The sequence below is a fragment of the Leptidea sinapis genome, chromosome 1, assembly GCF_905404315.1.
Source record: "Leptidea sinapis chromosome 1, ilLepSina1.1, whole genome shotgun sequence".
NCBI lineage: Eukaryota > Metazoa > Arthropoda > Insecta > Lepidoptera > Pieridae > Leptidea > Leptidea sinapis.
In genome coordinates, this window is record NC_066265.1 from 22,682,959 (window position 1) to 22,827,137 (window position 144,179).

At 35.0% G+C, this 144,179-nt stretch overlaps 1 protein-coding gene across 1 annotated transcript; it reads left to right on the top strand.

The window, feature by feature from the left end:
- Nucleotides 1-9,876: 9,876 nt before the first annotated feature.
- On the top strand, nucleotides 9,877-83,671 carry LOC126976063 (uncharacterized). The gene is made up of 10 exons (XM_050824256.1): nucleotides 9,877-9,988; nucleotides 35,946-36,128; nucleotides 37,512-37,713; nucleotides 54,988-55,126; nucleotides 60,163-60,279; nucleotides 66,215-66,463; nucleotides 72,616-72,846; nucleotides 74,027-74,186; nucleotides 75,681-75,814; nucleotides 80,281-83,671. The coding sequence occupies exons 2-10, from the start codon at nucleotides 36,110-36,112 to the stop codon at nucleotides 80,419-80,421; spliced, it is 1,392 nt and encodes a 463-aa protein (XP_050680213.1). The 5' UTR covers nucleotides 9,877-9,988; nucleotides 35,946-36,109; the 3' UTR covers nucleotides 80,422-83,671.
- The last annotated feature ends 60,508 nt before the right edge of the window (nucleotides 83,672-144,179 follow it).

The following is a 144,179-nucleotide window of genomic DNA, read 5'->3' on the forward strand; positions in this document are numbered from 1 at the left end:
CTTCAAGATCCTTAGTTTTTATCTATATTTTGACTTAAAAGCCATAACTCACGATTAATCCCATACATAATTCAACATATTGTATTGTTGTACCAAATAATTGCCATAAATTGTAGCAGCTGTATGACATAATCTTCGTTCACGGATTCGCTATTACATTATGCACAGGCTATTCCGTTGAAATTGACTGAAAATTCGGTTTTGTTAACGGATCGACTGGAAAATGAACCAATGCGAGCTTGTGTAACCACTAACTACAATTTTATTGTGAATTTTTAAACATGTTTTCGAGGGAAGACATTCAGCTAAAGACCGTTTGTTAAAGTTTATTTTTGCAGTTATTCTTTAAATTTAAGAGTAAAGTTTTTACAAAACAGTAAAAAAGGCTAAAACAGCCTTGGGTGTGTTTCGACGTCTGGTGGGGAGACACTGAAGAGCACGCCCAAAGCTCCTACTATGGCTTTTCACAGCAGTTGTGAGGCCTGCAAGCACCTAGGCCTCCATTGTGTGGTGGAATAAAGCGAGCCAGAAAACAACTGCAGACAGGCTAAACAGCCTGCAGAGACTTGCTGTATGTTGGTAACCGGAGCCATGATGTCCACTCCAGGTGCGGCCATTGAGGCTATGCTTAACCTACCGCCTCTTTCACTGTTTATGCATACTCACCAGGATGCTGACTGGGCACTGTCGCCTAAATAAGCACCTCTGTGTGGTCGTAATAACAAACGAAAGAACTTGCAGATTTTGCCTTGAGGCCGATGAAACGCCTCTTCATCTCCTCTGCAATTGCAGCCCACAAATGCATAAGAGTAACACCATCCTTGGCGATTATACCCTACTCCCAGATGCTGTTTGCAATACTCGCGTCAAGAAGATACTGCGGTTCACAAACGCGGCAGGGCTTGACGACGAGCTATCAGTATGAGTGGCGAACACAATAGTTCAATTCTGGACGCAATGTTACTAGGACCCATTACTAGGCATATAGCCACCCTCTGCAAATAATAATAATAAAGTTTTCATATTCCGTGAATACTGTTGTCGCAATATTATGTCAAATTTATAGCTTTTCGTAAGAGGCTATCATTAATATAATTGTAATGAGAGTAGTGCTTAAATTTATTCAAATTGATAATTATTTAAAATTTTACATACATACACATACCGGTATTTCATATATGTTTAGAGGCTTATGTCAAGCTTGGTAACCAGTAACGTAATCTTAGAATATTAACGCTAACGTAATACAAAATAATAGGTATCAAAATACCAAGACATCCCAAAACTATTTATTTATTTGTTTAATCATTACACTTTTTTGACACCACATTAACAAAATATGACTTAACTACTAACATACATAATTACATCCTATTGTGCAAATGGCGGCCTTATCACTATATAGTGATCTCTTCCAGGCAACCATTTGTAATACAATAAAAGAGAAAAAAAAAATACAATAAAAGAAAAAACGGTACATTAAAAGGGTAAGAAAAGTTTCAAAAATATACACGTACAAAATATACTATACATAATATATAGAAAAATATATAAAAAGTAAAACAATACGTAAGTAAAAAGTAGAAAAAAATTAACATTTCAAAATTGTTGAATTATGTTGATGGATACAATACATACAGATAGATTCTATCAAATAGAGGACAGATAATGTTTTTTTAGTTGATTTTAAAGGATGCTAATGATTGTGCTTGACGTATAGTAAGCGGCAGTTGATTCTAAAGAGTGATGGCATTAATGGTGAAAGAAGAGTGATAGCTATCAGATTTATGGAAGGGAACATTAAGTATTTGTTTCGTAGCAGAGCGCAACGAGAGCTCATGCTGAGACCCTAGTAGCTCAAATCTGTCTTTAAGGTAAAGAGGAGTAAAGGAAGTTAGAAGTAAGGAATAATAGTGAGTTTTGTATTCAAAATAAGTTCAAATTCTTATATTCTGGCCACATCGTCGAAATAGTCTTATTTTGTCTTCTTCGTCTGAAAATTTGCGTTATTGCGATTAGTCTGGAAAAACACTTCGCCATTACAGCATTCATAACAGACAAACAAAGAAGGTAGATAAAATTAGATTAGATTATTGGATTTTAATCCGAGACTTTTAGCAAATTTGAAGAAATTAATAAACGCACGAAAAAACAAGACCTGTTTCGCGCCGCTTTTTTTTTGAGTAGATCCTTTTGTACACTTGTGCACACAAATCGATTTTGTGAAGCCTATATCGTGCACAAATAAGCAATTTCAGAGCATGAGAAGTGAAAAAAAAATTAATCACAATAATGTATTATTTACTGGTAATAAAGTGTTTCTATTCTATTCTATTCTATTATCTTTAAGACTGATGCAATGAGATTATATCTTCAATCTTATAAAAAATTTATATACAACAATACCATGTTGTTGCTTCTATTAGTAACAAAAATCCTCTTAGAAGTTTGATCACCTGCGAAAGCATAATCTAAACTTATAACTGTGAAAATAACCTTATGACATAATTCGTAACGCATAACAAAACGATAACAATCAATCGGTTGGAGTCTATCACACCGAGCATAGAGATTGACTATCTCAATTATATGATCAAAAATTCTGATCAAAACAGAATTAAACGAAGATTAATTTAATTTACGACGACTTACATTAAACCCTTAAAGTATTTATTCTTCTCATCGCCATAATACAAATAACTAATAATTGCGGCCTACATACAGCCTGTATTTTATCGACAGTCGTGCCACGCACTAAGTAATTACTAATTAATAGGGCTTATCGTCAGCGGTATTAGCGATAAATCTCCGAGCGTGCGCTCTATCGCTGCCAAGGGTATCGTTGTTTCCATTAGATATATGAATGTTTGTCTTGTTCTTATATCTCCGTGTATCAATACCGTTGGGAGGCTTCTTTGCCTTGATGGATAACACAGATGTACTACCGTCTGTGTAAATAGTATTGTGTTTGGTTTGAAGTAGGCCGAAGCGAGTGAAATTCCTGGGCCTAGCCACTCAGAATATTGGTGTTCTTAAACTCTTACGTCTCAAAGTGACGCACTCAGTTACGATGCCACTCAGAATGTTGGCTTTATAAGTTAGATTATACGTTAGATTTTAAGTTTACTAACATAAAAAAATAAACGTTTTATTTTATTTATTTCTAGCTGACCCGGCAAACGTTGATTTGCAATATTATACATTATTTTAGAGTTAAAACGTTTCTTGGACATTGCAACATTACTTGATTTTTCTAAAACAAAAGATTTTTTCTAAAATAAACGTAGAATAAATTACTCCGTATTACATCAGCTACCTTCCAATAAAAGTCCCGTCAAAATTGGTCCAGCCATTTCAGAAATTAGCCGGAACAAACAGACAGACAAAAATGGGAAAAAGAAAATACTTTACATTATATTCATATACATATAGTAAAAAACAGTTATTTCAAAATTACAAACAGACACTCCAATTTTATTTATATGTCAATTCAGTAACGATGCCACTCAGAATGTTGGCTTTCTTAAACTGTAACGCCTCAAAGTGACGAACTCAGTTATGATGCCACTCAGAATGTTGGCTTTCTTAAACTATAACACCTCAAAGTGACGAACTCAGTTATGATGCCACTCAGAATGTTGGCTTTCTTAAACTGTAACACCTCAAAGTGGCGAACTCAGTTATGATGCTTCTCAGTATGTTGGCTTTCTTAACTGTAACACCTCAAAGTGACGAACTCAGTTATGATGCTTCTCAGAATGTTGGCTTTCTTAAAGTGTAACGCCTCAAAGTGACGAACTCAGTTATGACGCCACTCAGAATGTTGGCTTTCTTAAACTGTAACGCCTCAAAGTCACGAACTCAGTTATGATGCCACTCAGAATGTTGGCTTTCTTAAACTGTAACACCTCAAAGTGACGAACTCAGTTATGATACCACTCAGAATGTTGGCTTTCTTAAACTGTAACGCCTCAAAGTGACGAACTCAGTTATGATACCACTCAGAATGTTGGCTTTCTTAAACTGTAACACCTCAAAGTGACGAACTCAGTTATGACGCCACTCAGAATGTTGGCTTTCTTAAACTATAACACCTCAAAGTGACGAACTCAGTTATGATGCCACTCAGAATGTTGGCTTTCTTAAAGTGTAACGCCTCAAAGTGACGAACTCAGTTATGACGCCACTCAGAATGTTGGCTTTCTTAACTGTAACACCTCAAAGTGGCGAACTCAGTTATGATGCTTCTCAGTATGTTGGCTTTCTTAACTGTAACACCTCAAAGTGACGAACTCAGTTATGATGCTTCTCAGAATGTTGGCTTTCTTAAAGTGTAACGCCTCAAAGTGACGAACTCAGTTATGACGCCACTCAGAATGTTGGCTTTCTTAAACTGTAACGCCTCAAAGTCACGAACTCAGTTATGATGCCACTCAGAATGTTGGCTTTCTTAAACTGTAACACCTCAAAGTGACGAACTCAGTTATGATACCACTCAGAATGTTGGCTTTCTTAAACTGTAACGCCTCAAAGTGACGAACTCAGTTATGATACCACTCAGAATGTTGGCTTTCTTAAACTGTAACACCTCAAAGTGACGAACTCAGTTATGACGCCACTCAGAATGTTGGCTTTCTTAAACTATAACACCTCAAAGTGACGAACTCAGTTATGATGCCACTCAGAATGTTGGCTTTCTTAAACTGTAACACCTCATAGTGACAAACTCAGTTATGATGCCACTCAGAATGTTGGCTTTCTTAAACTGTAACACCTCAAAGTGGCGAACTCAGTTATGATGCTTCTCAGTATGTTGGCTTTCTTAACTGTAACACCTCAAAGTGACGAACTCAGTTATGATGCTTCTCAGAATGTTGGCTTTCTTAAAGTGTAACGCCTCAAAGTGACGAACTCAGTTATGACGCCACTCAGAATGTTGGCTTTCTTAAACTGTAACGCCTCAAAGTCACGAACTCAGTTATGATGCCACTCAGAATGTTGGCTTTCTTAAACTGTAACACCTCAAAGTGACGAACTCAGTTATGATACCACTCAGAATGTTGGCTTTCTTAAACTGTAACGCCTCAAAGTGACGAACTCAGTTATGATACCACTCAGAATGTTGGCTTTCTTAAACTGTAACACCTCAAAGTGACGAACTCAGTTATGACGCCACTCAGAATGTTGGCTTTCTTAAACTGTAACACCTCAAAGTGACGAACTCAGTTATGATGCCACTCAGAATGTTGGCTTTCTTAAACTGTAACACCTCAAAGTGACGAACTCAGTTATGACGCCACTCAGAATGTTGGCTTTCTTAAACTGTAACACCTCAAAGTGACGAACTCAGTTATGATGCTTCTCAGTATGTTGGCTTTCTTAAACTGTAACACCTCAAAGTGACGAACTCAGTTATGACGCCACTCAGAATGTTGGCTTTCTTAAACTATAACACCTCAAAGTCACGAAATCAGGTATGATGCCACTCAGAATGTTGGCTTTCTTAAACTGTAAAGCCTCAAAGTGATGAACTCAGTTATGATGCCATATGCCATACTCAGAATGTTGGCTTCCTTGAACGCTTGTATCGGTCTGAAGGGCGTCGTAGCTAGTGAAATTACTGGGCAGATGAGACTTGACAACTTATCTCAAGGTGACGAGGCCAGTTGTAGTGCCGCTCGGAATTTTTGAGTTTTTCAATAATCCTGAGCGGCACTGCATTGTAATGGACAGGGCGTATAAATTACCAACAGCTGAATTTCCTGCTCGTCTCGTCCCTTATTTTCATAAAAAAAAGCAATACATTCGCATACCTTTTCTATCTTAATGTATCTCAGTTAGAATTGTTCTTCTCTCTCGCACGATTTGTTTGTCTAAACGCTAGTATATTGTATAAAATTTGTGCCAAATTAACGAAAGAAATCAGGAATTAGTATACAAAATATATTGTTATTATTATGACGGGTACTCAAGTTACTTATTTTATTAATTTGATGCTGATATTTCGATCCAATTGCATGAATCGTGGTCGCGGCGAAACTTCGGTGACGGCGAGACACTCTTGACACATTGACACTTGACACTAATAGTACATCAATCTATCCACTTGGCGCCTAGTTCGTTTTGGTCTTTGATTCCCTAATTCACGACACACACTACTGACGACGTCCATACTTTCGGGTATTTTTGTTGCATTTGTACTGCAGAGTACCACGGGATTCCATGTTCTTAAAAATTCCTCCCTATTAAAATTGTGGGATGTTTTTGATTTCTATAGCTTCTCTTATAAACCGTGGGATTATGGCGTTCAGCAGAAATCACCCGTGGGTTATGCAGCTCGATCCAGAATAATCATCGGCACCAGATCAATAAAATATGTATCGTGAGTACCCGTCAAGTTCCGCGGTGATAAAAGTTAAATAACATAGTCTATAAATAGTATCACTTACGTCCGGAATCCAGAAGGTATCTCCACATGTAGTCCACGATCAAGAAATAGTCTTCTTGTCTCTGTTTTCATAACTGTGTATAAAAGAGATAATGATTGATAATGGATTGCGTAGAACGACCTTTTACCACCACGGAATTTTATAATGGAAAATAATAATCAAGCTATTTAAGAATAATGACGACAAAGACCAAATTAAAATATGGACTCCCTATTTTTATTAAATGAAATTCACTTTATAGTACCTTGTAGATTTCCCCCTTTATGCTTTTACTATCCTTGAGCCTCCCTCGCACCAGGACAGTATTTCGCGCCAATTATTATTTTATATAATAATTATAGCTCAGGACCGATCGTCGATGAGATCTTTGGAGAGGCCTCTGTCCAGTAGTGGACGTCTTTCGACTGATGATGATGATGGATAATTATAGTACATCGGTTGAAAACCTTACTTCGGTGTTTCGAAAGTAAGTAATCAGCGATGTCAGTCAATCGTACAATCGACTGTCAAACAGTCAGTGTGATAATTTTTTCTCTCTGTCTAATAGTAAATATTAATATATGTCATTGGTTAAAATAATAGTAATAAGATACATTTCTCTATTTAATCTACTATAACTAGTTAAATTATTTATTGCACGCAGTGTTCGTTTTATAATATTTGTTAAATTAATCTGTACGTCTATTCCTTTTATTCTTGTTTGATAAAACTTTGATTTAAAATCGCTAGCGAACCAAATATACTAAGTCTGGCTTTTAGTACTGTTACAATACAAATAAACAAAATATTGCATTTGAATTTGGAATCTGTCATTTTTGTATGATTTTTCATTGAGTTTTCTCATTTTGGCGACAATACATTGTACAATATTTTGCCACAATAAAATGGTTTGGCGGTAAAGAGAACCGAATCGCTGTGATTGCATCACACAAAGGCTGCATACCTATGCAGCCAAATTCAATTTTTCAAACTCTCCATACGCTTGGTATAAGTAAAATGTTTGTGTATCAGGTTATTAATAGGTACAATGAGATCTCCTCTGTTTACGACAAAAAAACATCTAGCCGTGGACGAGTGTTTGTACGAAAAAGGTGGTTACTGCAATAAAAGAAAGAATTCGAAGAAATCCTGTACGAAAGCAAAATATTTTATCTCGGGAGATGAAGAGAACACCTAGAACCATGTCGAGTATTTTTAAAGATGACTTAAGACTTGCAGCCTATAAGAGACGTACTGGTCATTTCTTAACTGATAATTTGAAAAAGAATAGGGTGGTAACACCGAAACAACTACTGAAGTGGCACGGAAAGGGAGTAATTTTTACAATTGAGCAACATTTTTATAAACAAGCTGCTTAAAGCTCTAAGGAAGCTTCCAATTTTTTGACAGAGTGCAACGTGGGCACTATCCGACTTCAGTGATGGTTTGGTGGGGTAATACCTATGAAGAAGTGACTGAGCCATACTTTTGTGAAAAAGATCCAATTCGTAAGAAGGTACTGAGGCCCCTTAACAACACCATGTTCAATAACCAAGAATGGTCCTTCCAGCAAGACTCGTTGCCGGGTCATAAGGCTTGGTCTACGCAGTCTTGGTTGGAAACGAACTTTTCGGACTTCATCAGAGCTGAAGACTGGCCGTCGTCTAGTCCCGATCTTAATCCGCTGGATTATGATTTATGGTCAGTTTTAGAGAGTATGGCTTGCTCTAAACGCCATGATAATTTAGAGCCCCTAAAACAATCCGTACGATTGGCAGTGAAGAATTTTCCCATAGAAAGAGTGCGTGCTTTCTATTGATAACTGGCCTCAACATTTAAAGGATTGTATGAAGAAAATTTTCTTGCACAACGCGCGGTTGTGTAATGCCGGACACAAACGTGGTGCGGGTGAGTTTATGTACTAACACCAGATGTCGGAGAGTGAAATTCCACAAATTGTAGTTTTACTGCTAATTTTAACATATTGTCGTTGTTGGAATTGTTTTGGTAAGTGACATTTACTTGATTATACTCTCGCCGTCCCAGCCTAAGCCAAAGTCACTGACATAGCTCAGTTTATTGCGAAACTGTAGTGGCAGTGGGCAGGGCACTTAGCTCAATGGGCAGATGGTCGTTGCAATAATAAAGACCTCGAATGGTGACTACGTACCGGAAGACGTAGTGTGGGTGGGCATTTGGCCCCCCACAAGATGACCGATGATCTTGTGACGATCGCCGGAATAGGTATAGATCTTTGTCTAGCCGTCTTCCGGATGAAAAGATGATAATGATGGTCTCGGCGTTACTTTGCAGATACAAATGGATCAACTTTATTATAATTATATTAATTAAGAATTATTTAAACTAAAATTCTAAGTAGCGTCTAAATTTTACTAGAAATTTTGACACATATTATGATGTTAAGCCTAACTAGGCCTTCAATTTTATAAGCCTTCAAATTGAAATACAACTACAGTGCTTGTACACTGCTGGTTAGAAGCACTCAGCTCTATCATGGGCGTATATATGTAATAGAATTAATGTAAATCAAATCAAATCAAAATTACTTTATTCATGTAGGACACTTATGAATGTCGAAATATTTTTTTTTTAAATTAAATCTACTGATACTTAAAGGGTTGCGCTAATGAGAAGAAGTAACAAGAAACTCATTTCCACTGTTTTAAATCAAGATTTACATTTTCATCGTTTTACAAATCATTTCAATTACAATATAATATGTAAAGTGTTGTATCAAACATACTCTATATACATATACATATATGTATGTGTATCAAACACATCAGATCTTACAGTTTGAATTAACCTACCTAGAAAATCTGAAATGTATCTGTGATTCCGGCGTTAAAAGAGAGTGGGCGGCCATAATAACAAAACATCAAGTAATCCTTACATTCGCTTTTCTTTCTTAAAAACAAATAACTTATTGCTACTCCATTTTGATATCGCTGAAGTTTATCCCTGATTAAGGATTTTAGAAGAGCTAAAGATAACATGACGCCATATTATAATTATAATCTTAATATTTCGTATAGTTAGTTATAGGGCATTAATGTGTGGATTGATAACATTCTATTCGGACCGACAAATGTGAGAAAAGTCCTTAAGCAACGAAATGTAAAGCATTTTGTTCTGCACCATCATTTTAAAGAAAAACTCAAATATTTCACGCAAGTGCTGCAAAAGCGTTATTCAATAAAGAGCAACATAAATCAGGCATGTCAAAAATAGCCCTCAAATGCCATTAAATCAAAAAAAAAATAACCGCAAAAGCATCTCGAAACTCTCACCTATTAATCAAAGTTCGAAAATACTTTTGATAGGTGGACATCTCTGTCTGCGTCACTGAGATTAATTAGTATCCAGAAAAAAAGGTGCGAAGGTCCATTTGGTTTGACGCAGCCTTGTGGTGCAAAGGCAGTCACCGCCCAACTCTCGATAGAGGCTCGCGTGCGTGTCGCGACCCTTCTACGAAACGATAAATTATTTGATCTGCTAAAGTCCTTCTGAAGTGTTAAGTTTCATAAGACTTAAGACTGGTAAGCTGTGTGTTTATTTAAAATTCTACGACGGATACTAGTCGACTTTAATAGTTAAACTAAAAATATTAGATAAATATTGGCTGTTTACTCAAATAAAGCTACTTTAAAAATATAAAGTTCGCTGATGATTTATAAATCTATATTTTGCGCTTTTTTATAAGCTGTATAGAACAGCTTATAAATATTCAACCAACTGTGATAGAAGAGAAGATTAATAACTGGTCTGTGTTTTTCTTATGTAGAAATTGAGTCGGTTTTAGGAAATTTATTCATCAATTGAAAATCAAATACGATTTTTTTAATGAAGATTTTTTAGACTCTCTAAAGATCAAAAATAGGATTCATCCTTCTCATGGAATCCGTAATTTAGTATTCTTGTTTCAAATGAATTTGTAGTCGCTTTTGTGCTTATTGATTGAATTTGAACTTGTAATAGGAAGTATCTTAATCTTTTAAGTTATTATAATCTTAAAAGCGATTCTTTTTTAATTTATTTAAAGTTTAATACAATGTTGTATAATTTGAATGAGTAGTTATAGTTTGGAAAATTTGATCTCATACATACGTGTGCAAATGTTTATCCGGCCGAATAATATAATTACATATTTACTTGGATATTAACAGAGCTGTTTCACATAGAAAATTCATATCCAAATTCTATTTTATATATTTGTATTAAAAATAAATCAATGCAAATCCAAATTACTTTACTCATGTAGGTTACGGAAGTGACACTTGTGAATGTCAAAAAAAAATTTTTTTTTTATTGAATCTACCGCTACTTCATAAAGGGAGCTTATTGAGCTAATGAGAGGAAGTAGCAAGAAACTCATTGCCACTCTTTTAAATTAGGATTAACATTTTCATCGTTTTACAAATCATTTCAATGACAATATAATAAATAAAGTGATGCAAAAAATATACTCAAACGTCAAATAGTCAATGCCTCACACGAGTAAGTCAAAAAAGTAATTTTTTTTTTTTATAAATTTATTTAATCATAAATATATGCACAGTTGGTACTTAAATTTTACATCTCGCCAAACTGTTGCAACAGATGTAAATGAATACAAGACAAAAGTTTCAATAACTTTACAGGTACAGTAGCATCCACACACACCGTATATAAGATTTCAAATCACTCATTGAACGCTAAAAACTACCACCCATTTGAATATAGCTACTCAAATGCTTATAGACTTAAGAAGAACCATCGCAGGAAACCCAACGGGCTTATACTTGATAAATAAAACTTGATTTTAATAAAATTTATTAATGAAATAGCATTAACGCGGCCACTCCATTTCACATAAGCGTTTTTTAAAATTCTTTTGAATTTTGCAACACATTAGTGAGATTAAAATTATTTTCAAATATTAACAATATCATAATTATTAGTGTTGTTAAGTGGTGAGTGTTGTTTGAGAGAAGTCAGTTATAATTATTTATAAATTTTTAGTTAGTTTGAAGTTAATTATAAATTTTGACGAGACATCCAACTTTACAACAATCTTTTAAATTGCATTGCAGCTAATAAAGGAGATGAGTGCAAGAAAAGGGGTGTTGCTGTTGCTCTAACATTATTACTTACAGTTAATTATATACTTTTATATACTTAAATATCATAAATCCTCTGTGATGCGTTCAAGAACTCACCAAATAAATAGTTATGACCACCTTAATAAATTATACTTTAAAAAAACTAAATGGCACACTATATAAAATTCAACTTAAAATAGAAAATAAATTTAAATTGAAAATAGTGTAAAAAGAAATATATTTTATTGTAAGAAAACATGGGGTGTAGAAGAATTATTATTTTAATAATATCTTAAAAAGTTACACTCAATTCCTGGCTTATCGACTATAGATAAAAATTATATAAATTGACAAAAATCTTAGTTGGAATGGAATAATCTTATCAAATTAGTGTATTGTAATCGATCCTTGATAAATCTACAAAGTTTGAATGAAATCTGGCCGTTTAAAGTGGGTTAAAATCGCCTCTAAAGGAGTCAGTTACAAACATACATACAAATATACAAATGAAGCTAATATAAAGCGTATAAAAATAGACTCGTTTATTAGAACATATTTCTTATCTGTGACATTATTTGATAGAATTGTTTCATTCAAATTTCGAACATCACTGAAAAATAAAGATGACGTTTAGTTCGTAATGAAATGCCAATTTGCAAACAAATTTGAAATATCCTACACGTAAGTAGGATATCGAACGATATGATAATAGAGGCCGACTCTACGAGTAGTATATCTCTGAATTAAAAGGAACTATGACATCTGCCAGATAATTTTTCATTACGGACATTGCCGATTAAAATGTATGGTCAGCCTAGCGAAACTAATAGATCTGAAGGTATCTAAAATAGAGATTCACTTGATTGTATGAAACGTGCAGTCATCGATATATTGACTGATGACGTATAATCTTGTAAAAAATGGAGATAGCCGAAATGCATAGTGCATTGTTTTAAATAACTATTCACTTTCAAACTAAGCCGGATTATACTTCGTCGCCATGAGGGTAGATAAAGTAGTGTATGTAACTGTACATAATTAGACATTAAAACACTCATGTGACACTCGTCTTCGGCGCGTTTCATAAACCCGCATTCGTCTTTAATGCCTGTTTCGGTCTGAAGCGCACCGTAGCAAGTGAAATTACTGGGCAAATGAGACTGAACATCTTATGTCTCAAGGTGACGAGCACAACTGTAGTGCTGCTCAGACTTTTTGGTTTTTTCAAGAATCCTCAGTGGCATTGCATTGTAATAAGCAGCGCGTATCAATGATCATCAACTGAACGTCCTGCTCGTCTCGTCCCTTATTATGATACACAAAAATAGTAATTAATAATTCAACAATGGGCATGCGTAGTAGCAGAGACTACAAAAGGTATCAAAAGAATATCTTTTTTTTTACTTCCTGTCTTGTTCGTATCAAAGAGAACGCCGCATGCATCGTGATAGATCAGTAAGACTCTTGTGTTGTGTAAAAAGCTCTTTACTTACAAAGAGTCCTCTCGCCTATGTTTTGCAAAACAATCAACTCTCAACCTATTTTGTTGATTGATGGTTTTATCGGACGTTAGGACATTACAAGATACAAGAGAAATAAGGAAAAAATGCTTGAAGGGTATAAAATTAACGGATTTTTTATGACAATAAGGGACGAGTCGAGCAAGACGTTCAGCTGATGGTAATTGATTGCCGCTAAATTTTCTTGGAAAACCCAAAAATTCAGTTGCGATCGTCACTTTGAGACATACGATGTTAAGTTTCGTTTGCCCAGTATTTCACTAGCTACGGCGCCCTTCAGACTGAAACACAGTAATGCATACACATAATTGCTTCAAGACAGAAATAGGTGCCGTTGTGGTACTCATAATTCAGCCGATGCAAAGGAACCTCCTACTGGTATGAACGCATGTATATATACGTAACCGTGGCAGGGGTTACAATTTAAACTTAAATAAAAATAAGGCGAGCTAAATGATGTTATTTTAATTTTTCGGGTTGTAAAAATGCTTTATGAAAAGGTCGTTTTCTTAATACATACCCCGTTAATTGAGATTAAAAAATTCTCTTGCTTTCGTGGTTAAGTTAGAAATTGTTAGAACTAGGATTAGTATAATTAATTTGGATATTTAAGACCTTTTGTGTATACACTGCACCACATTTACCTATGACACAATTTGACCTATGACTGCAAATTTAGGGTGTGCTGGTTAAACAAAATTTATTGTGATTGAACGAACAGGTTTCTTTTAATAAAACTTATATATTTTAGAACTAACAGATACCTACTAAACATGTTTTCCAGTATGCTAGCTACTTTTCTACTAGAAAAAATCTCAAAAATTCACAAAAATTTACCGTATGTCCCTAATATTTTTAAAATGAATAGAAAAGACAAAGTAATCTCGATCCCAAGAACAGCCAAGCCGAGCTAGCAAGCGCTTGTATAATCGCGTAAACAAACAACTAATAATAACTACTAATAGTAATAGGATTGTATTGTACATATTAAATTAATATATTATTCAACACACACACACTCACAAACTTGCAGTTTTTTACAATTATTTGTTGGGTTTAACAAACAGTGAAACATTAAATCTTACTATTTATTGTGTAATACTAAATGTGCCACCAGCACCGTTAACCACAGATAAATTACAAAAATTGAGAAAGGTTAAAATTTCATAAATACAAAAAAAAGTGAGGGAATAGGGAAACAAATTATAAATTTTAAACAACATCAAGGTATTATTACTTATGATTTTAATGCTTTTATTATTTGATTTTAAAAACCTTCCAACTGACGTGCACATAATTTCAATATTATGATTAAAATTTACATTATAATCTTGACCAATTCGATATATCGGCATGCATTTGCCCGAGTTTGTACGCATTTGTATATAGCCGAATACAGTAATATCGTAATCTGGTATTAGCCTGCAACACATATATATATATATATATATATATATATATATATATATGTTATATATATATATATGTAATATATATATATGTGTATATATATATATATATATATATATATGTGTGTATATATATATATATATATATATAAAACTCTCGTGTCACAATGTAAGTAACCTTACTCCTCCGAAACGGCTTTACTGATTTTTACCAAATTTTATATGCATATTCAGTAGCTCTGGGAATCGGCTACTATCTATTTTTCATACCCCTAAGTGATAAGGGTTGTTCACCCTTAACATGTTTTTTTAATTTTTGGACAATTTTTTTTATTATGATTCAGCATTAAAAAATACATACAACTTCAAATTTTCACCAGTCTACGATCAACATCTATTTTTGTATCGCGATTTTTATATTATTCTACGCAAGATGGCAATCGAATACAATAATTATTGTTGTACGATATATTTGGTAGATCTGAGAATCGGTAGAATCTATTTTTTAAACCCCGATAAGATATTAAGTCTCGTTTGCCCGGTAATTTCACTTGCTATGGTGCGCTTCAGAACGGAACACAGTAATGCTTGTACATTACTGCTTCACGGCAGAAATAGGCGCCGTTGTGGTACCCAAAATCTAGCCGGCATCCTGTGCAAAGGCTTCCCACTGGTAAAAATATTAAAGTGTATGGAACAACACTGGCACTGTATTTTTATACTTAATAGAAGGTCCCAACACATATGTATTATATAAAGTAATATTTTTTTTTAGTAAATAAACGTTTTTCATTTTCATATTTTCAAATGCTAAATAAATACGTGGTGCTATCTTAATGACATAAGCTTGATGAAGCTTATGAGCTCTTCTTGATGAAAAGAGGTTAATGGTACGAACTACAACTATACTCGCCGTGTGAGTTTACACGAACAAGTTTAGCAGCTCATTCTCTTTGAATAGCCACTAAATAAAGTGCTAAGTCTAATAGTATATTGTGTGGCTAGGGACAAAACAAGACGATTTCCATTACCCTCGCTCCACTCAGACAGGCACCTTCACCCTTGTCTGAAAACGTTTTTCATCCCGCGTCATACACAATTTTTTTCAAATAATCTGCAATGTCAGAAAACCGGAACTAGAGAATTTGAGCTGATGATAATGATGAATGAAAGTCATAAAAAGGCATAAAAGATATTTATCATCTCAAAATTGATTCCTTTAGAATTCTTAATGATGTCATTTCTAATATACTAGATACTACTACCGCTTCGGAAACAAATGGCGCTCTGAGAGCGAAAGAGCAGTGCGCTTTTTTTATTTAAATATACAATATGGTGCCGGGGCTGCTGCTTCGACTGCCGAAGACAGCAAGCGTCGCAAATATGTTGGTCTCAGTGAGTCATACATCTTTGTGCCGTTTGGTGTCGAGACACTTGGCCCGTGGGGCTCAGAGGCGCGGAGAATGTTCAAAATACTATCTTCGCGCCTCAATAAGGCTACTATAAACTCAAGCTTTGGCAGCTATTTCGGTCAACGGATCAGCCTTGCTATCCAACGCGGTAATGCTGCCAGTATTCTTGGTACGCTTCCACGTAATGATAGTTTTAATTTTATGTAGTCGTAGTATTGTAAATATAGTTATAAGATTTGTTTTGATTAAATAAGAATTGGTATTATTAGTTATTGGTATTCATCTATGGTAATATACAATATTGTACTATCATTATATTGCTGTAGAATGATCATTATCTAGTCCCAGAATGATCTTTGCAATTACTTAGATTCAACTGTGGAGTTCATCAATTGGGTATTGATTTTAAATAAACAAAAGATTATTTGACAGGATCTATCCCATTGGTCTGATATTGACTATGTATAATACTTTGTTTCGAGTGGCTCAATTGCCATAGAAACTCACACTTTCAATGCAGGCATTCAAATATTTCACTTCAAGAATAGTTTATGAAATTACTAAATACAGTACACTGTGAGTGAAATTCTAAGCTAACTTAAGAATTGTGTAGAAATAATCCGCAGCGATATCATCTGAAGTAGACGATGGGCGAAGAAATTGAGGAAATCAATACAACGAGATCCCGGCTGTGAGCCACCAGATGCTCAAACGGAATATTTATTGCAAAAACTCTTGCGATAAGAAGACTTATACGACCGAACGAAATAAATTTTCCGATTCATGACTTAGTACTGACATAAAAACTAATCGCGTGTGGTAAATATATAATCCAATTTTATTTCTTACGAGGGACACATCAAAGGAAAAACCAAATTGTTGTTTTTACTTAATTCCGATCATTTTCATATTTATTCACCTTTTAAACCTTCTCTGGATTTCCACAAATAATTCAAGACCAAAATTAGCCAAATCGGACCAGCCGTTTTCCAGTTTAAGCGAGACTAACGAACAGCAATTCATTTTTATATATATAGATTAAAACAATAAAGATTAAATTAATAAAATAATATTGTGTATCATGAACATATTAGTATAATTCTATCAGGTTTCGGTTCCGTCTTCGAATGGTAGTCAATTGGAACAATAAATATTCAAAAAATTATCAGGATTAATTTTACCAGCATTAAATAATAACTTTAATTGTACAAAATTACATTGTAAACATATTTTTTTGATGAAAAAAGAAGAGCCCGCTGAGTTTTTTGCGCTCATTCTTCTCAGGTCTGAGGCATTCGTTTTAGAACGGGTGGTAGTTTTTGACTTTCAATAAGTGATGTCACATTGTATTTTCAATAAAAATATTTTAATTTGAATTGATAAGATCTCCGTAAGCCCGCCCGATAGTTAGTCTACCGGGGGGCTGTTATTTATAAGCCCCAATAAAAACCAGGACTATCTATATATATACACTCTGCGCTTAAAGTATAAAATGATACCTATGGGCATGTAGAAACCTCGAGGTAGATATACTGTTGGTTGTCAACCACTCATCGCGACGCACTGGACGCTTTTCTTCTCGTGATTGGTACAATAATTGTACATAGGTAATATTTTCCTTTCTGTATCTATTTTATCACAATAAAAGCCTTCTGAAACACTGATAATCATAAAAAGTTTAAGATGAACAAAACAAAAGCTAATATGACACCTAGATCAAGTATCTAATTTGCCTAATTGACAAAGTAAATTTTATTTTTTTTCTGTTATTATGCGATTTGTTATTTATTTATGGTCTTGTCAGATTGGTCTGTGATCTTAATGCAACAAGTAGTAGCGTGAAAATGGCGTCCGCTGTATAATTCGCATGGTTCAACCCTGAGTCAAGTAACCAATAGGTACGTAGTGTGTGTAAATAAACTTTCAATGTGTTATTAGTCCGTCGTCGTATTGAAGTGAGTTAGATTTATAAATAATCTTGAATGATATTTTCTTCGGGAAAATTATATTATCTACATAATTATCTAAATGACCGATTTCTGCCAGTAGATCAGAACTTACTAATTTTATTATTACATATTTATTGTATACTAGCTTTCACCCGCGACTTCGTGCGCGTGCAATAGTTACTTTGGGTAGTATTTCTTATTTTTTATTATACTCGCTTTGCAAATATGCAATACACTACAAACTGCTGTGGTTAATACATTTTTATAATCTACCATTTATTAGAACTGTCTTCCCCCTTTTTAATCCCATACAGGTCTAAATTTTAAAAACCCCAGAACAAATATTTAACCGTTTCATGGTGCTATCTTCGACAATAACGAACTTTCATACAAACTTCCACCCTCTATTTCAACACCACCAAATCTTTTATTCGCGATAAAAGGTAGGCTATATCCTTTTCAAGTGTCTTCCCCCTTTTTCATCCCACTTAGGTCTAAATTTTTAAAATCCCAGAACAAGTATTTAACAGTTTCATGGTTCTATCTTCGACAATAACGAACTTTCATACAAACTTCCACCCTATATTTCAACCCCGCCAAGTCTTTTATTCGCCATAAAAGGTAGGATATATCCTTTTCCAAGCTCTTGACTATTTCTGTACTAAATGTAATCAAAAAATGTTCAGTGGCTTAGGCGTGAAAGCGTAACAAACAAACTTACATTCACATTTATAATATTAGTAGGGATATATATATTATAATAAAAAAAGTTATGGCATTACTTGTTATTAAATTTAAAGTTAAATATAGTACATATTTGAACAAAAATATTAAATATAAGGATTTGTTTTAAATATTTGCTTAGCTTTAATCTAACCGTATGCTCTACCCTTTAAATCTTTCTAATATTTCTATGGCTATTAAAATTAATTTGTTCACAATCAATAACAAGCAAGGGAATAAGAGCTACTTTTTTTGATTTCTTAGTACATTTTTTAACATGGTATATTTTGTCAAATTATTCTTACAAAATTTCTATAATTTTTAATGAAGCTTGTACAAAACCAGTCAGAAAATATTTAATTTCTTTGACTTAAAAATGAGTTCTTGTCAAAACTTTCCATCTGTAGCCGTTATAAAGAAGCCAAAATCACATAAAAGAAAGCATTCAACAAACTAGCTATATTATTGAATTCGAGAAAGCACGAAACAAATTTAGTGCTGCTTTGAAAGTACAAGATACTGAAAGTGGGTTAGTCAAAAATAGCAGACCTCGCCAATGGATGAAAGTTCAATAAAAGTTCAGACACTCGCCAACTATCAAAACAATTTATCTTTATTTTACGTTTAACAAGTATAACAAAAATGATTTTATATTGTTATTGTACATGGTAAGCGAACACTGACTTTAGGAGTAGTACTGCCATGTTGTGTCCTTTCGGGCATAACCATTTAGGCTTAAAAGATTTGGTAAGTTTCTGGAGGCCTTATTGAAAAAGACGTCTCGGTATCAGACGAAATATTTAAGAAACTCCTTCAATGGGCAACCAAGATCTGTACCGGACAGTGATGATATATTCTGGTGAAAGCGAAGCACAACTTGTTCTAAGTCGAGGAACACAACGCACCAGGCAGCAACCACAATCCCCAATCGTGATTGAATTTTGAAATATGGGGGCTTTCACTTCCATATCCTCTCTGGCTGATACTTCCTAGATATTTTTGTTGTTGTGTTACTACCATTGGTTTTTGCGGTTATACGACGGGCTGGAATGTGCGTTTAATTTAGGGGGAATGTCTGTTCATGGTATCGGACCATACTTGATGGACAAGATCTATCCGTGTCTGAGTGCGCGTAGACTGCGACTATTCGCGAGTGTTTATAAATCCCATAGTGATCACGCAGAAACCGGGTCCTTGAGCACATTAAAATATTTTTTTAAGTGTATTATGTATGAAAACTGCATTTATTCCTTTAAAATGAAAACTGTAGACGTGTAGTTTGTTTCTATTAAGTCAGAATGAATAAGCAAACCTCTTTTCGCGTCAAATCACTTCTAATTTTACCTTTTGAAAAGGTAACCGGGTGGGAATGTTTATAGAAAAACAGAATTAGAATTTTAAAAGTCAAATACTATACATTTCTAATATCCACTAGTTAAAATGCTAATTTAGTTTAATAGAATATCTGAAGTAATATTATATAGATGAATAAACTTCTATAGGTTCACAAACACAGCTTTAGTTAGAATACATTTATATTCACCCAAATGTAAATTACTCTTAATGTACGTCCCGGAGATAAGGAACTCCTCCTCTAAAACAGATATCTTTGCTAGTAATAAATCTGGAGGATTTATTACTATTTTATCATAACTTATGTTTGAGGTTATCTTGAGGCTGTATTAAGAATCGATTTTGGGTTACAGTCCCGGTTTGGAAATTTTATGAGGCGTAAAATCAAGCGGTGCCGAAAAGTGTACGCTACACATATTGAAGTTATCACTCGGAGTATATGTATATGTATCTTAAGTAGTCACTTTCAGATTATGACTTACAATATTCTAGCGTATTGGCAAACAAAGCGAGCGAGAGAGAAGAACAATTCTAACTAAGATACATTACGATAGAAAAGGTAAAGGAATCTATTGTTTTTTTTTATGAAAATAAGGGACAAGACGAGCAGGACGTTCAGCTGATGGTAATAGATGCGCTCTATCCATTAACATGCAGCGCCACTCAAGAATATTGAAAAACCCAAAAATTATGAGCGGTTCTACAACTGCGCTCGTCACCTTGACATAAGATATCATTTACCCATAATTTTACTAGCTACGGCGCCCTTCAGACCGAAACACACTAACACATTAACTGCTTACACATTACTGTCACGGCAGAAATAGGCGCCATTATGGTACCCATAATCTAGCCGGCATCCGGTGCAAAGGAGCCTCCCACTGGTGTTGCTGTAACTGTGTTGATTGACAAGTAGTAAACAGCTTGGCACTAGCTCCTTAGTATTTTAAATATAATCGCGTATGATATGGTCAAGATCACCAGAATACGTTGGATGAGGGCAGCGCAGGATCGATCGTCGTGGAAATTTTTGGGGGAGGCCTTTGTCCAGCAGTGGACGTTTTCCGGCTGATGATGATGATGATATGGTCACGTATGATCAGGCTGTCAGGTCATCAATACGTTTAAGCCGCGACAAAAAAATATTGCACGTTATCTATATTATATCGTTTCCAAGGTTCTTAAGGTTACAGATAAAAAAATTAGGGATTATATTTGATCATCATTGATAGCCGCCACGAAAAATTAGTACTGCAGCAATGTGGATACTGTTTCGTAGGTTGAGGAAGATGGCAGAGAATAATACGGGATCATATTTTTAGAAATCCAAAATGGCGGCCACTTTTTACATTTTTTTAATTGGTTCATATAATAATTTTGTTTCCTTCATCTACCGGCCCTTAAAAGAGTTGCAATAGTTATCGCGATAGTTCTGGTGTTATAAGAGTTTCAAATTTCTGTTCTTCCTGCTTGAAAAAATTGTAATAGTTTTATCTGTCACCGTGCAATTTCTTGTGAAATGGTAGTAGTAATTCAAAAGACATCATAAATAAATTTTCAACTAGTGTGCATAGTTTTTCATAACGCTATTGTTGGTATTATAAAATAGACAACTATAAGGGAATCGATATCACAATACAGTATAGGACAGTACTTATACATCATACTAGAGCGCCCAAATAGACGCACCCACACATACACACGATTTACACGGCCGCTAAGCAATCTTGGGGATACTAAACTATTCAGTGCCACGCCGTAATCCACCGAGACTGGTCGCTGTCCGAGTTAAATTAGGTGTCCGCGTCGTCAATATATTTGTGTGTACCAAAATTAGCCCTCCGCTCAGACGTAGAGGTATACAGTTCTAGGAAACGGTAGTGTAACGCTACTGTTCCATTACTTCTATTGTGCCGATACTGTAATGATAATATTATGATGTCCACTCATTGACTATGCGCCACTTTAATGATTACTATAGTCAGTGTGTTGACCGCCTGTTTACAACGAGTGGACGACAAAGTACGCTACGGTGTGGATCAGGTGTTGGGCTGCTCTTATGAGCTATTAATTTAAGATCCATCAAGACTTTATAATTACATCTGTGGTGAGGTAGATATTTTTAAAAATTCATTATCTGCGTTTAAAAAAATGTTACGAGATTTTTCGGCGCCAAATGACTTATGTTCTTCTTCTTTTTTTATTCTTTTCAAATTCGCATGTATCTTGATTTAGTAATTTTCGTTTTTCTTGGTGTCACAAAAGTAAATACTGTATGTTGTGACACCTTCATTTGTTGTACATTCAACTCATATTTTGTTAATATTCAATATATTTTAAACGCATTAGAATGTAACAAATACTAGTTGTCCTATAAATAAATACTTCAATATTCGCACGTGTAGGGTCTTTGGTAATAGAAGTGAAATTCTCTTTTAACAACCAGACAATAAACAGCGCACGAAGAGAATTTTTCATTCAAGAACGATATAATTTCCATTGTGTTTTCCAAAATAATCACAGTAAAATACTCGCTAGAAATTTCATTTTTCTTCTTCTATATCTTGTTTACAAAACAATAAAAGAGTAGCTCGTAACTCTCGCACAAAAAGCATGCACTCAAAAAGTCAAGTGAAAAATGGTCTCGTGAACATCTTAAGAAATAAAAGAAAAAAAATAATACACTTTCTTGTATAAATTTCACGTGTAATTTTGAGGTAATTGTTTTAAGATATACTTAGTGATTTACTTAAATAATGGTGACATAAATAAAGATGAGATTAATTACACTTATCAATACATAGATGCAAACATTTATATGATGAATATGGATGTTTGTTTCCAATTATTATATTATTATAGAAACTTAATCCAAAGTGAAAATTCAACACTAACTCAAATCGTAATAGAATTAAATACTTTTTTATGGAAGATAGGGATAAACGAGCAAATAACAGACTCACTTAATGTTATATCAACACCGGGTCTCATTTTTTCTTGTATCACCAGAGAAATCTCATTACATCGTTGCTTTAGGAATGTCGAAATATGCAAACACATGAATTTGTAAGGCATGTAGGTACCACAAGAGTAAATATACTCATATGGTGCTGTTATACGGACTCAAGACACAGGTCAAATAAAACAAATCAAAATGTCCACAATTACTTAAAAACTGGAGTACGGATAAACACCTCTTTGCGTGTGGTGTGATGTTGCAATTCGCCAGCATGATCTGGTCAACTAGTAGATAGCACAAAATGAAGAGACGACTCCTCGAAACGCCAAAGAATAAAAAAAAAATAAGTTCATGGCATTTTTCACTTTTACCAGAAAATCGATTTTTCGATAATAAAGCTCCATTTTCTCAGAGCGCCATTTATTTCCGAAGCGGTAGTAGTGTCTTACTAGACACTACTACCGCTTCATTTCTAATATACTTATTAGAAATGACATCAAATAGAATTCTAACGGAATCAATTTTGAGAAAATAAATGCCTTTTATGCCTTTTTTAGGTTTGTCTTTCTGTCTCATATCAGCCTATTTCGGTAAATCTCGGCTAGCTAACTATTATTATAAATTGCACATGCTATAAGGAAACAGACTACTTTTAATTCAGAAAATTAAATAGGGTTCCATTAAAAAAAGTTAAACCCAATAAATTATGATTTAAATTCGAATTCGAAAACGAAGTCAGCGGTGATCGCTTTATTTTATATTGACAAAAAAAAATGCAAGAAAAAAATATGCGATTATTTTTCAAAGTATCAAAAACAACATTGGAATTGCTTTATAAAATAACTTCAGCGTATTTTTATAAGGTGTCGTAAAATATTTTAGAGATGGAACAACTTTACGACTGCAGCCAAAAGATTTTTCTCCAGCTTTGAAATGGTATAAACAAGGTGATTTAGTCCACAGTAGAAGCTTTTATTTCGTTTTGCGAGACTGAACTTCCAGCTAACTCTATTTTTGTGGTTTAGATTTGGTTAGTTCAGTATCACAAGTAAACAAATGTATTTTTTTATGATAGCATGCAATCCCGAAATGTATTTTTCCCTAATGGATTGAATCAGTCAGTGGAAATTTATTCCTGAAAAAGATAAACAAACAAGTCTGATTGTATTCCATATTCATGAGATTTATTGAATTTATTTTAACTTCAACTAGAGATATTCGTAAACAAAACAATTTTATGGCCAGCTACGCTCTTATGATTCCTCAGTCGTTGCATTAGAATGTGATGATAAAGAAGATCAACTCTTAGCTCTTTTGTCCTCGTCTTTCATAAGAAGAAAGTTAAGAAAAATAAATACATGTTATTTCAATTATTTATTGATAATATGGCAATTTGAGTACATAGTCGATTAATGGCCGTTTCCTGTATCTTACTTGAGATAAAAATCGTAACTATCGTTGACTTTTATGTCCCAATAAACTTATCGATGGTAACTCACCTTATCCTAATATAACTAAAATTAAGGACCTTGGATTAATACTGGATGAAAAACTTATATTAGATATTCATATCGACAATATTACCACTAATGCATATCAAATGTTAGGTTTTGTTCTTCGTACCGCCGAACCATTTAAAAAGCCTTTATCATACATGATTCTTTATAAAACTCTAATAAGACCATATCTTGAATATGCATCTGTGATTTGAAATCCTTATTACTCTATTTATGATGATAAAATAGAAATAATTCAGAAAAAGTTTTTGCGTGCTTAACATTTTCGACTAAACACAAGTAGATTAAGTTCTCATGAACTCAATCAATTCTTAAATCATTACAATTTTACAACATTATCTGACAGGAGACTAGTATTAGACATGACTGCGTTATATAAAATCATTCGTAATTTGCTCAACACACCAGAACTATTGCAAGATATTAATTTTAGAATACCTACACTTGGTACTAGATCGCAAGAACCATTCATAGTTAATAGATGTCGCACAAATGCAGGTTTCCGCGCTCCAATTAATAGACTTATGAATTTATTCAATAAAAACGTTGTCTCCGTTGATATTGATATAGATTTTAATATAATTAATTCAGCACAATTTAAAAATGTAATAAACAAGAGAATTACTGCAATACGTGATCTTAAATGAAGCTCATAAACTCTGTAACATTAGTCTTTTTTTTTTAATGTTCTAGTTCTTTTTCAGTAATATTTAGTTAAGTAAACTGTCCTTGTCACATTAGAAACTTTAAGTCTTAGTGAGAAATTTCTAAGGAACAATTGTTTTAGCATCATATATTATAAGCCACTTATTTGTACCTAGATTTTAGATAAGTGTTCTGTTTTTATCTCCAAATAAATAAAATAAAAATAAAATCCATACACGCTGTCTGTCAATGGGACGACGTATATCTTACCAGCGATAGAAGTTTGTATGGAATTTTCAATTCACGCGTCCCAATATAAGGCGATAACGATGACTTATCGGCTATATTGGGACAGCTTCAGATTATTAACAGCTAATTACTGACAGTAGAAGGTAGTAACTTATTACTATCTTTAGATAGTATATTGGGAACGGCCGTAAGTAGAGTAAAGGTTGAGCCAATTAATAAGTATAAACAAAATCTACAGGACTGACATTTATATTCAGAGTTAACATCGTTAAGTTATTATTAACATCATGACAAAATAACTATATTTATTGATGCCTTTTAAATATTTAAAATGCACCTTTGTTATAAACTCAACATGACAATTACATTAAGAATTTTATGCAAATTTCTAATTATCGATTTAATTAAGGAGTTGTTTGTAGTAAAGAAAAAACAATAATCAAAAGTAAGTCGCCATCAGAACAAGAGGAAACCATTGCCATTACCTATAATAATCTTCTGATTTACACGCCACTAATGCAAAAGAATTCAACAAAAAATGAGCAAATAACCCAAATGTTTAAGTCATTTAAAATTACATCGACAATTTAAAAAATTCATTGAGCATCAAGGAAGACTTCCCTTAGTCAACACGAGCTTACTAGAACTAACGAAATATAGCTAAGCGTGACGGATGAGTTTCATTCGTAACCCACTAAATAAAGTTTTAATTATAGCCAGTTTAAATTGTAGACTATAGATAAACTATATATATATAATCTAGTTTATCTTACAAAGGGATGGGTGGAGATCCTCCTTTAACCACCAGCCTGACAAATTTCCCAACGTCTTCCACTCGTTTATGTTTTTTCATGCAAATTGTCTTATTCTGGGTACTTTCTCTTCATCTGTACATCTTCGACTTCATATCTTTCAACTTTTTCCAATAATGCAATAATTCTGATTCTCTCAATAATTTTCATTTTACTACATTAAATAATTTGGGGTAATGCTGCTAATAGTGTAGCGAATGTCCATGACCTCTTGCCTTCTCTTATATAAAAATGTTTGTTCAATGTCAGTGTATCAATGAAATTTGAATATTTTTTCACATGTATCGTCGTGTTTTTACTCAGTGTAATTGATTTAGATAGAAAAAAGGCCATTCTAGTTACGAATTCTATATAATAAACCATAGTTTTAAGGGTAAATGTATAATTAAGTCCCACCCTTCATCTAGGCTTATCAGAATAAATGTCAAAGTTTTAAATAAAATGGCTTTTTTTAGTATTCGTCTACAGATGAGAACGTAAGCGACAAACGATAAGGCATGCTGGGATTTCATTTTAATTGTCTTTATTTATGACTTATAATATATTCTAAGAATAAGAGCAAAAAAAACAATATTGGAAGAGTTTCGTGTGGCAACTCCTTCATCTCACAACGGCATTTGCTTCTAAATCGGTGATAGCGATTTACGGCCGTTTTCAATAACATATATATCCTAAGTTTAACTTACTAGAGGTAAGACAAATCTATCCTTTACGTTCACTTACATTTCAATAACCTATCGACATAAAGCATTGGACCTATAGCTATACTGGACATAACTATGGATAGATAAGATCTTGTCATTAAACGGTGACAGCAATGTATCCTAGAGATAAGTTATTGAAAACGGCCGTTAATTGACATCAAAAATAGTTCTTATTGAATTAGTTTATAAAAAAGTCAGGATTTACTACTAATTACGTTTATGAATTTTAAACTATTTTCATCCAATCTCTATGCTAACACCTGAATATTATCTTATCAATAAACGACATTATTCATTAATTATTCCACATAGGTTTTGAATCTGTCATCGACACACAGTCATATAACTCGCAAAATGCTTGAATAATATTGCAAACACCCAAGCGTAATAAAACATTCAGTGCTTTGATGACATAATAAATAAAACTTTGTCGACCTAAAATGGCACCCTCACACATAACACAATTTGGAACTTTACGCTTGCAACAAAATTTTTAACAAGTTTATAAATTGTAGCGAGAATTACGGAAAGGTAACACAATTTAGGGTTTCGGGGTTGTGAAACGATATTATTTATGAAGAATAAATTGGGCTTCCGTAGTTAAAAGTTTATATAAGTTTGTAGAAGTGTGAATGTCTTCAAAGATTTTGAATTTGAGTATCAAATTCGACTACTGTGAAGTTCGTTTTATCAATTGTGAAATATTTTGAAAAATTTACGGTGTCGGAGTTTTGAAACGATATAATTTATGAACAATAACATGAGCTTCCGTAGTTTAAGGTTGATGTAAGTTTGTTGATGTGATTGTGACATGCACATAAATGTATGATTGATGATTTTTGTTGTATTTGTGAATGATTTTGACTTTGAGCTTCATTTATGCGTAGGTAATATCGACAATTTCAATTTTCCCATTTTCTTAATTGTAAAATATAAATATAAGAACTTATAGACTTCTTTTTGTGATAATTTATTTATGTATACATAATCTACAGGTCTTAAAAGTCTTTAAATTTGACATAAAATATTGATCTGGTAGTCAGGGGATTAACTTTATAAAGACCTGAATTTTAAGCAATCAACACCCCCTGTCCAGAATTAGCCCGACTCTGTTCCTTCTGAAGGGACCCTTGTGACGGGACATTTGACGCTCCTAACCATCGGCCCTTTGCCCCGGGTTAAGGTTTTGGGGGTAATCGGCGTTTGCGGGTCCTGATAGTCACGGATGGTATTGTTCCCTCAGGCCCGCTGGTTACGGTGGGTAACTGTCCACTGGCGGATGCGGAGCTCTCAGAGAAGCCCTTGATTTTGAAATTGATTTTCCTAAAGCCAAGGGCCACCCTGCACTTGGACTCTATCAGGATCTCCTCCTAAAAAAGTGACCACGTGGTCTCCCTTGTCCTCCCTCGCGTGGAGCCCCTTCCAGTGCTCGGTATGGAGTCCCGCATTCTGCGCTCGGATCAGTTTCAAGGCTGCCTCGACGGAGTCAGACTCGCTGTTTGGCAGAAAAGTCGTGGCTATAGATGATTTTGGAAGCTGTCCCTCTGACATGCACGAAAGCACCGCCTCCGGCCACGTCTTTGGGTCTTTTATTTTGTCCACAAGCCATTCACGGCTGAATTCATTTTCACAAGTGACTAAAATCCAGCCTGGCTTGGCTTGGTTCCTTGATCAGCCCCGGTGATCAGTTCAAAGAGAGCGTGGCGCACTTTCCACATTTCTTCCTCACTCATGTTATGGGTATGCCTTATACCCACATGTGAGGACCCGGGCACCTCCTTGAAGTTGGGCCTGCCCAATGAAGGCTGTGGTTCAACTAACCTGGGGACCATACTGGGTTGGGTCTTTGGAGAAATCTCCTCTGACCTGCCACGTTTTTCGACATTCACTTCAGGTGGTGGGGGGTTGTGACCTGCATTCTGTAGGTCATGCTATGGCTGTTTGGCTAAAGCCGTGGCTTCTGTCGGATTGGAGAAGCCTTTTGAATCTTTTTCGGGCTGCCCCGGGCAGCTTCTTGGGCTTGTCTTTATATTGCTCAGTTTCAAGTCTGTTTCCAAGGGCGTTGTGGTTTCCTTTACGGTTGCCATCTCACCTGGAATAAGCTTCTCAGCCTGAGAAGAGTTTTCGATTCCTTTGGTCTAGCCGTCCACCATCGTGTTCCGAGATCGCTAGGTTTTCACCTAAGTTGGATAAAATTGAGTAAAGTATGTTTTCCTCTACTTTGTTCCCAAAAGTAGCAAGGGGAATAACGGTCACGAACCAGCAGAGCCCCGCTTACTGGCCGAAGGGCATAAAATAACACTCCGAGGTGCCCAGATATCGGAGGTACACCGTTAAAGTCTGAGATCTCCCCCAGACACGCAGCCCTCGTCACGGTACGTCTCACAGCTTGGCTTGAATTCCCTCCTCCTTTATCCAGACAAGCCCGGGCTTGTGACCGGCACCATACCAACTCTTTGATATAGGGCAGGATATGGAGGCGGAGTTATATTCAAATATTATGTTCGTATATAAAAAATATTAAAAAAATTTAAAAGAAAAGTGATGTACATAATGTAAATTTAAGAAGTAAGCAAAAATTAGTAAATCCTTGTTTTAGATTAACAGAAGTGAAACTCGTTTATGGGGAACATACGATTTTTTAATAAAATCCTGATGACGTAACTTTCTTAACGCTTAATAGATTTAAATCTTATGTTATAAGCAAACTGATTGAGAAAGTTTATTATAAGGTAGTTGATTATCTAAATGACAAGAATGATTAGTTTTTAAGATATTTGTTTGACATTAATGAGTGTTGTCTGTACCGATATTATATAAATTTTAATTTAATTTGAAATGAATGACATTGCTATATTTTATATTCATTTTTTTTTTGATGATGACGTATAAATTATTATTGTAATTATTTGACGTGAAAAAGAGTATTTTGAAATAACTACTTTCAATAAACTGTTTTGATTGATTGATTGAATAAAATAATTATTTTCAACTTATTTTTTAAACTTTTTTCCAATATAATATTAAACAAACAAAAACACTATTTCAACAATGCACAATATATACACATTAAACATTTCACTAAATGCATTCAATTTCACTTATAAGATATACACAACACTAATGTTGCACAATACGTCAGCTGTATAGCTACAGATATACTGCTGTAAGCATCTTAGTGATGCGAACGCACGAGATTTCATCCATACACTGTTGTCGAACTAAATATATTTATATTTTTAATTATTTATTTATCGCGTGCACCAGTCATAAGCATGTCAGTGACGCGAACCCATAAGATTTTTCCCTACCTAGGTGTAAGGTCAGGGTGTTTTGGCGGAAGCGTCAACCGATTCCGTGCAAAATTCTCTTATTATTCCGTGGCTAAAGATGTGTGTGGTCTAGCGTTAATGTGATGACATCCTAGAGTCTAGAACTTTTCTTTTGATTAATTTCCAGCGGCCACTTTCTCTCAACTTCTTGCTATAATCTCATCTATTGTTGGCATTTGAGATGAATCGATATTTCTGTCCGCCGGTAAAAGCTAATAATAAACAATGTCCTTGTAATCCCACCATACACACAGCATCACCATAAGTTAACCAGGGTTTTGTCACATTCTGCGAAGCGTGACACTTAACCACGACTTTTTTCGGACGTTCTTATCATAAGTGAACAACTTTTCATCACCAGTTATGAATCTTTTTAAAAATGATTCGGTTGCACTACGTCTCGTGAATCGCAAAGTAGTTCACGGTGAATTAAATTTCTTTTAGTGAGCTTGTGTGATACCCAAATATGGAATTGTCATATGTGCCTGGCTTTTTATAAATAGGTCTATTATTATAATTAATTGAAATGCTTTCATATATAACTTCACTTTAACTAGAAAACATAATTAACAAGACTATTACAAACACACCTTATAACCTTAACTTAATCGCCATATTGTCTGCGCCTCAGAGAGATCTAGACCAAACACAGTGTCGTCAATATAAATGTACAATTTCTAACAAGGTCATTTCATGAATATCATCAATTTTATCCGTAATAGAACCGCCAGACCAAGTTGCATTTTGACATAAAATTCCCGAAATGAAAACGCTGATAAGATACACTAAATTGATTTCAGAAATGCGAAACTAAAGAGAATTGGAAATAATTCATGTTATAAGATAACAAAAATAAACCCTTAAGTCTTTTTTGACGTGAATTTGTGGACAACTTTGATAAAATAAATATTCAACAATATATTTATTGTTGAATATTTTAGCTTAAGTCTGCAAACAATGCTTCATCAACTGTAAGAATTTAATATGAATTCAGACTATTGAAATCCCTGAGCAAGAAAAACCTCGATTGTGTTATAAATTTATTTATCTTCCTCTTCTTTCTTTTTTAGATCTATCTATAAAGATAAAGAAAGATAGAGCAGTTTAAGTATTTGTTCGTACAATAATGATGACAGCTTTTTACAAATCTTTTATAGCTTTCGGGAACTATTTGATATTAATTTAAACTTTGTACAGCACTATGCTGTTTGGAAAACATATCTCAAAAACAGACAAGCAGTAAAACAGTAATTAATTCATTCAATACGGCTTCCTATTTTCTTTTAGTTTGATCTATCGTTGAGTTCTATAAAATTGCAAACCCATTTTAAATTGTCGATGATAACGCTGAACGCCATTTTGTTTTCTGGTGATCATGTGAACCACAGGTGAAGTAATGCGCAAATATATAAAGAACAGAATCAACATGAACCTACAGATGTTAATTAGTTGATTGATACTTTGTATTCGGCAACCATGACTGCGACCATGACTGCTGAGTTCTCGTAACAGGTTTCATCATGCTCGCTTAAATGTCACTGCTTGTGGCAGCGACATGGGACGGGTCGTCCCCTTCCCTAAAATATGGTTTAGGGAGGCGATGGCTGGCTCATGCGTCATGATCGTGAACTGGCGCTGCTTGTGGTGGCGGGATGATCCTGTTGCCGGGGACTCGGTTTCAGATTCTTAAAAGTTATTGTGTATATATATATGTATGGATATATACATGTTTATTTATTTATAATCGCTTATAAAATGCTCACAGAATACCTTTATTTATTTATGGTGTATGTGGATGATTGACTTACTCGTGTAAGACATTGACTATTTGACGTTTGAGTGTGTTTGTTGCATCATTTTACATTTTACATATTATATTGTGATTGAAATGATCTGTAAATCTTGATATAAAAGAGTGGCAATGAGTTTCTTGCTACTTCTTCTCATTAGCTCAACCCTTTACGAAGTAGCGGTAGATTCAATAAGAAAAATTTTTTTTTGACATTCATAAGTGTCATTTTCGTGACCTATTTGAATAAACTGATTTTGATTTGATTTGATTAGATTTGACCTGTTCGCTTAGTAAAAAATGTAAAAATTGTAAACAGAAAATTAACTATGATGAAATTTCTTTTAATATTTTATGAATTGTCACGAAAATTTTCGACTGGTTAATGACTTATTATTTTATAACTAAATTGTATTTTAAATATTACTCCTCTACTCTAATTTTTTTTTGCAATTTTTTGTCCAAGTATTTATATCTAGATCTTGAGACAGATATCTCACAAATAAAATTTGAAAAACAAAATTTTATGAACAATGCGGGTCTCGAACCCACGACGTGCTCTAACCAACAGAGCCAACCGTTCCAGTGAGTTTGTTTTTCAAATTTTATTTGTGTATTAATCCTAGAAGTGAGGGTTATCACTTTTAATAACATAACAAATTGTTTAGATTTACAAGAGCGACATCTCAAGTCAATTTCCTAATATGCAAATATTGGGGTTGAGCAGGTTATCAACTGTAAAGTAGATCCTGTAGATAAAGCCACAACCTGAGAGTTGAACAAAGCATACAAGATTTTATAACGATACGTCACTCGAACGGTTGGCTCAGTTGGTTAGAGCACCGGCAAGGAACGCCGTAGGTCGTGGGTTCGGGTCCCGAATCGTTCATAAAATTTTGTTTTTCAAATTTTATTGGTGTATTAATCCTAGACGTGAGGGTTATCACTTTAAAAACATAACAAATTGTACAGATATCTCAGTTTGATAGGTGTGGAATTGGATTCCAATGTTAACATCAAAATAAATATTATACAGAATTTTATGAATTAAATTATTACGGAAATTTTATGAGTCTAGAGCAAATTGGCTGTACAAGAATTGTTCCCTAAAGGGACCCCAATCGTATACGGAAACGAGATGGGGTCTCTAACGGCCCGTTCTCACAGAGATTCGTCATTGCGGTAATGTAAATGTAAGTCATTTAGATGTATCGCTATTTTTATTTTTATGACACGAGTAAATTGTAGAAATAATATCTTTACACAGGTTTCGTTATGAGTTGCTATCGTAAAATTGTTATATCTGATATTATTTTGGGATTTATAATATCTATTCGTAATTAAGTTAAGCTAATTACAATTCAATTTTATTTAATAATAAAATAGATTGGAGGTGACTGCTCCATTCTCAAGCTGTTAAATATAATATACTAGCTGATGCCCGCGACTTCGTCCACGTAGAAGGATTTTTAAAACTAATAATCAAGTTTGGAATTAAAGATTATTTCATGTCCTATTCTAAGTTCCGGTTCCCGTTTTCGCTCCCGTCCCCAACATATTATATGAATCTTATTTCGAGGAAGATTATTATGGCAAACCAAACCTTCTGTTGGTATAGATATAGCTCATCCACGTGAATTTTAATTTTTCACAAATCCCGCGGGAACTATGGATTTTTCTTTCTGTGTCCTTTCCCAAGCTCTAGTCTTTCACTGTACAAATTTCATCAAAATCGATTCAGTAGCTCCAGCGTAAAAGCATAACAAACAAACTTACATTCACATTTATAATATTGGTAGGGATACCTAATGATGGTATTGTTACATAGTGATATAAGGATTTTAAATTGTGGTAGCATAATAGCGTATTTATCGCATTCGTTTGTGAATGTTCGATTATTGTGCACTGAAGGTGACTGAAGTTTGACGAAATCATTAATTTATATAACTACAGGCTTTAATATACAGTAACAGTTGTGCTCAAAATCACAATAAAATCATATTAGTTCTTAAAAACATAAAGAACAGTACAGTACATTAAGATATTATAAACAGCTACATAAACACTCAATTATTTTATCAAGTTTGAATTGATTTTAACAAGGCTAAATAAATGCTAAGCGAGTTTTTGTAGGTAAAAGTAGAAAACTCCATCTACGTTAACTTACTGAAGCGATAACATTTGATGAGAAATATCTGGCGAAGTCACATGTTGAGAATGTTTGGAATTCTCTATTTTTCTCGTTAGATTTTATTTTCAAGAGCAATTTCGAAGAAGATCGCTTCTGTGACATTGTTATCTTTCTATTTTTATCTAAAAACTATTTCAGGTAGCTGATATGCGATTATCTATATTTTTTGTCAATATTTACGTAGATCAGTAAGTTTTTTTTTAAGTGATGTAGAATAATCTTAGATAATGTACGTAGGTCACACTAAAAGTTTTGCTTTAATAAAACAACATGTTATAACCAAAATATTATGTTTATTGCGATTCAAAATACTCTCCTTTACATTTTAAACATTTTTGAAACGGTAGTTGAAGGCCGCCCTTCACGAAATTCGTCATGTAAAGAAACCCGACCTCTCTCAAATTCAGCAAACCATCGCCTCACGGTGCTCAAGCAAGGTGCTTCTCTTCCAAATGCATTTTGAAGGCGAGCGGCACAGTCTTGCTTAGAAAGAGAACTTTTAAAATCGTAAAAAATCATCGCTCTAATAGTATCATTTCGACTTAATTACATTTTCGTTGAGTACGTAGAACTTTGATGTGTGATAAAAAACAATTGACAAATGATTTCCCACCAATTTTTTTTTGTTACTAAGAAGGTTGCACCGTTCAAAAAAATATAACATTCGAAATTAAAATAGTTCCGATTAGCTAGAAGTGCAAAATTTTTAGTGTGCCCCATGTCCACGTCTAGATAGAGCTTCTAGCTGCTAGAAAACTGGTGAAAACAGGCCAGGTTTATTACTTTAGTGTGCGTAACAAGTTACGTCTTACACTCGCGATTCGTATGTCACTTTGTGTTAGTGTGTGTGCATTGATCAAAATACAAGTTAACTGTCAGTCTCAATTGTTTTCGACGTGTTCAGAGCGTTCACAGTCTATTTAGACGTATAAATGATCTAAGAGAAAAACATAATCATAGGGTTTTGTATGTCGGTTTGTCGCTGCGCAAAATAGGATCGTTGACTGTCACGTTAATTCCCGTTGGGATCCCCAACCTTCCCAATTTATAGTTACCCGTTACTCTTTAAAGTTTTTTTTAGATTTTAAGCTTTGCATAGCTTCTATCGCGGGCCTTGAACGTGGAGACTGAATCCAGAAATTCCGTAACGAAAATAAATAAAATAAATAAATAATTATAATTGCATAAGTTGATAAACAAAGGCTTTCCCCGCGGCAGTCCCCGAGTGCCACATGTCTTTTTTTTTTAACTCACACGAGTAAGTCAAAACATTTGAGTAATTTTGTTGCATCACTTTACATAACAGTGTATAATATATAATGTATAATCCTAAAACTGTAATAATAAAAAAAAGAGTAAGCAATGAGTTTCTTGCCACTTATTCAGATTAAAGCTCTACTTTAAGTTGTGGTATAATCTTGGGACTTCATAAGTGTCATTTTCACTTAATTCAATAAATGATATATCTTTATTTACTTCACGTACCAATCTGTTTTATTTTTTTGAATTATTCTTCGTTTATTCTACGCCTTATAAGTTTGGCAACGCTTTTGCGTTTCCTCTATATAGAATATAGGTCAGGTTACCCGCATGTAAGATTGTTTCTTCTCCTTTTCTATAAAAAAGGATCACTTTTGTCCGTCTGACAATATTATATGTATCAGGACAGAGGGTAAAGGGTATTCTTTATATTAGGACTTATACCAAAACTGTATTCTTGAAGCTGTAAATAAAAATCTACTCAATAAACTAAATAAACATAACAAACATCCAAACTTAATATTTTAATACTGCAAACTTACTGCGTTATAGCTTAAATAAAATGATCACTTTTTATGTTTGAACACACAGCTATAAAAGTATTATCAAAATTTAAAGTGACGTAAGAGTTTTGTAATGTCAGTGAAGTGCTATGTGATTGGTTTACAATGGGAAGGTGGCGGGGATAACACAGTGTTGATGGGACGAAGTGATACATAGTGTTTCCGTGTCCGCTGTCAAAAAAAAACCCAACCATGGATAAAATGTCAGCAGGTAAAGTTCAATTTTTTTTTATAAATAATACTTTAATTATTAATTTCTACTAATACTGGTTTGTGACATGGCGTGCAGAACAATACTTTCGACGAGAACTAATACAAGTGACATTCAAATAATAGTAACATGTGTATTGAGCCTAAATATCTAGGAATATTCTTCTTCCTATACCGTGGCTCCTTAATTGTTCAAATCTATTGTATAGTGTCAAAACTGATCTTCAGCAATATCGAATGTCTACGATTGTTTCCACTAAAGTAAACACAAGAAATCATCGCAGCTGAAAAGATTTTACTCGAGATCAAAAGAAGAGAAGCTTTGTGAGATTTTTAATATATTATAAAACCATAAATATAGGTAACAAGCTGGTTTAAAGGTGAACTGAAGTTCATACAAAGTCGTAAACACAATCTTTGATCATCAATCAGCAAATACCAAAGTCTGTCTATCGGAAAGCGTCTCAATACGTAAGTCGTTTAAGTGTATTTTGACACTGTCTTTATAACTGTTATAAAAAAACAACAACAACACAATTGACCATGGATTGCTGTTGATACGCCTTCTGACATACGAACCGCAGACATGCACCTTTAATGTGAAAGTATGTTCCTTCGTGTGTGTGATGTCGCACCAGAATAGCACCGTCTCCTCCCGTGGGTGTCTTAAGAGGCGACTGTGGGATACACTGAAAGGAGGATAGGCAGCAGCATCCTTCCAAGAAGCATCAACATTTACTGCGATCGCCAACCCATTATTATTATGATTATGGCAAAACCACCCTTATTGGGGGAAGCCTTTGTTCAACAGTGGACGTTTTTCGGCTGATATGATGATGTTTTTACCTTCAAGAGCCCTGATTCATAACGGTTCAGAATAACAAAGCAGTTCTTGTTCAAAAGGTCTGTGTGTCCCATAAAGTATTTTGCGATACGTATGGTTGAGGATATCAACTTAATGCGACTGAAATTTCCCACTTTAACGTGTTATTTTGGGATACAATTCACCGCTGTTACTTACCGAGGTGCACCGTAGTAAGTAATATTTTTAAGCGTCTCAAATTGAAGAATGCAATCACATTGCTGGTTAACATTTTGTGTCTCCAAGAATCCTCAGCGACACTGTATAGTAGTGGACATAATATCAGTCAGACGGCCAGCAGCATTTAATAATCCTGTTTCATAAATAGATATATCTGCTCCTAGCAAAAGATAATATCTTTAGCTGAATTAGATTTACTTTAGATTGAATTATGTAAATACTTCTTAAGTAACTCCACTAATATATAGCTACAAAAGAGCTTTCGCTCGCCAGCTGTGAATATTGAGAAAGTGATTTAATTTAATAGAGAGCGGGGAATAGATACAAATACTTCTCATCCAGCAGGTTCAGCGGTGGCGATGATAGGAGCAAATCTCCGGTTCGGTTCAGCGGGTGCAACGAACGCTTCAATTGTGAACAACACTCGGCTGTGTCCGCCCGGAGGCGCTGCAAGCGCTACAGCGCTCCTGGCGTTATCGAGTCTCGGCATGTCTGCGAATATAGCTCTTATGGCTGTTATACTGAGCAAGAAGCAGTTGCGAAGGTAATTTATGTAGAAGACTAAGTTTTTAGTTTATTGTCATTTACCTTTCTGACGTTTTAAACCGAACGCTTGCTATTTTATTCATTTTTATTAGATAAAATTAGTAATACCATATATGATATGGAATTTTTGCGAGAGTTTGAAAACATATTTACGTTTGAAGGGCCCATATGTTAGATTCAAATCGAGATTCACTTCTGATTAAAAACCGCATTTATCACGGGGAGTGTTCCGAAGAGCTGTTCAACCTGATTCCTGCCGCCGAATTCCACCTTCGCACGACACGCCACAAATTAGGATATCATCCCCACCATCTGGATGTGTGGCGGTCCTCCACAGTGCGGTTTCCAAGGAGCTTTCTTCCACGTACTACAAAGCTGTGGAATGAGCTTCCTTGTGCGGTGTTTCCGGGACGATACGACATGGGTACCTTCAAAAAAAGCGCGTACACCTTCCTTAAAGGCCGCCAACGCTCTTGTGATTCCTCTGGTGTTGCAAGAGAATGTGGGCGGCGGTGATCACTTAACACCAGGTGACCCGTACGCTCGTTGTCCTCCTATTCCATAAAAAAAAACCTTTACGCTGGTTGCTCTAAAGATTTTTCAGCGAAGCTAGGCGGGGGCCGTGGAGGCCAAATTATAGATCACAGGCGAGGGGTATATCCTAAGGACTATGTTTCATCGAGACACCACAAGATGTATACAGCTCTACAGACGACAAGCGACGTCGATGAAACCAGATAAAAAACCCTATGAATATAATCTTCTCTTACACCATTTATACTTCTAGATAGATTGTGACAGCTCTGAAAACGTAAAAAAAATTGAGGTTAACAGTTAACCTCTATTTTGAGCAATGCACACGCTCTAACACAAAGTGACATACGAATTGCGACTGTAAGCCGTAGCTTCTTACGCTCACTAAAGTAATAAACCTGGCCTGTTTACATCGATTTTCTAGCAGGTAGAGGCTCTATCTAGATGTGTAAATTATCTTAGATTCTTCTGTATCATTTAAGAAAACCATAGTGATCTACCTAAATATCGACAAAAAATATAGATAAATACCTGTCCGTTTGGTTGCGCAACTAATTTGGTGGCGCTACCACCTCGGACGCGTCATGACTCTGGTGTCTGTATGGTGTCTAGTTTGGTACCTTACGGACACCACGGTCGCGCGACTGGTTGCGCCACCATAGTATCCTGGTGATGGAAGGAGAGATGACCATAAACGATCTAATATATCAAATAGTCCGTTGGAATTTAGGTTTGAGATATTACATTCGCAAGCGAGCACGGTGATGTATGTATTTCAGACACATTGAGCAGCATTTTCTATCAAAATAGGGCTTTGAATCTCAGCCTTTGTAGTAAGCTACGTAAAGAAATTTAAACTCAGAAATAAACTTAAGTAGATTGATAAATAGTACGATTTATTTCAACTTAGTTATATCAAGTGAATGCATTTTGATCTGCATTAACTTAGAGCAATGCATCCTCAATAGCTTTTCTAATACGCATTAATTAACAATATTTGTACTTACAATAATTTTTCATAATTTATGTAAAAATCTGAATCACATAGATAAATAAATACATGAAACACAACCGCAATTTAATCCTAGTTGAAACATACATCCTATGCAATGACGTTCTATACATATGGACATATCATTCGCAGTCTGACAGTGGAACGGAAAAAGTGTGCTTAAAGACAATGTAAGCACACTTTTCTTCTTAGTCGTGTGTCAACTGTGTGTCAATCAACAAGCCTAAGCGTGCTATAAAAAGTGCTTTAATAATTCATTAACTTAGAGTTTTATTATTAGTTAGACTGTAAAAAAGATGGTGAGACTTATCATCGGTAAGGTTATAACATTAATTATTTATTACATTAATTATTACAAAAAGCATAAGTAATTTAATAAAATTAATATTTTTCCATTAAATATGGTACAATTATTAACAATTCCCAGACAAGATCCGCTTGCCAAAATGGAACAGATGAAAGAGCACAGTCAGAAATGAAAACAAAAGAGTTGCTCTTTTTAACCGACTTCAAAAAAGGAGATGGGTCCTCAATTCGTCGGTATGTTTTTTATGTTTGTTACCTCAGAACTTTCGACTGGGTGAACCGATTTTAAATAATTGATATGTTTTTTTTTGAAAGCTGGTGCTTCTCGTGTGATACCATTGCAATTTGGTTCAGATCTGATAATGGCAACCATGAGAAAACCATGAAAGTCTTAAATTTGCTATAAGAATTTACACGACAAATTTGAGAATTACTCAATATGGCGCCAACTGATTTCGATAATTCTTTTTTTATTAGAAAGAATATACTTTAAAAGTAGTTTGGTGAGAGTTTGGTTAGGTTCCGAATATGGGATCCATGACAAAGTAACGGAACTCTTCAATTCTTAGGAGTATATTAACGATACTAGGCCGAATCTTTTATATGTTCACTCAAATATCCGGATAGCATATACTAGTCTACCGTCACGTCGTTATGGTCAAATAATTGTCGTAGTCAAATATCAATGGAATCAATGGAACTCCTTAACGACGTACAGTAACGGTGCGATCTGTGGCGTTAAACTATCTGTATTAAAATTGCAATGCGCTTACATTAGTTGCTGCATTGCATTGCAAAATTTAGTAGATCTACACAAATTTTGACAAATTATTAGTTAGTGTAGTTCACATTCACTAAAAATCTAAAAATAAAATTAACAAAAATAATAACCGACTTCAAACTTGTTTTTTGTTAATTTTTTTTAAGGCCTAGTGATCAATGATTAGCAATATTGTATTTTGTGTAATGTGAACGGCTTACAAGAACGTGAACAATTACATACTAGTGCTATTAACACGTTATCACGGAAGTATCGTTACCCAGTGATATCTGGTACTTATTTACATCGCAAATAATATGTAAAAGATAATATTCTTCAGCTTTCCTATACACCAGATAATGAAAAAGAATTGGCGCTAGTTGATAACAAAAAGATATCCAAGTCTAAAAGACAATTTATTTTAATTCAAGGAACTTAACATTTAAATAACCAGTTAAATTAATTATCCTATTTAAATAAAAAATATTATATTTGAGTATTAGTTTCTCTCATTAAACGTTACCTTAACTTATTAAATCCAAATTCCTTTAGAACGTAAAGAAGTAACAAATAAAAACACAAGCCAAGAAATAGACATACAAACTTTGTACTTTATAATATGAGTGTGACTTTTGATTGAAAACGTAAAAAACCTTCGACTGAACAGATCTTAATCGGAAATAGGGACAGACTGACGAATGTAAAACTAATAGCAACCCTCTTTTTCGTCTGGGTTTAAAAAATACCTAACTCCTAATCCACTGGTGTCACTGTCCAAATCGGGTTCTTAATTCAAAATACGCAAATGAAAATGAAATTGTGTTTACATTGCTGCCTATTGACCAATTATATTTTAAAAAACTGGAGTAAACGCGGAAATGTATAGACATAGTAGTCGAAGGTTATTATGGTGTCATTTGTGGCATGTGCTATATTTTGACTTTAATATTGTATGAGGTGCATTGTCTATATGTATAAAACGTCAATGATCCTATGTGTTTATCCAGCAAATAATCTATGTGTCTGTCAAATTATATTCAAATACATTTCCGCTTCAACGTGATTGAAGTAACAATGATAATATATACTTTTAAATTTATATTATTAGTAAAGACAACCTTTTTTAATGTTTTTATGAGAGTAAGTGACGGAATGAGAAATTGTAACACCTGATGAAAATATGATTATTATTATATTTAACCCATTACAAAAATACCTAAAGCGCAGAGGAATGCTATAAAACATCGACCACGTCACACTGTACCCGTCACTGTGTGACCCTGGTATCCATCTTTTCAAACCAGGACATGACAGTACAATTAATCATATTTTGCAGCTGTAATGCGGAAATATGCTGCGTGGTGGAATATTAGCTTCAATGGAATACTGTGGTGTTGAACAGTAGCTTTAGTGGAAATACTGCACACAGACTTTTACTACTGTTATACAATTAAATATATGGCTAGGTACTGATGAGAGCAATGAATTTTTTTTTATATTTTTTTACTTTTATATAGATCAATTGGCGTTGCGTAGAGACGTCGCTTCATTGTGTGTCTTGTACCGCATTTATTGGGGGGAGGGTTCCGAAGAGCTGTTTCACCTGATTCTGCTACCGAATTTCACCTTCACACGACACGCCGCAAGTTAGGATATCACCACCATCTGGATCTGTGGCGGGCCTCCATAGTGCGGTTTTGAAGGAGCTTTCTTCCACGTCACAAACGAGCTACGCTCATTTATCGTCCTTTTCCATAAAAAAATAGTATATTCTAATATTCAAATAACTAAGACGTTTTATCTTAACGTTGTAGCGGTGAAGCGCTTCAAGCGTTAGAATCTCGGTGTCAGCTAATTTCGCCTCTATGGTTATTATATCGAGCAAGACGCAACTGAGGAGGTAATTAATATAGCTTTAAGACTTGCGTAGCGTATAGCAGTGTATTATTACTACCAGAGCGGTGTCAACTACGTATATTGTTCACAATGAGGCTTAGTGGATTACTGTTTCTTACTCTACAATTTGTTTCAGTTATTGCTTTCATTGTAAATAATTACAATCGACAAATTCTAGTTCATTTAATTGCCCGTCACGTCCTATTAATTTTGTAAATAAAGGACTTCTAAAATGGTCCGTACCAACAATTCAACTAATAACAAAAAACCCAAAATCAATCAAATCAAAGTGACATTCGTGTAATATGAAACTAACAAGCAATTTCAAAATAATGTTATGATGTTAAATGTGTCTGACAGATACAACGTGAACATTTGGGCCGCCATTTTGAAGTAAGTTTAAGCTGATTGTTTTCAATGCTGCCATCAGAGTTTCTACAGTGTCTGAGTTTGTTTCTGTTGTTCTCGGGGGTTCGAAGGTGACGAACCTCTATGTGTGTTTCCAAAAATTTATAGGTTACTTGACGGCTGACATGACTATAAATGTAATCATTAGACGAAAAATTTATTGGATTATTTTTCCTTCATTGTTTGTGCCACAGTATAGTTTATATATAATACAAGCTGACTCGACAGACGTTGTTCTGTAGATAATAAAAAATACTGTTTAATAAGAATTTGCTAATGATAATTTCTAAACATCAAGAATTATTTCGTAAAAAATGCTCCCTGTTCTTATAATGAAATTGTTTCAGAGCGGAACTGTCAAACCGTGCGTCAATAAATTCTCTCAAAGAAAATATGTCCATACAAAACAAATATTGGAAATAAAATTAATTATGGGTCCCAAATCGAAATAAAAACTATCCTCTCTCTCAAGTTGGACTAAACTGCACTCTATGAAGTAATGCCTATTTAAATCCTTTTATTAGTTTAGGAGTCCATCGCGGACAAACAACGTGTCACGTAATTTATATATATTAAGATAACATATATGACAATGATTCTTCAAGATTACATTCAATATAATATGAACTAAAAATAATATTAAATCAATGTCCTCGCAGACATAGCAACGAGTAGGGGCGGGGCCAAAATTAAATTTTAAGTGACGTGTGTTGTGTGAGACTTGAGAGCTTCGCTTGGGACTCGATATTAATTGAAATATGTCAACCCTTGATTGGGTCATTGGCGGTAATCATTCTTTACTGAATTTAAATAGGGTATATGCATATTATGATTAAAATGAGAGTCAAATAATTTTATTAAACTTCAGCTTTTTAATTTAGAATTCTGCCTACAAAATTTTTTTAACGGAAGGACAAACGAGTGTACCCGATGTTACACGATCACAACTGCCGACATTCTACTTCAAGACCAGAAGAACCACAGTAGCGATGCCGGTCTTTTAAAAATGTACGCGCTTCTTTTGAAGCAACTCATGTCGTATCGTTCGCGCAAGGTGATTTCAAAATTTCTTGAAAACTACAATGTAGATGAAAGAAACACATCCAAATCATGTGGATGTTATCCAAGTTTGTGGCATGTCATGTAAAGATGTAATTCGACTGCAGCAATACGGTCTAATCGAAACTGAAGAGGCTGTGGGCTGAGCACATAGGTAGACGGATAGATGGCCGTTGTGGCAGTAGAGTCATCGAATGGCGACCATGTACCGGAAGACGCAGTGTTGGTAGGCCCTCAAGATCGCCGGAATACGTTGGATGAGGGCAGCGCAGGACCAACCGTCGTGGGAATCTTTGGGGGAGGCTTTTGTACAGCAGTGGACGTCTTCCGGCTGTTGATGATGATGAATCAGGTCCAACAATCTGATACACCCCATTACCAACTTGAGCACATTGATACGAACCATTTGGAAGATGCACACTGAAGCGACTTCTCTACGCAACACCAAGTAATCTTGCCGTTTAGAGAGTACTGGATCTCTAAAATATTAGACCAGTTCTGCATTGTATGTGGTCATACGGTTCCAGCTGAAACTCCAGACCAAAGATGAACCCCACTTCTATGTAAGTAGCCCGATCTTTCTTCCACGTGCTACAAGTCTGTGGAATGATCTTCCTTGTGGTGTTTCCTAGACAATACGACATGGTTACCTCCAAAAAAACACGTACACCATCCTTAAAGGCCGGCAACGCTCCTGTGATTTCTCTGGTGTTGCAAGAGATTGTTGCAGATGACCCGTACGCTCGTTTGTCCTCCTATTCCATAAAAAAAAGATATACGAAGAGCTAGCGGTTAATTATTCTTTCCGAGATTTTGTAGTACAGAATTTTTTGTTGCGGCTCTACAAACTGAACATCAAGTAACCCATATAGTCGTTGGACCTCAAACTACATAATAAAATATAAAAACATATAAAACCAGAACACCAATTTAATTAAGGAGCAAGTAAATATAAATTAATCTGTATGAAATTTGTGCACATTAATTCACCGCGCAATATCAGCATAACCAATTAAAATCGCGAAAATCTCTTAACCAAATATTTAAACGTTTAAAAATTATTAATACCTACGTAAAATGTTTACCCGGACTTTTTTGTACATAATGGATATTTCTGATGTTAATTTGGTAAATGATTTTAAAAGCAGAATGAATATATTATCTGTTAAAGTATGGACTAAAATTGACTAAAGTTAACGTTATTGGGTCAAAAAATTATTTATTAATATGTATTTGATAAAAGTCAAATCGAATTTTTACCTGTTTTTATGAAATTTCTAGATGTCTTTATAACACTTATCAATTTCATCACATTTGGCTTTAGAAATTGAAATCAGATGAAGCACATACTACTCATTGAGATCCTTATTCCAGAAGATGATCAGTCTAATGTATTTGTTTATCCTTGATATGTTTAGTTTATGTGTTTTCACCGGTAGAAGACTCTTTTGCACCGGATTCTGGTTAGATTATGTGTTCCACAACGGCGCCTATTTGTGCCGTGAAGCAGTAATGTATAAGCATTACTGTGTTTAGGTCTGAAGGGCGCCGTAGCTAGTTAAGTTAATGGGCAAATGCGACTTAATTTCTTTATGACGAGCACAATTATAGTGCCGCTCAGAATTTTTGGGTTTTTCAAGAATCCTGAGCGGCACTGCATTGTAACAGGCATGGCGTATCATTTACTATCAGCTGAACGTCCTGCTTGTCTCGTCCCTTATTTTCTTTAAAAAAAACCTACCCTTTACAATGCAGTGCCGATCAGGATTCTTGAAAGACCCACAAATTCTGAGCGGCACTACAACTGCGCTCGTCACCTTGAGACATAAGATGTAAATTCTCATTTGCCCAGTAATTTCACTAGCTACGGCGCCCTTCAGACTGAAACACAGTAATGCTTACACATTACTGCTTCACGGCAGAAATAGGCGCCGTTGTGGTACCCATAATCTAGCTGACATCCTGTGCAAAGGAGCCTCCCACTGGTTCTCCACTCCGTCCTGTCCTCATCTTTTCTCATGGCTGTGGTAATTTGGTCCAACGAGTAGAGCGGCTCAACTAGACTGTGTTAGCAACTACAGTAATCCTAATTCAAGTTGTCAGGCTGTCTCTGGGCAATGCGACCGAAACAGTGAAGGACCTGGACACAGATTTGTGGAATGGTCATTTTTAGATTTAAGTTTTCTATTTTATTGTTCTATTGCACCTTTGTACTTAGCAGTAAGTATTGTTTTCAAAAGGTTGTAAATAAAGGGATTGAGAAAAATTCCCAAATAACAGATGTTTAGTTAAGATATTTTAGAAAGCGTGGGAACGTAAGTATAGTTTTGTCTCGTGGAAAAAATGTACATTATAAGTACTGAGAGTGTAAGAACGAAGTATGACTGATGCGGGGGTGAGAACCCAGGTAGTAAGTAAGAAATAATTGTATGGGACTCAAGCGGGCAGTTCCTACTTAACTTCGATGTACGACAGACCTCTGTCCTTTAAATCTGTCAATTTTTTCTAATAAATATACTCACTTTAAATTAACCGCCCCGTGATTCCTTAATTATAACATCCTAATAAACATTTAGTATCCTATCCAATAAATTCCGATACTACATTTGGGGGCTCGTCCGGGATTACGGAAAAGCGGAAAATTAAAGGTGTATAATAGACGCGTCGGTGTTGTGTGAAAGTTTCGTATTAGTGCGCGAGCTAGTAAGCCATGAAAGACGTAATTGACCAGGTTGTAAGAGGTGTTGCCGCGGCGGATTTGGAAGATGACCAACTTCCGCGACTGAGAGTCCCACAGCTCAGAGAGGAGCTAAGGCGCCGGAACCTCCATGTGACAGGTCGAAAACCAGAGTTGTTGGCGAGGCTAAGAGCTGCACTATTGGTGGAACGGGATCATGTAGCCGACGATGATGAAGAAAAGATTGCAGACCTTGTAGACGACAAAGAAGAAGACGACTTTGAAGACGCTCGAGCTGTCAATGTTGAGGGACTCCCAGGCAGAAGAAACCGTGATGTACGTATTCGAAAACCTGTGAATGATGGCCGAGGACACCACGACGAAGACGACGACGATGGCGCAAATAGTGACCGTGGCAATCGTACTCCAGTGATTCGAAGACGTGAAGAATCACGAGTATTGCTTACCTTTAAAGACATCGAAGGTTCGTTAGAGAATTTCAGTGGGGATGACCACACAAACGTCCAACAGTGGTTGGATGATTTTGAGGAAATGGCGGAGCTTTGCAAGTGGAACGAGATCTAAAAGATTGCATATGCCAAAAGGTTATTAGACGGATCAGCAAAAATGTTCGTGAGCTATGAAAAGTGCGCGAAAACATGGAAGGAGCTGAAAGAATCTTTGAAAGAAGAGTTCGAGGAAGCTGTCAATTGTTTGAAAATTCATCGCGAGCTGAGTAAGAGAAAGAAGAAGAGTGAGGAAACTCTGCAGGAATACGCATATAAAATGTTGCAGATTGCATCACCAGCGAAGTTAAAGGTTCAAGATGTGATACAATACATAATAGAGGGTATTCCTGACGATGTCGTAAATAAAGCTGTGCTATATGGAGCTAAAGATTTTAAACAGCTTAAAGAGAAATTTGGACAGTACGAGAAAATGAAACAGGAGATGTCCAAATCAAAAGCACGACCACCAGAGCTGGAAAAGATAGGACGACCACAGAGCTTCAACCAAGGAAGAAAAGGAAGTTCAGGAGGTGCCGTTTCAACTTCAAGAAAGAAGACGAGTACCAAGTGTTACAACTGTGGAGGAGAAGACCACGTGAGTGTGATGTGTCCAGAAAAAGGAAAAGGGAAAAAGTGTTTTAAGTGCGGAGAATTTGGGCATATAGCCTCCGAGTGTCCACCGAAGTCGAAGGAAGTGTATTTAGTGTGGCGCCCGACTAAGGATAAATACCAGAAGGAAATCAAGATTAAAGACAGTAAGATTTTAGCATTAGTAGACACTGGTAACGATTTAACGTTAATGAGAATGAAAGAGTATAAAAATCTAGGATCACCACCTTTGTGTGACAAACAGGTATGTTTTGAAGGTTTGGGAGCTGAGATGACTGAGACCTTAGGTATGTTTACTACCAGCATGATGGCAGAAAATTATAATTTTAATGTAGATTTTCATGTTGTATCCGACATAATACTTAGACGTTCGGTTATACTAGGCACTGACTTTTTAGACCAGGTAGAACTTAGAGTTAGACGGGGCACAGTTACCCTTTTTAAATTAGACGCTGATGAAAGTACAGACGACGAGACAAAGCTTCACATTTATAAAATAAACACCATAGACGAGACGAAAGAACTTGAACTATCACACATTAAGGAGGAGCATTATCGGGAAGAAATTAAAAAGATCGTTTTAAACTATAAACCGGAAGCTACGCGTGATATTGGTATAAGGGCGAAAATAATCTTGACATCAGATAAGCCAGTAGTATCACGACCGCGCCGATTGGCTCCTTCAGAGCGAAAATAAGTAAATGACTTGATGAATTCATGGTTGGAAGAGGGTATTATTCGTCCCTCTACTTCGGAATATGCAAGTCCGATTGTTTTGATTAAAAAGAAGGACGGTACGCTTAGAATTTGTGTAGATTATCGGAAGATAAATGCTATCATGTTAAGACCTCTTTCTCCATTACCACTTATTGAAGACTCAATAGATGCTTTAGCCGAAGACGTTTGGTTTACATTAATAGATTTAAAAAACGGATTATTCCATGTCTGGATGGACGAAGGTAGTATCAAGTATGCAGCCTTTGTAACTCCTGACGGTCAGTATGAGTTCGTTAGATTACCGTTTGGTTTATGCATTGGTCCAACGGTATTCCAAAGCTATATAATTATAATTGTATTTTTAAAGATTTAATACGTGAAGGAATTGTAGTAGTGTATATGGATGACATTATCATTAAAGCTAAAACTTCGGAAGAGCATTTGGAAAGAGTAAAGTTAGTGATTAAAGTCGCGGCTAAGTATGGGTTAGTCATAAAGTGGGAGAAATGTCAATTTTTTAAGACGACTGTTGATTATCTAGGGTAGACGTCAGAGGCAAAGACATTAGCTGTACGAGATTTTCCCCGACCTACGACAGTAAAATCGGTTCAAAGCTTCTTGGGACTGACAGGGTATTTCCGTAAATTTATACCTGGATATTCACTCATTGCCCGACCATTGACTGATTTACTGAAAAAAGACGTTAAATTTGTATTTGGTATGAGAGAAATAGAATCTTTCGAGAAATTAAAGGCTGCATTAGTGTGTGAGCCTGTTTTAAAATTGTATCGTCATGGTGCAGAGACCGAGCTACACACAGATGCATCTCGTTTAGGATATGGTATGATATTAATGCAGAAAGATTGTAACGACGGCAAATATCATCCTGTATATTATGCGAGTGGCAAAACGACGGATTCTGAATCTCGATATAGTAGTTACGAATTAGAAGTATTGGCTATTGTAAAAGCGCTAGAGAGAGAGAATTTAGAGTGTATCTGATTAATAAAGCGTTCAAGATTGTAACCGATTGTCAAGCTTTTACTGCTACTGTAAGTATAGAGAAAGTATGTTTACGGGTTGCGAGATGGGTAATTTTGCTTGCTGATTTTAATTATACAATTGAGCATAGACCAGGTAAAAATATGCCACATATTGACGTACTGAGTAGACATTCCTTACCTGAAGTATGATTGTGAGAATGACGATGGGTTGATTGCGCGATTAAGAAGTGCACAAGACAAAGATAAATGTCTTAAGCAAATTATAGATGCTGCATCGTACAACGAAGCCAACGGATATTTGTTAAGAAACAAATTATTGTACAAAAGTGTGAATGGTGAACCGTTAGTAGTTGTACCGAAGAGTATGAAAGCGCAGGTAATCAAGAGAGCACACGAGAGAGGACATTTTGGCGTTACAAAAACAGAAGCCATTTTGAAAAGGGACTTTTGGTTTAAAGAGATGCGTCCAAAAGTTGAGCAGGTAGTCACAAATTATATCGACTGTATATTAGCCGAAAGGAAACAAGGTTTATTTATAAAGGTACTCCACTCGACACTTACCACAGTGACCATGTTGGGCCAATGACTAATACCGCTAAGAGATATAAACACATATTTGTAGTTGTAGATGCTTTCAGTAAGAGATAATTGTATGGGACTCAAGCGGGCAGTTCCTACTTAACTTCGATGTACGACAGACCTCTGTCCTTTAACTCTGTCAATTTTTTCTAATAAATATACTCACTTTGAATTAACCGCCCCGTGATTCTTTAATTATAACATCTTAATAAACATTTAGTATCCTATCCAATAAATTCTGATACTACAGATTATTGACTGTCTGGTTTTTATGACTAGTTGAAGGATCGAGATATTAATTCTCATGGCTGTCGGCGGTTTGCGCATCAACTTTCGCCAATATCACATTTCAAATACGTTAACATTATTTCCTTAAGCTGCTGTAAAATAATTATTAAATTGTTTACCAGTGGGAGGCTACTTTGCACAGGATGCCGATTAGATTATGGGTACAATGTAAGCATTATTGTGTTTCGGTCTGAAGGGCGTCGTTGCTAGTGAAATTGCTGGGCAAATTAACTTAACATCTTATGTCTCGAGGTGACGAGCACAATTGTAGGGTCGCTCAGAATTTTTGGGTTTTTCAAGAATCCTGAGCGGCACTACATGAAATGGGCAGGGCGTATCAATTATCATCAGCTGAACGTCCTGCTCGTCGCATCCCATATTATCACAAGAAAAATATACAAATATGTGTAATGGTAGTAACCTACCTTTAAAAATATTGATTGTTTTGTCTAAAATTCTATCACGGATCTACTGATATGTTTTTATTCTTTAGATATTATGTTATGATTCTGTACTTTATTATAAAAATATTACAAGTGCAACAACAGGATAAAAATTTCTCAATCGAAAAATAATCGCAAAAGAATTTCTCAGTTTTTACTGTATTACGTAACTAACGTTTAAAATTAAGTTTAGCATACTTGTACAATATAGATTAAATAACACAAATTGGAAAAATGTTTTAAGGCTATAAAATTAATTGCTTTTGGACGGTTTTACGTTCTTTTGTCAACCACGCGGCTAAGCCACACCCATGCTGTTTTAATCCATTTTGAATGTTTGCCCTTAATTCGAAAATATGGCATAGCTTCAAAATCGCTACATATAACATCATACATTATGTATAAATTATTGTATAGATGAATTTTTATTTTATAGTTGGATTTAATTTTCTTGTTATAATAATTGTCCTTAGAACGGAACATTTTCGGGCGTAGTACGTAGGTCACACTTAAAGTTTTGCGTAACTTAAAAAACAACATGTATAACCAAAATATTATTTTTATTGCTTTTCAAAATACTCTCCTTTAAGGTTTACACGTTTTTTCATGCGATCGAACCATTTTTTAAAACTGGAGGACCACAGATCTGAAGCATGCTGATTGAACGCTATCACTGCCTCTTCGGAATTGGTAAAATTGAAACCTCTCATCAAATCTTTGATTTTGGGGAAAATACAGAAATCACAGGGTGCTAGGTCGGAGCTTTGTGCAGGATGGGTGACGAGTTGTACTTTTTCGGAAGCTAAAAATAACTTAGTTTTGTTGGACATATGTGAAAAAGTCATGATGTAGGAAAACTTTCAATTCTTCGTGTAAAATTTTCTCAATTTGGCTCATACCAATCCCTCCTAGTCCTCAAATAGTCTCATAGGTAATCCGCGGATTTTCTTCAATTAGCCGCTTAACGTACGTAGAACTTTCAAGTGTGATTAAAAAAAAATGATTTCCCGCCAATTGTTTTTTATTACTAAGAAGGTTGCAACGTTTTAAAAATATAACATTCGAAATTCAAATAGTTCCGATTAGCTAGGAGTGCAAAACTTTTAGTGTGCCCCAATGATATTATCATCATAAGATACATAATAGCTTTAAGGGTAAATGTATACACTTCTACAATAAAGTCCCAGCCACTGTTCAGGCATTATCTATAAATAAATTTTAATGTTTTATAAAAAAATGGCTCTGTCGTAAATCCTATTACTCCACTGCTGAATATCTAAATGATCGGACAGCCTGGGACTAGATTGTGATTATTTTATAGCGACTGTACAATATTGTATATTTTTATTGAAAAGAGCGCATAAAAAAAGAATGCTGGGAGAGTTTCTTGCGCCGCTTCTTCTCTCTCAGAGCGCCATTTGTTTCCGAAGCGGTAGTAGTATCTAGTAGTATAAGAAATGACATCAAAAAGAATTCTAAAGGAATCAATTTTGAGAAAATAAATGCCTTGTAAATGATACACAAACGCACACATGAATAATTTAAGATTGCAATAGCACACTACATTACGATTACACGAAAAAAGAACGGACACGGAGACGGAAGACACGGTGAAAAAGAGATAAGTCTAATTTGCTAATTGCTTCCTATTTGCATAGCAAAAACACAGAATCATTCACCAGATATGATTTTTTACCGTACACCGTGATTTATGTCTAAAATACGATTAATTCATGAGTTCATGTAATAAAAGTTATAAAGTAGTAAAAATACATTTAAATTAGGTAAATTAGGTGTTATAGATTTAAAAAAATAATAATTTAATATTGATTATAATATAGAGCCATAATGATGATATAAATTATTTGTACATAAAATAATAAAAAACATACAGACATATAAAAACAAAACCGAAATGTATTAACAATAAGGGTTCCATTTTTTCAATTTTACTAACGATGGCTCCCAAAAAGTTTTTAGTTTACAATTATTATTTCTTGTATATTATATTATTTATGAATGTATTTCTGTTGAGGGTTTATTTATTTAAGAAAAACCAACAGCTAATACAATTTTATTACAATAAGATAATGGGAGAAACAGAAAATGATCCATTGATTCTTCTGCAGTTTGCTACTCTTACTTTCTACGTCCGCTACCTACCCTAAAACTTGTTTTTGTAGTTTGATAGTTCAGCTATACGTACTTGTTTATTAAAAAATATTAAATTTCGTATTACATTCACTGCAACAACGCCTTTTTACATCATTTCCTAAAATATACTACCTCGATCATCACGCAGCAGAAAGGGTAGTTGCGGTATATTCGGAGTATTATCGTATCGTTCCAAATCTGTCGTTGTCGATTTTGCGAGTAGACCTCCGGTACGTTACATACATTCTAAGATTAAGTATCAATAAAATATCAAATAGCCTGCTATTACTAATCTCATTCTATACCACCTTTTTATAAGACTTTGAAAGCCAGAACTTATTATAATCATCATAATATTATTTAAGATAGACGCTCACTAACTAACAAGAAAACTCAAGTTCCGCAATCAAGCGGTTACGAACGCTATGTATTCCTACATGGCCTACGATTTCACTTCTGGTTGATTAATCTATGACACATACTATTTGTCCTTGCATTGACATCATATTCTCTATTTTGCTCGAACCACCACGTTAATAATTCGAGATTTATTTGTAAATAAGAAATAAAATCGTGATAAATACAAATACGACGTTCTTTTATATAATTTCGTATAGTACGAAATACCTTCACTCTTATATATCTTGCAAACATAGTTTTTACATTTTCTTAACACACAGGTTGGCATTTTAGATTATTATTGTCACGCCACGAAAACGTTCCGCTTATCTCGCTGCTATTAGCCGACTAAATGAAATTACGACAATTGTCTGAATTTGTTTGCAACATTTTGCGCGCGCTAGTGCGATATCTACCTCTTTATTGTATATAATATCATTGGTGTGCCCCATGTTTATATACTATTATGAAAAAGAGAAACGACAGATTTTAGAGTTGAATCTAAAAGATCAAAAAGTGATCAATTGGAAAATTTTACTTTTCAAAACTACTACAATTATGTGGAATAATAGGCGCTGGGTTGGTTTTAATTAATTTAAATTTAATTAGAACTACAAGAATTTTACAAGAAAAACTTCTTACACTCGTAATGTACCTGACGCCACACAGCAAAGAATAAAATTTTATGAAATGTGTCAACATTTGACAGTATAAAAATTGTTCACATACTAATCTAAAAACAAAACGTACAATATTTAAGATGAGCTTACAAAATGATGGCAACAGAGTTTAATCACAAAAGAATTTGGCTTTTATTTATTTTTTTAAATAATTTAAAATAGATTATGAATAATATGCACTTAGTTTTTGTTTGAGATCATAACAGAACTATTACATAAAATAAAATAAAAATATGGAATTCTGTCGCTCACAGGGAGAAATTTGCTTGGGGCAAAGAACGGGTCAAGGGGCGCTAGATTAAACTTAATCTTGACTAGCGATTATTGAAAAAAAAATGTGATTTGTAGAAAAACAGTTACCGAATTTTTTTTATTTTAAACATTCAGTCTTAGATTATTTATATGTCTAGATGTGAGTGTGCCAGCTGTGAAAACGTCGAAAGAAATTGAGGTTGACAGTTAACCTGTATTTTGATAAATGCATGCACACTAACACAAAGTGGCATACAAATCGCGAGTTTAAGACGTAGCTTGTCACGCACACTAAAGTAATAAAACTTGCTGTTTTCACTGGTTGTCTAGCAGCAAGAGCCTATATTTAGTCGTAAAAATTATCTAAGCTTAATGTAAAAGCGACTATCCATGATTTGTTGAGACATCGGAAAATCACTTAATCTCGACTAGACTCTACACTCTTTGGAGGTATCCATTACATATGAAAACCAATAAAATTTTTATTATTTTATTTTATTAGGAATAGCAAACACTGTAACTTACAGAGTAAGTACATGAATAAATTACATATAAGACTAATAAAATGTTAGTCAGATACGCTATCCAAATCTTACTAAGTAATACTTTGAGGTATACAATGCTAAGTACATAGAAAAAGTGTTTATACAATACTAATTGATATTAAAGAGAAATAAATAATGTTCTAAATTATGGCTAGTTGGAGTAAATTATATTTACAACAATTAATAAAACACAAAAAAGAAAACAAAAGATATAATTATCTACAAAAATATACACTAAATGAAAGCCTTCATTTAGTCTATATTCATTTACAATGACATTAACCTAAAGTACTTATGTTGGTAAGTAGCTATTTAAAATATACAGAAACATTACAGAAAAGAGGTTTACTACAAAACTCTTGCTCCGTCTAAAAAGTTTCTAATGTGAACTATTGGATCCACAACACAGTAGAAATTTTTAACGAATGAGCTTAATTTCAGATGGTCGCACGGTCTTCTCTTCCATCAAGCAGTAGTGGACTGCGCACGAGCAGCCATTCTTCTTCCACTCGGTATTGCTGTACTCAGATGTCAACCAGTCTACAAATGTTCGTTGGTGGAAACCGCCTTTCTATTGCTGGTAAATATGTCTTATATTTATCTTCTAGTTCAGGGTACGTATTTGATGGCAACATGAACCGAGTAGATGTGACCCTGATAAATATTCAATAAAGAAAAGCCTAACCTAAGTTACTTTCTCTAATGTAAGCTATGTGACACTGATAGTCCTGACAAGATTAGATCAGGTGTTTAGGACTACATCTCAAACAGAAAACTGTTTGGCTCTCTATATTCTCCTTGGGTGCTAAGAAGTCGAGCGGGCTGATTGGCATTTCTCCTATAGTGATCAGAAAGTTTCTGAGCCTTATTCTGGCACTTATACAAAAAACTTGTAGTCCTGGACTTGTGGAATTTGGCTAGCCCTTGGCCATCCGATACTAAAAGAGGTGACAGCTTGGACCCGGCTACCTGCAGGCCTATTGTTATTACCTCCCTGCACTCCAAAATAATGGATAGCATAATTTACTAGCAGCGTTTGATATACCTTGAGAGTCACCAGTTCACTAACGACCGACAGCAGATGATCTTCTGGTAAAGTAAACACAGAGATGGACCGCAGTTATCGAAGCAAAGAAAACCTTTTTCAATTTAATTTAAACACTTAAGTTTGCGCATTAACACTTAAAACCCCCATTTGTCGTATCTCGCCTAATATCAGAATACTGGGTCTCAAAATCTTGAACTTGATTTGATTACACCAGAGCCAAGACAAATACCGAATAATCTTCGTATTCGTTTCTTGGCTCGACGTTCTTAACGACGACATATTCATAATTTTACGTTATATTATACTATTATACAAATAAGTTAAAATTCTCCTCTCCTACTCGCGCTACAAGCTTGCAATGCATTAAAAAAATTGCTACATTTAGCATAATATATATGTTGATGGCTTTATGCAGTATTTAGATTAATCTTATATAAAATGATATTAATAATAAAATCATTAATTTATTGAATATTTCTCTACAGCTAAAATTAACCCAGGTAAAATTGGTTTCAAAAGAATGATAATTTTTTCTATAATATGGACCTTTGCCAATTTTAATATAGAAATTTACGTTATGAAAATCAATTTTCAGTAAAAGTTTACAAATAACCTAAAATCATAAATATATGAACTGGACAACACATAAAAGTTTGCCATTTGCATGTGGTGAAAGCCTCTTTAGTGAGTTGGTACTAGGCTTTCAGAGATCAGGCTGAATAGCGCCTACTTACAAAATAGGAACGGTCCCAATTACATCGCCTGGAGTTGTGCCAAGCTCGGCTGATGGGTCTCGTGAATAATGTAAGCGCCTTAAACTTTTTACTATTGAGAATTGAACATTTCTTCAAAATACGTTTCCGCTGTATCTCTTGGCAATTTTATAAATCAGCTAGTTCAGTGAATTTTGCAGATGTCACGAACGGGTTGGCTATAAAATTGTATATTTGTAAGATTTATAACAATTTTTTTATTATGTTAGCTAGGTATGTAACGTATTTTGCAATGTTATTGTAAGAAAAGAACAATAAAAGTTACTTTATAATATACACAAGGTCTACAAAAAATCAGCAGTTAAGTGTCTTTCTACCCATTTGTTTTATGAATAAAAATATATCTTTGTGTTCGCATCAGCAAGGGCAAACATTAAAACAAAATGAATACGACATAGGTATTGCTTATTAGTTTTCATTCTAATATCAAGTAAAAAAGTTTGCAAATTTACAAAGTAGTCCAAAAGAAATTAACGTAGTTACGTTATTTTTTCATAAAACCTCAACCGTCAATGTTAAAACGTCGCACAAAGGTCTAATTGGGTATTTTTATTTCAGCTAATATTTTATTGTCTCCAATGAAAGCTAAAACAGTACTGTGACTATAGGCCTTCTTTTTGTTGAGATAAATGCCTATACGTCCACTGAGCTTTAGGGATGTCCTCCTATTTATTGTAATGTTATTGTTTAGTTTCACTGTATCTCCACTAGTTGAGTATTTTTAGAAAACTACTAGATACTGTTAATTAGAGCATTAGGGTTGTCACTTTTAATTTGTAGTAAATGAAAAGATATTTTATATTAAAAGGTAGTTTTCTGTGTTTATTTTTGAGCCAGAAAAAACTATTTGTGTGAGTTTATTTGGATTCATTAATGAACTCATTATCGAATGAATTGATTATAATTATCTAACAAACAAAATTTTCATTATTTAAATCCAGAAAATTGTTAATAAGTCTTTATTCTTCGCCTTTCGTCTGCTACGACACATACAGAAGGCTTAATTATAAAATTTTATTGAGTAAAAAAATCAAATTTTAATGAATAGCTTTTAAATCTTATCTTAACATCTCCACACTTTTTTCGTTTGATGTAAAAACGATGGACGCTTCAGACTACAGGACATACAAGTGAAAACTTCATAAAGGCGATGTTAAATACAACACTGTTCTTCTGGTAAATTTTCTCAGATCAAGGTTCGATAGTTAGCTCCAAGAGACTATACAAAAGAGAATTACTTAAGGCTGCAATTCCAAGAAATCGATAAAATAGCGTATAATTGAAACCATTTCTTAACGGCTTTTATAAAAAAATTATTTAAAAAAAATATGTCTACAGAATATGATAAGTAAATTAATTTTTTCTTTACATTTCTATCTTTAATAGACTTTGCGAAATAAAACACAGAAATACCCCTAGCTTTTGCAGTAACAGCCATGTTAATCATTCGATCTAGATAAAAAATTTATGAAACTATTAATTATTTACCAATACTATTTAACGTGACATAGTTTTGTTGTTTTTGTAAAGAAAATTGTAGTGTATTTGTAATAATACCTAACATTGTATTGCATTCTGTACCTACCAACATCATTATCTGTAAGTACCTACTTTAATTATTAAGATGTTAATCTCTCATGTAAGCGACAGTAGATTGTAATGAGAATAAAGTTATTGAAACCTTATAGATTAAAAATACTTCTAATTATGAATTAAAACAATGGAAATCTTGTACGGGAGAGGTAACCTAGCTCCGCTCGATTCCTTAGGCTTGGCTCTGTCCGCAGCCTTAAACAAGCACTGCAGCTTAGTATCATTCAGCACCCACAGATAAAAGCTCACAGCGCACTTAAAGGAGGTTTCAATAGGCTATTCATAATGAAAGGGACACAACGAGCAAAGGCCCACGAAATTAATGTTACGAAGGCCACGTCACGAATTTCCGCGAGAGTCACAGAATTTGCTGCTGTTATAGAAACAAAGTGCTTACAAGTTTATTCTTTCTTGTTTATTGTTTAATATTTTTGAAACTATTCGATATCATTAGAAAATAATCCTTAGAAGTCACTCATTCGTAACTGAGTTGTGAAGAGGACATTCAATGCGATATAACAAGCGAAACAATTACTGCTAGTGTATTATTGTTGATCAGTCCTAGTAATTTATTAAATGACAGCTGGAAGATTTAATTAATTATTTGCGGAACTATTCTGGTATTTACCGCACCCTTATAGTCCTTACACTCAACATTGGATTGATTTATCTAACCATAACAAAGACAATAGAATTGAGACGTTAAGCATTACAATATGAACCAAAATGTGACACGGTCCCGCCATGTGACTTGAGATGGTTGAAGCGTAATTAATGTTCCTATTATTAAACTGCGTAATTATTGAAGTTATACTTCTTTTGGCGCGATGGAGAAAAATGATGGATTGAATTTTCACGATGCGCGCGCACACCGACACCTGAATTCTACATCGTGAAGTTGGTTCTAAGTGGCATGAAAATCGATATTTATGTTCAAGTTGTATATTCTATTATTTTTATATTTAGAACACGTGTTTCGTAACAGTACAATTAAACAGTGTGAATAAATAAATATTATTTTGGTGTTTTTATTAAATCAATTTCATATACGACGGTGATACTATTTACTAATAATTTATTAGTATACCTATATTGAATATTAGTGATAAAACTGATTTGAATAAACTGCTTTGAGTGCATTTATAGATTAGAGGTTAATTGTCGGTATGTATAATTTATTTACATCGTTAATTAAAAATTATTACATTATTATCTAAAAAATATTTTTTTTCTCGTTTTGTTTTATTTCTGGTATATTATCAAATTTTATGTATAAATAAATAAAAAAATCTATGCTTGTTTATATTAACCTTAAATGTTGAGTGTTTATACTATCTTTGATCTTAACTATTTGTTAAAATTTGATTTATTTTTCCATACGCCAAAGAAGTATAACTTCTAACGCGTGTACATAAGTACACACACTCTTTTTATATTAGTTTGATTTCTCTATTTGATGAAAAAGGCCTATAAAGCTTTCGAATGAAACAGATCTACAGGAAATTATAACAAGCAGTAGAGTGTACGTGTTAGACAGTTATCGTCTTTGATACAGTCAGATTAATATTCAATGCATCTCATTCTAAACTATCCGGGAAGATATCAGTACTGCATCAGGGATTTCGCTCAAGTAAATCAATCACGTAAAGCAATCCTGTGCAATCATCGTTGTTTGTTTACAATATAATGAGTTTTAATGGATAAAATTTTATTATTTTTATTGTTATTATCACCATCATCATCATCAGCCGGAAGACGTCCACTGCTGGACAAAGGCCTCCCCCAAAGATTTCCAGCAATATACAGCTATACGCCAGTGGAGTTCCTTAAACATCAGTCAATCTGTTATGAAGGAGATAAGCCGAAACAAAGAGACCAACAACTCTTAGTTGGTAACGCATAAAGTGGTAATTAACTGGTTTAGGGGGCTAAAACGGACCCCATTTAAAAGATGCTAAGAAAAAAACTTTCGAACGCTCCGAACAATACTGAATCACTACTTACTCACTGATGGACTAAAAGTCACCTGTAAGGCAATATCTTTACCGCGACTTTTTGACTTCTAATACCATTTTGTTTAGATTTCAATGATGTTACAGGCTAAAAATTTCGTAGCTGAAAAAAGAACAACTCTATTAATATATTTCTATTTTGTTATTTATGATAAAATGTCAAAACAGTAATTTTGTATTGTGATTTTAGGTGACGGTGTCCACTGTAAATATGTTGACGACAGTTCTAAATGACAGCCCAATTTTCCCGGAAAATGAAGAGGAGCAAGCAGATTTGTCCGCACCCCTGCTGATGGATAGCCCTCAAGTAAGAATAATTTTTCCGATTTTGAAACCCTTACGCTATATAAATTAAGTTGTATATATTAGAAATACTTTAATATTAAATATAAGAATCATTTTCTTTTATATTTTAAGGAAAACGCACGTACCGTCAGTTTTATCTTTAAGTTCTCAGTCTGTCGATTTTTATAATTATTTATGTTTTCATTTGCCTAACCTACACCGAATGTGTTATGTTTTGGTTGTAAATAAATACTTTTTAATAATTAAAATGATTAATTCACGCGTTTAAGTTATTTGATGAGGCATCATTGTCACTTATATACCTAATGTGCTATGTATTTGGTAGTGCACAAATCCTTTTAATAATTGAAATGATTATTTCACGTATTTAAGGAATTTGATGACCCATCATTGACCTAATGTGCTATTTTTTGTTAGCAAACAAAGCCTTTTAAATCAAATGATTGAAACACACATTCAGGAATTTGACAAGGCATCGGTGCCAATTATATAAAGAATTTGCTATTCAATTTGATTTTTTTTATCTATTATTAGTTTAAAAAGTGGGTTCAAATCACATTCATAACTTTTTTCACTTTTTAAAATATCTTAATTCGCATTAAGAAATAGCATATACTAAACACAAACTTGTGGGAGGCTCCTTTGCACAGGATGCCGGCTAGATTATGGGCCACGACGGCGCCTATTTCTGCCGTGAAAAGTAATGCGTAAGCATTACTGTGTTCCGGTCTGAAAAGTGAAATTACTGGGCAAATGAGAGTTGACATATTATATCTCAAGGTGACGAGCGCAATTGTAGTGCCGATCAGAATTTTTCGTGGTGTACCAATTACCATCAGCTGAAGATCCTGCTCGTCTCCTCCCTTATTGTAATAAAAACAAATACAAAATGATTCAAATTAATATCGTACAAATATGATGTCACATGAAAAATGTGTCGTATATTATTAAATTCTGTATCGTACACGCTTATTCTTAACTCCGCAGCACGTTTATGACGTAAGATAACGATAATGACTCAAGCTGTGATGAAATTCATATAAGCATTAGTATAGGCTGCACAGGAATTTCATTTAATTTGTATGTGAGTTTGTTGTATATATATTGTAATATATTTCAGTTTTTTTTAATGAAAATAAGGGACGAGACGAGCAGGACGTTCAGCTGATGGTTATTGATACGTCCTACATGCTAAATACTCTGAACGGCATTACAATTGCGCTCGTCACCTTGAAACATAAGATGTTGCAAACAGTTGCTACGGCACCCTTCAGACCGAAACACAGTTATGTCTACACATTACTGCTTCACGGCAGAAATAGCCGCCGTCGTAGTACCCATAATCTAGCCGGCTTCCTGTGCAAAGGAGCCTCCTACTGGGAAACCTCCTCAGTTTCAGTCCCTGGATTATTATTTGAACAACCAGATATCTATCAGCTTATATCGCGTTTGTACTCTCGTTCTTTGAATGAAAATAAATGAAAACTCTTTATACAGTTACAATTTGTACATAATAGCTGTTATGGTAGACGAATATAACGCTATTCAGCGGTCTCTTCCAGGTAACCTAAAGTTGTAGGATTTTATTTAAAACTTGACATAAAGCAATAATGAACATAATATAGGATATATACACACATATACTTTTTTTTATGGAAGAGGAGTTCAAGTGAGCGTATGGGTCACCTGATGATAAGTGATCACCTCCGCCCATATTCTATGTACATACAACGTACATTAAATACTATTAGAAATACGCATAGAATATAAGATTTAATAACAACAAAAATAATAAGATAAATTAAATATTTATATTATATCTTTTTAACGTTCGTTAGAAGTTCTTTCATTGATATCTGGTGAGATTGTGAGGTAATTGATATATTATGTAAGCTAAATATTGAAGTAAATATTGTCTACTTCTTGATGACAAACATTAAACATATGTTTTTTTTGCTTTGCCCTGTACTTTTCCCGGGGCGTAAAAATAATAGGGGAGTCCCAGGCCCATGGGAGTCGTAAGAGGCGACTAAGGGCTTTTTAGAAGTGGGAGAGTCACGCTGCCGTCTTTTGACGTCAGCACAATCGGGCCAGACTCGTCCGGGTTAATTACCACACTCGCACAGAATACCGGCGTGAAGTAGCGGCCTAGTGCCGCTATGTTTCGCCTAGGTTAGTGTCGAGGACTGGTGGCCATTCCCCCCCCCCTCCACCCGAATATGACAGCGGTACTAAAAAAGATTTTACCCCAGGAGGGTACCGGCTCTACCAGAGTTGGAGAATCCCTCCCCGGGCACTCTAGCTCGGGCTGCCCTTCGTATTCTGGGGAGGGCACAGAACCGCGCATGACCAAGGACAAACGAGGCAGTATCACCACGGCACCCCGCTCCACACTCAACGTGGACTTTTGCAATATCAGGGGAATTCACTCCAATTTAAACGCCGTCCACCACCACCTTAAGACGGCGCAGCCGGCCTTGTGTTTCCTTACTGAGACGCAGATATCTCGACCTAGCGATACGTCATATTTAACGTACCCCGGGTACAAAATTGAGCACAATTTTTAGCCTCATGCCGGGGTATGTGTGTACGTTAGGGAGGATATCTGCTGTCGCCGTCTCCGCAATTTCGAGGGTAGGGACCTGTCCACTCTCTGGCTCCGCGTAGATTTAGAGGACCGGGTCCGCATCTATGCGTGTGTCTACAGGTCCCATAGTGGTAACGCAGAAACCGATCACCTCATGGGCTGCGTTCAAGCGGCAATTGACGACGTACTTGCACAGGTCCCCTCCGCTGAAATCGTAGTCTTGGGTGATTTCAACGGGCACAATGCCGAATGGCTTGGATCACGTACCACAGACTACGCAGGGCGATCTGTGCATAATTTTGCATTGGCGTATGGTCTGTCCCAATTGGTTGAGTCGCCAACGCGGCTCCCAGATGTGGATAGCCACATGCCGTCCTTATTGGATCTTCTGCTGACTACACATCCCGATGGTTACCAGGTCTTTGTCGACGCCCCTCTCGGAACGTCCGACCATTGCCTGGTCAGGAGTGTAGTGCCTATCCGACGCCAACGTCGCAGACCACCAGCGACCCGCCGCGTTTGGCACTACAAGTCAGCAGATTGGGATAGGATGCGTTCCTTTTTAGCATCCTACCCTTGGAGCAGGGTCAAAATCGGCAAGCAGCTTTCCAGTTACCCGACCGGAACACGCAAGTTCTGGTCGTTGTCGAAAGCTGCTCTTAGTAACTTCAGCCAGCCGTCCATGCCGCCGTTGCACATGAGGAATGACACCCTGGCCCATACGGCAAAAGAGAAAGCCGATCTCTTGTGCACTCTTTTCACCTCCAACTCGACTCTTGACGACAACGGAAAAACACCGCCGACCATCCCGCGGTGTCAGAGCTCTATGCCTGAAGTACAGTTCAGACAGAAAACTGTTAGGCGAGCTCTGTTTTCGTTGGACGTCAGGAAGTCGAGCGGGCCGGATGGCATTTCTCCAATCGTGCTTAGAACGTGTGCCCCTGAGTTGACGCCGGTGCTAACGCATTTATTCCGGCACTCTTATTCTAAAGGCGTAGTCCCTGATGCATGGAAGTCAGCCCTTGTCCATCCGATCCAAAAAAAAGCAGACAGTTCGGATCCGGCAAACTACAGGCCTATTGCTGCCTGCCCTGCTCTCCAAAATCATGGAGAGCATAATTAGCCGTCAGCTCTTGGTATACCTAGAGGGTCACCAGTTGATCAACGACCGACAATACGGGTTTCGCCATGGTCGGTCGGCAGGTGATCTTCTGGTATACCTGACACATAGATGGGCTGCGGCTATTGAAAGCAAGGGGGAAGGCCTGGCAGTAAGCCTGGATATAGCGAAGGCCTTTGATCGTGTATGGCACAAGGGGCTCCTCTCCAAACTTCCATCATTTGGGCTTCCCGAGAGCTTGTGCAAGTGGACCTCCAGCTTCCTCACTGGGCGTAGCATACAGGTCGTTGTCGACGGATATTGCTCGAACCCGAAGCCCGTGAATTCTGGAGTGCCCCAAGGCTGTGTGCTGTCTCCCATGCTGTTTCTTCTGCATATCAATGATATGTAGGACACCTCCAACATTCATTGCTATGCAGACGACAGCACTGGTGATGCCATATACACAGGCCATGCAGGTCTCTCTCGGGAAATCGTCGACCAGTGCCGGGAGAAACTTGTGTCTTCTATCGAGTCCTCTCTTGAGAAGGTCGCGGAATGGGGAAAATTGAACCTTGTCCAATTTAACCCCCAGAAGACTCAAGTTTGCGCGTTTACCACTAAAAAAACCCCATTTGTCGTATCACCGCTCTTCGACAACACTTCCCTCAAAGCCTCGCCTAGTATCGGAATACTGGGTCTCGAAATCTCGAGCGATTGCCAATTTCGTGGTCATCTGGAAGGCAAAGCCAAATTGGCTTCAAAGAAACTGGGCGTCATTAATAGAGCACGGCAATACTTCAAGCCGGCCCACATACTAGCGCTCTACAAAGCGCAGGTCCAGCCACACATGGAGTATTGCTGTCATCTCTGGTCTGGCGCACCCCAGTATCAGCTCGATCCATTTGACCGCGTGCAACGCAGAGCAGCTCGAATTGTCGGGGACCCAGTGTAGAGACGTCGCTTCATTGTATGCTTCTACCGCATTTATCACGGGGAGTGTTACGAAGAGCTGTTTAACCTGATTCCTGCCGCCGAATTCCACCTTCGCACGACACGCCACAAGTTAGGATATCATCCTCACCATCTGGATGTGTGGCGGTCTTCCACAGTGCGGTTTTCAAGGAGCTTTCTTCCACGTACTACAAATCTGTGGAATGAGCTTCCTTGTGCGGTGTTTCCGGGACGATACGACATGGGTACCTTAAAAAAAAGCGCGTACACCTTCCTTAAAGGCCGGCAACGCTCCTGTGATTCCTCTGGTGTTGCAAGAGATTGTGGGCGGCGGTGATCACTTAACAACAGCTGACCTGTACGCTCGTTTGTCCTCCTATTCCATAAAAAAAAAACATGTTTGTTATGGATAAATTAAAATTTAAAATTATTTATGGTGCCTTCTTTTTTTTAATTATTAATATAATAGATTAAATATAGTAGCTAGCGAAATTACTGGGCAAATGAGACTTTACATCTTAATGTCTCAAGGAGACGAGCGCAATTGTAGTTCCACCCAGAATTTTTGGATTTTTCGAGAATCTTGAGCGGCACTGCATTGTAATGGGCAGGGCGTATCAATTACCATCAGCTGAACGTCCTGCTCATCTTATCTCTTACTGTCATAAAAAAATAAAATAAAATATTGTACTTATCAATGTTAATCATGGAAGTATGTAAAATGCCCCAAAAATATATCCATCGCTCTTTTTCTCTTTGTTATACAGACATTATGAATTTTGTGGGAATTTAAGCCTCTGACTTAAATTTTTATAAAGCAAAGTCACTTAATTGATGATTAATTAGAACTGTTGAAAATGACATTTAAAAGGTCGTGCAGCATTGTTTATTTAAAATAGAGTTGTCATCCTGCTTTCCCAGGCCAAAGTACTATTTTTTGTAGTGTCTTGAATCGTTTTTTAAACAGCGTCCTGGGTTTTTAAATATAAATTATTGGTATTTATTCAGATAATACAGATTAAAATAGAAAGGTAATTGTGAATGCGTTAATATTTTATTTATGTCCTCGCTTTTTACTTTTTATTAATATTTAAATAACTAGTTTTCTATTCGTATAACTTTATTGAAGTACTTTTATTAAAAAATATGATTATTTTAACTACCTATTGCAACTCTATTAGTTTTTAAACTGAACTGGCCTAGTTTTTTTAACTTCAAATCGTATTTTTTTTTATGTTGGAGTTGACAACCCTAGTTTATAATGACATAATCGTTAAAACAAAGGTATTTTTGCAGTGCGTCCTTTTCGGTACATTCATGATATGGTTTGCTTCAATAACAATAAACCTGGGACCAACATTCCTGTCTGGAGCATTAGCTGCGAGCGCTGGGTCTTATAGCTCCTACGGACCTTCACCGTCCTGTCCTTTAGTACGAGGGCCCTTCAGACATTATGTCCTTAATGCTCTCTGGATAGGCGTCAACGCTGTGTGCGTGGGATTGACGCTGTTCCACTTGAAGAAACTACACCGGGACCTTACTAAGGTAAGATGAAAATAGAAAATTGTTTAATATGTTAGCTTTCAAATCACATAGTAATTGTGTGATCGAGTTAAATCAACTGAAGCGATTTCTAGCAGGGAGCTTTGATTGGGCATAAATAACAAAATATTTTTTATGCTAAAACTATTGCAATTGTTTTAATTACTTATTATTATAATCATGTTTTATAATCACAAAAAGGATAGCAATAAACTTGTGAGTAAAATTATAATATGAGATTGTCAAATATTCATTCCAATCAGTTGATGGAACTTATATATGAAACAATACCATCTCATCGCTTTAAACAAGCTTAATGCAAGTAAATTTGTGTGTAGACATGATGAGATAGCTCTTATACATTAATTTATCGAATAATATATACACCGTTGTTTTTAAATACTATATAAAATAACTTAACTCTTGCGAAACAGTTTTCACATGTATATATATGACAACAAAATAACGTGTATATATTAAATACCTATATACAGTGTTGAGCCACAATGGTGACATAAAATTAACACACGGGTAAGGCTACTTAACCTTGAATCTTAACCTTACTTATCCCTAATTAATTAATAATATAATTTAGATACATATTAACTTGTTATACTATTACTTATTGTAATATTTGAGAAATAAAGTTTAAAGTTAAATCATAAAAAAAAACATTTAAAAAATTGAAAATACATAATTAACCGAAATAAAACCAATTTTCCATAACATCAATTTGGAACATCCTATAAGTAACATCCTGTAAGTAAGTAATCTAGTAGCCGCGAGCTAGCGTGGGCACTGACACCTACTTCTTCGACGCCGCGTCGTAGCCGTCGGAATTCGTAGCGCCCACGTTTTAATATATAATTTCTTCGTTTGAAAATTTGAAAATTTCAATTATTTTAATTATTTGACTATCCATATTTCTTCCCCGTTGAATAGTTACTTTGAACATTTTATTATTTTTTAGGATACTTTTCAAATAATACACATACAAACTGCTCTTTCCGCTTTTCTGTTCAAATTCCCTGTCTTTGTGAACAGTCTCTTTAATAGTTAGGTCAAAGTTTCAAAAATGTTCGAACAAATGTTTATAAATTATTTGTTGTGCCTAAATACAAAGATTCATGGTTTTATCTTAATTATGACGAATTTCCATACAACTGCCATACCCTATTTCTACCCCTCCATTTATTTTTTAAAATAAAAGGTAGCCTTTGTCCTTTTTCATGTTCTAGTCTATCTCTGTACGAAATTTTATCAAAATTAGTTCGGTGGTTTAGGCGTGAAAGCGTAACAAACAAACTTACATTCACAATTATAATATTAGTAGTGAAGAGTTAAATAGCTCCACCCGTATGTTCATTTAATGTCGCCATCGTACCGCCGCTGTATATCAGTATCTAGTCGGAGTGCTGCTATGCAAAATCTTCGAAAAATTCTCCGCGATATATTTTAGTGGTTTTCACATAGAAATCAAAGACTATAATAAACCATATGGTACAATAGTCGGATTTTAGTCCAATTCCTTGATACGTTGTGTCTTGCATAAATTAACCACTGGATTTTACCCCCTCCAGCCACATACTGAGTCTAGTACGCGAGATTTCTAAATGATATATTATCACAAAAAATCAGCTTTGTTTAGTAAAAATGCATTTACACACGTTCAACCTGTTATACTAGCTATTTTTAAATAATATAATAAGTCATTTTCAAAAGAATTCATTGTACAGGTACAAGCTTCAAAGATGTTGTTTAAGTAATTGGCTTACGGCCGTTCCCAATATTCAGTCCATCGCTTACTTGAGATAAAAATCGTAACTATCGTTGACTTTTCCGTCCCAATAAACTTATCGACGGTAACTCACTATATCCGTACACGCTGTCTGTCAATGGGACGACGTATAGCTTTCCAGCGATTTTTGTAAGTTTGTAGTGTCAAGTTTGTATGGAAATTGCAATTCACGCGTCCCAATATAAGGCAATAAGAATGACTTATCGGGTAGGAATAATGGGACAGCTTCAAATTATTGACAGCTAATGACTGGCAGTAGAAGGTAGTAATTTATCTGTATCTGTAAATGGTATCAATATTGGGAACGGCTGTTAGATCATTTATGCGTCTAGATAGACTGTGACAGCTGTGCATACGTGAATGATATTGAGGCTGACAGTTACCCTCAGTTTTGAGCAATGTGATCGCACTAACACAAAGTGACATACAAATCGCGAGTGTAAGACGTAGCTCGTCAGGCACACTAAAGTAAGTCTAGCAGCGAAAGGCTCTATCAAGACGAATAAATTATTCAAGGTTAATTGATTTTATTATAATATTATATTACTCATTCACTTGTAATTTTTTTTCTTGTATAGAACGTGTGAACCTGCGAATATTTTTTGTTCCATTCATTTTCTGCTTGGGTTTGTGTCCAGTGGTTAATTCTACGATAGATAAGTGTTGGGACGGCAATATCTTATATCTAACCTCTACTTTATCTCTTAAATTATGTGAATCCTAAATTATTATAGTTATGATTTTAATTTAAGACTTTCCATTGTATTAAAATTGAATAAAATTAAAACGAACTCTAACCTATTCAAAAAAAAATCTAATTTTTTGAAGCATTTTAGTTCGCGAAAAACTATTGCTGAGGTGGTATAGAGCAACACCCTGTCTAGCTCTTAACAATAAATATGTCATAATCAAATAACATGTGTCATTTTGTAAGATTTAAATTTAAGCAAAGAAATGCAATCACATTACATATTCGAACTATTGGCTTTTACAAGGCGAAACTTTTCGTAATTTTAAAGGCTTGAAATGGTATCTGAAACCATTCCCATGGTGTGTATTGGACGAAATTTAAATCTTATCGCATGCAGGCTAACGTAGAAGCTGTTCGAGTAGCTGGTTTAGTGACCACGCTGGTCAGCATGGCTGGAGACAACAGGAGGATGGATTCACTTCCTAACAACATTGGACCGAGGGTAACTTCTTGCATGTATTTGCATGGTGATGTAATGCCATACCTGATAGTATTTTAGTAACATTTAAATTTATTAAATATAATATTAAATAAACAAAATTTTTGAACGATGCGTGACTCGAACTCGAGTCCTCTTGGGTTCCGTCCGAGCGCTCTTTTTTCAGCGTTGCATCAGCGCAGCATTTTTGAGCGTTGCTCCCGCATCATTCATAAATTTTGGTTACAAAAATTTAATTAAACCCAGAAGTGAGAGATATCACTTTAAAAATAACAAATTATTTAAAAAAAATGGTTATTTAAAGCTGCGGAATAAATATTGGTAGAATAATAAGAAATGCGAGATATATGCTGCTAAATAAAGTAATAAGAATAATCTTGATGTTTTCTTGTATAGTTTATTTATTTCTTAGATCATAATTGTGATTATAAATAACTGAACAACATACAATGACAAGAATTTAACCAAACTACTAACTGAACGCCATGCCAATTATGTTATGAGACACCCACATACTTACTAGCTTCTCCTCGCGGCTGTGTTCTCGTAGAATTCGTATACAACCAGCTGTTTCAGCAACTCTTCCTAAATTCGAGATAAAATGTGCGAGTACCTTTCGGCTATATAATATGAGACAAACAATGTAAAAAATATGCTTCCTAACTAGTAGATCATTGATAAATTCTAAAGGCTTATTGTGTTTGCTTGTACTTAAATTCACAATTTTACTAATAAATCAAATTGTTTTCATATCGAGTTTGGTAGGATATTTGATAAGTTCATTTATTAAATATCTGTTATTATACTAAAAATCTCACTGCATTACTATTCTGCATAGCCCGATATTTTTTGATATTTATAAAGTAGTGGTTTTAAATTATATTTCTTCTGAAATTTACAATTTCTTAAATTACTAAGCTTTTCAAACAATACGAGTAGTTCTTATGCATATTTGTACTCGTTGAATTTTATATCTCTTATTTAAATTAGCGAAATCTGTAATATCTTCGAAAATATTCATCTAAATAAAATTTGAAAACATAATTTTATTTGCGTAATAAATGAGGATGGCGAGAATGGACCCACATAATAAAAAATTAAGGAAGCATCGTACAAGTACAGGTTTATATTAATTATAAACTTAAGTTTATAAGATGTTTATACAAACAAAAAAACTACCGACGAATTGAGAACCTCCTCCTTTTTTGAAGTCGGTTAAAAATTATTGAGGCACTAAGATGTGGGAATCAAAAGAAATAAATTATTATATTTAATGAAAAATAAGTCATTAAGCACTAACGGAACGTTTTGCGCAATTGATTATTGACATCTACATTTTTTAGACATGACATCCATTTTTCATATGAATGTTCTGACACCATCAAACTATCTATACTTACTCAAATCAGTAATTCAGTAGTAATTAACAATAAGATTCAATAAGATTATTATCGATTTTGATGCTAAAATCAGTAGGTATGTATCTTAAAAGATTCGATACCGCTTCTACCCAAACCTCCACATAAATATAATATAATCTTTTAGCAGACAGTAATTAGGCATAGGCATAAGATACACATTATTGATTAAACAATAGATATCATTTAATAATTTTAGATTATATTTAACTTTTAGGGATATCTTTTTTCTCCCACTTTTTTAGACTTAAGTACATACGATTTGCTTTTTTCTTAGTTTTCTTACGTTCTACAATTATTAATAAGTTTCCATGATGTACGCCACATCTTTCAGTGGGTCCCAAAAAACATGCATTTTCGCCATACTCCTTTAATCCCAGAAGTGAGGGTTATCACTATGAAATATAACAAATTGTTTAGATTTGCAAGGGTGACATTTCAAGTCAATTTCCTATAACAATATTGGGGCTTAGCAGGTTACCAAATGTAAAGTAGATCCTGTAGATGAAGCCACAACCTGTGAGTTGAACAAAGCATAAAATATTCATTTAAATTACATAGTGTAAAGAGCCATATAAACTAATATTAAATGCATAATGTACTTAACGTACTTAATTGAATAACTGTAAATAAGCCTTATTTTTAATAATTGTAAATAAGCCTTATTTCTCATAAAAAGTAAAGGATATAAAATGGTTATCCCTAAGAGAGAGACATATACCATCGCGGAGTTTTTTGTTGACCTTTTTAAGTTATATAATGCTATTATATTATAGTACATTTGATCTATATCGTAGTAATTTCTAAAATTGTCAGAGTGTCTCTACTATATTGTGCATGAATTATATTTATAAACCTTCCCCTTGAATCACTCTATCTATTTAAAGAAACCGCATCAAAATCCGTTGCGTAGTTTTAAAGATCTAAGCATACATAGGTACACAAAATATACTCGGAAGGAGATATACGGAGGATAAATATATAGTGTTATTTTTATTAGCCTATCCGATCCCACTACTGGGCAAAGGCCTCACCTACTTTACTCCACTTATCACGGTCCTGTGCCAGCTCCGACCAGTTCTTATTATAGGCATATAGATCATCACGCCATCGTTTTCGGGGTCTGCCTCGACGTCTTTGCCCAGTCTTAGGCACCCAATGCGTGACGACCTGTGCCATTCGTTCTGTGTGCATCCGACATAATATATGCCCAGCCCAGTTCCAATTTAGCCTGGCGGTTTTTTCTCCCATATAAGCAATGCCAGTTATGGAGCGCAGTTCCGTATTTCTAATACAATCGATTAGCTTGACTCCCAGAATTATCTGAAATTCATTTTCATTCATTCAATCATGAGTCATGAAATTTACATTAACATTGAATTTTTAGTCATGTAACAGGATTGACAATTCTTATGTGCGGTAAAATACTTAAAATATATATTTCTAGAGGTCGTTCTGAATCCAATGAATATTTTGTGAAGTTTTATCTCTACTTTTCACGTATTTCAATTTGTTTTCCAGATTTTTCCTGACTCTAATCAATGGGACACCCCATTCCCATTCTTAAATACTTATATCTTTTGAAGTAATATTTTGATTTAATTCTTCTATGGACTGTAAATATTAGTATTTAATGATTATTTCTTGACTAACAGACAGATAAAACCCGCGGCAACTTTCTTAACATATTTGTTATTTATTCAATCATTTTTTTTTAATTCTCGAGTTTAACATAGAAAGCTTCAACAGACTGTAGATGGGTCTCTCGCTGATGGCCAGTGCCGCCCAACATCAAGTGCAAATCTTCCACTGGGAGGTGGCAGGAGACTCAGGGGATACCTCGCAAGAGTTGAGCGAGAAGGTGTGCGCCGCGTGAGGATGTTCCTGGTGATAACTGCTGCTTATATACTGTTCTGGGGTCCACTGTTCATCATTACTCTGCTTCATCACCCAGCGCTAACTTCACATGTCGCATATGAGGTTAGTCGTTATTATAGTATAGGTTAAAGTAGTACAAACTGCAAAAAAGTTATAGCATAATGTTATTTTATTTATATTAAATTTTAGAAGTTGGGTCCTATTTGTACATACAATAATAGTTTAATACGCACCCACGGAAAAAAGTAGGTCATTCTCATCAGCGAAATGGTGACAATCGTGGGTGGCAGTATCCTACATATCTCGCGTGGTGCGAATACGACTTTTTTTCCCACCTCGATGAAAAACTTGCTTTTAGTGCCTGGTACGAGGGACAAAAGAAGCCGATTCTCTCCCAGCAAGACGACTTTCGACATAACTTAAAAATATTATTTTTTAGTTATGTGCGCGTCCAACTAAAAATAATATCAAATGAATTGGCCATAGATACTTCAAATTGTATAAGATTTGTTTATTCATTAATTATGGCAAACAATATATTGTCACTCTTATCTTCTGAAATATAATTACTTTTAATTCTTGCAGATACAAAATATCCCGGACTATAAATTTAACTTGATCTTACAAAAATGGCTGTCTATTTATTCTTACATATTAAAGCATTACTTATTTAACACCTTCGAGAAGGCCTTGGACTGTCGAGATGCAGTAAGTCCTTTTCTAGAACGGACTTTCCTAAAACTTCATTAAGAGGGTGTTGATTCACATCATCAAGGTGCCCTTTAAACCTACATCTGAATCACATTAAGTATCGAGTATTGTTCGGAGTTGCTCACTCTGCCCCACAATGGAAACTGCACATGGAATCCATGAAAGTTCTTCATAAGCAACAAACAAATCATCATCATTTCAGCCGGAAATCGTCCACTGCTGGATAAACCCTCCCCTAAAGATCGCCATGATTTCGTTCCTGCTATGCCCTTATCCAACCAACTCCGGCGATCTTGACCAGATCGTCCGTCAACTTTGTGGGGAGCCTACCAACACCACGTCTTCCGATGGTTCGTGGTCGCCATTAGAGGACTTTACTGTCCCAATGGCCATGTTTGTCTAGCTATTTGCCCCACTGCTACTTTAGTTTCGCAACCATATTGCCTATTTCGATGATTCTGATTCGATATCACAGGGAAATTCCAAGCATAGCCAGAGGGCTCGACAATGAGCTAAGGCACATAGTCAGCGACCACGTTTATGTTCACTAATAATGTTACCTATTTTGCAGCTTTACTTTCAAATAACGTTACACATATCGTACGTCCATGCCGCTGTCAACCCGCTGATGTTTCTCGCGCTCCACCGAGCACTGCGCCGGGCTGCTCTGCAGCTATGCTGTGGATGCTGTGTGCATTGGAGCCAGTTCGTACTAGCCCTCACGGCTGCTGGTAAGTTTATAACGACCTAAAGTCAACCCACGGATGTTTCCGAGGGTGCTTTGTCCAATCGATTCGTGCTAACACTCACTCCTGGCGAGTTTGTCACAAAGACCTTTAAGTCAACCAATGGATATACCTCGAATGTAGTGCTGCATTGTGCACTTAAGCTAGTTAGTTCTACTCGTATGTCTGCCGGCGAACTTATTACAAACATCTTTAAGTCAACCCACTGATGTCTCTCAGGCTGTTATGTTGCATTGTGCACTATTATTATTGACGACCTGTATAGCCGAGTGGTTAGCGATCCTACCTACTAAGCTAGAGGTCCCGGGTTCAAATCCCGGTAGGTGCAAGCATTTATATGATGAATATGGATGTTTGTTTCCGAGTCATGGATGTTTAAATGTATTTATGTATGTTTATATGAATTTATGTATGTTAAAGTATGTAACCCATAACACAGGCTATATATGCTTAACTTGGAGCAAGATAAGTTGTGTAAAAAGTGTGTCAATATTATTATTATTATTGTTACGGCTGCTGGTGAGTTTGTCACAAAGACTTTTAAGGCAACCTATGGGTAGTCCCCGAGTTATAATTCTGAATTGTGCACTGAAGTTAATTCGTGCGTACTTATTACAAAGATCTATAAGCTACCCACCGATATCCCATAGGCTGCAATGTTGCAGTGTGCACTGACGTAAATACGGTTTATTACATAGATCTATAAATCTGTCCATGGATATTCCCAAACCTGTATTGCAGCTTTGTGTATTGGTGCCGTTTCGTGCCAGCACTGACGCTAATTGTGAGATTATTACATAAACATTCTTTAAATTTAAAACACGTTACTCGATTGTCAATTGTTATGTTTCTTATGCGTAACTAGAAGACGTTCCGAGTTGTGATTAAGTTTTAACTCCATTGATTTAGATATATTTTTATATTATTATTAGTAGGTATATCACCAGTGGGAGGCTTTTTTGCACAGGATACCCGCTAGATTATGGGTACTATAACGGCGCATATCTCTGCGTGAAGTAATTTATTTATTTATTAGCATCGCCAACACAATAATCACTAACAAATCACATTAAATATTATTCTAAATAAGTCTAAGTCTAAGTGTTATTGCACTTACAGGCCACATGCCTGCATTATCGTGTTATTGTGTGCCTGTATTATCGCATAAGCATTATCGTGTTTTGGTCTGAAATTGTGAAATTACTGGGCAAATAAGATTTAACATATTTTGTCTCAAGGTGACCAGCGCAATTGTAGTGCCGTTCAGAATTTTCGGGTTTTCAAGAATCCTGAGCGGCATTGCATTGTAATGGGCAGGGCGTATCAGTTACCATCAGCTGAACTTCCTGCTCGTTACGTCCCTTATTTTCATTAAAAAAATTAGCATAGTTTGCAGTAGCATTTAACATATTGAATTATCTATTACTTACTTTAATAATTTAATTAGTAGTAATATTGTATCATTTATTTCGTCTCTAGCTCAGTCCCCGCTCGCTCCAGCATCATTCTCGCCGGCTGCTGCATCACCTGAGCCTCCCCCGGCGCCGCCGCCCCCGCTGGCTCCCCCGGCTCCCCCCGGGCCGCCGTTGCACTCCAACCCACACACGATGATGGTAATTACCTCTTATATGTAAGTGTTCACCTCATACGTGGTTTAACGCACCATCATGCATCCCTGCTGAGTTCGATCATCGTTTTGTTTGTAAATCTTGCTCATCAGACCATGAATTGATTTCAATTGGTTCCATATTGCTTACACAACGATAGTGAATACTTTTAAATGGTGGTATGTTCAGCTAAGATAAAATAACTCCAATTTATTTAATTTGACTGAAATTTAAATCTGTTCTTAGAGGCTTACTTACAACACAATTTGCTACCTTTAAATTAATTTAATTCAATCGAAGATGTTAAAATTATACAAAAGCTAATTTTTCTGTTTCCAAAAAATGATTTTCCATGTGTATACATAAAAAATTTGTTTAGTACTTATTTACGTAAAAGTATCTAATATTTTTGAATTTATAAAAGCCTTCATATCATTTTACTAGATAGCAACATTAATAAATTCATTATGTCTCAAAGTTTTACAATTTAAATATTAATAAGCCAGTACGACTTTGTAACTTCTGTCTGCGAAAGGCTTCATATAGTGTCATAATTTTCTGCTACATCTTTGGTTGTTTCTGCTAGATTAATTACGTGTAGTCTAGTATGTTTATTAATGTTTAGTAAAACAGCAATAATTATGTTACATACTGTCAGCTTTTCCATAATTCATTCCACGTCTATCCAGCTATAGGTTGTTATTTTGAGTTTGAATATTTAATAAAAAGATTATCATGTGACAGTGAGTCATGTTCAACCCTGAAAACTGACTGGCCAAAATATCTCAATTTGTATATCCTACAAGAATTTGAGGATTAAATTATTGATAAATATAATAAAATATAATAATCTTGATTTGTGGCTGCTCATACATCTATTGTTTAAAAGTTAGTATTATTTGATTTATAGTGCCTTAATGACCATGAAATCAATTCACATCACCTTAATTTCTTCATACAACTCATAACTGTATGTTAGCCCTTAGCCCGTAGTACGAGTTTTGATACATTTTTAAAGTATTAGCACAATATAGTAATAGAACAGTACTTTAACATCATACTAGAACACCCGAATCGACGCACGAGTTAAGATTGACAACCCTAACCAAATTAGCTTTAAGTGCAATTCCACCACATAACAATGGGGACTTATTATTTGTAAGCATTTTAGCATATACTCGTATAACACTTTTTAATTATTAAGAAGATTATTATTGTACAATTTAATTGCTGTGTATTTTGAAATAGACATATTTTTTAAGTAAACCTTGGCACAACAACTTACTTCACGCACACATACACACGATTCATTCGGCCGCCAAGCAATCTTGGGGAGACAAAACTATTGAGTGCCACGCCGTACGCTGCTGAGACTGGTCGCTGTGCGAGTTAAATTAACTGCGCTACACCGTCTTTGTAGGCAATATTTTTGTATGTACCAAACCCTAGCGCTCCGCCCACACGTCGGTATACATTTCAAGGTGACCGTTGAGTTACGCCACTGTTCCAGTACCTGTATTGTGGTATATGAGTATGTTTTAAATAATAAATCTATTCAGTATATTGTTGTAGAACAAACTGAGAGTGGAAGTTTTGAGTGGGTTTGTATAAAATCGGAACATATTATATATAACATGTCGGCGTCAGGGAGTTTCTGAAGATTGTTATCGATACCCTTTGCCTGAAAAGACCTTTGGACGCAAAGATTGCTAACGCAATCGCAATCACATTTGCGCTGCTTATAATTTAAATAATATTTTGAGTATTGTTAATTTAGTAATTTTCATTGTGTTTTAAGAATCATCATTTCATATTACTATTGCATTGTATTGATCACAATACAATGCAATAGTAATATTAAATTCGAAAAATCTTTCGCTGTTGTAAACACTAAATTATCAAGAAAATAATATTTGAATAAAATGATGTTTTGTTTGCTTGTGGTTGGTGACAAGTCTGATGTTTTGATTTATATTTTTTCCACAATTCCTTAAAATACTACAGAAGCCCACATAGTATTATTTTGTTCTTCTCTGTCTTCACATAAAGCTTGAAATTCTTTTGTAAATACTGCCGTAGATTTCTAATGTTCTTTGATTAGGTGCTAACTTGCAGGTCCCAGTATTGATAGGAAAAATTTTGATGCCTTATTTTATTTGAGTTACAAAACTACCCTTCAGTGTCTTTTAAAATAGTGAAATATCGGAACAATCCTTAGTTTTTCGTACAACAATTCTAAGCTCGTATTATTGAATCTTTAAGCATACTGACTTATTCCAAACAATCAGTGAGTAAGCTTAGCAAAAACTACTAATGTTTGTTGTGTTGTGTATATACTCCTACTCTTCGAGCAGATAGTCAATAGAGAACAGTAGTGCTGATATGTTTTGATAGTTTCTCGAAATCACCATGTGGATGTAAGTTTTTTTTTAATGAAAATAAGTGACGAGACGAGCAGGACCTTCAGCTGATGGTAATTGATGCACCCTGCTCATTACAATGCAGTGCCGCTCAGGATTCTTGAAAAACCCCAAAAATTCTGAGCAGCACTACAACTGCGCTCGTCACCTTGAGACATAAGATGTTAAGTCTCATTTGCCCAGTAATTTCACTAGCTACGGCGCCCTTCAGACCGAAACACAGTAATGCTTCCACATTACTGCTTTATTACGGCAGAATTAGGCGCCGTTGTGTGTGCGTTGTGTGTGTGTACCCATTATCTAGCCCGCATCCTGAGCAAAGGAGCGTCCCTATGGTAATGGCATATTTATGATAACTTTCAAGTAAATTATGATTTTGTCTATTTTATTGTTATTTGTTTTACAATATTCAACTACACCACAGACTTAGATTAAGGATTGGTCTTCGCTGCGCCTCAACTAGATACCTTACCACCCAAGAACCACAGATTTTCTGATCCATGCTAAGAATAATAGCTTTTTTTATTACGGCAACTATTAGATGCTTGTGTGCATCTTCACACTCATTGGCATCTTTAAAATTTTGTAACATAGGTTATAAATACGCTTCGTGTTATTTTACATTGAAATTAATGAAATACAAAATAATTACTGATGATATGTGATCCCACTGAAGACTACAGAATAGAACAGTTAGACATTTATAAAATTCACTCATCGTATTTTCAATCGTACATGTAGACAGACTGAAATGCAGGTTTGTGTTTTTCTTATATTGGTTAAGTAGGAACGGACATAATATGACAGCTCTATTAACTATCTGCTTAATTCTTTTACTCTCCTATATGTTATTCTTAAGTCGTAAATAGTAGTTTTTATTGTCTTGAATGTTATTAATGACTGTCTGTTACCACCTATTTATTGAGATACTGAAGTACTTATTTGTTAGTTACTATTGAGAGTTTTGATAAATTTGAAAATGTATGATATGTGTATTGTTTTATATTAAAACATTTTTCTTTAAAATATATATCAATTAGGTCATGGACAAAATGAATACAAGTTTTAGACTATTAACATAAATAATATGTAACGGCATCACTCCTCAGCTTCCAAACAAGTCGTAGTTCTCTTTTTTATTTTATTTGTTTCAACTAATTAAAGTTTCTTGTAGTCTTTCTTTTAAATCACTGTATTTGTTTTTAGCTGTAATACAAAGTGAACCATTTTTGATATTTAAATTCGTTTTGCATTGCCTCCAATTTCTGACGTTGTCGAATTAATTTCATTGTTATTATCAGATATAAATAAGAACGTTTACACGATAAATTCAACCTATTGTAAATTTTTTCCAACATATTGAGAACATTTTATTTCTTTTAGTATGTTATTAAGCACCAGAATTATAATCATTGTCATTTGAATAAAATAATTCTTAAAAAACTTTTGTGTGGGAAAGGTTACTATAACTAAAATGATTTTCTTAGTGATACCACAGTCATGGAATGAAGCGGACACCCTCAGGCTCTTTGATTATAAATGTTTATTATATGATATTACATTGTAATCCACATTTTTATAAAAAAACACACGGGGAGTTTCTTGCGCCCGTTCTTCTCAGGTCTGAGGCAGTCTATTTTGAATGGGTGATAGTTTTTGAAGTTCAATGAATGATTTCGAATCCTACTTTGAATAAAAATTCTACTTCATACTTAAATTACAAAGCTTTTATAACAACGTTGCACGTTTTGTTTCGCTTATCTTTATTATAAGTAAAATATCAACTGACAGCCTCAGGCATCATTTCCTTATTTAAGTGTCTCGGTAAGAATAAAATTATTATTGTTAATTACGAGATTATAATTTTTGGTTACGATATACATCTAAGATGGGGGAAGTTATTACGAAATTACTAAACAATTGGTTACCAGAAATTTTACCAAAGATCTGAATTTAACTACTACCAAAGCAAACGTATGTCCACACAATACTTCAAAGTCCCACTATCCCGGTAGAGTCCCATCCTAGTTAATCACAAAATCTCGATCTCAGAGCTGGGAGGTTGAGGAGTGTGATGCTGAGAGTATGTCGAGTGCGCGTGTGCAGGGAGACGAGGATATGATGGAGTGGACCAGCAGTGCGCGTAGACCCCGCAGCCCGCAGTCGCCGAGCCCCTTGCTTTCCGCGATCTGAGCTGAGCAGCCGAGGCACCATCGGCGTCTCCTGGACTATAGTGCTGTGGAATATGGTGTTTACAGACATACTACGAACACTGGAACCGAGTATCAAGATAAATACTAGCTCTATATTTAGATTTATATCAAATAAAATTGTACAATGTAAAACACTGTGTAGGTACTTATAATATGTAGTCCATAACGAACTTAATTTAAAAATTTCATAAATATTAATAGCTCTACAAAAATTCAACAAACATTTCACTTTACTCGAGATAAAAGACACTTTAAGTATACTTGGCAAATACCAACACATGAAGGATAATAAAGCAAATATTTCTCTTTATTTTTAAATGACAATTACTCCAAATTATCATGCAAGTACAATATAAGTCAAACGTCAAAAGTTACTGCCATGTTTGTTTTTATTCATTCCTCAAGTGTTTTGAATAATGACTTTTTTCGTTATAAGACACTTCGACATTATAGAAATATTTAAATAAATTATTGTGATTTATGTTCAAATAGTCAATTTTAGATCGTAGTTTATATTAAGTATTCCAATTAAATAATAAGTCAAATCCTATTAATAGTACAAGTTCTATTTAATACATAATTATTTAAATTAATTCGTAGGCACTATCAATAAATTGTACTTAATTATAATTGTATTATATTAAATTATTATACAATAAAAACATGTAAATATTATCTTTATAATTAAAGAAAAATGTAATTTAACTAATCATAATATATTTACATATTGTAAAGAATAATTTAGTCAATAAATTGTTTAGAGACTTTTTAATCAAGTTATGTTGGAATGATATTTTTCTGTTGTATTGATGAATTTAGATTTGATTTTTCTATCTTTATAACACACATCCATGATCCAAATTTACTCCCCCTATATCCGTAAGAATAATGGCATAAGATAAACGCTTCAAAAGTAAAATTAAATGACACTTCCACGCTAGTTGACAGCTGTTAGGCCATCCACAATCGATGACAGTCTGAATTTTAGAGTATCAGAAACACGTACATAGCGATCTGTATGCTTTCCCTAATGGTGTAGAGAGCCATTCGAGATTCATAGAGATAATCCGCTTCTAAAGCTGAGAAGCTTCATGAGAATTAGTGGCTTACTGCATGCTGATCGCGTTCTGTGTGGCGTTGTCGTTCGAAATAGAAAACTCGTTAGCGTTTTAAGCATAAATGGTAAACAAACGCATGCGCGCGCTCTATTCCTCCGTTTTGTGCCTTCCTCGATGTTACTTATATGACATTTTTTTTTAATAAAAATAAGGGACAAGCCGAGCTGGACATTCAGCTTATGGTAATTGATGCGCCCTGCCCATTACAATGCAGTGCCGCTCAGGATTCTTGAAAAATACAGAAATTCTGAGTGGCCGCACAATTGCGCTCGTCACCTTGAGACATACGATGTTTAGTCTCATTTGCCCAGTAATTTCACTAGCAACGGCGCCCTTGAAACACGATAATGTTTACACAGTATTGCTTCACGGTAGAAATAGGTGCCGTTGTGGTACCCATCATCTAGCCGACATCCTGTGCAAAGGAGCCTACCACTGGTGAAAAAAAAAAAGATATCTTTTTGTACAGTTTATTTAATACACATGTGACTTTAACAAAGTTACTCATGGCGAAGTATGGTTCTAATTTCATTAATATATTCCATTATCAAAGACATATATATGTAATATCTGAAATGGTAAGCAAATTCTCAGTGAGTTACTATATTTTCCATTTTACTAAATAATATATATGTTGCAGAATGATTTGCATTTAATTTATGGGAAGATTATGTAGTAACATTAAAGTACATAAATTAAGTATATTATATGATTCAGAATTTTAAGGTGAAATTATTGAAATAAAACACATAATAGTTTAGAATTATAATTATAATATATTTATTATGATGTTATGAATAAAAATAATCTATTTTACTAGACCTAGAACACAAATTAAAACTCTAAAATAATGTTTCAAAGAGTTGAAAAGGAAAATATAAAATTTATTGATATAAATGAATAGAAAGTGTAAGTGTAAAATAACTTAAACTCAATCTATATATTTTTTGAATATACCAATACCTAATTAAATTTAAAAGTTCCATCCTAAAGCTGTTGAAGTAGCTTATAAATGTTTATAAGAGTATTATTAAGAAATCCTAAACAATTGGATTTTTGTAGGATAATATCTTTATATGTTAATCCAATGTCCTGATGTATGCTTCTAGTGAACTGGTAAATTATTGAACAGATTTTAATAGGCATTTCTTCATGGAGTGCAGCTTAGTCCAACTTGAGAGATAGAATAGATTTTATTTGTATTTGGAAGCCATAATTTTTATTTCCAATATTTGTTTTGTATGGACATATTTTGTATGAGATAATTTATTGACATACAGTTTGACAGTTCTGCTGTGAAACACTTTTATTATAACAACAGGGAGCATATTTTACGAAATAATTCAACAGTAAGTATTTTATTTATTATGTACAGATCTTCTGTCAGGTTAGTTGGTTATTATGTAAATATTGAAATATTTAAAAATGATAATATTAGTGACAATTGATCATTTTTGTATTTATTTATTTTGTAAATAAAACAGGCCTTTTAGAAGCACCAATTTAATATTATATTTCAATATTATATTGACAGCATAATTATTCCTTACCTTATAAATAAATCAGAAAATATTTAGATCCTAATTTCACATATCTCTAGATATATATAAGCTCAATTATACACCTGCATATTTTCATTTGTAAATTAAGAAAAAAATAAAATAAAATGATTTATTATACACCTGCATTATTCATTTGTTAATTAAGAAAATAATTAAATAAATGATTTTTTTTAACGGGATTGATTAGATATTCAATAATATCTGGCTAAAACTGTTTTGCACTGCAATTAAATAAGTTTAAAAGTAGTTAAGCACAAAAATATAAATTTAAATGGTAAATTATAATATAATTTTTATTAATAGTACTGTGTATATGTTTCGCAAATAAAGTGTAACCATTTATAATAATTTTTCGTTTCGTTTAACTAGAAAATGTATTTTAAAAACTCAAGACTGATTTTCCTAATTTACGACCGTAAAGTAGTAATTAGTAATATTTTTATGTAAATCATAAATTTAACATTCCAGGTATATTAATTTGCTTAAAAATTGTAATCATTTTACATTTTACGAATTTATTGAAGCCATTGAATGTTTTTGTCATTGTGAATGTAAGAGACTATTTATTATATTTAAAAAAATAATGTAATTAAAAAATAAATAACTAAATGTATTTAAAAAGTTTATAAAATTGTGTCAGCCAAAGTTTAAAACAAAATGTTAAATCTGTGAAATAAAAATATATATTAAAGAAAAATCTGTTTTATTTTTTATTAGGAGCCTTTGTTTTGTTTATTATAATAAGTCATATTTGATTTTTGTTTTCTTTAAAAATCTATCTCTCCTACTTAATAAAAAATACTGATGAAATAACAAGAAATGGATGAAATTACTTAAACGATTTGCCCGGTAATTTCCCTAGCTTCCGACCTTCCTTCAGACCGAAACACAGTAATGTTTGCACATTACTGCTTCACGGCAGAAATAGCGAAGGAGCCTCCCACTGGTATCTGCATAACGATCGGTGCTGCGCTGTCCTCATCCAATGTATTCCGGCGATCTTGATCAGATTGCCTTCCATCTTGTGGGGGGCCTACCAACACAGTGTCTTACGGTACGTAGTCGGCATTCGAGCACTTTAAAGTTTTTAATAAATTTTATCTAATGGAATACTTAGAGTATTTGTTTTATATCTTTTGATTTATGCTGGTGTAAGAAATTGGAGCTCAGTTCGTCAGAGATATATCATCTGTAGAGTGTTGATAAGTGAAGACATTGAACAAGACAGTGAACTCCAGCTGCGAGCCTACCGAAGCTGAAACGAAATGTACGTGAGTCTTAGAAAAGATTTACTTGAGGAAAATATATTAAGGTTATCTTATTACGGCCATCAATTAAATTATGTTATTAAGAGCTAACACCTACTTTATTATAATATGGATCGAACAAGAGTTTATATTTAAAGATAAAACAAAATAACCTTTTAAATTCGTTCATTATGCTTTGTAATTTCATGTGACAGCCTACAATATTGTCTAATAGCCGTTTTACGGCCGTTCCCAATATTGAGTCTATCTCCGGTTGTGGCTTACTTGAGAAAAAAATCGTAACTATCGTTGGCTTTTCTGTCCCAATAGACTTATCGACGGTAACTCACCTTATCCGTACACGCTGTGTGTCAATGGGACGACGTATACCTTACCAGCGATAGAAGCTTGTATGGAAATTGCAATTCACGCGTTCCAGTATAAGGCTATAAAAATGACTTATCGGGTATATTGGGACAGCTTCAGATTATTGACATCTAATTACCGACAGTAGAAGGGAGTTATTTATCTGTAGATAGTATATTGGGCACGGCCGTTAATGTTGGTGAATTTAAGGAGATTTGTATTTATTCATGTATAAGATAAGAAAATGTTGATTCGTCCTTGATTGAGGTAATTTCAATTAGAATGGTGGTGAATAACTTCGATATTTTTTGTTATGTGCTGATGGGAAGGGATCACCCCCGCTCTCTTGCAGAAAACTTGGAATTATAAGTGTTGCAAAAATAACACGGTGCTTACACTTGTTTTTTGGATGAAGGAATAAACGTATATAGAATCAGGGGGCAAGCATTGGTTTTCTAGCAAGGTAGGCACTGTAGATCTAACTAGTGTAGTTGTGCCTGGATATTACTTACCATAGGTATTTAGGCAAAAATTATGAGTGGGGTTCAATAGAAGTTTGGTTATAAAATAACGGATTCAAATGAAATGAAATTAACTTTAACTCTATATTTATTTAGGTTCATGACGAGGCTGTATAGAATAGAATAGAATAAAATTTTATTTTCAGTTTAACTTATATTGTTTTATCGATTGAAACTTAATAAAAGAAGATAAAAAAAACTGGAAAAGGGTTCCTCCTCAGCTTAATGCTGTCACATATTATTACAGCGCTGGTTTTCTGGAGTACCCGAGAATTGTGTGGCGCTACTAACCCGAAAACACATATATTTATAGATTCTACTATACAATTACAAACAGATACGATAAAGTAATAGGTATGACGAATGCTTAAAAGCAGGGCTGATATTATGTCGGGCTCGGAACTCCACATACGCAGACAGTAGACCGTTGGACTTTAGGTATGAAGAGACTACATGTGCATATGTAACCTATATTTATATTTATGTGTATGTGTGTTGTTTGTGTGTGTTTGTTTGAGTGAGTATTAATGAGCATACACATGATATAAGTATGGTGTTTAAGCATTATTAGCTTTAACTGTAACTGTCAGCCCACTACTGGACAAAGGGCTCTCCAAAAGATCTCCACGTCGGTTCTGCGCTGCCCTTGTCCAACCTATGCCCATCCTGTGGGGGCCTACCAACACTGCGTCTTCCGGTACGTGGTCGCCATTCGAAGACTTTGCTGCCCCCTGTATGGTTAATTTTAATTTATTATAATATTTGTAATTTATTTATTTTTCTAATGCATAAAATGTTTACACAAGGTAAATTTAGGTACTACTTTGTAGGATATGGTATTTTAAAATTATTTAATGTTTACGTTTGCTTATTTATACTTACTTACATTACAGTAACATTTTATTTAAACATAATTGTTAAGCCTTCAAGAAGTCTGGATTACATCAATTTCTTAGATAATTTATACGTCTAGATAGTCTCTTGTTGTTAGACAACCGATAAAAACAGGCCGGGAATATAAGTTTACTGTGCGTGAAATGCTCAAACTGGAGGTTAGTTTTAAAGTCAATTTTTTTCGTTCGTTAAAGTTAAATTTACTGAAATTTGCGCACACATCAAAATTGCAGACGATAAAATTCTTTTTTCATTATTTTTATATTTTAACCTGGATCAATAATACGATATAAGTATTATTGTATAGTAATTAAATACCAATGTTGCGAATTTAAAGGAATTTATTTCTTTATTTGGGTGATTCTTATAAGCTCAAACTATGGTCCGAAGCTAGACGAATTTTATGTGTACCACTACATATTACCATCTCTTTTATAATTCATTTATGAATTAAACTGTAAAATTCATTCCCTATTTAGAAAATAAAAGCTCAGACGCTCAAAACATTTACAAACCTACTAAATAACCAGTTCTTTTTTTATGGGGGAGGTGGACAAACGAGCGTACGGTCACCTGATCTTAAGTGATCACCGCCATACACATCCTCTTGCAACACCAGAGGAATCAGGAGGATCGTTAAGCGCTTTTTTTTTTAAGAAACCCATGTCGTATCGTCTTGGAAACACCACACAAGGAAGCTCATTCCACAGCTTCGTTGTACGTGGAAGAAAGTTCCGATGATGAGATGGTGGTTATTATATCCTTATTTGTGGCGTGTCGTGTGGTGGTGGAATTTGGTGGAAGGAATCAGGTCAAACAGCTCTTTAGAACACTCTCCGTGATAAATACGGTAGAAGACACACAATGAAGCGACATCTTAACCCAAAGCCAGGTGATCGAGCCGTTCGCAAAGCACTGGGTCCCCGACGACTTGAGCAGCTCTGCGTTGCACGCGGTCATCTGGTTAGAGCTGATATTGCGGTGCGCCAGACCAGAGATGACAGCAATACTCCATGTGTGGCCGGACCTGCGCTTTATATAGCGCTAGAGTGTGGGCTGGCTTGAAGTATTGCCGTGCTCTTCGCGTGCGCTTTTTCGAAGCCAATTTGGCTTTATCCTCCATATGACCGCGGAATTTGCAAACGCTAGAGATTTCGAAGTTTGGGTTTGAATGTCGCTGTCGCTAGTGAAATTAATGGGCAAATGAGACTTTATTTTATATGTGAACTGTCAACAGAATAACAAGAGATGAAACAAGTCTTAGATGCAAAAGGAAAAACTTGTAGAGGTAAACTTGTAAACATTATATAAATAATGACAAGCAGTACAAAATGATTAAAATGTATATTATTATTATTATATTATAAGTCTCATTTGCCCAGTAATTTGAAACACCGTTGAATAGGCGCCGTTGTGGTACCCATAATCAAGCCAGCATCCTGTGCAAAGGAGCCTCCCACTGAGACGGTCTGAAAGGCGCCGCTACTGAAATTGCTGGGCAAATGAGACGTAACATCTTATGCCTCAAGGTGACGAACGCAATTGGTACTGCATTGTAAAGGGCAGGGCGTATCAATTACCATCAGCTGAACGTCCTGCTCGTCTCGTCCCTTATTTTCATAAAAAAAAGTAAACATTTGAATAGGATAACGTGGAGTACGGGAGGAACCTTGATGGATATTTGATTCAAAAGAACCGTTTAGGAGCTTGAATAAAAATATCATGTCATAATCAATTTGTTATTTTTTTAAAGTGATAACCCTCACTTCTAGGATTAATTACACAAATTTAACTTGAAAACAAAATTTATGAGCGACAAGAAGCCACAACCTGAGAGTTGACCAAGACATAATATCAAGATTTATGAACGTGACGTCACTCGAACGGTTGGCTCAGTGGAAGAGCGCTCGCGCGGAACACGAGAGGTCGCGGGTTCGTGTCATTCATTGCGCAGCACTGCATTGTGATCGACAGGGTGTTATCAGTTAACATCAGCTGAACGTCCTTCTCGTCTTGTCACTTCTCATAAAAAATATGAAGGTCTAATGCATACTGTGAAATTTTAAAACTCCGAACCAGTCACACTGTGGGAGGCTCCTTTGCACAGGATGCTGGCTAGATTATGGGTACCACAACGGCCGTGTAGCAGTAATGTATAAACATTACTGTGTTTCGGTCTGAATTTTTGGGCTTTGCAAGAATCATGAGCGGCACTGCATTGTAATGGACAGGGCGTAACAATTACAATCATCTGAACGTCCTGCTCGTCTCGTCCCGTATTTTTATTAAAAACACTGACCTGACACTAATAGATTGAATATGCCTCTAATTTACATTAGTGAATGTGAACATAGGTAATAAATTAATTTAGAACTTTCCGTTTGCTACGAAATTTATAATGAGTTTCTAAACTGAAGCGAAAATCACGCCGCGGTAACACAATTTATGGTTTTGAGGTTTAGCACATGTTGAGTTTCTTAACGAAAGTTGCTGTTGTTCAAAGTTTGTAAAAGTTTGTAGGAATTCAAACAACTTCTCACGACATCTTACTCCAATTAAGTTTTTTATAGACGGGAAATTATTGTGAGACATAATGAATCTATATTTTGGTTAAAATATAATCTATTTTATTACAAAAAAGTTAAACATGTGTTGAAAACTTGTTTTCACATTATAGACATTCAACTAAAAATTTTTTGGAATAATATTCCATTAAGGTTATAAAAATCGCATAACCTTAATTTTATGCTTGGAAAATTTCAACAATAAGGGGAAATAATAAAAGTAGACTAAGTCTCCAACTAAATGAGTAATAGTCGATACACTACACGGTCAGCTACTGCGAACTATAGGCGCCGCCCGACCGTCACGCGCCATGCAACACACAGACGAAAAAGTTAGAGACGATGTAATAAAAGTTTCACCCTCGAAAGTTCTATTAAAAATATGTTTCTCTTTTGTTTAGCGTTCAACAATCTTTAGACATTGCTTATATTTAGACACGAGTCGAAGCTTGTATAAAGTGTGTCTAACGGGTATATTGTATTCTTAAGGAAGATACGTGTCTGTGTTTTAAAAATACTTAAATTTGTTTTTTCTCACATCCTAAAAGCTATCAAACACATAAAATAATTGATAAAAACATTCTTATTGAATACAAAATAAATATAATTTTTGGACAATACATTTCGGCTAACGCAAACGCAATTCAAACGCGCCATTTTGCGCGGGGTTTCTGTGACGTCAAAGTATATATCAACAATCTATTTAGTACTAATAAATGTGTGGCCGGTTTTTTGCTTCAGATGTACTGTGACAGAAAACTACTGAACTGATCGGAATAATACCATTAGATGCAGCGTGTTTCGGAGAAGGTTTTAGTATAATATATGTTGGTGATCACTTATCTGGAACCTATATTTTTTTGACTTACAGCCATTCCCATTATACTATCTACAGATAGAGATAAATTACTACCTTCTACTGTCAATAATCTGAAGCTGTCCCAATATACCCGATAAGTCCTTCTTATTGCTTTATATTGGCACGCGTGAATTGATAGTTCCATACAAACTTCTATCGCTGGTAAGCTATACGTCGTCCCATTGACAGACAGCGTGTACGGATAAGGTGAGTTACCGTCGATAAGTTTATTGGGACAGAAAAGTCAACGATAGTTACGATTTTTATCTCAAGTAAGAGATAGACTGAATATTGGGAACGGCCGAAAGAAATACCTATAAACTCGCAATACAACTAATTCAGTCAATAACATTTCATAATAATATGATATTTCATACAATGAACGGGCCCGGGGTATTCTCCGGGTCAGCACTTGTCTTGTATAAACAATAAACATATTTGATACTATTCTGGAAAAACAAATTAAATAAAATTTCCTTTTTTGATTTATAAAATTATTATTAATTAAAATATCTTATGTCTCAATAATTACGCAATTACTACAATTATTGTAGTGACGCTCAGAATTTTTGTGTTTTACAAGAATCCTGAGCGGCACTGCATTGTAATGGGTAGGGTGTATCAATTATCATCAGCTGAACGTCCTGCTCGTCTCGTCCCTTACTTTCATAAAAAAAATATAATGTGTTTATACGTCAAACATATACGTTCTGGTTAAGAAATCTCCAACATACATATACTAAAAATTTCATATTGAATATACCTTAACTTCGTAAAGGTGAATGAGAAGAGTTAGCAATAAATTCATTTGCACTCATTTAAATCAAGATTTACATTTCCATCGTTTTACAAATTATTTGATTTTTTATATTATGTAAAGTGATGCAACAAACATACTCAAACGTTAAATAGTCAATGTCTTTCACGAGTAAGTCAAAAAAGTAAAGGTAACTACAAAACAAATGTAACATCATCCACCCACACCGTAAACCAATGAAGTCATTTTGCGAGCATATTTTTATACGTGATTGTATAATAAAAATATAATGATATTAAGAATCTTAAGCAAAGCTTCCCGTAATAAGATCATCCTGCCAACACAAGTAACTTTTAGATGTAAAAAATTCAAATTTAAGAATTTTTAAGTCATGCGTATTATTATGTAAAGTGATATCTCTTATATTGCAACAATATTTTTATGTAATGTAGGTGACCCCACTCCCCACATAAACTGTGACAGGTGTTTGAATATTGTTTGCGAGTAGTGAACATACATCAATAATGAATATAATTATAGTGTTGTAGGTAATTTGTACTACTAAATGTAAATTGTAACACATTACAGAATGAGTAATATAACGGTGAATTTGCTATTGTTAGTACAATATACCACATTTTTCTATCTACAGGAGCCCCTAATTGTGCTTATAGCTATTAGGTCGCCCATCCAAAAAACTAGTAACCATAATCTAGCAGCTTGTGCTGCCCACTTTGACAATAAATTATCGACAAATGATAGTCACAAAGTGCCAGTAAATTTATATAGCGCGTTCCTATTTAAACACCAACATAGTGCAGCGCCATCTGTTGGCAAGTGTAAAACTGTTTAATCTCATCATTTCAATTGAATTAATGTCCGTAAATAACGTTTTATACCTGCATTTTTACTATGTTTTTACTTAAAGGTAAATATCGTACGTATCTTGAAAATTGAGAGGATCTAGAAGCGTGTATCTACGTCACAAGATCTCTCAAGTCTCGCGTATTCCGTGATTAAAAGACGTGTTATCATTGACGTATAGACCAGGGTCGATAATTTTTAAACCAAAAAAATAATAGTAAAGAAAAAAATATAAAAAGCAAAATAATTTACGGGTGATCTGAGGTCGGGATGTGGCATTGGGGGAGGGGTTGAAGGGTAAAAAACGGTTTATATCGATTTCCGGCGAAACTACAGGTCCTTTGGAAAAAAGTAATATAGCAAAGTTGTAGGTAATAAGAAGATCTGCAACTTTTGTTTTTACACTTTTTTCACATATCCTCAAAATTTATGTGAAAAATTCAAATAACCAAGTTTTGGGTTTGTTTATATAATAATCTTTAAAAAAAATCCAAGAAATTTGGTGAAAAGTTACCTTCTAATATCCCAAATGAACTAAATTTTTTTTTTATTTGAAATATTAATTTTTTCACCTTATTTTCACTTAAATATCGAATACGAACCCTAAATTTTCTATCGAAAATTGTCATGTCAAAATATCACCTTTATCTAATATCTTTACCTCTCATAAGGGCCCCAAGCAAATTTTTATACGGGGCCCCGCCAAGGCACACTAAGACAATGAGTTAGATAAATATTGTGCTCGAGCAAAAATGATACTTGTAGCATTATAATAACAATTTGAAATGTCATTAAATACAGACGTAGGACATAGCATGCCTTAATTTTTTGTTCACATGTGACACCTTAAAGCCATATTTCGCGGCACGGAGCACAAATGCGGAACGTGTTTGAAACTATAAAGTTTGCTTAAAGTTTTGAATTAAAATAAATGTTATGAATTCTTGTTGCATTTATAAATAGAGCGATTCATAAAAATCTTTATCCATGTCGATGTTTTATGAATGCATTAAAATAACGCGCGAACTTAAAGATATTAAAAGCCATTTAGTGTTACCATTGTAGAAGCGTATGATTAAACGGCAATTATGTCACTCTTTATCCTCTTTAGAGAATATGGTACAAGTAATATTATGATTAGGGTTATTAAACAATTGAAAGAAGTAACGAAAAATTTGTGTGTGATGGGTTAATCATTATTACGACTTTAATCCTGAAATCTTCTGTTTTTAGCAGCCATTTTCGTTACATTGGTGCCATTTTGTTAATGATTGTGAAGATTTCTATTAGTTTATTATTTTGGGACAGGCATTCTCTGTTTTTTCGACTTTAATAAATATTTAACGTCGATAGCAAATCCATCATTTAGAATTAGAATGCCTTCGATAATCCATTAATTAAGTGAGAGAGTTATGGGAGTAAACAAACACATGGGTAATTTATTTCATATTGCAAGTATTTCTCGACTCTTGCCAAGGTTATTTGAAATTCTAGAAAATATTATCCTGCTAAATTTATTGTAGCAATGACGCGATTATTATTTTTTGCATCCATAGTATTAACAGACATATATTTTATCAAATATAATATTTTATTATTTTATTATAACAAAAGCAAAATATTAGAACTTGTAAGTACATACAGTGGTAGGTAATTGAAAAATAATAATAATGTAACGGTTCGTTCCATGTTGATCTTTATTATTTCTAAGCGATTCGACACTCCTAACGCCATCTAGTTTGACTCAGCCAAGACTTTTTCACTTTGTCAATATGGCTTCTGGTGTTTTTAAAAACGAAATAGTTTTATCAAGGAAATACAAGGAACTGTCAAAAACTTACTTAGATAGATTGCAAAGAAAATATAAATCGACAAAAACTGTGTTTTAAAATAAACAAATGCAAGATATAATAAAACATTTAAATAAGATTTCATTGATGTGGAAGTTTAAGAGCCGCCATTTTGAGATTCATTTTTCTGGGAAACCGTTTTTTTTTACTGCAGCTAGTGCGCGGTTATCACCAGAGAGTACCTTTGTATACTGTAACCACTTTATATTTTTATTTTTTTGTGATGGCCTCTATAGTCTATATAGACCAAATGGTTTGAGTTTCTTGAGTGTTATTCCCGTCAATGTTCGTCTTCCAACAATTTGATACGTGTTTCGCCTCTACACGAGGCATTTTACCCTATCTTTGCGAGGAGATGTTGACTCGCCAAACTCTGGCACGGCACACAGGCCCTATGCAGGCCTTTATTTTTACGAAATTCCTTGTAAGAGATTTTTTCTATGAAAATAAGGGACGAGACGAGCAGGACGTACAGCTGATGGTAATGGATACGCCCTGCTCATTACAATGCAGTGCCGCTCAGGAGTCTTGAAAAACCCCAAAAATTCTGAGCGGCACTACAACTGTGCTCGTCACCTTGAGACATAAGATGTTAGGTCTCATTTGCCCAGTAATTTCACTAGCTACGGCGCCCTTCAGACCGAAACACAGTAATGCTAACACATTACTGATTCACGGCAGAAATGGCGCCGTTGTGGTACCCATAATCTAGCCGGCATCCTGTGCAAAGGAGCCTCCCACTGGTGGTTGAGATGGTTGCTGTAGGACTCTCTGAAGATATCATGTCACTTATGACGACAATTAATGGTGCTTAGGTGCATTTGCATGTATCTTGATGACTCGTGCTTCTGCTTAATCTATTCTTAGGTCTCCCCCTCCATGCACCTTTCTATAACCTATTAATTTCTCTTTTGATGTTAACTTTAGTTTGTAATCATGAGACTGGGTTTTCATAACTTTTGCATAACTTCACTATTGTGTCAGAAATAGAGTGAAGTAGAAACTATCACTTTGTGTGCATCGACTTCGCTTTGCAACTTCTTTAACGACTTGCTTTTTGAAATCCCTCGAATGCCCTCTATAAAATAATAACCGTATGGATGTATCTTCTGGTTAATATTTATGATAACCAATGTAAATTGAGCTCGCATCGATATACCTACCTACTCAAAGATATTGCAGTTCTGTTTTATCTGAACGCGTAAATTGAAATGGTAATCAAACGTGCTTGAACACTGAATTATTTTTATCACCGTGGAACTAGATTTAAAATACGCAGACAAATTTGCTCGTAGAAATATATCGGTATCGAAATCTACAGTCCCAATACTTAAAATTAGGATAAACTCTCTAAGCCCACCACTAGAATCAAAAGATTTCATGCATTTTATTAAAAGGCTTTTAAATTTTTTATTAAATACTTAAAAAAACAAAGTGAACTGTAGAAATACTTAATAATTATATATTATATCATATAATTAAACATACTATACTACTACACGCCACTTAAATATCATAATCCTCAGCAGCAGTTTGGCACTCTTGACGTCTATGATGTTTTCCTCTACTTTCACTAGATGGCGCTCATTCGACGCCACACGAATCGATAACTTTTACGCGATCGAATAGGTTAGAAACTCACATTTGGCGCTCAGAACATCTGGCGTTTCTCAATCCTCTGCAGTGCGTTTCAACATGCTATACAACACAGCTGTAGAATGGACTGTACGGTGATTTCAGGTCGATACGGCAAGGATACTGTGATCCTCTTCTTCAGTCAACGTCAGTGGCCCCCGGTGCGATTCTCGCTAGCCACGTACTACGTACCACGTACATGTTTCTGGTTTTCGTATTCATGGTTATTCGACGCTTTATATGTCGGCAACGCTCCTGTGATTCCCCTGGTGTTACATGAGAGTATGGGTTGCAGTGATACATACATACTATCAGGTGACCCGTACGCTCGTTTGTCCTCCTCTTCCATAAAATAAACAAACACTAATTTGTCCCAACATATAAAAATAAATAACATATAAATCAAATATTTTGAGTTTTCTTTAGTGTTAATTCCGCCAATATTTGTCCTTAAACAATGCGACACGTGTTTCGCCTCTACACGAGGCATCCTCAGGAGATGTTGACTCGCCAAACTCTGGCACGAGACATGTCTCGAATTGTTTATGGACTAATATTGGCGGAATTAACACTAAAGAAAACTGAAAACATTTTGACAATTATGGATTTCCGCAAAGTAACGCCTACTTCAATAAATTTTCATGTATTTAAAATCAAGTAAATTATCCATTTAAACATAATTTGAATATTTACTCTGACACACTTTAGCTTGTATGTACTATTTGCAAAGCCAGTGCGTATAACTTACACCATGTGAAGTTTAGATGAACAGTTTTATGAAACCCAGAGCAATAAAGCTACATCCAAATGAGAGGCACGCTCATTAAACATGTAATTTAGTACTCTGTGGCCACAAGTTTTCAAACACTAGTGTGAGTATACTGTGAATTTATACAGAGTAATCAAAGCTGGTTTGACATTTCTCAGCTAGAAAATAATTCGAGACTTGTTAAAAGTATTGTGAATTAGAAGTGCTTTAGTTCAAAAATTTTTTAAAGCTTATTTTTGGGTCGGAAGTTATCAATTAAATTAAGTAAGTAAATTTTAAGGCGAAATCAATTCGCATTTAAAAGTATTATTTATTTGTTAATTTCTTATGGCGTTATTTAATTGAAATCACCTGATATAGTCCACAATCTCTAGTTTATTCAATCAAAATGAGATGCCACAAATCATAATATTATGGCAATTGATACACCCTGCCTATTACATTAGTAAAGCTATTATAATGGGCAAGGTATATCAATTACCATCAGCTGAACTGCCTGCTCGTCTTGTCCTTTAATAATATATAAAAATAATATACTCTTGGAGCACTTTGGTACTACGTCCGAACAGAGTCCGATCCGTACCCGTGAAAACACGGTCCGAAGTAGTCGTAGAACTATTTCTATGGTAGTTTACGCACTAGATCAGGCTTCCCACATCCGATTTTCTTCTGTCAACCGATAATCATTCCGGAAAAGATTATTGACGAAACAGTAGCCATAGTATTATTTGTATGAATGCCCGCGCACTGCGTCTGAACCGAATCCGAGGTTCCGACCTGGGTTCGGGCACAGAGGCAGCGGGGCGGTGATTGGAAAAACCACATTTTTCGTCGGTCCACCAAGAGAGGGTGCACTAGCAGATAGCATTGCATGGATTTGGGTCAGAGATCGGACTAGTGCGTAAGTTAATTCGAATTCAATCCGAGATTTCTAGATCTGTATTTGCACGGTACGGATCGGACTCTGATCGGACGTAGTGTGAAAGCGCTCTTACTGTGTTATTACTACTAATAAACGCGAAGTAAACTTAAAGGCATAAAGGACATTTATTTTCTGAAAATTGATTCCTTTAGAATTCTTTTTGAAGTCATTAAGTTATTCTTTTTGTCTTTATTAAAAAGTTTCTCACTACTGAATTTCATTTCAGGGAGAAGTAATTTTAAACGAGGAGTAACTTTAGTACTATATTTCACCGGGACACCACGGTGGCGCAACCAGTCGCCGCTACCAACAAAATATAATAAACAGCTCTATACGGATTTACTCGCTCGGTGTCCGTTGAGTTGCGCAACTAATTTGGTGGCACGACCATCTCGGACACGTCATGACTCTGGTGTCTGCATGGTGTGTAGCTTGAGGACATCGTGGTGTCTCGGTGAAATTGCGTTTAATAATAACACAGTAATTAAATTTCCCCCTTTGTTAGTCTCTTTAATATTCCAGTCTATTTAATAAAAAAATTAACAGAGACTTTATTACTTAAAGAAATAATATTAAATAGGAATATTTGGGACTCTAACGAAGTTTTGTAAAGTATAAACTGATGTCAAAACTACATAGACTATCTTATCAGTCTTTGTTGTGGTATACATGGGGCACACTAAAAGTTTTGCAATTCTAGCTAATCGGAACTATTTGAATTTCAAATGTTATAATTTTTGAAACGTTGCAACTTTCTTAGTAATAAAAAAAAACAATTGGCAGTAAATCATTTGTCAATTGTTTTTTTATCACACTTCAAAGATCTACGAACGCAACGAGAATGGAATTAAGTCGAAAAGATTTTAGAGCGATGATTTTTTATTATTTTAACAGTTCTCTCTCTCCGCAAGGCTGTGCCGCTCGTCTTCAAATTGCTTTTGGGAAAGAAGCATCATGCTTGAGTACCGTCGGTGTGAGGTCGAGTTTCTTTACATGATTAGTTTCGTGAAGGACGGCTTTCAACTGCCGTCAAAGAAAATGTTGTGGCTACTGTTAAGTGGCTAATTGAAGAAACCCCGCTGATTACCTTTGAGCAAATTCGAGAACTATTGGGGATTGTTATGAGCCAAATTCAGTAAATTTTACACGAAGTATTTAAAGTTCCGTAGCTTTGGTGTCGTTGAATCCGTCATGATCTGATATCGGAGCAGAAGCGAGCTCGCATGGAATGGTGCTCACAGTTGCTAATGAAGGACATTCTAATGCTGTTTAAGACATTGTCACAGGAGACGAAACGTGGATTTATTGTTTTTCAAATTTATTGTTTTCCGAAAAAAAAACAGTAATCTTGTGAATGGGTGTTGGAAATGAGAACAGGCCAACAAAAGTGAGGCAGGCGAGAAATATTGGTAAAAAAATGATCGCATTTTTTTCTCAACTACGGGTCCCATCTGCAAATTCCACTTGAAGATCAAAAGAGTTTAATTCCCGCCGAGTGGTATTCTACCATTTGTTTACCCAGGGTTTTAAAAAAAGTTCACGAAAGACTACCAAAAAGCCGCGTTCTCCTACATCATGACAATGCTTCTTCACACACGAACAACAACAGTAAGTCATTTTTAGCTTCCGAAAAAGTACAACTCGTCCTGCACATAGCCCCGACCAGCACTCTGTGATTTCTGTATTTTCCCCAAAATCAAATATTTGATGACAGGTTTCACTTTTACCAATTCCGAAGAGGCAGTGTTCAATTAGCACGTAGAAACTTTGCCTTCAGAAATATAAAGAAGAGTACTTTGAAAAACAATAAACATAATATTTTGGTTATCACATGTTTTTTTTAAGTTACGCAAAACTTTTAGTGTGACCTACGCACATAAACTTTTTTGGTATCAATAAATTTATATTCTATTCTAATTAGCCTGTATTTAGTGATTACTTATAATTTTGTCATAAAGTATGTACTTTATAGCTTAAAATATAAGCGATGAACTTGAAACAGGCACAGTAAAGTACAATAATAAACACAGCATTATTAATTTGTGAGCCAAAGCCATAGTGGAACGGAAGATCAAAGAGGTAGATTCTATAAATCACGGTATTATGCGGGTTGTCTAGAACAGAGAACTTAGCTGTTTGTAGATCGTACATCAAATACTTGCTATCTCTTAGCTAAGATGTTATGTAATTATGAACTTTACATCATCAACACATATCAACAGCTATTGTGCTGTTTCAAGTTATTTATTATCTTACACTGTAGTCCCATGGAGAATCTGCTGAGACGTAGGTAAATAAAATTATCAACTGCAAAATAATGATAATTTTAACTTATATCTTATATAAGGTAATGCTCTCTATTACGCGGTAAAGTGATTCTGGGTTAAAGGAGTTTGCAAGAGTTATTTCCGCGTTTTAAGCACCTCTTAATTCGTAAAAATAATTAGTCACAATTCGTGACAAATATTTCCACTAGTTTGCCTAGTTTTACTATTTTATTATGGATTAATAACAAAATTTTACTTAAATAATTTAATTTTGTAATAACACAATTGACACACATGGAAAGGTACGCGAAGTTAATTATGAACTGTACAAATCATTAGAAATATGTATGTGAGAACTACCTGCATTATACAGGATGTCCCAAAGTTAGTTCTTGTTGTTAATAACTCTTCTTAAGTAACATTTATGTTACTTAAGAAGAGCTATTAGTTCTTGGCCATTCTTTCGATTGGCATCATAAGAGTAGGAGTGTTTTTTTTTTCATTTCAGTCGGTTCGATTCCCAGACGAGGCAAGTAATTTTTAGAAAATCTTTGAATGCAGAAATACTAACTTTTAAAAATAACATAAAGTCTTCTTTCAGTAAAATAGCCTATCTTCGATATTTCAGGTACTTTCCCTTCATGTCCCATAACTTTGGCACACTCTGTATAGTGGAATGCCCGTTTTTTACGGGATATTGGAATCGCGTAATAGAAAAAAGCGTTATAAGATTATGGCGTTATATGGTAATATTACTGTATTTACAGAGAGACACTTTGCAAATGGTGAGTACTACATTATAAATCGCAACAAATTGTTACAATATTCAAAGAAACAAAGTTACTTCAGTAATTCTGTAAGGTAAATATTAATCTCATTTTAATATTTTCGGTTTAACCACTTCGATGGCTGACACCTCTAATTTATGTATTAATTTCCCACCAAATAGAAATATATAAAAAAAATGATACTATTATTAATTAGACTTAGATTAAGGATGGGTCACCGCTGCGCTCCAACTAGATACCGCAGGCGTAGTCGCAAAGAGCGGACCAAGTGAGCGTACTCGAGCCAGTCTCGAACAATGTGTGACGTTGACGTGCCACATATTCTGTTAAACGTTGCCAATAATTGAAACTAAAATGCCGGGTTGCATAGTAAAACTTTGTAAAAGTAATACTACAAGAAAAAAGTAAGACACTAATATCATCACATAATATCATCAGTAACTATTTTGTATTTAATTATTTTCAATGTAAAATAACACGAAGAGACAAAATATGGAAGATGCCATTGAGTGTCAAGATGCCACACACATAGCATCTAGTAGCTGCCGTAGTAACAAATCTATTGTTCTCAGGTAGTGCGGTATCTAATTGCAGACCAATCCTTAATGTAAGTAATTTGACATAATATTTATGTTACTGGTGCCTCAATCTAAATGCTCGGAAGAACAAGACAAATGTTCATAAAGTTTCATATAACGTAATAATTTATGAGTTTCCATCCACTTGAGAACATTTCAAATGTGTCATGTTTTGTTACGTAACGTTACGCTATCTAATGGGAGATATATCATGCCGAGAGGACGAGAAAGAATCAGGACACGAGTAAAATAGCGTTTACTTGAAGTTATAGTTGATGATGAAGGTTTTTTTGTAAACAAATGACCATACAAATTAACAGATTGATCTCTTGCAAGGTTAAACTGCACTGTAGGAGAAAAAGCACAACTGCTAGATAAAAAAAAAATACGGGTCAAACTCCGGAAGTTTCTGCGGAATTAAAACCTTGAACATTAACTTTTTTAATTATATGCATTTTTGAATATTTTGGAATGGTTAGGGAGTAATTTCGCACGAATTGCTTTAATTATCAATGGGCAATAGAATACAAATTCTTTGTATTCTATTGAATATAAATATTTAAATATTTTTTTATATTCAATAGAATACAAAAATGATTATTTATATTACATAAGAGACTTAACACTTCAGAACTATTACAATGATTTTACATTAAGAAGTTTGTCTCTCAGAAAAATCAGCTTTTGTCCATATTTTCAACAACTCTTTTGCCATCTTCATCAGCATCATGATCGTGAATCTCTAAAACTGATACAATAGGTTTTTGGTATCTGAAGTAAGAAACAAAATAATAATAAAAAATTTAACCAAAGTAATAAGTAACAAAGAAATACAAGGATAACTATCGCCTTACCGAGAGTCTTAAGTACCTAATGACGAAGCTTAAAAACCAAATAATTATACTGTAAAAATATTTCACGGCTGATACCTTCAACCACTGGTCAATATTAACTTTTATTATATTTTTACTTAGGTACACTCAAGTCTCATAATCATTTATAAGATCAGCAACCTTGTCATTAACAGGAAAATCTTTCCGAAACTGTACCCTTTTTCGCAGCGTCCGTTTTGTTAGATGTTGAATGGTGTCACTTTTCCTTTTCCTTGCCACAGCGTGCCTATTTAAACTTTGATAAAGGTTGTTCATTCCTTAAAACATTCGATTTGATACCTTCAAAAGATGTTTTGACGTGAGTCTTATTTTCAATTTTTAAATTATTTCCAAAATGAGGAAAATGTCATTTGTTTTTTCTAGATGCCACACAGTCTTTAACTGTGAAACAATCACTGACTGATGCAATGTTATAAAATTTTAAATTGTACCGGAGTTCTTAATAGTCAATCACATCGACAGAATGAAAACTATCTGGAAACAATATTTTACTAATTTGTTTATTTTGTTTTGTTGACATACAAAAATAAAAAAAGGCAAATTTTTTTTTTCTACATTATACATAAAATATACGAATTGACTTTTTGCTGACCTATAAGCTAGATATTCTCATAATACTATATTTTTTTAATATCATAAGCTGTATATATAAAATTCCTTGACAAAATCGAATGGTGTAATATTATAACGGTCTTAAATGGATAAATAAACCAGTGGGAGGCTCCTTTGCACCGGATGCCGGCTAGATTATGGGTACTACAACGGCGCCTATTTCTGCCGTGAAGCAGTAATGTGTAAGCATTACTGTGTTTCGGTCTGAAGGGCGCCGTAGCTAGTGAAATTACTGGGCAAATGAGACTTAACATCTTATGTCTCAAGGTGACGAGCGCAATTGTGATGCCGCTCAGAATTTTTGAGTTTTTCAAGAATCCTGAGCGGCACTGCATTGTAATGGGCAGGGCGTATCAATTACCATCAGCTGAACGTCCTGCTCGTTTCGTCCCTCATTATCATAAAAAAAAAAATCCTTCTTGCGATGGAATCTATATGTGAGATGGTTCTTTTGTACAGTTACATCGTGAAATTTAGGTACATATAAATTCTAAACTTAGTTACACATTGCTGCGTGTCGGTTGGGGATCGAACCGGCGCCTTTTTATTTGAAGATTTATGTAAAATATTTAATAGGTATGCTTACTTGCAAAACAATTTAAAGGAACAATGGAAAAGCTTTGAAAGTCGTTTCAGTAAAGAGAATTGAATGAACGTCGAGAAAGTTGGAATCAGTTTTAATTAAACTACGAATAAAATTTGACTTACAAAGCTTGGAACTCTGAATGCTTTCAAACAAATCATTTTACACATTTTTTGTAGACGGTGTGCGTAATTTATTTGTAACCTTAAAAGACATTCTAGTTGCGATAAAGACATCATGAATGGTGTGATTTATTGTGAATTGTATTTATATCGCATGGACTCTCAACCCCTCGCGCTTGTCCTGTTGTGTCAGTACGGTTTGTAAACCGTTAGGCACATTTCGTGATATTTTCGTGCTATTACTGCTTTGTCTTTATAGTTTTCATTGTTAAGCCGCGTCTGCTGCGCTGTGGTTTCGTGTTTTAACACAAAAGCATGTTTTATAAACAGACTAAGGGCTTGGCTTTACAGTTTTGTTAAATAAAACATCATAACATGACGTTTACCGCGAGAAATGAATAATATCACCCGTGTTCGCCTGCGGGGAGAGAAATTAACGCAAAATTTGCTATCGTTCACTGAATGAAGACGTACCTATCATTCGTAGCTAGCGATAATTCTATTTGGTTTGTTTGTGATAGAGTGGAATAAGGAAAATACTTTTTTTTATACAACTGATAACAGAAAGACCAGTTCTTTAGGATTTTACATTAGTAGATCATAAAAACTTCGTTGGAACTCATTTTTGAAATGAAACAAAGGTGCAGCGGACGGACTGTTTTGCTAATATGTTTTGTTTAAGAGTTTTGTTAAAAAATTGGCGCTACAAACCCGGCTTAAGTTTTGAATTTTGTTGTTAATAGTTTGGTAGTTTCTGTTGTACTGCCAGAAAATTAATACATTCTTTACTTAACTCAAATTCCTTCACTGATAGCATGACATGAAAATACCTTTTCATGAATTTATAATACAAAAAAAATAAATCGTTGTTTATAATATTAATAATAATATCCTAGTGATGCTTGTTCTGCACACCGTAACAAAGCGACGATGTGACGTCAGCGACGTCAGCTCCACAGAAATTATTTAACGGATAGTACTTTTAGATTCTAGGTTAATGTTGAAGGATTATTTGAAGGGACTTAATCTCAGCAGATACGCCATAGGGAGTGCCTCTCTCCCTAAGAGATGGTCGCCTTCGACGAAGGCTTAGAGGGCACTTGCCCAAGGCCAACCTCAGGTGGTGTTTAGTGGGTTTTACGTGACCCCCACATAACCAACGCAGACTTAGGCTGCGTTGGTATGCATGAGCAATCACCAACTCCGGCGCAAAAAAAAATGAAGGGACAGAAAATCGAAGAAATTGAAGCTGTTGTCGCTGCAGTGCAAGAATATAAAAATGTGCTGGATGAATAGTTTTTAAGAAAGGAATTATAAGTTTAGAAATACATTGTTACAAATATATTATAGAAATTTAAAATTAGATTTTATATACTTTACCGGCGAGATGCGTACGCATTCCCTTTTATTGAACACTCTACGTATTGTCGCATGGTTTGTCAAGCTCACTAAAACATGATCACTTATGGTGGCATCATGGATCGGTACACCCCGTTAAATAGCGATAGCTGGATCATGTTTTAACTTGAAGGGGTTAACTTGAACTATGCAAGGGAATTGATTTATACGGTCATTGTAATATAAAATTTTAACGTTCATTTCTATTATTTCAAGTGTATGCTCATGTTATACTTTTTTTGAACTCATCACTTTACCGGCGATGTTTCTACGTATAAAATACATAGAAACATTCATTTCAGATTTAAATCATAATTTATGAGTTACATGTATGATATGACTGAAGAACTTGGTTCTTACACACACACACACACATATACCTACAGCATTTTACACGTGCATATAAACATAATACAATAGAGTCATTTATAGTAAATTTTAAATAATATCGATATATAATATATAATATAAACAAGGAATTAGTATTGGTATTGGTAAAGGGCTCCTGTTTCCGCAATTAGACCGCTTAATTGGGTCCATTTTGCGTGCAGTGTTGGCCAGTCATTCCAACCAGCCCAGCTCCTTCCAGAAGTTCAGAACACTCCTGGGGTGTTCGCAGACTTCCTGGAGCGACCTTGTATATACTAAGGTTTGTGCCCGTTGGTTGGCCACCCCAGCACATTCCAGGATTACGTGAGTGACCGTTTCATCTTCGGATAGACAGCCCCTGCACTTAGGACTGTCCTTAACGACGATTATATATAGGTGTTTGTTCAGTGATGTGTGACCCGTTAGGGTGCCGACCATAATTCGGATGTCGTGTCTGTTTAGGCTAATAAGTCGACGTGTCAGTTTGGGCGATAGTGCAGGAATCGCCTCTTTCGACTGTCTGCAGCCTGAGACATTTGTCCATCGGGTTCTATGTAGGTTGTTGGTGAGAGAGCGTATCCATGACCGCATTTGGCTGAAGGGTAGCGGCAGGACTGGCCCTGGGCCAGCACTTGCGTTTCCGACTTGCAAGTTCATCCGCTGCGTCGTTCCCCAACGAACCGCTGTGTCCTTTGATCCATTGCAGAGTTACCCAGTTGTTAGAGGCAGCTCGTTCTAAGGATCGGTGACACTCGTATATCAGCGCTGAGTTATAGGTGTTGCTCCCCAGCGCAGTCAGTACTGCCATACTATCGGATAGAATACGGATATAATATCCGTGTATTTTCCTTCTTAGTATCGCGTCTGCAGCTTCCTTGATGGCTATGCATTCGCATTGGAATATGGAGATGTGTATGCCTAAGGGTATAGAGGTGTGTATATTCAGTTCCTGTGAAAAGATGCCAGCTCCAGTTCCGGCTGCCATTTTGGAACCGTCTGTGTAAATTCTGAGTTCATTTACACCTGACTGGTCTGCTCCCACTTCGAACAGTTGAATACGGTAATTCTTTTGAAAGATATGTGTTTTTTTTTTTATGGAATAGGAGGACAAACGAGCGTACGGGTCACCTGTTGTTAAGTGATCACCGCCGCCCATACACTCTTGCAACACCAGAGGAATCACAGGAGCGTTGCCGGCCTTTAAGGAAGGTGTACGCGCTTTTTTTGAAGGTACCCATGTCGTATCGTCCCGGAAACACCGCACAGGGAAGTTCATTCCACAGCTTTGTAGTACGTGGAAGAAAGCTCCTTGCAAACCGCACTGTGGAGGACCGCCACACAACCAGGTGGTGAGGATGATATCCTAACTTGTGGCGTGTCGTGCGAAGGTGGAATTCGGCGGCAGGAATTAGGTAAAACAGCTCTTCGGAACACTCCCCGTGATAAATGCGGTAGAAGACACACAATGAAGCGACTGGGTCCCCGACAATTCGCGCTGCTCTGCGTTGCACGCGGTCAAATGGATCGAGCTGATACTGGGGTGCGCCAGACCAGAGATGACAGCAATACTCCATGTGTGGCCGGACCTGCGCTTTGTACAGCGCTAGAATGTGGGCCGGCTTGAAGTATTGCCGTGCTCTATTAATGACGCCCAGTTTTGGGTATTCTATCACAGGGAGCCTCACAGAGTGGGAAATCCTTCCTTACTCTGTTCCAGAGGTTTCCTGTGAGGCAGTCATCATTCTTGCATACACCCATCAGCTTCAGGCGGAGAACGGACATTGTCGCCTCATGTTGGATATGTATGTCAAGCGGTGTGAGCCCTAGAATGGTTTCTAGGGCAGACGTTGGCGTAGTGCGCATGCAACCAGTTATGGCTGTGCAGGCCAGCCGTTGGAATCGCTGCAGCTTGGTTTGTACGGTTGTTAGCTCTGTCCTGGGCCACCAAGCTATTGCTCCGTAGGTGATAATTGGTCTAATAACTGCTGTATATAGCCATTTACATATCTTTGGAGCAAGAGCCCAGGTTATCTCTACGAGTCTTCTACACTGCCAAAATATTATACATGCTTTTTCCAGCTTGTGGTCTATGTGTTTATTCCAAAGCAGCTTACTGTCCAGTATGATCCCTAGGTATTTAACTTCTTTAGTAAGGCTTATCTCGGTATTGAACAACTTAGGTAATGTAAGATTGCCAAAATTGCGTTTGTTAGTGAATTATGTTGATGGATTAGCGGTTAGCCGATGTTGTGTGCACCATTCTTCGATTATCTTAAAAGCAGATCTCATGAGATTACATAGGACATTCTCGAATGGACCTGTTATTAGAATGGCGAGATCGTTCGCATAGCCTACTGTGTATAGTTTCTTTCTGTTTAGCTCCGCGATGAGCTTGTCCACCACAAGGTTCCAAAGGAGTGGTGAGAGTACCCCTCCTTGTGGGCATCCAGTTGCCACCACACATCTTGTGCTGGTGTTCACAGTAAAACGTATCGCTCTGTGCCTCAACATGTCTATCCACCCGGCAATTGTAGGATCGACATTGTATTCAGCTAGCGCTCGGCCTATGCTAGTAAAACGAGTTTTGTCAAAGGCGCCTTCAATATCAATAAATGCACCTAAAGTTGATTGTTTACGTGATAGACATAATAGTAGGCATAACAAGTTTATGTTTGTTCCTCGTGTTAACATTATGAATTTCACAGTTTCTAGAAAATTCCTCAATGTGCTTATGAACACACAAAACATTATCAAAAATGTATTGAGAAGCAACAGTCAAAATTTTTATTTCTTTAAATTTTTCTCTGAATGATTCTTTAGGACCTAGGTTATAAATCGCGCGAATAGCCCTCTTCTGCTGCACAAAGATAGTATTAATATCGGCCGCACTGCCCCATAACAATATACCATAGGACATAATACTATGAAAATAACTAAAGTATACTAATCTCGCCGTATCTATGTCAGTTAACCGTCTAATTTTCTTAACCGCATATGCTGCAGAACTAAGCCTATTCGCCAAATCCTTCAATATGGGGGCCCCACTGCAATTTGGAATCAAGAGTAGGAAAGAAAGAATGGAAAGAAATATAGCAGATTCCACTGGTTATACCACCTCTCCATTAATAAAATATCGCATCTACATTTTTGGCATTTGGCGTGGTGAATTTAATATATTTGGTCTTATGATTATTTAACAATAAGTTATTGGCGCTAAACCAGTACACGATGTGAGAAGGAGCATTGTTTACTTCGTCATATAAAACTTGGCTTCGTTTCACTTTGAATATAAGTGAAGTGTCATCCGCAAACAATACCACCTTGTGTTTTTTTTCTACAAGGTTAGGTAGATCATTTATATAAATTAGGAAGAGGAAGGGTCCAAGAATAGACCCTTGTGGTACCCCCATACCGAGAGGAGTCCCAGGAGATCTCCTGTCATTCACCTCGACCCTCTGAATCCTATTATTTAAATATGAGATCAGAAGATCGAGTGCAGATCCTCTTATACCATAGTGGCATAGCTTCCTGACCAGCGTTGAATGTTGAACACAATCAAAAGCCTTAGACAAATCACAGAAGATACCAAGTGCATTCTGTGATTCCTCCCAGGCCTCAAAAATATTCCTGATGAGTTCAACACCTGCATCCGTAGTCGAGCGTCCCCTAGTAAAGCCAAATTGTTTTATATGAAGTAACTTATAAGTGTTAAAGTGAGTAAGCATTTGGCTTAAAATATTTTTTCAAAAAATTTACTAAGGGTCGGCAACACCGAAACAGGGCGATAGTTATTCGGGTCAGAAGTGAGTCCCGATTTAAATATTGGTGTAATTTTACTATACTTCAGAAGGTCAGGAAACACGCCATGTTCAATACAGCTATTAAAAACTAGTGCTATGTGTGATATGGTGCTATGACGTCAATAACAGAACTTATTATTTTTACACATATATCAGCAGTTTTTTTCATTTCTAAGGATCTGAAAGTTTTAATTATTTCTGCTTGGCTAACAACACTGAATTTGAAATTTTGCTTACATTCCTTAACATTTTCCAAAAGAAGTGACTCGGCAACACTGGTGGAGGAGACAAGGGTGCTTGAGATGGAAACTGGAATGTCAGAAAAAAATTTCTCAAAAGTAGAAGCTACTTCCTGCTCAGAGTGGATTTTTGTATTGTTTATTATTAGATTATATTCAAACTTGCAGTCTTTCGCTCTTCCAGATTCCCAGTTAATAACTTTCCAAGTCATTTTTATTTTATTTGAAGCATTTTTAATTATTTCTCTAATATGCATTGACTTAGCAATAGTACATACTTTCTTAAATAAATTTGAATATTTTTTCACATATACAAGGAAAGATACATCATGATTACATAATGATCTCTCATTATATAGTTCATATAACCGTTGTCAGCTCCTATGAATACCAGCTGTTGCTCGCTGGAATAGGTTGGATGAGGGCAGCGTAGGACCGATTGTCATGGCGATCTTTGGGGGAGGCCTTTGTCCAGCAGTGGACGTCTTCCGGCTCAAAAGATGATAATGATAGACAAACTAACCGTGCGAAAGAGATGAACATGAACGGAGATACAGCAAAACTAAAAAACCACTTGTTAATGCAAACATTGACAAAAAATAGAATATTCTAACCCCCTTATTCATAATGGTCCGCTAACTTTAAACCGCCGCTTAGGAGTGTTTTTTCTCATTTTGACTTAGGTCAATAGAAGAAGACAGAGTGAGGATTAGCAATGCTTTAAGTTAGCAGACTATTATGAATAAGGGGTTAAGACTGTGGTAACTAGTACAATGAAATAAATATATTTTATCGAAAAAAAAATAACGTTTCGGTTTTATTGTACATTATAGAAAGTATAGTAGTAAAAACGAGTCTTGCATACTTTGTTATTATGTTATTTGTAAGTTATACATACATACAACATATACCGTGATATACATTTTATATTTGATATTCGCAAAACTATGTTTTGTAGAATAATGTATATGCCCTTAGTGTGTCGAGATAGTATATTCGTTTGCAAAAAATATTTCAAAAGGCACAAAACAATTTTAAAATTATGTATTATATGTGTAATTTTATATTTCTTTTGTAGTTGGTTTAAAGGTTACCATACAATTTAAGGTTTATGATTTGCCATGCCGCCTCCAATTACGTGCACACCTTATTAATAGTGCAGAGGTTTCAGAAAGAGAATATTCTATCACCAATATAAACTCAAAAACATGGAGAAAAGTGAATCATGCATGGGATGTATGCGTTGTGGTGTCAAACATGCCACTGGTTGCTTAGAAGCTTCCTTGATTCACGATATCAATGGTTATTGAGTGATTTTATTCGGTTTTGCAGGCCTATGTGTATTTCTTTAATTGTTTTATTCATTTAGAATTTACTATCAGTTCTTCAACACGATAAATTGAAATATAGCTTCGAGTAAATATGCGTATTTGTAAATCCCAGGCAAAGTAATCGATTTGTGCATTTCATAGACGGTTGGCACAAAGCCAGAAAAAAAAGAATTGACTTATATTTACGGGACTGTTAGCTTACACAATCATAACAGCTAAGTCTTATTTTTCTACAGAGCTCAACAAACCTAACTAGGTATTTACAAACAGTTATCAATTCTTTAATAATTGATAAGTAATTATTACTTACTACAAAATGAATTAATGGTATGTCCCTCGTTGATATAGGTTTTACCACCAGCTAGTGCTGGTGGTAAAACTAAAAATATAAATTCTTTTATTAAACGAGACGAAGGCTTAGTACAGTATTGAAGATGACGTAGTAATAAGATTTTGGTAATAAGGGATATTAAAAAACGAATGTGGGTTTATCACATTAACACGAGTGTGATAATAGTATCACATGAGAGTTTTAATACCTAATTATCAACAGTTGCATACACGACTTTATCTACACCCAGAATTTGAATTCTCTAAAAGATTCTGAAACAGTTAGCTTATTGTTAAAATTAAAACAGCCAGTCCTAGTAGTAACCTAATATCATCCATTGCTGATTATACACAAATAAACTAAGTATTAATGAAAGAAATATCTATTTTAGTATTAATTTTGTACAGTGCAATTATTAAAATTTACTTTAAAATTATGTTTTTTTGCAGCGTTTAAAGTATCAGGCGGTGTGCTGTTAAAACTTGAATCGCTCATTTTTTGTAAACAAAACAAATAGAATATCGAAGAAAAATGGCGGGGATTCGAATAATCTACTTTATTTCGGCGCGCGACGTTCTGGTAGTGTGGAAGGTAGTGTAACCGAAAATGATCTTTTTTGAAATTCATACAGATACCACGATAGATCGAAAAAAAAAACAAAGGAGTGTTGTTATGAAATTCAGTACAACATTACAACACTCGTTTGGATGATGTAATGGTTATTAGGACATTAGGCGTTTTAATGTTGGCAATAAGCTAACTGTTTCAGAATCTTTAATAGAGGATTTAAAGCATGGGTGTAGATAAACGATATTACAATAAGGAATTGAATAGTATTATATTTGTTATTTTTTATGGATTTTATATTTCAGTCTTGTATTCTTCTACTGGATTACATTATTTTTAAAATAATGTTTAAACTTTTGTGTAATAAGCATGTATTTGAATTGTGTTTTTGATGATTGATGCTGACGAGAAATCTGTTGATTTTATGTCAATAAATCATTTTTGACTTTGACTTTGTAATTTTCATTTTTTTTTGTAATTTTTTGTAATTCACGTTTTTAATAAGTTACCATGTTTCTGTCATTAAATGTTTTCTCCTCCAGGAGTGTTGACTCAACGAGTGGTGGCATAGATTATGGAAAAAGGAAAAAACTATTACGAAAATGAAAAATGGTATCCAAAACGTTTCTTATTTCTCGATGCATGCCCCCAAACAAATATGTCTCACTGTTTCTTTACGTCAAAGCAGCGATATATCGTGGTGATTATATTACGTACGTAAGTACACTGATAAGTGATCACCGTCATCCACTTTCTTCAAAACCACAAGAATCACAAGAGTATTGCTAGCCCTCTAGCAAGGTGGTGTGTGTGATTTATTTGAAGGTACGCAAGGAAGTATTACTCTTAAACACCTTGAAAAGACGATGTCACGACCAATGACGTTCTATACACAAAGATGAAATCTGTAACGTGCTACAAATTACACCATAATAACGACTATATCTATACATTGCCCCATTTACTCAAGTTGCTTAAAATATTCTTGGTCAATAAGCAGCAATGTAAAGCTGTTTCAGTTCAAGTGACCTTAGTTGGATTTTGAACTTGATTCCGACAGTGACATTTGACACACGACTAAGGAGAAAAGTGTGCTTACATTGTTATTCAGCACACTTTCCGTCTTGGTCTTCTCTCGCCGCGCTTGCGAGGGTCCCGGTGGGGGAATGTTGATCGGGACTTCTTGTCCCCTGCAGCAGATTTCACTCGCCGCCCGTGGAAACGGGCAGGTCATTGGGGTGGGAGCGATTGCTCCTTGTTGTCCTCTTCTTCGCTTTTTAATAGTGTTATTTGTCGGGGGAGCGGATGTTTCCCTTTGTGGTAATCTTAGGAGCTGAGGAAGCGCCTGTTCCCTCAGCTCTGGTGTCAAGTCCGGTGAGTTATCGCCGGTTTGCGCGGACCCTGGCAATCAGCCCGGAAGAAGAAGGAGGGCAATCAGCCGGGCCAGGCGCAAACACGTCACTCTTCATCCTCGTCCCGCACGAGATCGCGCGGGTAGCGGCGGCCGTCAGGTGGTGGCGTGCCAGGGGGCCAGATCTCGCAGGTGATGGAGATCGGACGCGTCGGCACGCGCGAACATGTTGACGGCGAGACGACAAATGAAGTCGTCCAGGCTCTCGACTCTTAGGTCCCTCTGAATTGTCTGGTTCCTCACGTAGCATGGTGCGCCCGTGTTGCGACGGAGAAACTTGGTTTGAGCAGTTTGAAGCCTTTTCCGATTAGTTTAGCTCACGAGCGCGTACCATGCAGGCGCCGCGTACGTGAGTCGGCTGCGTAGGTGGGTCTTGCACAATAAGACCTTCACCTTCAGAGGGAGGCTTGAGGAGAGCACTGGACGAAGTAAGGCCATCGCGACGTTTGTTGACGCGATGTCATTAAAAAGTGTTCTGCCCGCGGTGTTGGCCGTTCTGGCATTCCAGGCTGGGTGCTTGCAGTTCCAGTCTCCAGCGGTGAGAGTTGCTTTCGGGGAGTTAAACAACTGTCGCACATCACTGGGAACGAGCCTTCCGTTTGCCGGCCTGTAAATGGCAAAGATGCGCAAGTCCTGACCGCTGATCTGGAGTTCAATACCAAGGGCTTGTATACTATTCAGATTCACCATCGGGAGCGGTTGGTGAAGCAACCCCCTTCTAACGAGCACGACCAGTCCCCAGTAAGGGTCGCGCTCACTGACTTCTTCCTTGCGGTAAGTGATGAAGCCTGAGACCCGAAGTGTGTCAGCCCCCGCCAGCAGTGTTTCGCTGATGAGGGCGATGTCTACGTTCTTGTCTCGAAGGAGGTTCTTCAGCAACGGCAGCTTCTTTTTAATTCCTCTGATATTCCAATGTATTATTCTCAGCGGGTTATCTATTTATGAGGTTACAATCTCCATCAATCTGTTCATCCCGCTGAGGATGATTGAAGCCAAATCGTCAGTTCAGCACACTTTTGCTATAAATAGAATGCTCCGTAAAAGACTAGATATCGTGTTTGTGCGATTTAAAATACAACTAGTGCCATCTCTTATTGACTAGCAAAGCTAAATGATCTTTACAAATGTAAACTTATGTAACATATAAGTATGTTAAGCTTCAAGACGGCAATAGGGTTAAAGACTATGAAGTGTATGTTAAGAACTCAGTTTTTTAATACTTAATTGCTGTAGAATAAAATATAAGTACTTATGTATAGGCTGCTTCAACTTTTTCCGACCGTTACTGCAAGCCACACTTTACCAGTGTGAGGCTCCTTTGCACAAGATGCTGGATTAAGGGTATCACAATATCTGAAGGGAACCGTAGCTAGTGAAATCATTGGGCAAATGAGACTTAACATCTTTGTGGTGCCGATCAGTATTTTTCGGGTTTTTCGGATTGGTCGGAAAGGTCATTTCGCAACAGTTGTGCTAGAAGATGGAAGGACAGTTACTGCAGACTGGTATGTCAATCGCTGTTTGCCTGTTGTCTTGGAAAAAATTTGACAGCAGCGCCCTCGAAGCAGGATCCTCCTTCACCACGACAATGCTTCAGCGTACTCCGCAAAACGGACTGTTGAATTATTGACTATGGCAGGTGTCGAGATAATGAGTCATCCGCCACACAGTCCTGACCTGGCGCCCTGCGACTTTTATTTATTGCCACTAAAGATAAAATTCGAGGTATTCGCTTTACGAGCCCTGACAATGCGGTGACAGCGTTCAAAAATGCCATAGAAGAGACCCCTAAGGATGAATGGGCCCACTGCTTTTCTCAGTGGTTTCGTCGAATGCGACGATGTGTAGAGAGGAACGGAGATTACCTCTAAAAACAATAAAAGTATTGGCAATTTTCTACATTAAGCCGTTTTTAATTTTCTAAACATTTTCAGTGTTACCTAGGTATAACTTAATCTAAAATCATAGACTGCATTTAAACCACCTTGTTGTGCCTAAAGGGCTTTTAGATGATCAATGAACGACGGTATAGATATATCTTTACTTCTTTACTATAGTATACAGGTCGGTCGTGGCTATCGAAAGCAAGAAAGGGGTTTACAAGTCGACTAGATATACTTTCTGTCGTGTTTAGCAAAAGGCATTTGTCTAGACATTTTATTATTTGGTCTAACTGTCCGTAGGTATGACATGGAAAGTTTTGGACTTCTTCAAAAGGCGGGCAACACTCCCTTGATTCTGTAAGAGAGGTGACCTACATGCATGTAAGTCCTCCTTCCATTAAAAAAAAACAGATGAGTTTTCAATAGCACCAATCAATTACTCCAATTACTCTGAAAAGTCTTTACAAACCGCAATGCTTTCAGACTCTGTTCTTTCAAATTGAACGAAACTCAATACTCTTAATTATATTTGAAAGCAACTGAAGGGCTATTACCCTAAGTTAGCTTATTATTATTGGAGTTGAATTTAGAATAAAAAATGAAATTTTTTTACGATATCTTTAAACTATATAGTTATATAAAATATTTCTAGATGTACATAATGGAATAAATTTGTTTAATAAGTTGGCGTTGCAATTGACGATAAAATACGGAATCAGCTATTTAAGTTATTCCGGAATAAATACGATTCAGATACTTGCTTTTATTATTGCCAAAAATATTTCAAAACATCAAGAATTATTTCGTAAAAAATGCTCCCTGTTTTTATAATGAACTGTCAAATCTTGCGTCACTAAATTCTCTCATAGAAAATATGTCCATACATAACAAATATTGAAACTAAAAATAATTATGGGTCCCAAATCGAAATAAAACCTATTCTATCTCTCAAGTTGGGCACTCCATGAAGTAATCCCCATTAAAATCCATTCATTAGTTTAAGAGTCCATCGCGGACAAACAACGTGTCACGTAATTTATATATATATATATATATATATATATATATATATATATATATATATATATATCTATCGTATATATATATCTTTTCTTGAGGCTCATTCACGCCTAAACCACCAATCGTATCGACATGAAACTATCACCATACAATGCGAAATTTATCCTAAATGCTTTATGGCTACTTATTTTTTATTGTATTTGTAATAAGATAAATAAAATTTAATTTATTTCCTTTTAAACATCGCCCAGCGAAGCGGGCGGGAACGGCTAGTAATTGTATAAAATTATTTTCGGTAAATATTGCACTTTACTAATAGCAATTTTTGTTTTGCTAGATTATTCGACGTTTTCAAATAAACTTGAGCTTCACGCGAAGGAGCGTTACAATGATAACCGCCACGGCTCAGTCTCTTTTCAGACCTACAAAATACAGCGCTTAGCTAAGAAGTTTTAACTACATAAATATCAACGTGAAAATCTCTAAGTAAAGCTGAAATATACCGCAAAGTGAGGCCTCATAAAATCTGAGCCCCAGTAAATGTCTTCAGGTCTTAATAAATTTAAAAGTCCGTACTTCAAGATGTTGCGGCGTCACCGGACATTCTGTAAGGATAAAGACATCGCTATAAATCTCAGATTTCACGAGAATAGCGTGAAGCTCACACTTGCAAAATACGCAAAGTTTTTATATTTTTAGGGTTACGTAGCCAAATGGCAAAAAACGGAACCCTTATAGATTCGTCATGTCTTTCTGTCTGTCCGTGTCTGTTACAGCCACTTTTTTCCAAAACTATATAAAACTAGAATAAAAATAATAAATTTTGGGGGTTCCCGATACTTAGCACAGAAAATCAATTTTTTTGTTCATTAAGGATAGGTCATTTTTTTCTAAACTGAATAGCTTGCGCCCGAGACACTTCAAAGTGGTAAAGTTTGAGACACCTAACTTATAAAATAAGAGAATGATACAACTAAAAAAATATATGATGTACATCACCACAAAACAGTTTAAATGTTTTTCATCTGTTCTGTGTACATGCAAACTTCCGCAAAAATTGTTTTGAATGAGATCTAGTAAGTAGTTTTTTATACGTATTCATGATGTGTGCTCATTTGGACTGTATGATTTTGAGCAATTTTTTTTTTGCCTTTTCCATTTAAATAATTTACTATAATTCCCCTCTCTATAAATCTTATATTGTGACACTTGCTGCTACGGAACTCTTCATGGGCGAGTCCGACTCGCACTTGGCCGCTTTTTTTTTGTGATTAGAAATGCACATCTCTTTGTTGGTGTAGAATTGTACCCACGTCTTATCCAATTCCAAGTCTAATTTGTAATAAATATGAAATCATTATTATTCAATACTTTAGTTTACTTTACAGGACTGTTTGCGCACTTACGGCCGTTTTCAATAACGTATCTATAGTTACGGATATATTGCTGTCACCGTTTAATGACAAGATCTTCTCTATCCATAGTTATGTCCTGTATAGTTATAGTCCAATGTCGATAGGTTATTGAAATGTAAGTAAGCGTAAAAGGATAGATTTGTTTTACCTCTAGTAAGTTAAACTAAAGTTATTGAAAACGGTCGTTAGTGTCTTAATTTAACTGAAGTCAACACAACAACATTCAAGACTTATTGCAAGATAAAATATTCTAGAATCACGTTTAAAAAATATAGAAATAACATCAAAAACTTGAAAAACAACAACAGAAAATATAAATACACGAAGATGGAATGAAATTATATTTATAGCGTTTACTACGTAATAGACCTTTGTAATAACACGACACGCGACATAAATTTGGATGAGTGTGGTCCTCAATCTTCATTTATGCGGAATAATGTAGCCTTCTTTAATAATAACACGACACAAGGTTTCCTTAATGTACTTTATTAATAACAAATAACCAAATTAAGATACATTATAATTTTTTAAATTTTAATTTAATAATAATAATATTAACACACTTTTTACACAAATTATCTTGCCCCAAGTTAGGTATAGGCAGTACTATGAGTTGCAAGACAACGATATATTTAATACAATATTATTACTTAAATTAAAATTAAATAAGCCATTTATATCTTGCTTTCACAAAGTTTTTTTAATATTGTAAGTAAATTAATAGATATATAATATATTAATATCTAATTATAAGTAAATTTGTTAGCAAGAACCCCGGATTGGGTAAAGGCCTCCATCCAAAGATGCCCACGCGTCTCTATCCTGTGCTACGTCTATCCAGTTAGGGCCAGTTATCCGTCCGAGGTCGTCTTCCCATCTAGTTAGTGGTCTCCCTCGGCTTCTCTTGCCCGCTGGGCCGCTCCAAGATGTTACTATCGCAGTCCATCTCTGGTCTGTACATCTCGGGATATGGCCAGCCCATTTCCATTTTAGTTTTAATGCAAAAGTTAGAGCGTCGGTCGAATTGGTGTGTTTTCTTATTTTAGTATGTCTTACTTTATCAATCTTTCTTATGTTGAGCATACTCCTCTCTAGCCCCCTTTGACAGGTCCTGATTTTATTTGTGGCTTTAGAGGAGAACTTCCACGTCTGGCAACCATACGTCAGGCATGGTAAGAGACTCGAGTTCATAACTTTTGTTTTGATGTCTGTGGGTATATTACTTTTAGGTTCCAATATTTATTCCATGTTGATTGAACCCTTCTTTCTATTTCAAGTATTTCGCTGTTTTTGGCAAAACTTAGCAATTTTCCCAAGTATATGTATTTCGCAACATGTTCTAGTGGTTCTTCATTGATTATTATAGGGTTTTTCCAGCTGTTATTAGTCATTATCTTGGTTTTTGTTAGGTTCATCTCAAGTCCAACCTTGGCACTGGCTTAGTGTAGAGACACTATCATACACATACACTTACTTTAACATACATAATTAAATTAATGTAAACATCCATGACTCGGAAACAAATATCCATATTCACCATATAAATCTTTTCACCTACCGGGAATCCTGACTGAAACCCTGGACTTTTAGCTCAGGAGGCAGGGTCACTAACCAGTAGTAGGGATTCGCCGGTATATGCCTATTGCGGTCGTCAAAAAATCAAAATCAATTCTAAACGGCACTACAATTGCGCACGTCGCCTTGAGACATAAGATGTAAGTAATTTCACTAGCTACGGAACCCTACAGACCGAAACACAGTAATGCTTACATATATTGCATTTTTTTTAAATGAAAATAATGGACGAGATGAGCAGGACGTTCAGCTGATGGTTATTGATACGCCGTACCCATAAAAATGCAATGGCTCTCAGGATTCTTAAAAAAACCAAAAATTCGGAGAGGCACTACAATCGCGCTCGTCACATCACGACATAAGATGTTAAGTCTAATTTGCCCATCACTAGATCCAGAGCTTCCCCAAATAACCTAACAAACTCACCTCTTTATAATATTAGTATAGATATTTTGTAGAAAAAAATACGGGTTGCACTGCGGAGTGCCGGCGGAAGTGAAAACTTGAACATCGACGTTGTGCATTTTTGAATATTTTGGAATGGTTAGGGAATAATTTCGCATGAATTGCTTTATTTATCAGTACAGAAGTACAACCACTCATGTGATTAAATACAGTATTCTTTTATTGCACTATCGTACACAAAAATAGCAATTTCTATTACTATTGTAATACTACTGTAATAGAAATATGATGAGACTATGTAATTACTATTGTAATAGAAATTGCTATAATAATAATAATGTTTTATATATTTATAAAACATTTCAGAACTGATCCGAGCCGATCTCTAAAACTGATACAATAGGTTTATTGTCTCAATCTCTAAAATCTCAATCTACAATGTGTTTATGTATTTACGCAAGAACTTATACTTCTTTGGTCTAACGAAGGAAAAATCATTAAAATGATGTATTCCTCGTGCTATTCTATGTTTTTAGAAAGAACAATTTTGTAAAAATCTTGCAAAGATGGCTTTGACAATTAATTATTAAATAATTAATACGGCTGTATGGGCTTGAACCCTTTGCCTGTCCTAATAATAGACGAAGAAACCAAAAAAAAATAACGAATGACGCAAACATCAGAGAATTTTAGGAACAAACTTCAACCTGTTCAACTGTTACTTTGTGTTACGAGTGATGTGCGCACATCTTGAAATTTCACTCTCATCATTTTTTCATAACGCGCCTAAAGAAGTATAACTTCAAAAAAATAACAAAATAACAACAAAGCTTAAAATCCAAATATATAAACTGTAAAAATATTTGACGGTTGAAATTCGATCCCTCGAACTCGCGGTGTTTTGGCTACGCAATCGCAATGATTCGCGTGATCAATAAGTTGAAATAGCCAAACTATAATTAGTTCGAAGTATTAATCTTTCATTCAAAATTTCAACGATTGTCTTACGAATTTTCGATGAGACCACGTGTTCTGACGCGAGTTTAACAAAGAAATAAGCTCAATGCCGCTAAAGAAGAATTTCACTTCAAAAATCTTCTGCGGCAACTCCGGGATATACTAAATAGTCACAATAATTACCTTTAGGTATAATTTTCAAGAAACCCCTGAGTTGGCTCTACAACATTAATTGATTGCAGTGTGAAGTGCACTTCACAGCTTTGTTAGATTAACACTTGTAATTAAACGGTGGTGCTCTTTGCTAATGATTGAATTGGTCCATTTGCATTGATTGGGTAGGCAGTGCCGAACTAGCCAATTATAAATGCAACTGGGTTATTTGCATAGCTGATACATTTCACCAAACTGAAGAGAATTTTGGGTTCAAGAAACTTATTTGGAAAGTTTCAGTGAAGTGAGAAGAATGAGTTTGATTGTATTTAGAGCATAACAAAATATTTTTAATTTTACAGACTACTTTTTACACCAAGAAAAATCTAATAAATAGTCAATTGCTTATGACAAGTCCAGCAGAAGGACAAACAGTGAAGATTTATGTTCCAATTTTCTGACAATTTAAGCGCTCTTGGCAATTTGACGTTTTATGCGAAGAATACTCCATCAAGACCGCAATAAATCTAATTTGTTTTACTCTTTGTACGAACCTTTTGTTTCGGTGCACTTTGATCAGTGATAGAGCTCTCATCTCAGGGTTTGATAAAAAGCAAAACATTGTTTATTGTAGTGGAAATAATCACTCCACATAATACCAATTCACTCAGATTTTTTGTGTAATATTAAAATTGGTCCTTATTTCGCCAACTCTCTTACTTCTGAATGTATGGATCTACAGCATGTTTAATTTTAACAAGATGGAACAAAAACTCTCACATGCTAAATTTTTGTGCCTGAAATACGCCAAGGCCATCCGATTAGTTTAAGAGTTGGTTTTCGATCAATAGGCTCCCGAGTCTTATTAACATGCCTTATATCTTAAACTATGTATCGAAATCTTTATTAATTAGATAGTGCAGACGTTGCACTCTGCCAACTAATTGGGAAGCATCCTTAGAGCTTTCAGCATAAATCAGGGTACTTTTTTTGTTAAAATGTTGCTTAACCTTTCCGCATCAGCGCGCTCCGGATCTCGCTGTACACTATAGATCGGCAAGCTTCCGGCATTTTCGCGGCATTTTCCCCGTGTGTATTATTTTACGTGTAGTTATAAAATGCTTATAACTAGGGTGATTTGAGTGACTGTCACTGAAAGCTATTGAAACAAGCTATAAGACCATGTATAAATTATTCATATTGTCTTTCTTTTTTATTTCACAAAGACTTTTCATTCGAAAAAAAGTGTAAAAATAGGTATATTTTAAAATAAATATTGTTATTATTGTTAATTACTTGTTTTATTTATTTCCTTTTATGTTTTTGTAATGAATAGTATATGTTAATTATAAAATTAAGCTTAAATCTCCACAAAGAACGATCTTCGTGTAAAGTCTTGATAACGACCGCTCGCTGCGCCGGCCGGGAACAAGTGGACACATAAGTGCTTTGTCCGTAAAGCTATGACGTCGAATATTGGTGGCCTTGAATCGTAACGGATCGAAATGTGTTTGGGAATTCACTCGTTCATAACTGCGTAGGCAAATAAACCATCTTGTACACCTAATAAGGGTGAAAACTGGATGAGGTAAAAGAGTGCCCCGCGGCACAGCCGCTCTCATTGTTTTTTGAATTACCAGTGCCCGCGGGCACGGCTGATGCGGAAAGGTTAATTGTAAAAAAAATCTCATCGTCAACAAAAATTTTCTGTGACCTCCTTTTGCGTACCGTACCGCTTTAGTAGTTATTTCGATTTTTCCACCCTAGTCTTTTTTAAACTATTAGATTATAAATGACCAGTACGTACAAACACGGCCAGATCTTTTTCTGTCACAAACAGAGGAGGTCTCATTGTACCTATTAATAGACCGGTACACAAACATTTTATTAATACGAGTACCATGCGTATGGAGAGTTTTAAAAATTGCATTTGGCTTCATACCTACTTTGTGTAATGCAATCACAGCGATTCGGTTCTCTTAATCACCCTACTTCATTTTAATATAGCAAAATATTGTTCAATATATTGGCGCCAAAAAACTGTGGTTTTCTCTATTTCAAATGTATGCTCCTACAATACGAGTAGATACAAATAAGTAGGGTTAGATAATGGCAGAAGCATTGTCTTATTTAACAAGGCATGTCAGTAAAGTAAATTGCTAAAGGATCTTCTGCCTCTCTCACCGCAATTATTCCTTCTAATTTTGCATATAATTCAGTTTACCTTAAATATTGCAAAATAATTGCAAAAAAACTGTGCACACCTTTGGCCTTAAAAATCATTTTACCCTACATACGCGGTTTTAGCTGTTAATTATGTATACCCAGACAATAATAATTGAACTGTATTTAAGAATAATAAGCAATGAAATAAGAATTGTGATATGATCGAGCCGCTGAAATTTGGTATTAAAATAAGTTTTTATTCATAGGCAAATTTCTCTAACATCTTATTCAACCATACAAAATACTAATAGTACTAACAAAACTGAAAATAAGGGACAAGACGAGCAGGACGTTCAGCTAATGGTAATTGATACGCCATGCCCATTACAATGCGGTGCTGCGCAGGATTCTTGAAATACCCAAAGATTTTGAGCGGCACTATAATTGCGCTTGTCTCATTAGCCCAGTAATTTCACTAGCTACGGCGCGCTTCAGACCTAAACACAGTAATACTTATACATTAGTGCTTCACGGAGAGAAATAGGCGCCGTTGTGGCACCCATAATCAAGCCGGCATCCTGTGCAAAGGAACCTTCCACTGGATAAATTGATTATTGTTTGATAACATATTAGTTTCTTTAAGAATATAAATTAAAACTGCAGATGTAGATCTGAGATGATAAACTTTCTTCCACGCACTACCAAACTATGGACTGAGTTTCCTTCTGCAGTGTTTCCACGACGATACGAGATGGGTATCTTCAAAAAAGCACATATATCTTTCTAAAAGGGTTAAAATTTGTTGCTGCAGAAGAATGTGACTGACCACATCAGGTGACTGTTATGCTCGTTTGCCCTCCCCTCTCATTAAAGGCATTTATTTTCTCAAAATTGATTCCTTTTCTTTTTTTAGAACTCTTTTTGATGTCATTTCTAATATACTAGGTACTACTACTGCTTCGGAAACAAATGACGCCCTGATAGAGAAGAAGCGACGCAAGAAACTCTCTCAGCATTTTTTTTGCGCAATTTTCAATAAAAATATACAATATTGTACAGTCATTTCTATCGCTATAAAAAACCATAATCTAGTCCTAGGCTGTCCTATCACTTAGATTCATCTGTGGAGTAGTAGGATTTACGACAGAGCCATTTTTTAATAAAACATTTAAATTATTTATACATAATGTCGGAACAGTGGCTGGGAGTTTATTATAAAAGTGTATACATTTACCCTTAAAGCTTTTATGTATCTTATGATATGGACAAAGATGTCAGCAATATTAATAACAACATAATATTTTCTTTACAATGCTAAGTTCGTAAATTTGACTTAAAGATTCATAAAAACGTTATGTTTAATAGTTAGCATACTAAGAATACCTTTTGTAGAGTAAAGCATTAAAGTTCACTGATCTGGAACCTCAGCGATAACCGATGTAGGATTCAACAGAAAGAATCTGTAATAAAAATGCGGTACAGTGAGAAAATCGCTCCCTAACTCTTTCTTTCAAGTCATATTTTTACTTTGCAAAAAGGTTTTAGTCATAATTTCATATTAAATTGCTGGCTGCGGTGTTAATGTCTTCTTAATATCTCTTTCATAGCTATACATACAGCTTTGACGTTACATTAAAATTAGGGGAGTATTAATCAAAGAGGATGTAAATACTACGTAATAAGAAGCGGGACTGCCTAAGTAAATATTGAAGTGTGAAATTATCTGTGAAAAATTATTGTTTAATACTAGATTCTCCCAAAGATTCTTCTGTGTTCAAGGTAATAACCTTTACAATAAGGTAAACAAAGTGCTGCCAATTTACCACCTCAACAGAACTAAACGCAAGCGTATCTTGACAGAGTGGTTACAGAAATTGGACTATACCTCAACTGAAAACCTTCTACACTAATAGTAACTGAGAGTAGAGTACGCCCACACACGTGTGTACACACACACACACACACACACACACACACACACACATACATTATATTACTAGTAATTTACAAATTTAAAGTCATCTATTGTTATTATCTATTGTTGCTCTTCTAGCTTCTAGTACAGATGTGTACTATTTTAATCATTGTGATCTGTAATACAGGGTCAACCTACTTCAGACACCAGCTCCTCACAAAATACTATCTGTTAAAAAATGTAACACTACTGTACTGTTTTAGCTTTAAGATCTTTGTGAGGAGAAAATAAATAGATATTTATTATTATTTATTTAATTAGAAATTTAGTTTAGTATGAAACGTGCAGTCATTTGACATAAGTTTGAAATAGTAGTAATTACAGTATGTTGATTGGCGGCGAAGTATAATCCGGGTAAATTTGAAAGCGAAAGAAACGTAGTTGCATAAACCGTTTCTTACAAGATTATAGCCGTCATCTGTCAATCTATCAATGTCTGCACGTTTCATACAATCGAGTGAATCGCTTTTTTCTTAGATAGTTGCGCTAGACTGGTATAAATTTTTAACTTCTAGAGCAATAAAATTGTTCCCTTAGAGTGAAAACCTCAGTAGTTCCGCATCGTCCATTAATTTTGGTTACAAATTTAATTCGTATACCTTCACATTTGTTTGATCTGTTTTGGTCTCTACAGATTTCTTTGGGTAGTTTCAAATGTAGTCATGAAACATATAGTCGAGTTTTTTTAAATAATTCCCAAATTTCTACAGCAATCAGATTTTTTCACAACGTACAAGATGGCAAAAAGTTATCGAACATCGATTGTACATAATAGTATAATATTGTAATAAAATGTAATTATAGATTGAAAGAAAAAAAAAATAGTTAAAAAAAACTAAAAAGCACGCTTTATATAAAATTCAACTAAAAAATAGAAAATAAATTTAAATTGAAAATAGTGTAAAAAAATATATTTTACTATTATACTATTTCAAACTTATGTCAAATGACTGCACGTTTCATACTAAACTAAATTTCTAATTAAATAAATAATAATAAATATCTATTTATTTTCTCCTCACAAAGATCTTAAAGCTAAAACAGTACAGTAGTGTTACATTTTTTAACAGATAGTATTTTGTGAGGAGCTGGTGTCTGAAGTAGGTTGACCCTGTATTACAGATCACAATGATTAAAATAGTACACATCTGTACTAGAAGCTAGAAGAGCAACAATAGATAATAACAATAGATGACTTTAAATTTGTAAATTACTAGTAATATAATGTATGTGTGTGTGTGTGTGTGTGTGTGTGTGTGTGTGTGTGTGTGTGTACACACGTGTGTGGGCGTACTCTACTCTCAGTTACTATTAGTGTAGAAGGTTTTCAGTTGAGGTATAGTCCAATTTCTGTAACCACTCTGTCAAGATACGCTTGCGTTTAGTTCTGTTGAGGTGGTAAATTGGCAGCACTTTGTTTACCTTATTGTAAAGGTTATTACCTTGAACACAGAAGAATCTTTGGGAGAATCTAGTATTAAACAATAATTTTTCACAGATAATTTCACACTTCAATATTTACTTAGGCAGTCCCGCTTCTTATTACGTAGTATTTACATCCTCTTTGATTAATACTCCCCTAATTTTAATGTAACGTCAAAGCTGTATGTATAGCTATGAAAGAGATATTAAGAAGACATTAACACCGCAGCCAGCAATTTAATATGAAATTATGACTAAAACCTTTTTGCAAAGTAAAAATATGACTTGAAAGAAAAAGTTAGGGAGCGATTTTCTCACTGTACCGCATTTTTATTACAGATTCTTTCTGTTGAATCCTACATCGGTTATCGCTGAGGTTCCAGATCAGTGAACTTTAATGCTTTACTCTACAAAAGGTATTCTTAGTATGCTAACTATTAAACATAACGTTTTTATGAATCTTTAAGTCAAATTTACGAACTTAGCATTGTAAAGAAAATATTATGTTGTTATTAATATTGCTGACATCTTTGTCCATATCATAAGATACATAAAAGCTTTAAGGGTAAATGTATACACTTTTATAATAAACTCCCAGCCACTGTTCCGACATTATGTATAAATAATTTCAATGTTTTATTAAAAAATGGCTCTGTTGTAAATCCTACTACTCCACAGATGAATATCTAAGTGATAGGACAGCCTAGGACTAGATTATGGTTGTTTTATAGCGATAGAAATGACTGTACAATATTGTATATTTTTATTGAAAATTGCGCAAAAAAAATGCTGGGAGAGTTTCTTGCGTCGCTTCTTCTCTATCAGGGCGTCATTTGTTTCCGAAGCGGTAGTAGTACCTAGTATATTAGAAATGACATCAAAAAGAGTTCTAAAAAAAGAATAGGAATCAATTTTGAGAAAATAAATGCCTTTAATGAGAGGGGAGGGCAAACGAGCATAACAGTCACCTGATGTGGTCAGTCACATTCTTCTGCAGCAACAAATTTTAACCCTTTTAGAAAGATATATGTGCTTTTTTGAAGATACTAAATATGAAGATACGAAGATAGAAAATAGTGTAAAAAAAATATATTTTACTGTAAAAAAGCTTTTTAAGATATCATTAAAATAATAATTCTTCTACACCCCACGCTTTTTTACAATAAAATATATTTTTTACACTATTTTCAATTTAAATTTATTTTCTATTTTTTAGTTGAATTTTATATAACGCGTGCTTTTTAGTTTTTTTTAACTATTTTTTTTTTTCATTTTTTAGTCAAATTAGTGTAATGTCATCGGTCCTCAATAAATCTACAAAGTTTGAACGACATCCAGCCGTTTAAAGTGGGTCAAAATCGCGCCTAAAGAAGTCGGTTACAAACATACAAACATACAGGTGAAGCTAATATAAAGTGCATAATGAAAACCCTTTTATTTTATTTTTATATTTATAAATCTTTTTCATATGTGGCTTATCGGCGCAAATACTATAACACGAATTGAAAACACGTGCACGTGCACCGAGCCCCATAAATACGGCCGCATTTCAAAACAAGTTGCGCAGCACGAGCACCGAGTCCTATAAATACAGCCGCACGGTCGACACTTGAGTTTTCCCACAAGCACACAGCCGGTCTGAGGTTCGAGTCTCCTTAGGAGACGCCCCGCGACTGTTGTTGCGTAGTCTTTGCGGCCTCCACGGCCCACGTCCTACTTCGCTGTGAAAGCCAGGGCTGCTAACAGCACAGAGGAGGTTTTAGTCGGTATGGGGTGTCCGCTTACGCGGACACTCGAGTCCGAAATATTACGCCCCGGAACGGGGAAATACGTAACAGTATTTCCTCCTCTCAAAAAAAAAAAAAAAAGACACTTGAGTCAGTCGTGCTCGGGCTGTCGTATGGGACGGACCTCTCTGGGATGTCGTAACGCTGCCCGTTGAATAAACGAAAGTAATAAAATACTTACTCAAGTAGTTTTCTTTAGAAGAACCAATGAATGATCTTCAGCAAGATAGCAATTGTGATGTCAACAGCAATGACGTCACACCTTTTAAAAACAATACAGAGGTTCTTTCCTCGTCATCAGAAGTGGGACACGACCTGATCAACTGCGACCAACCAACATCCAGCAGAAGAGACCGTTGGTAGATAACAATACGCCATTGGAAGCAGGGTCACAAGGACTTCAAGCATACCCATTGTATGGAAATCAGATGGGAGGGATACCATGTCATTTCTTGATGGAGACGATGCAGAGAATGTCGGTGTACTTATGTGCTTTATCTACCGAAGCGAAGATAAAGGATTCAAGTCTACTTAATTTGACTGGAACGAGTGCGCTGCAATACGTAGTGCAGAACGACGTGTGATGTTACATAATACCTTGCGCAGTATTCGCATGATACAGCGACGCTTAAGGACTGGAAGTACCTCTATTCAATTTTTTTTTATGGAATAGGAGGACAAACGCGCGTACGGGTCACCTGTTGTTAAGTGATCACCGCCGCCCACAATCTCTTGCAACACCAGAGGAATCACAGGAGCGTTGCCGGCCTTTAAGGAAGGTGTACGCGCTTTTTTTGAAGGTACCTATGTCGTATCGTCCCGGAAACACCGCAGAAGGAAGTTCATTTCACAGCTTTGTAGTACGTGGAAGAAAGCTCCTTGTATACCGCACTGTGGAGGACACATCCAGATGGTGAGGTTGATAACCTAACTTGTGGCGTGTCGTGCGAAGGTGGAATTCGGTGGCAGGAATCAGGTCAAACAGCTCTTCAGAACACTCCCCATGATAAATGCGGTAGAAGACACACAATGAAGAGACGTCTCTACGCAACGCCAAGTGATCCAGCCGTTCACAGAGCACTAGGTCCCCGACAATTAGAGCTGCTCTGCGTTGCACGCGATCAAATGGATCGACCTGATACTGGGGTGCGCCAGACTAGAGATGACAGCAATACTGCATGTGTGGCCGGACCTGCGCTTTGTAGAGCACTAGTATGTGGGCCGGCTTGAAGTATTGCCGTGCTCTATTAATAATTTAAAACAACCAGACGAATATCTTTTATAAATCCACGAGGGAGTCCTACGAGAAAAGTGCCTGAAACGTGGTACCTCTGGCGGTGGTAGCTCTGGCTAACAACGTCATACATTTGTGATAACCACGTTTGCTTGATGTATCCATCAGAGATACCGTTGGGACGCCTTGTGGAATCGTGAGTAGACACGTAGACGCCACAGATCCGTATGAATATCTGTAGAGTGGTACCTCTGAGCTAATCATGTCATAAACTTGGATAACCACGGACCCATGATGTATCCATAAGAGAACCATGGAGATACCGTTGGGAAGCCTTGTGGAATTATGATTAGACACGTACACACCACAGATGCATACGAGTGTCTGGAGTGTATTACCTCTGACCTACTCACGTTACACACTTGTGCTAACCACGGACTCTTGATGGATACACAATGTGAACAGTTTTATTCTATAATTCAAAACATCCTGATGAAAACCTTTTATTAATCTACGAGAACTCTACGAGACCTTCCTAGAACTCTACGAGACCCTCCGAGAACTCTACGAGACCCTCCGAGAACTCTTCGAGAACCTCCGAAAAGCCTCTTAAAACTTTATATTTTTGCAGTTCAACGAGAACTCTACGAGATCCTATAAGAATCACCAAGAACTCTACGAGAACCTCTGAGAACCCTCAGTTATAATTAAAGCATTTATGTTTATGTAACTACAACAAAGCAACTCAAGTTGATAGCAGATGCGCTACTCAGAAAAACTTTCTATACTTGCAGGTCAACAAGAACCTACGAGAAACTGCGAGGACTCTGCGAGAACCTCCGAAACCTCTACGAGAACCTCCGAATCCTCTACGAGAATCTCCGAGAACTCTGCGAAAAACTACCAATCCTCTACGAGAATATCCGTGAACCTCCCAATTCTCTAAGAACATCTTTGAGAAATCTACGAGAACATTCGATCCTCTACGAGAATCTTCGAGAACTTTACGAGAATCTTCGAGAGCTTTACGAGAACCTTCGACAACCTACCGTTCATTCCTCGTCAGGCTATTTTTTTACTTTAAGGGCAACTATGACGTTAGTTTTGTATATATTGTGTGGTTATTCATTACTGTTTGTATTTATTCCTAACCATTCCAAAACCGTAAATTTTCAAGTTTTCACTTCTGCTGGCACTCCCGAAGCAATGCAACCCGTTAATGTTTTTGTCTCAGTGTTGTATGCATTGGAATGAGCTCTGCTGTAAAGCAGCGCTGTTGTACTCGCAGCAGCATATTATGCTGACCTGAGTCTATTTTTGTATCACTTCTAAAAAAAATCTATGGCAGTGTGAAATATATTTGCTTTCTTTAACTTGAAAAGCAGCCAAGGGCGAGTCGGACTCCCCCATGAATGGTTCCGTAGCAGCAAGTATTTTTTTATATTGGGTTGATTGAATGAAAGGTAAATTGCTGTTTAGGATTTATGACGCATAGAAAAAACTACTTACTAGATCTCGTTCAAACCAATTTTCGGTGGAAGTTTGTATGATAATATACATCATATACATTTTTTAGTTTTATCTTTCTCTTATTTTCGAAGTAACAGGGGGGAGGGGGCACATTTTACCACTTTGGAAGTGTCTCTATGGCAAACTATTCAGCTTAGAAAAATATGATATTAGAAACCTCAATATCATTTTTTCTCAAGATCTATCCATATGGGGTATATATGGACCCATACTCCACACGTATGGGTTTGATGAAAAAAAATTTAGAGTTTCAGTTCTAAGTATGGGGAACGGCCAAAATAGCTTGTTTTATTTTTTTTTGTATAAAATCTTAATGCGTTTCACAGAATACATCTAGTTACCAAGTTTCAACAGTAAAGTTCTTATAGCTTCGGAAAAAAGTAGCTGTGACATACGGACGGACAGACATGACGAATCCGTTTTTTGCCATGTGGCTACGGAACCTTTAAAATGTGTATATTTATGTTTATTTATGAATAGAATGCTATAGGTATAATAATATAATAAAATAAATACTATGTAACATTTTAAGAAAAACAAAAAATTGTTATAAACTTGTAAATTATGCCTGTGATATTTTAGTATTTGCAGAGAAAATAATACAATTGAAAGATGAAAAATAAAAATGTAAACTTCACTACAAATTTTATGCATAGTGTTTTAAAATGTACTCTTCGCACAAAAGAGATTTTTCGTATTACAATTCCCAACATCCCCGGTGAGCTATTGTTTAACGTACATACATTATGTAGAGTGTTAAGGTAACACACTTCGATAATTTATAGTTTTTTAAAAATACATTTTAATTTTTTCAAAAACTTTGACGTAACCAGATTAATGAAAACTTTAGTTTAAGTACGGCTATGGTAGCATATAAGAAAAGGAAAACACCCATCAAGTATAAGGATTTAACCACAGGACCAATCTCGGTCATTATTCCCTAATACCCCGATTAAGTAGACTATACAATGAATTTATCAGTAGAGATAAGTCTATTGATATGTCCAGTGACACTATAACAAATTTTAAAGATAAATTAATAAAAACATTAGATTCTGCAGCGTTAGATGTCACATAGATACTAAGATTATGGATTTTTTTATTCTTGTATTTTTATTTCATATATACCTTTCATTATATAAATTTAACATTTGCATAACTTTATTTAGTTATTATGTAAATTACTAGCTGCCCCGACATACGTTGTTCTGTAGATAATAAATAAACATTGTTTTATAGGAATTTGCCAATAATATTTCAAAACATCAAGAATTATTTCGTAAAAAATGCTCCTTGTTGTTACAATAAAATTGTTTCACAGCTGAACTGTCGAACCGTGCGTCACTAAATTCTCTCATAGAAAATATGTCCATACAAAACAAATTTTGAAAATAATAAATAATTATGGGTCCCAAATCGAAATAAAAACTATCCTATCTCTCAAGTTGGACCAAACTGCACCCCATGAAGTAATCCCCATTAAAATTCGTTCATTAGTTTAGGGGTCCATCGCGGACAAACAACGTGTCACGTAATTTATATATATTAAGATGATAATGTAATTATATGTATCCGTAGCATCTAAGACTTGATTAATGTTAATGTACTACGTGTAATTCTGTTACTAGTTCATAAATAAATACCATTTTGGGGATATACAAAACTAAATGCGACAGAGTCATACTCGGGCAGCATGTTAACAGACTTAAGTCGACAAATCCAATTAAACTGGCTCAAATCAAAGTCTGTTCACGTGTGCCGCAAATTTCGTGTACCGTCACGGGCGATAAGCATTATCATATGGTTACATCGTTAGACTCTATATTTTATTCTAGTTATGTATGTTTATATCACAGAAGTGGACATGTAAAATGAATGGATAGCGCAACAAAAAATAAAAAAAAAACTTCGTATAATAAAACCGACTTCAAAAACTAAAAAGTATACAATAAATGAATAAAAATTTAATTTAATACAGATCTTATGCAAAGCTTTACCTTTAATATTAATAAAATACTATTATTTATATGTGCTACATATTGATAGGTTTTAAGTCGGTGCCAAGCCCTAAACAAAATAAAACTTAATATTACAAACAGCATACTGAATTGTTAAGGACGTCAACCCGCGCGAGCCTGCCCGCTTGGGTTGTTTTGTTCTAGACGAAGCTATCCCGCTCAAAGTCACGCGTGGCCAGTGTAGGTACCTATTATTACATTTGGCTTGGCACCGACTTCAAAGCTATCAATATGTAGAACATACATATAATTGTATTTTATTAAAATAAAAGGTAAAAGTTTGCATAAGGTATTAAATTATTAAAATAATTTTTTATTAAGTTATTGTATACTTGATAGTTTTTGAAGTCGGTTTTTGTAACTGTAGTTTTGTTCATTTTTTTTTATTTCATTTTACTGTCTAATAATATAAAATAATCAAACTGATTGAAAACTCTTAGAAAAACCGAAAACAAACTACAACTACAACATCCACGTAAACAAAATATTCATGAAAAATGTTCACAAAATGAAAAGGCCATGAGCTATGCGAATTTTTTATGGGACCAAATGGCATCTAATCCGCATAGAACGAAAGAAGAATCATCGTAAATCGTATCATAAATCTCAGCGAACATATATAAAAAAATACCGATCGACTTGAGAACCTCCTCCTTTTTGAAGTCGGTTAAAAATTTAAATCAAATCACCGTCTACCTGATCAAATCAGCATATTATTTTTATGATTCAAAATTATATACAACTCGTACATTTACTACGTATATATTTATATTTGCACTTGGAAAAGAAATCTCCATAAATATCCTTGTTTCAAATACCACGGTTTTCTCATTTAGACTTTGTTGTACGCTTTGTTCGTAGTTGAAGTTTAATTGCACTCGAGCTAAACTTTCTATTTCAACACTTGTTCCTACTTCAAACAATATTAGCATTTGTGTTTCGTTTATTGTTGGGATTCTATGATCATTTGTAGAGACCGGATAATATGCAAATGCATATTGCATATGCTTTTGCATATTTAGTACCTTTTCAGCGGTAGTGGCATATTTTATAAATAAAATAATTATTATGCATATACGCTCGATCTCGCCCATCGTTCGATGCTTTTCATAGTACGCCCAAACATTGCACTCTAAAAATTCTGCCCAGTAACCTCAGTAGACGTAGAACGCTCCTTTTCCGCTTACAAAAATGTACTAAGCGATCATAGACACAATTTGTCTACAGAACATTTAGAACAGTACTTAGTAGTACATACTTATAAAGGTTAATCTTAAATTTCATTGTTACCTAAGTAGGTATATCTTGTAAAAGTTTCTTTCACAAACACGATTGTGAGTACAAGCCTTTATAAAATGTAATAAAAATATGACTTTTTATTTTTTCCTGTTTAATTTTATGCATATTTTGGCCCTTTTTATGGTTTTCGTGCATATTTTAGTTATTTTACTTGCATATTTTGGGCATTTTTTGTAGCAAATAATCCGGTCTCTAGTCATTTGTATGGGCCTTAAAGTCGGACTAGTTTCTTGTATTAACAGCTGTGACGCAATGCGTAATTCCACCTTCGCACGACACGCCACCAGTTAGGATATCATTCCCACCATGTGGATGTGTGCTTTCCTCTACAGTGCGGTTTTCATGGAGCTTTCCTCCACGTACTACAAACTTGGAAATGAACTTCCTTGTGCAGTATTTCCGGGACGATACGACATGGGTACCTTCAAAAAATGCGCGTACACCTTCCTTAAAGCCGGCCTTCCTTAAAACGATCCTGTGATTCCTCTGGTATTACAAAATGTGGGCGGCGGTGATCACTTAACCTTTATCATTTAAATCATTTAATTCAGTTTAGGTACTACGTATGTGGATCTTAGAACCCGATCCGGATAGTGACAGTTGACACACGGCTAAGGACAAAAGTATGCTTACATTGTCTTTAAGAACACTTTTGCCGTTCCGGTATCAGACTGCGAATGAACGAGCAATTCTTGTATAAATTTTATATATAATCTGAATGTCGCAAACGGCTCCAACGATCTTCATATATTTAGTATACAGGGGATTTTGGGGATGATAAATTGATCTAGCTAGGTTTCAATTTCAAAAAATGTAGTTCTATCCGTGTTTTAATGAGAAACAGCTACAATAAAATTATAATACTAAGGTCAATTTCGCCACATTATACAATACTATAGCTCAGATGCGACATTAGGTGATCCGGAAAGCAGAAGACGCCGGTTCGAATCTAGATGTCGTATTAGTTTTTTTTTACATTCTTAAAAATAAAGTGATTGCCATAGTGCTATATAAGAAAACAATTTCACATTGAAAAAACTGAAATCGAAGAGTGCAGTCGATATGCATGAAGAATATTTGCGAATTTCGAGCAAAACGTATGCATTTTTACTTTTTTACTTTTTGCTTGTTTCCGGGTAGTTGGCACACATCCACTCATTGCGGCCTATATTTGGAGGTCAGTGGACTTTGGATTTATAAACATTTAACTTAACACAACTCACTCAATAGATATTGTGTTTGGTATGGGAGAACTCTACATATTCATTTTTTAATTTATTTCATGCAGATCTAGAAAAAAAATCATCAAATTTGTTAGTAACTTTTCCCTATTCGCGTGGTTTTTGAACTAAAGGTGTATTTTAAACCGTTCTCATATCCTTGTTTCATATCTGCAAGTGTTTGTAACTTGAAGTTTTTATTTATAAAAAACAATATAATATCAAAATAAAACCATTGAGTACGTCTGCGTTTCGGCTAGAAATAAACACTTGCTCTCTTTTGACATTTCGTGACACATATTAATAATAAACACTCGCACTCCGAAAATGCCGATATTCGAATAAATTGAACTATTAAGTGTGTATAATATTATGTAAGAAAATAGTTTATTGTTCAGGAAATACTTTTAAATTTAATTTTTTTACACAAATGATATTTGAAAACAAAATTTTATTGTGTTTATTAAAATTATTCCCAGAAGTGAAGGTTATCACTTAAAAACATAACAAATTATTTAATTTTTTAAACGGTATAAAAGGCATAAAAGGCATTTATTTTCTCAAAATTGATTCCTTTAGAATTCTTTTTGATGTCATTTCTTATACTACTAGATACTACTACCGCTTCGGAAACAAATGGCGCTCTGAGAGAGAAGAAGCGGCGCAAGAAACTCTCCCAGCAGCGCAAGAAACTCTCCCAGCAAATGGACACTATCGCGAGTTCAATGCTTTCATCCCATCTCAAAAAATGCCGAAAGAAGTTTACACTTTAAAATTATTTTTGTTTGTATTTCTATTCGAATGTGGGCTTGAGAGTATTATCTATACTTCTATACTAATATTATAAAGAGGAAAGATTTGATTGTTTGTTTGTTTGCATTGAATAGGCTCTGCAACTACTGAACCGATTTGAATAATTCTTTCACTGTTGGGAGCTACATTATCCGCGGGTGCTATAGGCTTTATTACAATTTCAAAAAATTTGGGATCCCTACTAAAAGTCCAGTAATGTAACCCAAGGTGTAAAAGTACGTACGCGAACGACGTCGCTGGGTATCAGCTAGTGTTAGTATAATTTGATTATTTAGAAAATTAAAGAAGATATCTTAGATTAAAGATTGGTCTCCGCTGCACTCCAACTACATACCGCACAACCTAAGAACAATAGTTTTTTTTTATTACGGCAACTATTACATGCTTGTGTGCGACGCATCTTGACACTCAGTGGCATCTTACAAATTTTGTAACATACTCTCCGTGTTATTTTACATTGAAATTAATAAAATACAAAATACTTACTGATGATATCTGAACACAGTGTCTTCTTGTAGTATTATTTATACAAAGTTTTACTTTACAACCCGGCATTTTAGTTTCAATAATTAGCAAAGTTTAACAGAACATATGGCACGTCAACGTTACACATTATTCGAGACTTGCTCGAATACGCCCATTTAGTCGTAGTATTAGTTGCCGCACTTTGCGACTACGCCTGCGGTATCTAGTTGGAGCACAGCGGACACCAATCTTTAATCTAAGGAAGATACATTAAATCTATACACTGGCAACACTCAATTTCTCTGTTATTACAATAGACTACCAACATATGATCAGGTGATCCGTATATACCTAGACTTGCCTTAAAGATTATTATAAGGTGTCTCCATTGGCTGCAACACAGTCCTTTGAAGGTTGAGGCGAGTTACCAATAGAACTCACTCTTTCTATGGGAAAATTCTTCACTGCATTTAGAGCAAGCCGTACTTTCTAAAACTCAAAATATATAAATTATAATAAATCTTAATCCAGCGGATTTGGATCGAAACTAGACGACACCGAGTCCTCAGCTCTGATGAAGTCTGAAACGTTCATTTCCAACCAAGACTGCGTAGACCGAGCTTTATGACCCGTCGCCCAGTCTTGTTGTAGGGACTATTCTTGGGTATTGAATACTCCATACCTACTTTGTGTAAGTCACTCAGAGCGATTCGGTTCTCTTTATAACCCCACTCCATTTTAATATCGCAAAATATTGAACAATGTATGTTCGCCAAAATGAGAAAACCCAATGAACAATCATATAAAAACGACAGATTCCAAATTAAAATGTAATATTTTGTATATTTTTAATTGTTACAGTATTAATGGCCAGACTAAGTATAATGATATATTATTCATTAAAGTTTCTGTTTAAAAATTAAACTGTAACCCCACAAGATTTAAAATGTACAGTTTATAAATTTCACTTCTGAGTTAGTACACTCGCATACTTCAAAAGTAAAGCAGTTAATTTCTTCCACGAAAATGCTAGCAACTAAATTTAACTCACTGTTAGTCAACGTTTAAATTTTAATTGTGATGTTCGCTTATTTGTTTCAAAGTAGCTACATTTATTATGAAGTTTGTTTTGCAAGCGAGAGGATTTCTGTACAGAAATTTTCTCTTGTACAATTCTTAAGTTCAAATTGCTTTTTAGACTTGTGTACAGAAAGGTGAAATTTCGAAAGATGTGTTTAAGTATTGCCGCTGTAACAAAAAAAAAATATAAACAAATCATATTACAAGTTAAATGGTTAGTTTTTTAAATATTGGTATCACCAGTGGGAGGCTCCTTTGCACCAGATACCGGCTTGATAATGGGTACCTCAACGGTGCCTTTTTCTGGCGAAAAGCAGTAAGTAATTTACAAATTAGTAATGCTTACAAGCATTACTATGTTTCGGTCTGAGGGGCGCCGTAGCTAGTGCAATTACTGGGCAAATGTGACTTGACATCTTATGTCTCAAGGTGACAAGTTGTAGTGCCGCTCAGAATTTTTGGATTTTCCATTTATCTTGAGCGGAACTGCATTGCAATCGGTAGGGCGTATCAATTACCATCAGCTGGACGTCCTGCTCGTCTCGTTATTTTCATTAAAAAAATGAATTTTTACATAGTCATCTATCTTGTGCCATTTTGTCATGTCAATCATGCCCGACTCGCACTTGGCTGGTTCCTAAATGTGAGTGACGAGACAAGTAGGCCAACCTAAATTTTAAGTGACATCGTCTAGCTATTGCAATTAAAATTATTTATGAATAAAAATATGATGCAAAATATAATATTATAATAAACCATAGGCCCTGAACCCTGTTCAACTTTTTATTTCAGTTCCACTAAATTATATTTACACAATATTTTAAGCTATGCATACTTATTATAAGTCAAGTCGCACACCACACACACCCTCCTCTGTATAAAGCAAATCGGCGCCCATTTTAATTGCGCTACATATATTGGTCCTATATATTTTAATACTAATACGCACGGCGAAATACTCAGCAAAGTACTTGGCGAAGTACTTGGTGAAATACTTGGCAAAGTACTCGGCGAAGTGAATTTGCACTTGTACTTTACTATACTATTAATGAAATGTTCTTGGCGAAGTACTCGATGAAGTACTTGGCAAAGTACTTGTACTTGGCATAGTACTCGGTGAAGTATTTGGCGAAGGAGCCGGCGATCTACTTGGTAAAGTATTTGGTGAAGTACTCGGCTAAGTAATTGGGAAAGTAATTGGCAAAGTAATTGGCAAAGTATTTGGGGAAGTCCTCGGCGAAGTGCACTTTGCATTTGCACTTGCACTTGCACTTGCACTTTATTAATGAAATGTACTCGGCGAAGTACTTGGCATAGTACTCGGTAAAGTACTTGGCGAAGTACCCGGCGAAGTACTTGGCATAGTACTCGGTGAAGTACTTGGCGAAGTACCCGGCCATCTACTTTGCAAAGTATTTGGCGAAACACTCGGTGAAGTAATGGCAGATCACTCCCCAAGATAAATGTGGTAGATCACACAAAATGAAGCGACGTCTCTGCGCAATGCCAAGTGATCCAGATCCGTTCACAGAGCACTTAAAATAATTTAAAATATAAAAAGTTAGTTGGATGTGGTCTCTATTGGCTGCAATAAAGTCCTTTAAACGTTGAGAATAATAGTAATAATCAATAGAAGCACGCACTCTTTCCATGGAAAAATTCTTTACTTCCAATATACGGATTGTGTTAGGGACTCCAAATTATCATGGCGATTAGAGCAAGCAATGCTCTCTAAAACTGACCATAAATCATAATCCAGCGGGATAGGTTTGGGGTTAGTCCCGATCGATCAGAATCTGATCAGTAAGAACCAAGCCTGCGTAGACCGAGCTTTATGACCCGGCGCTGAGTCTTGGCGGAAGGACCATTCTTGGTTATCGAACACGGTGTTGTTAAGGGGCTTCACTACTTTCTCAAGAATGGTATCTTGATACACTTAAACAAATAAAAAAGGTGTAAGAGTTGATTGAAAGCGAGATCTTATTAATACATTACGATTCGACCTTGAAAACTTAAAGTTAATACTTTGCAGACCAAATTAATTGAATTAAATTTATTCATAAAATTCAATTCAAAAAAAAAAATCATTTGCTTGTTTAGAGTCATATTATTTTAGAAATAAATCTTCTAGACACTACTTTTTAAATATTTCAAATATTTAAGGGTCTATACAGATTGGATGTCTGAAGCTGAACATTTCCAAGGTATACAATAAGCCAGTTAATATCAATACGTACAGAGTATTCAATATTAAATTAATTAATCTTTATCTTCATTGACCAAAGAAACATGTCATGTGCCAAATATGTATAGAGTTGATAACGAAGGTAAGATTATATAACAGGATAACTATAACAGTCAAAATAAATCTATTAAAAGAAAAATAAGAGATCAAGAAGTGTATATATCAGATCCAAGCATTATAAGAGTCGCAGTTTAGGATTTAGAAAATTTTGTAACAGAAATAAAATATTCTGTGTATAATTTCACGGCTTTTGATATAATATTAATATTGGAGTGACAACAGTGACTACAGTGACAAAAGTGACAATAGTATCACAAACAATCTCTAATATATAAAATTCTCGTGATATGGTGTTAAACATTGAACTCCTCTGAAACGGCTTGACGGATTCTCATGAAATTTTGAGTGCATGTTGGGTAGGTCTAAGAATCGGACAAGATATTTTTTCATCCCCTAAATGTTAAGGGTGGTTTTTTGACATTTTTTTTAATTTGTTTGATTATGAGTCAGCGTTAAAAAATACATACAACTTCAATTACGAATTTTCACCCATCTACGATCAACAGTTACTTTTGTATCGCGATTTGAATATCGGCAATACAACGTTTGCTGGGTCAGCTAGTATTAACATAAACGGTGAAACTTGTCTTACTTCTTTGAAAATATTATACTTAACTCGATACCTTATATCACTATCATCAGCTGATAATCCTTTTAAACCAACAATGGTGATCTTCTTTGGGTAAATAACTAAAGGAGATGCAATGAAATCTGCAACAACACCGGTCCTGCACTCCAATTGTACTCGAAAATAACTCGGATTCCTTACAAACAATTCATAAGTATTGAAGCTTACTCGAATAAGACATTTTTATTTTTATTTTTTGGGGAACAAGGCCGTAATCTATACTACGCTTAAAAATTTAATTAAGTTTACAGCACATTGAGTAGTAATCGCGATAGTTTGCGGGGAACAATAATTACGATCAAGGTAAAGTGTTACTATAATGTTTACTTAAACTACAACTAATAAAATTGGTGTAAATATTAATGTTGTAATGAACATTGACCAATAGATATACCAATTTAAATAGTTTTTTCGCTCTCCTGTAAAACACACTTTTTACACTTATGCTTTTGTTCTTTCAGAATCAGTATTTTTAAGGAAATAATTAAAAATAAGATTTATGAAAGTAAATCTAAAAATATTACAATATTTTACAGTAATATTTAATCCAAGAAAATATTAACTACTTGAGAGAAATAAAAGCTCGTACACCTTCCTTAAAGGCCGGCAACGCTCCTGTGATTCCTCCGGTGTTGCAAGAGAATGTGGGCGGCGGTGATCACTTAACACCAAGTGACCCGTACGTTCGTTTGTCCTCCTATTCCATAAAAAAAGAATAAGAACTCGTTTTGGAAATAAGAATAAAATACATGTACTATTAGTTACCAATAGTGGCTTAATTTTCTATACTATAGTGGCTTAATTATAGCAAAGAAAATTATCGCAGCCAACAACAATCTGGTAAAGTTATTTTTGGAAAAAAATATCATGTTGATACTTGACATGTTTCCGTAGTCAATTTTTTTGTTTATATGAATCTTATGTTTTATTAGTATGACAGACGTATGCATTATGCTTGCCTATGTGTTTTGGGAGTGTAAACATTTTATTTCGAACATACTTTTTATAGCGAACGCTGCTATAAAGAATAATTTATGCGGAACGTTGGCTTTTCCTCTTTTTATTGGTAGTTTCAAAGCAATATAACACGCTTCTACCGTTGAAAACCCAAAAAAGATTCTTTACTATCATATGTAAAATGTTTTATTTATCGCTCTTTTAAATCTAAACAATCTCTTATCTTTTAAAGTGATAACCCTCACTTCTGGGATTAATTACACACAAATTAAATTAATTTGAATTTTCTTTTTTAATGTGAATAAGGTTTTCAATCATTTATAAAGTGCATGTATGTTCGTATATGTGTGTATATTTTAAAACGTTGTGTATGTATTATTAAAAATATATATAACCTCTACCTATATATTTATTATTGTTTTGACTCAATTCCATAAATCCCTTTGTATTCGTACGCTATTTAAAGGTACCCATTTAAAGTTACTTGCATAAAAAAGGCGCCCGAGTGTGAGTCGGACTCGCCCATGAAGGGTTCCGTAGCAGCAAGTAACATAATAATATAAAAGTTCTTTTATTTCGTTGCAAGGATTTATAACGTATTAAAAAATGCTATTTACTAGATGTGGTTCAAACCAATTTTCGGTGGAAGTTTGCAGGGTAATCTATAAGGGTTCCGTTTTTTGCCATTTGGCTACGGAACCCTAAAAAGAGGTTATTCCCTATTAATTCTTCTGTATTTTCTGTGTAAATTACGATACGTTAAGCCGTTGTCTTTCAACCGGCAGCCACCGTTACGATACTCATCCGCCACGTGCGTGTCTTCGGTTTTCAGAATTTATTTGTAAATTTATTTAAAGCTGAAGGTTAACATCGTGAGAAATAATGCTTTCAGAAAATTTGGGAATGGACTAATATTAACATAGTTTCTAATCTGTCATGTATTATTATTCTATGGATAAATATTTATGCGATAAGTAATTAATTTGTAAATAAGCTTAGATTAAGGTTTGATCTCCGCTGCGCTCCAACTAGATAAAGCAGGTGTAGTTGCAAAGTAGCAACTAATTATACGCCCGAGTATACTTTAGCCAGTCTCGAACAATGTGTGACGTTGACACACATGTTCTGTTTGCTAATAATTGAAACTAAAATCCTGGATTGCGTAGTAAAACTCTGAAAAAATAATACTACAAGAAATAACACTGGGATCACATATCATCGGTAAGTATTTTGTATTTTATTAGTTTCAATGCAAAATAACTATATATCGTATATGTGACAAAATTTTAAAGATGCCATTGAGTGTCAAGTTGCCACGCCCGCAAACATCTTCACAAATAGCCTATACACACTACAATATAATGTTGATGTAATAGAAAAGCTAGTGTTCTCAGGTAGTACGGTATCTAGTTGGAGTGCAGCGGAGATGGGTATTACTAATAAAATAGAGCGAGATTCAATCTAATAAATAGTTTCAAAACTGTCACGATAGCTATTTGTAAGCCAAAATCAAGTAGGTCACAAGTAATTGTTACCATTCGATTTAAATAATATGAATATGTAAGAGAAAATTACATTAAGGTTAATTATAACGTTTTTATGTAGATAGCTAAGGTCTTAGGAATATTTTATTCACTTAGCTTATTAGTCGGTCTGCTAGATTGCAGGATTTTGTATTAATTTAATACGCTTTTCATAGTTGAGATGTCTTAATTATCGGCGAAGATTAACGGCCGTTTACAATAACGTATCTCTAGTTACGGATATATTGCTGTCACCGTTTAATGACAAGATCTTATCTATCCATTGTTATGTCTAATATAGTTATAGTCCAATGCTATCTGTCGATAGGTTATTGAAAAGTAAGTAAGCGTAAAAGGATAGATTTGTGTACCTCTAGTAAGTTATACTAAGGATAGATAGGTAATTGAAAATGGCCGATAAAGTATATCAAAGAAGATTAATAATTGATATATCTGTCACTATCACACTTCATATTTTTATTTGCTAAGTAATCATCTCAGTAGTAGTAAGTTTTTCTGAAACGTAAAGGAATAAATTCATTTCTACAATAACATTTACCGGAACATTTATTTGAAAACATCCTTATAATAATCGGTATAGTAGATTTTCGTCATATTAACCTCGAACGGATGAAATTTTTATATCTTAGATGACACAATAGAAGTGTTAGCTTGGTGTGTGAACCCTTAGATTAAGAATTGGTCTCCGCTGCGCTGCAAGTAGATACCGCACTACTTAAGAACAATAGCTTTTATATTATGTCAACTATTACATGCTTGTGTGCGTGGCATTTTGACACTCAAAGGCATCGTTCAAATTTAGTAACATACGCTTCGTGTTATTTTACATTGATATATTTCACATGATATGTGATGCCTTTCTTATTTTTGTAGTATTAACTTTACATAGTTTTCTTACGCGCCCATTCTTCTCAGGTCTGAGGCAGTCTCTTTTGAATGGGTGGTAGATTTTGACGGTCAATAAGTGATTATAAATCCTATTTTGAATTTGAATTTGAATTTACGCAATCTGGCATTTTAGTTTCTATCATCAATATTCATATTCGTTCAAAATTCTTCAATTTATCAACGATACACATTGTTTGAAACTAGCTAGAGATGCCCACTAGTCGTCGCGCGCCAGACACCAATCCTTAATCTAAGTGTCCGTAGAATCTACCATTATTTTCTTAGAAGCATTGCACAAACAACTTGACGCAGTAATAGCACCTGCTAATTACCTCCCATTTTGCTTAACAAACAGTTCTAAGTTTGCTTATGATTAAAGCTATTTTACGAGAGAAACAATTATAAATAAGAAATTAAATACGAAACTTAGAAATGTAAAATGTTTTATGTTTTCCAAGGATATGAAAATACACGTTTCTTTTATCTTCACTTGTATTGTCACGCGGTACACATAAATATTTCATCCTGCCACTGCGACTCAAAGTCTTACGCATGAGCTCTAAGATGTTGCATACATAATTACTTATATTAATTAATATCTTTACGTTTTGTATGTCAAAAGTTGTAGATTGAGAAGTACATCAATTAGACTATGAATAATATCCTTGTCAGTTTTAGTCACTGGTCCTAATAAGTGACTATCATCAAATATGATATTTTTCAGCAAAGATTTTTAGAATGTAATAAAAATCTGCTTGATTCCCTATTATGTATCCATATATTTTACTGCATGCAAGGTTCGATGTAAATAGTTCTACATTACATTAAACTTTTACATTTCATTACAACAAATGCAGTGTATAATGTTTAATTCTTGGGTTTGTTTTTTTTAATAATGGTCTAGTTACTAGTATAATATTCACTTGTGATCGGAAGATTGCATTGAATAATTTCGATGTATTAACTTATTGAAGTTTATAATTAAAGGTAACGTGAAATGCAGAATGAATTTAATAGCATCGCTTATGTAGGCATTGTTTATAATTATCATTACCTACCATCAAGAAAGCTCGGCCTAGTAAGATAAAAGACTTATTTGTTGCTGTTTGAAAACAAATGCATGCAAAATAAAAACGTCTTAATCGTTATTTTAATCACGATACTTTTTTAAAACAAAAAATTACAGTTTAATTATAAAGTTTTATTGATTTTTCTATATAATTTTATCAAACACGATACCTAATACTCTTCATTTCATTATTCTAAAATTTTTAAAAATTTATAGCAGCATTTTAGGCCCACAATGTAATGGAGACAAGACTTTTCAATAGGCCTTTTTCATTTTTCCACGTTTGGTTGCTAAATGTAAATGTTAATGTTTGCATCTTTACCATTATAAAACGTATGTTTGCAGTTAGCGCAAAAAGAAAATGTTGAGAGTTTAAATAAAAAAATAAAATTATATGGTATCCGTTTTAAAATATACTCATTACACAAAGGAAAGTTTTAACATAACGATTCTATACATCGCTGGTGAATTGTATTAAAGTCATGTTTATTGTATAAATAATAATTGCGTTATTACAAGAAAGTAAAACATGTGTTGAACACTCTTCTTAAAAGTTCTATTACAAATCTGTGTCTTTCTCTTGCTTAGCGTTTAGCAATATTTAGACATTGCTTATTTTTAAACACGGGTCGAAGTTGTCTAAGGTGTGTCTGACGGATAGATTTTATGCATATGGAAGATATAAAATATATTAGTATTTTTTTTTGGAG

Excerpts from the sequence above, each read along its gene's own strand:
- LOC126976063 (XM_050824256.1), top strand. Across the intron at positions 55,127-60,162 it reads AAACCGCCTTTCTATTGCTG|GTGACGGTGTCCACTGTAAA; the intron begins GTAAATATGTCT and ends TTGTGATTTTAG. Across the intron at positions 75,815-80,280 it reads CCAACCCACACACGATGATG|AGCTGGGAGGTTGAGGAGTG; the intron begins GTAATTACCTCT and ends TCTCGATCTCAG.